We start from the raw sequence: 144,179 nt of genomic DNA on the forward strand, positions 1-144,179 counted from the left end.
AACACAGAACACTTTATTTGTGTATTTCCAGTACCCATAGGAAGGAAATAATATTCTGCAGTAATAGGGCTGGTCTTAAAAAGACAAAATGAAAGAGGAAAAAAAACCCAAACAATCTACAATGGGTCTGTGTTATCAAGTAGTATAGTAAAATGTGCAAACAAAATCCTTAAAACACTCCCTGCAAACCAGGTTATGTTTATTATCATTATTATTATTATTATTATTATTATTATTATTATTATTATTATTATTATTATTATTATTATTATTATTATTATTGTTGTTGTTGTTGTTTATAATACTTTGATAACATATAATAATTTGATAAGATTGTAATGTCATATAGTGTGATATAATGTTCATATTTCAACCTGTAACATAACCAGGTTTGACCAAACCAATGTCTGTCACATTTATAGACAACTTTGCTGCCAGTGTTGGAGATACTGTCTTTCTACCTTTTAGTATGTAGGGTTACTGTAATACTTTTCAAAATTTTACCAAAACCTAACAAAAACATTTTTTAAACCTGTGAGTTAAGCTAAAAGTTAAATGATATTAATACAAAGTTCTGTGTAAAGCATAAATGTTCAAATGGGACACTTAAATAAAGCTTAACTCATCTCATTTGAAAATTCACATTATGTGGAATAGTTGAACATAGGAAGCATTTGAGAAAACTTTATTCTATATAACAATGAGATTGTGGCATATTATTTTGCTCACTGCAGGGGTGCTAAATAATGTAATGTTACTATGGGTCATACCAGTGACAAAACATGCCATATAAGCTGGAAAACAAATTAACTACAATCAAAAAACAAAAAAATGCCTCACATGTATAAACTGAAACAAAATTATTCCATCCATTCTCTTCGGCTTATCAAATCCATGTCTGATTTGAAAGTAGTGTGCACTGCATGAACTGGTATTTAAGCTGTAATTTGAAAGACACACATGAAGCTTATTTAGGCTATACAGTCCTACTGCTGTCCAGGGTGTACTCTGATGCGGGGTTAACAACATTAACAAAAAACAAGAAATATGCATGAACTGGTATACGAAGGATATTTTCACAAGTATTGGCCACTGGGAATCTGCAGTTAGTGACGAACTCAAGGCTTGGCTTTGGAGAAAAACCCAGGGCTGGTATGCTGTCACATCCAGTGCAGAAAACAAGAATATCTTCCAAAGAGACATCATTTTCAACTATAAGATAGAAAAATAAAAAATGGTAATGAGATTCTGACTAAGACTACTGATATACAGATACATTAAATTACCAAAAGATTAAATCAAAAGTGAAACATGTATATTTTTTTTAAAAGTAAGCTGTAATTTGAAAGACACACATGAAGCTTATTTGGGCTATACAGTGAAACCACAATGTCAAAAAAAGAAGTTAGTGGAGACCACAACATATTAAATGTACGTGGATGCAGCAATAGCCTATTATTTGTACTCAGTACACAGAATTGGTAATAACTTATTTATTTAGTTATCCTCCTATTTATCCTGTTATTTATTTATCCTGTTAATACACTGAAGTCAAACTGAAATCACATTTGGATACAATGTTCTTTGTAAACCCAGCACTTGCATCAGTACTATCTATCTACCTTTTTTGTTATGGCATCTATGTCTCTAATTTCATGATGCTGCTGCACAAAAGTGAGAATTTTGATTTATGGTCAAACAATGTGCCAAGTAGTAAACTCACATTCTGCCTCCTGAAGATAGTCTTGCCAGAAAGCCAGGGTCCGGCACTCATCTTGAAATGCATTACTCCCTCGTTCGGAGTGAATGATCTGGAATAGATTCTCCATATCAGTTGAGCCATTCCAGCTTTCACGAAAAGACACTTCATCTGAAGAGGGTATGTCTGTAGAGCATCTAGGACACCTAGAGACCTCAAGCCATCTCTGAACCTAGCCAAAATAAAACAAAATCAAATTGTATTTTATATTACTATTATTATATTTGTATTTGATGGGATTTGGAACCTGTATCACAACAAGAGGTTTTGAGGTTTTATCAAGAGACATTTCTGAACTAATTGCATTTTACTTTCCTGTGGACTGCTGTATCAGAGGTGAAGAACATTTTTCCCCTTACAGGGCCAGACTGTCTTAGATACAGATAAAGAATGCCTATACATGGAACAACTGAGCTGAAATATGATACACAGGGACCTGTCATGAATTGGAGTAAAAGTGACAAATTGCTTTCAAATACATCTGGTCTCTTGTTCCATTGGCATAATTTTTCTGTCAGTCTACAGTCAACCCAAATGCTACTCAATTTGAATCTATTTTTATTTACATATTTAAACACATGCCTACATCGGCACAGAGTCAACATTTTATGTGAATTTTAATTTCATGAATGAAAGATATCTGTTTTGTTATGAACTGTACTAGAATGGAGCGCTACAGACCTGTACCACCCAAATAGGGTAATACCATTGTTTCACAACACAGTGACTTTAGTTTGACAGGCTTAATTTTTTACCATTACAGTATGTGTTTAGACATACCTTTCAAAAGGTGCACGGGTCCGTTGAAGGACATACCAGTGAGCCAGATCCAAAGCAGTTTCTTGTTTGTTTTGAAGTGTTATGCAAACATTGTGACCAGCAAGACTGATCAAGCTGGCTGCCTGTGCAACTGCATCTTGCAGCTGTAGATCATTCTCGGCCTGTATGATCTAAAAACAATATGACAATATGAGGAAATTGTAAAATGAATTATTTGACTCTACTATTTAGTAGAACATACAAAACTAATAGCTTCAGTGTTTAATTAGTACATTAACCCTATGAAACCCCATAACCGATCAGGAGGCTGAGGTAAGTTACTAAGCTGGAAAACAAGTCCAATCATTAAATTCTGAAAACTGAAACTTGGAGTTTCTTGGGCAGTAACCAACAGAACCATAACCTGCCACACACATTTTTAGTTCTTCCTTCTTGTAGCCATTAAAATGTTCGATCTTTTACTAGAAAGGTGCAAGAAAAATTAGGAAAGTGTTAGTAAAAATGTTGGACAAGCAAAAAAAGACCTACAATGAAATTCAAAGAACCAAAGGAAAATATGCTCACCGACTGCACTTGTGACCTTGTTTCCTCATCAGTAATATGATCAGTGCTGACTTTTACATTGTCTGGACCCTTTTGAAGACACTCATACAAGAGTTCAGACAAGAAACATGGACTCTGTCCCCCGTGGGCAATTGACATTGCCATGATCTGGCCAGCATAGTAGTATCCATTATCTTTCATTGCTGTTAACAAATAAAATAAAACATCATCTCAAAAGCTTGCATCATTATTTTTGTTACTGTGGCATTTTTAATATTACAAGTTACAAAATGTTATTTCTGAAAAAAATATTGCCCATACAGTTGCACCCATAATAGTTTGGATAATGACAAAATCATCTTAATTTTGCTGTGCACCACCACCTTGGATTTTAATACCAAACAATCAAGATGATACTAAAGTGCAATTCCTTCGAGGTATTTTATTAAAAAATGGCACCAGCTGATTAGGAATTACAGTCAATTTTATACATTATCCACCATCTTTAAAGATGGTTGCTTTAGACAAGTGATTGAAAGCTAACACCATTTTATGTATTATTTTTAATACAAGGATTAAAATTCTTTACAATTCTTTACAGCCTTACAGTCAGATCAGGTAACTGAGCTGGCTTGTTATGCTTTGGGTTATTATCAATTTACACTGTCCAATCAATTTACCATTTGCATTTGGCTGAATCTGAACAGATTGCCCTTTACACTTCACAAATCACCAGTGATATCATTGACAACAGTAGTGGCTTGGTTCTATGGCAGCTACTCATGCCCGTGTCATAACACTGCTTCCACTATGTGTGACTTAAGCTATTCTTTTCTTTACTATGCTTTTCTCCTTCCATCATTTTGGTTAATCTTGGTGTCATCTGTCCATATCTTCATAGTAGTATAGCATAGTTCTTTTAGATGTTTTCTGGCAAAGTCCTTCCAGTTATTTACTATTGCACCTTGTTGTAAAACATCTGTGTTTCCATTCATAAGTGTATCTCTTGATTGTTGAATTACACCAGTCATTTGAGTAATACTTTTGAGAAATGAGAGAGCATGTATAAAAATGGTCAGATTTTCTAAATATGTAGTACTGTTTCAAATCTTTCAACTAAAGCAGACAATCTTCCCTTCAGTCAATCTAGGTTTAATTTTTTAAAATCCTCTGTGGTGGTACAAAAATTCTGTCATTGCCAAAAAATGTGTTTAGTTAACTGTATGAGATACTAAACTCGTACATGTAATCACAAACCAATTGATGTATAATGTATTGATGTAAAATAAATCAAATGGCAACAATTAATTAAATCACAAGTACCTTTAGAATTGCACGTAAGAACTTTAGCATTGGGTGGACCTTCAAAGATGCCAAGTTTGTCCTTGACTTCACAGAGGCAAAGTCGGAAGAACTCCCGAGTAGGTCCTCCATTGTCAACAGCACCCTCAGATATTCCATAGTCATCAGTAAACGTCACATCTATTTTTTCTCTGGTGAAAAATTGGATCTGCCCATGGCTCTGGATGCTCCATCCATTTATTTATTATTGTCACCCTAATTTACGAATAAATTCTTTACAAATCCTACCATGTGAATTCATGGATTTTTTTTTCACATTCTGTCTCTCACAGTTGAAGTGTACCTCTGGTGCAAATTACTGACCTCTGTCATCATTTTAAGTGGGGGAACTTGCACAATCGGTGGCTGACTAAATACTTTTTTGCCCCACTGTATATATGTATATAATAACAATAATAATAATGGATTGGATTTATATAGCACTTTTCAAGGCACCCAAAGCGCTTTACAATACCACTATTCATTCACTCTCACAATCACACACTGGTGGAGGCAAGCTACAGTTTTAGCCACAGCTGCCCTGGGGCAGACTGACAGAAGCGAGGCTGCCATATCGCGCCATCGGCCCCTCTGGCCAACACCAGTAGGCTGTAGGGTAAAGTGTCTTGCCCAAGGACACAACGACCAGGACAGAGAGCCCGGGGATCGAACCGGCGACCTTCCGGTTACAGATGCGCTTCCCAACCCCCTGAGCCAAGAGGTATATATTACCTCTTCAGTTCACCTTCCCCCTCCACAAAACCTGATGGAGGTGGAGGTTCTTGTTGTGGGAAAAGGCAGTGTAACTGTGACTATGGAGTGGGGAGAATCACTGAAAACTGATCTCAAAGGGAGACTTCAAGAGGTCCAATGGCGAGCAAACAGAATGGTCACTGGATTCAGGTGGGAACTGTCAGTTCTGGGAGAGGTTGCTCCTTGCTGAATTTTCCAGAGTGTCCCAGTACCAGACCTGCATCAACAGCCAGAGCTCTTCCAACCAGCCAGGCTTCATGACGTTCACGTCCACTGGGACAAACAGTGACTTCAGTGTAAACTGCACAGAACAGCCACCAGTGCCAACCACACCACAACTGACTTGAATAGTGTGTTTGACAGCAGCGAGGGTCGTCCTGCTCACTCCTTCATCTTTGTCTTCTTCCAGTTCTGTTAGCTTCCACATGCCGGTTGTTGTGTGCTAGAAACAATGGCCACCAGGCCAAAGCAATGGTTTTGACTCGATCAGCGTTAACCCCGCCCCCTGAGTTTGATGGGTGAGGCTGACAGATAAAATTATTTCATGATGAGAGCCAGGCGCCAGGACTGCCAAAATGAAATAAATAAATATATCATTAAATAATTAATTAAATGTGTCAATAATTAATTAAATGTGTCAATAATTAATTAAAATGTGAAATACATAAATAATTAATTAAATGTGTCAATAATTAATTAAAATGTGAAATACATAAATAATTAATTAAATGTGTCAATAATTAATTAATTACATGTGTCATAACTATTTATTTAATTAATTAATTCCAATTTTAATTGATTATTGCCACATTTAATTAATTATTTAATGGTGTATTTAATTAATGCATTATGGCAGTCCTGGCACTCCATATTCACTTACCTCGTAAGTGTTGAGCATTTAAACAGCTCTACTCTGAAAACTGTTAAACTGCAGTGGAAAACAGATGTTTGATATAAATGAAGAAAGAATTAAAAAGTGTTGGTGTAAATATTAAATAGTTGTCTTTTTTACTTTGCGATGACATGGAAATCGTTCCTGTTTGCAGTTTCCTGTTTGTTTTACTGTGCATGAAATGTAGACAGTACAATGACTGAACATGCCCACATTTTTGGCAGAGCTCTGCTGCAAAGAACTTTTCCCTTTTAATGTGGAGTCTGCCTGCTGTTAGGATTTCTAAAGCTGTTTTTATTATTTGATATACACAACGCAATGCACTCATAAATCTATTGGCGCTCTGTGTTTTGAGGTTTTTACAGGTTTTTAAGGTATTATGTTTCAAAGAAGTTTTGTTTCAAGATTGTACAAGGTTTTAAAGGTTAAATAAATATCGTTATGGTTACATATGGTTTTTAGGTCAAAGGTCAGATTAAAACAGTAAAACATTTAAACTAGGGCTGGGTATCATCACTGATTTCTAGAATCAATTCGATTCCGATTCACAAGGTCCCGAATCGATTCAATTCGATTTGAATCTGGGAAATTTTGACAGTCAGAAATATTATAATTCAGATCAAATCAAATCAAATCACTTTTTATTGTCACATCACATGTGCAGGCACACTGGCACAGCACATGCGAGTGAAATTCTTGTGTGCGAGCCCCACAAGCAACAGAGATGTGCAAACACAACAACACAAACGAGCAAAATACAAGAATGGCCAACCTGAAACTAATAAATATATGTACAATATATAATAGTGTATGCATTTCTGGATGTGTATACTAAATATTTTCCTACGTGTGTGTGTGTGTGTGTGTGTGTGTGTGTGTGTGTGTGTGTGTGTGTGTGTGTGTATACACATTTTTACAAATTAAATAGTAAAAAAAAAATAAAATAAATAATAATAATAATAATAATAATAATAATAATAATAATAATAATAATAAAATATATAAAATATACAGAGTTGAATATGTGCAAAACAAGTGGCATTTATATACAGTGTGGAGTGCATAATGTTGAATCAGTACATTTACATATTTTTGTATCTATAAAAAGGATGCTGACACACGCAAGACTTTATCAAATGTGTAAGCATCACAGCAGATGCCTTTGTGTCAAAGTAGCTGAAGATAAAACACAGAAAAACATGAAGGTGATTTTCCTGGCCTGAGATTTTATAAAAATATTCTGCAGTACATCAAAAATGAAAGAAAACCATTAATCAACACATGAACGTTACCTCTGAAGTTTCAGCGGTTTTATTAGAGACACAGCTGAGCATTTTGCATTTTGTATAATTTTAAAAAGTTTAAATTTGTTCAGTATTGAATGGCAGAAATTAGGTTTTCTTTTCAGAAGAATGTAAAAGGAAACAAACAGCTGAGAGCGCTGTACAACGGTAGACTTGTGCGTAAGGAAACAGATTTTTAGACGGGAAACTGTTCTTGAAGTACAGAGAGAGAGCTGTGCATGAAGTGTGATTTTATCGTGGTGGAAGCAAAACAGCAAAAGTCAGAGTGAATTCATGACGATGTTTATGTGAAGCGTAGTTTGGATCTTCTTTTGCTGCTGGTTCGGTCAGTATTGTTTGGAGAGAGATAAAACTAACCGCTTTAGAATCAGCGCAAAAAGGGCATAAACGCAAAGCGCGGACCCGCCGACAGATCAGAATGAGCGAGCTGTCGGCTTTCAGCCCCAACCGTGTCCGTGCCGTCGGGTGAGAAAGGCGACATCTCACTGATTCTGATCCGTCGGTGGGTCCGCGCTGTGTGTTTACATATTTGTGCAGAATCCGTGGACCTGCTCTCATTTACTGTTTTAGCTGTTTGGTGGTTGTTGAAATTTTGTGAGGTTTCACCTGAGATTCTGGCATTTTGGGAAAAATAAATTTATATTAAAAAATCGATTCAGGATTTTAATGAATCAATTTCACGTTATCCAAGCCAGAATCGATTTTAATCAATAAGTCGATTATAAAAACCCACGCCTAATTTAAACTACATAAAATAAGGTGAATAACAGGGATAACCTGGTTGGAAATGCGCTGTACACCACAATGAGGCCTTGATCAAACCTTAAAAATATTTCATACTCTAAAACACTGAAAACGGTTAATGAACAGTACATTGTATATGGAGCCCAATAACTACGGTAGTGCTCTGCAAATCATTGTCACTGAAGAATGAAGGAATGGTCCTGAGTCTGTGGACTCAGTGTTTTTCGGTTTGTATTAGTTATCCTTGATTTCATGATGTGTTTTGATTTCTGTCACTAGTATTCCTAGCTCCCTAGTTCCTTGGCATGTCTTGTGTTCTAGTTCTTAGGTTGTGGTTCTGTGTTACTTCTGTTAGTATACAGTCATTTCTGCCAGTGTGTCTCTTGTTCTCTGTCAACCGTTTCCTGTTTTACTTTGAAAGTCTGTGTACTATGTCAATGTGTTGAGTTTTGCCTCCCCTTGTCTTGTCATGTCTGATGAGTCCAAGCTGTGCTCTCCTCCTGTTTCACATTCCCTAATCACCTCAGTATGTATTTAAGCCCTGTGTTTTTTCCCTGCTAGTTGTTGCGTCCTCCACTTTTGTTGTGTGCGTATTCTTCGTCGTCTAACTTCAGGTTAATGTCATGCCACGCTATGCATCTCCAGTCTAGTTAGTTTAAGTTGTTGTTTATGTATTGCCAAGTTTGTCTTACCAGCAAATAAAGCTGCCGTGTAAGTTAATGTTTTGTTTCCGAGTCCTGCACTTGGGTCCAGCCACTAACAGCCACACAACTCATCGTGACAAGAAGGAACACACACATGTAAAGGACACTCTTAAAACTAGTGATGGGCAGATGAAGCTTCATGAAGCACTGAAGCTTTTCATCCAATTGGTTCACCCCAGTGCAAAGCTTCTTGAAGCTTCATTTGCTCTAGTAGGACACCTACTGGACGTAAAAATATTAGTTGGCATGAATTTGAAGAGTGTGGCATTTTGCACACAGCCTGTAAATGTCAACAACAAAAGGAGTGTGTAAAACATGTATATTGTAGTGATGCAGTACACTGTGTATATTTATACTGGCAGTATGGAAAATGATTATTTGGAAATGCTTAAAATGGAAATGATCATTTACTGTGAGGTGAGGTGTGGTTGGGTGTGGACAGTGGTTGTGCTTTTGTAACGTTGAGGTATGGACAGCTACACACTGAGGCGTCAGTGCTGCCTGTTCACATTTTATTCTGTAAAAACTAAATTTTCACTGCTTTTATAACCTTTAGTGGGGAGAACATAGCTAGGATTTAATGATTTAACAAATCTTTTGAATCCTTTGTCCTCCACAATGCTAAATGGCTGGGAGTCCTCAATCACCATGCTAACCAGGTCTTCATCTATTTGAGATTGTTCTGCTGAGGAAAGACAATAAAGACAAAGCACAAATATAAATATCACACACGTAACTTATTACAGCTGTATAATATTGTTATATCATTTAGTAACATTACTGCATGCTATATTATCATGACATTTGATGGCTCACCTGGTCTTGCTCCACAATCGGTGTTCCCCTTATTCTCATGCAAAGCTCTGTAGTGCCTAAGCATGGATGAGGTGTTGTTGTTATATCCCAGCTCCCTGGCACATAGCAAACACTTCACCTTGTACAAAAGTAAAGCCGCTTAACATAAATTGTATTGCACCATCAGTATTATGAAAATACATCTTCTGTAGAAATTTACATACCTTGTTGGGAGGAATAAGATCAAAATGTTCCCACACAGGGGAGGACATCCTCCTCTTCTTAGCTGGCTCCATTCTCTCCTGACTTTCTCTCCTCACTCTCATAAACCTCCAAACTGTCTCCAAACTCTCACTAACCGCAACTCTACATCAAACACCCACATTTTGATTGAAGTCTGAGGGGTTTATATCGCTGTCATAGCTCGCGGCAAAGTTCGAACCGCTTCATGAACCAGTCACGTGGTACAGCCGGGCAGCGAGGCTTCGGACGTCATCATTTTCAGCTCCTCCCATAAATGAAGCAAGCCTCGATACGCGCATCGCGGAAACGCCCCCTCCATTACTCGACACAAGCTTTGAAGCCTCGATACAGAACGTCACATCACTACTTAAAACATACGGTTATCCTAATTGGGCTTTCACCAAGTCAACAAAGATGCACAGAAAAGAAGATCAGACACCAGCTAGGCAGGATAAGAAAGACAGACACAACAACATTGTCATCCCCTATGTAGCCGGTATATCCGAGAAACTCAGGAGCATTTTCTCCAAGCACAACATGCCAGTTTACTTCAGACCCAGCAACACACTCAGAAAAAAACTGGTTCATCCCATAGACAAAACGCCAAAACACAAACTTAACAATGTGGTGTATGCTGTGCAGTGTAGCGAGGAATGCCCAGACCTCTACATTGGAGAGACCAAACAGCCACTTCACAAGCGCATGGCACAACACAGAAGAGCCACCTCCACAGGACAAGACTCAGCTGTCCATCTGCATCTTAAGGACAAAGGTCACTCTTTTTTTTTTTGGCTCTTTTGCCATCAGAATTATTGTCTAAAGGCAAAGAAAGATTCCCAACGGATTTACTTTACCAAATTGACCATCCCAGCCTTGCCGTAATGGTCCATTTGATTCACCTTTTATTGTTTATTTTATTTTCACTTGCTGAATACGGGACAGACTTGACTGGGGGAAAGAAGGGGAGAAAGAAAGAGGGAAGGAGAAACAGCTGAGAAGAGGGACGGGGGAGAAGGGCAAAAGACAAAAACCAACAGAACGGGCAGAGAAAAAAAATGCATATATCGATCACCTGGATCAACTGCTGAGAAAGAAAAAAGAAAGCAAGCAGAAGAACAAGAACAAGAGTAATAGAATAAACAACATCACAATGATATATGGGAATATGACAGTAAATACTAAATGTTAAACATTATTGTGCAGCACATAAGATCAACAGAACACAGTGTGCTTTGAGGTAGGAGCCAAAAAGGGTGTAGTTTGTGGGTGTGATCACCCGTGTGTACACCTGTGAGCATGGACGCGCTTGTTTTTTGTTTTTTAAAAGGTTCCTTCATGTAATAATCTGCTAGAAGGTGTGGGGGGGCCACAGCCCCGTCCTCCAGGGCGTGAAGTAGGTGTGGAGGAGATCAAAACTCCAGACATCCAGAGGCCCCCAGAACACAAGAGACCAAGGAAGACCAACAGAGGGGCAGCTGCGCCACTGTCCCGGAAAGAGCTGAGGAGAGTCCCAGATGAGGGCTCACTCAGCAGCCACGGAGCAGAAGCCAGGGGGAGTTGCAGTGACGCGCCCGTGAGCTCCGCCGGCAGCCAGCTGCGCCTGAGTGACCGAGCCCCAGGCCGAGAGGCCGGGGGCACCCCACCTCCGAAGTGGCCCGAGCGAGCCCCAGGCTCCAGGCCCCGATAAGCGGCCGCCAAGGAGTGAGCCGGTGTGTACCTGGACGTCCATCCCCGGACACAAAGAACCACCAATGCACCGATGTCTGAGGGGGTCCGCCACTGGCAGGGGAAGTGGTGGTAGGGGGAGATAGGCCTCCAAACCTTGGAGGGCCTGAGATGTCCCCAGAGAGGTGGCGCCTGACACCCAACCTGACATATATACACAGACATACAGGCACACACAGATACAAACATCCATTCCCACCCTCATGCTCTCATATGCACTTACTCCACACTCAACCAACGTGGAGAGAAACATAAAGAGACGCTGTACACACGATCACACTCCCCAAGCGTACTCTACAAACCGGGTCTAGGTGCCCCCGCCCCTGGAGGTGGGAACTGCACCCAGACCCAGGTGGTGTTTCTCTTTTCCCTGCGGTGGGGGGAGGCAGACCGCCCCGACTCCGCAGCAGCAGGAAGGCTCCACACTCCAGACCGCAGTCGGACGGCCAACTCCTCCTCCTAGTCCTAGCCCCCCTGCTCCAGCAGGTCGCAGAGAATGGGGGTGAGAGAAGACTCCAAACCTCCCTCCACCCGCTCATTGTAATGTTGATGCATGTGTGTTCTAAGGTGCATTTAAAACCCAGGAGGGCTTGGAGCTACCTGCCAGAGAGCAGCAGGTAAGCGCATGGTCCCTCCTGCTAGCCCTCAATGTCTACGTGTATTTAAAATTGAGAGGTGGGCAACGATGCCAGGGGTGGGGTGTACACCCTGATGGTACTTTGGACTCCGTGTATCGTGCCCACCCCCAAGATCCTATATGTATGTGTAATGAGAGTGTGAGTAATGTGAATGTCTAAGTTGTGGGATAAAATTGAGGCAGAGGCAGCCAGAAGGGGACAGAGGGGGGGATAGCCTCCTCTGCACCCTGGTGACATACCCCTACTCCAAGGCCCTGCATGTGTGGGTGGTTGTGGTGGAGCGGGAAGAGGGAGGCAGCTGGAGATGGGGAGGGAAGGAAGGGAGGGGCAAGTGACCCCTCCCTGGGGCCAGCTCCCCCGCTGACCCCAGTAGGCACCTCCATACTCCGCGACCCGCCAGGGAAAGGGGGCCCAGGCCCATCCAGACCGGGCCCAGTGCAGCAGCGCCGCCCGGCCCCACAGAGCCCGGGACAGTCCACCCAACCCCACCACAGAGAAAACTGCACCCACCCCACCATCCACTCATCTTCCAGACTACATAAGACAATAAACACCCAGGCTGAGATCTTCCTCCACCTCTCCTGTATCTTCCCCTCCTGCAGAGGGAGCTCCTGAGGAGAGGAAAGCTCCTGCAAGATGTGACAATCTCCCCCACCAGTTGAAGATTCCCCCAGGTGGCTCGACGCACCAGCGGCACCCTGCTCCAGGGCTGGGCCCCCATGCACCCACCCGCCCACAACCCCGGCAACACACCAACCAGGACCCAAGGACCCAAGCCCCCGAGGCCCGGTCCGGGTCCCAGCCCAGAGACGGAGCGCCCCCAGAACCTCACGCCCATCCCGAACCCACCCAGGGGCAGCCAGGCTACCAGGTCAGTAACCCACGTCCGTCAGTACAGACCCTCCCCTAGCCCCGCTGCACGCAGCCGCGAGGAAACAGTCACCTGAGAGCCAACAGAGCCCCTAACCGGTCATGACCGCTACCCCGGGTTGAGCCCCCCAAGGAAGATGCCTCCGGGGAACCCCCCGACGCCCTAAGCCTGTCCCTACCCCCACACCAATCACAACAGTGAAGGCGGGACCAAACTATGACCAAACTATGGCTCGACGCACCGGCGGCACCCTGCGCCAGGGCTGGGCCCCCATGCACCCACCCGCCCACAACCCCGGCAAAACACCAACCAGGACCCAAGCCCCCGATGCCCAGGGGATGTCCAGGGGTCCCAAAGCTCAGGGGAGGGCAAGCCCAGGCTTGTACTCTATAAAGGTGTGTGTGAAGAATGCTCCTCGGATCAGCCTTTAGCATAGGATGCAATATGCTGATCTCCAGATTTATCTGTAATGAAAATTGGTAATAAAACGATTGTGTAAACCTTGGAAACATCTCTGCGTGTCATGGTCCGCGGCCCGGCGTCCGGGGTGCTGCTGGGATGTCCACGCCCACGAGCGTGGCTGCTAACCCCACACCTGCATCCCATCCCAGGCGATCACCAGGTGGACTATTTAATCCTGCCCTACCTGCTGCTCCACGCCAGTCCGTAGTCGCCTCTCAGCGGTAACGTACGCCTGCGGGAAAAGAACTCTTATGACAAACTCTCCATCGGACCTAACACTGTTTTTTCCCTGTGTACCCAGATCTCAACTCGGCGTGTTTTGTTTTCGAGCCACCTGCCTGTCCACCTGTCCGCCTGAGATTTGGTTCACCATCAGCTTCGCCGTCTCGACCCCTTTTGGAGCTCCACCCCCCTCTGGTTCACTCGGCCCGGCTATCACCGTGAGACGCACACTCCACCTTCCCTCGTATGCTGCCTTTTTTCCGCACCCCAGTAATCTGTCTCTCTTTTTGTTTTACAGCCTCTCACGGCCCCGCTCTCGGCGTTCCCTGCGCGGTCCCTCGGTTTCTTCTGGTTCCATACGTTGTTTTTCAGACTACCCTCACGGGACACCTTTAGTTGCAATAAAAATTACTTTCTTTATTCGCTCCTACCCTAGTGTGTGTGTTCTGCTACTGGGTCCTGCCTGCGCTCGGAACTTCGGTTCATGACACTGCGTGATCTTTACCAAGACAAAAGAATCAGAGACTGGTGTTGTCTCCCACACTAGACAGCACAATATACTGGCCATCTTTACAGTCTAGGGGATAAAAGTTATATTCATGAAATTAAAGTAATCTAGTGTAACTCTGCAATATGATAACATTATAATATGTTATCAAGATAGCAGCATCAGGACCCAAGATATACGTTTGCACTAATTTTGACTGCTGAACTTGGGTAGTGTAAGATCCATTTCCAAGAATTTTGTGCATCATAGTAAGATAGATTAGAGAGCTCCATAGAGCTCCACACATTGCTGCAAAACACTAATACACAGGTAGTATTAATTACATGATAATGACTAAACAAAGACTGGACCTTTTCTATAGTAACCCATCCACATTAAGGCCCTTTCACATTGGACATTGCACACGCAGCATTGCGCTCTGAACCCATTCGTGTCTGTTATTTACACCGCACATTAACGGTTTCCCGCTGCATCGACCAAAGCACAGCGCAGAGTACTCGCACTTTCTGCAGCCAAAATTCAGCTGTGTTGAACATTGCACTGTGACGTACCTTCATGTAACCAATAAAAACCAGCAGGGCTGGACTGCCTACAAGGTTTCACAGCTACATTCAGAGCAAAACATTAACTACCCCCATCTTAGAGGAACACCAGTGCAGTTCCTGCAGTTCCAGTAACTGCCAGTTTGAGACTTACAAGATATATAAAGACCAACCCATTAATGAAAACATTTGTTCTAGTAATAATATAAGATGGCATTTATTGGGCTGTCTGTTGGGAAATTCACAACAGAGCAACAGAGTGGATAATGCAGGACTAAATAGATGCAGTATAACATACCAACAATTATGCAATACAAGAACAGGAGAAGAAAAAAAATCCTGTAAAGTACCTTTTTATTATTTTGAGGTGCTCCTTTTTTGTGCAGGTAAGTTTGTTGTAAAAAAAATCATATCTACCGTATTTCCCGGACTACAAAGCGCACCTGAATATTAGCCGCACAAGCTAAAATCAGGGGAAAATCCTGTTTTGTACGTACATTAGCCGCACCTGACTAAAGGCCGCAGGTGTTTCAATGTTGACTTATCATATGTAAGAGAATATGCACAAAGCGAATTGTCAGGAAAGAGATGGCTGTTTGGAGACACACCCCTTTTATTAATATTTTGAAAAACAAGTTATGGGTACATATTTGCACAACTTTTTTGGTATATGTACAAGTAGCGGTAATTACAAGTACGAAACATGTACTGTGCTTCATAAATGAGTAACAAATGTAGTACATAACAATAACCTACAGCACACCAGAAAAATAGATTCGGACTACCTTTTAGGCTCAGGTGCAGTGACACGGCTTTAACAAGAAGAAAAGTCAGTCATTCACCACCATCTTCCTGCGCACTAAAACCACCAAAGTCCTCTTCTCCAGTGTTGGATACGAACAGGCTCAGGATGGCTTCGTCATCCACTCTCCGCTTCTCTCCTTCGTTGTCACTTTCAAAACCAAAGAAATCCTCGTTGTCAGTGTCAGAGTCGAACACCCTCTGAAGGGCCGTGGCAGTGTCCTCCTCTTCATCATGCAGCAGTCCAGCCCTTCGAAATCCGCTGGTGATCGTGGATGTTTTCACACTTTTCCATGCTGTCAGAATCCACTGGTGGAGTTGAGCATAACTTGCTTTTCGCAAGTTTATCGCCGCTGGTCATCCACGACTCCCGCTGAATGCGTAGCGCTACTTTGAAGTTTGTTTTTCGCGCTACTTGTACGGCACTATGTTGCCTGGCGGATGGACATGTGACCAACATACCACTCTTGAACCCCGATCCTTCTGCCAGGCAACGTAGTGCCGTACAACAGCGGAACAAACAAAACAAATCGTCTTACGATATCACAAAAATCATGGACAATCCATAGAAAAGCCGCACCTGACTAAAAGCCGCAGGGTTCAAAGCTTGTGCAAAAAGTAGCGGCTTATAGCCCGACAATTACGGTAGTTACATTACTAGTTACTTCTATCAAAAGTAACTCAGTTACTTCAAGTTACTCGTTACTTTCAGAGTAACTAGTTACTAGGGAAAGTAACTTTGGTTTTACTCAGAATTCTCTTGTTAATGTGTTGCTTCCGTAACTGGATACCCAGCAAGATTGCCAGTCTTCTAGCTTGCTTCCTTGCCACAAGTGCACTGTGCCACCTACCAATAGAAAGGAAAAAATAATGTGCACATTTCCACGAGAGAAATCCCACGCCTGATTCTATTCTAGCCATTCTATCCTCGCTTTTTACATCCAACACAAAAACTGCAGTCGTGGTACTTTCGATTGTACTCAGAACTCGGAAATTCTGCCTTCTGAATAGGAAGATGTTGGTAACACCAGACTGCAGATGAGCTGCATACAGGGCTGGACTGGGACAAAAAAAATCGTCCGGGCATTTTGACTAGAGACCGGCCCACCATTATAGCAAAAATCATAAAGCCTTTGAATGAAAATAAACACAGTTGTGACAGTGATGTACACTGTTCTGATGGTATATATGCATCAATCTATCAATCGTTTGTTGTAAGATTCAGATAATTATTTTTTTAAAAGTGAGATATTTTAAATGAGAATAAGAAAGTATTTCCTCCTGCCCCCCTGGCAACACTTTGCTAGACCCGCCCCTGCACAGTTACCAGCTGTCAGCTGCTTAGAAAAGGATCCTGGTGTTATTTGTCTCTCAGAAACAGTTCATAACTTCCCTTCAACTCATTCATGTCACCTAAAAGGTAAACCTGTTTCTCCATCACAGCTCTGATGATTCAGTAAGGACATCTCCTGGTTTCATCTTCATGTTTCCCTCTCACCACATATTCAAACCGATTTCATGACCAGCAGGTTTACAGCTGTGGCTCCAGCAAACATCAGCTGATACTAGAAATTAATATTAAATAAATTCTAACAACAGCTGATCAAGCTTAAAAGTGCTGCTGTTGTTTAGCGCGACATCCGCTGGTTTCCTCTTTCTGGCGCAAAGTCAGAGATAAACAAACAAGAGAGCCGATCAGCTGATCATTAATCAGTTTCATGATTGAAGTAGAAACAGGAGAGAGAGGGTGAGAGGATGAGAGAAGAAGAGGCAGCTGTGCAGCATAAAGACACAGAATAACTCCAGCTTTGTGTCTTTTTCATTGTAGCTGAAGTCCGGGACAAACTCTGTTCCTTTTCACCTCAATACAAAATGCGTAATATTTTCTCTGAATACGAGATGATTCCGTTTTTTACGTGACGGTTGGCAACTCTAATAATTAACCTTATGAACAAAATAAAGTTCAACATCAGCAACATAGCACCACCCAGCTGTATAGAAACTCCATCATGCTAGCTAGCACGCAGTACGAAAAAGTCAGCACAACGAAAATAAACTCCACCTAAACTTGGTTTATATCTGACCCAGATAGACTGCAGGTCATAACTTCTTACCTGAAGTTCAGCTCACCTGACACTCTCGGACCAGCGGCCGCTTTGGGTCTCTCCTCTTGCCTCCCTTTTCCTTCATCCACCTGCTGGCCTCCACCACTTGCTAATGTTATTGAATCTGTGGAAGCTCCGCGAGAGCCACCACACGAAGTAACGAATAACGAGCCTATCTAAATCCCAGTAACAAATAACGTTAAATAATTGGCATAATAACTAGTTACTGTGCTCGTTACCACAATAATAACGTAGTTACTGTAACGCGTTACTTAATAACGCGTTAGTCCCAACACTGCTTTACACACACATAAAAGGGCATTTATGGACATTGCAGGATTCCCTGATGTTGTGGGTGTAATTGATGGAACACATGTGAGAATAATTGTGCCATCAGAGGACGAGGCAGTCTTTGTTAACAGGAGGAATTTCCACAGCATCAATGTGCAAATAGTGTTCAATGCGGCCTGTAAGATTTTGGACATTGTGGCTAAATGGCCAGGCTCCACACATGATGCGACAATGCTCTCAGAGATTGCCATCAGACAGCTTTTTGAGAGACGCTATGTGCCAGCTAATTGCCACTTGTTAGGGGACAGTGGCTACCCATGCAAACCATGGCTCCTTACACCTTACCTCCAGCCACGCCAAGGGCCCCAACTAAACTATAACAGGTAAGCCAAACAATACAAAAATCATGGAAATGAAATGCAAGCAATATGTTAGAGCATCCAAGTAGTGCAATATTTCCATCAAATAATTAAAGGTCTCTGTATTCTATTGTAGGGCCCACAAGACAACAAGAGCGGTGGTGGAGCATGGCATAGGCCAGCTTAAGAGGCGCTTTCATGTTCTCCACGGAGAGGTGCAGCTGAGGCCTGAAAAAGTCAGCAAAGTCATCATAGCCTGTGCAATATTACACAATATTTGCAAGGTTAGACAGATTGCAGAACCTCTGGAGGATGGCGATAAGGATGAAGACAACGATGAGGATGGTGGTGAAGAAGATATTTACATTCCACAGGGGAACCTAGCCCAGAGTGGACTGCCTTACAGGGCAAACTTCACAAATTTACATTTCAGGCAAGCTGTAGCCCCATGTCTTTTGAGAACTTGTGATGGTATTAAGAACTACCACAGTTTTACTGCACATCACCTGCAATTGTTAATTGCAAGACACAGAACACAATCTGTAAATGGTTTCTTTTTTAGGTGTTCAATTTTAAGGCGGTAGTACTCCTCCTGAAGGGAAAGGACTTTTTTTGTTGTTCAAACACATCAATTGTGAGTTGCAATCTGCTCTCCTGCAGGGATGCTGACGGAGCAGGTGCTGCGGATGGGAATGGTGTTTGATCCGCCGGGCTATCCTGAGTAGCAGCTGCAGATGGTTCAGGCGGCAATCTCATCGGCAAACTTGATGGGCCTGGTTCTTGTGATGGCTCCATGCTACAGAAATACATAGGCCTAGTTTAATTATTGTTTTGATTAAATTAATTTAATACAATGAGCATGGATAACACATGAAATGGCTTCTGCAATGAATAAACACTGTAGATATGAATAACCCTGTGTCCTACCTTTGCTGCACTTCAAGGGCCTGCATCATTGATGTGTCAATGCCTGTTGGCAGCCCGGTGACACTGACCTCAGAGTGTCCCAGGACTTGAAAGACAGTGTCGGCCACCTGGGACAGCCGCTTTGCAGGTGGTCCACCCCTAGAAAGAAACAGTCAATGAACACAGTACTTAGGCATTTAAATTAACTTTGCCAGCAGGAGCAAGTTGCCAGATTATGTGGTAGGCTATAATATTTTGCTCACCTGTGAGTGAGGATTCCCGCTTGTGTGCTGCAATCTTATCTTTTCCCTTGGACTGCAGCACATACCAGCTCTTCTCACAATCGTCGCCTGTCCGCACCACCACCACCATTGATTGTTTGGGATATTGTGTCCCAGGCGCGCCTCTTGCCTTGGCTAGTGACAGTTGGACCAAATTTTCCTCGTAACATACAGTACCTTTATGTTCGTCCACCAACTGGGCCAGCAACAAACCTTGCTCCTCAGTCCAGTTCGGCTTGCGAGTCCTTTTTTCTCTCCATTTTCTGTGTTTGTAGGATATTTGTTAACAAGCCTTTATAAATAGACCAGCCAGCAATCACAGACATTGATAAAAGCTGAGCCATGTTACCCTCGTTGAGACCACACTGGACTTGTAACGTTGTGATTTCTACTTCATTAAGGACAGTCCCTTGAGATAGGCCATCTTGTTTTCAATGGGGTCCATATGGGAGCGAAAGTACAAAATATGTCAGCTAGGATATTAATATGAGCAAATAAGACACGAATCATTATTTGAACAGGGTGTAATGGGTTTAAGTTTTCACATATTTTAGATTCTAATGTTAGGCTATAACCCCTACAGCTTACTATTCATTTTCCAGATATTTTCTTCAATGTGAAATATTATTTACAATTACAGTCAGCATAAGATTAGAGTGTATAATTATGTTTATTGATTTGAGGGTACATCCTTTGCTCATTATCACCAAAAGCTCATTTCCATCAAACTTGTAGGATCAACCAATCAAGGCTTTTGAAATGATGACTCATACCTAGCAACGGGGTCAACCACACCTCCTCACTAAGATAGGATTTTCCATCCATTCCTTGCTCAGAGTTCACTGAAAATGTTCTGGAATCACTTCTAAGCTAAAACTCCTGGCAAGGAATTTTTAGGTTAAGTTAGGAGCTCTCTGAGAGGATTCTCAGAATCTTTAGGGATACGGGCCCAGGTCATTTGCCACTTTTAATAGAAGATCATCACAAGAATGTATTCTTTTCAGTTTTTCAATTAATTGTTTTATATTGTCTTTTTTTTTTTGGTTAGTATGCCCTAAATGTGCAGACAGTATTTTGTTTGTCTGTGTGAAGTTATTAAAAAAAAAAGTTTGAGCACTATAATTTAGCAAGAAACTTCACTCCAGCCAAAAAGGTGTTGCTTATCTCTGCTTTACATGGTTTCAAAAATTAAAATCTTCATTTTTCTCTGCAGTTTTTATGGTCTTCAGTGAACCATGACTATCAGACCACATTTAAAGCTGGAGAAGCCTTGATTTTCAGTATTTCTGAACATAATATTTCAAATGTAACATCTACATACAAGATGTTTGCTTGGATTTAGTTTGAAACAGAAGCATGGAAGTAACAAAGCATGGCAATACAGAGGACCAAACTAATATTTTAGGCATTTTTCAGATATCATGCTATTTAAATAAAGACATTTTGCCCAGTTAATTCAGCGCTTCCCTGGATGTGAATTACAGCGATTCCTCATTTACCATATTCACCATATTTGGGCTTTATCTTAAAATAGAAATTTGGCCTCTAAATAAGGAAAAGGATAAAATAAGTGATTCAGACTATAAAAACAGCAGTGACACTTTCGTGTTTTCTTCTGAGGTTGTTGCTGGAATGAACGCCTCCTCTGGCTTTAAACAATACACCACCGGCTCCCCCTAGTGACCATTTCTCCACACTACAAGCAACAACCCTCATTATAAAACAATAAAATCTGATGTCTTGATGCATTCTCAATCGTCCAGGAAAAAACTTTTGGAGAATAAAATCTGATCTTTTTGGGGTTCATTGCCATCAAAACTTAAACCCCAGATCTAAGCAGTACCTACTGACCAATCTATTCTCTTTTCTTTGATCTTGGATCATCTGTGGTTAATGAAAGGACTTAATGCTTTTGGATATTCACAAAAAAAAAAATGTTCTCATTGTAAGAAATCAAAGCTATTTCACTGCCCTCTGTGCCTTTATATTGTTACATAATACTAAAAGAGAAAGCACGAAAACATTGTAAATTTATTTTTTTAAATATATATTTAGGTTTCACTTGAACCTATATCCATTAAACACCACCAAAGTGCTGAAGGAATGACGCTAAAAGTGGGCTTAGTAAGTCTCCTTTTAAAATATGCTGTCTCACTGATGAAATAGAAGTAGGCTTCCTCCTGACATCACATCTGATGATCTTAACATCGATCCTTATGTGGCAAAAATGATCAGAGTGCTAAAACAGAAATTTTCCTGTTAGTTGTAAATCATCTTTATTTTTAATCAAAGAAAAGTCAAACTATAAGTTTGGTGAATATGGGAAATAAGAAATGAGTTAGAGTAATGAAAACCACTGTTCTAATGTCTGAATTTGCATAAGTAAAAATAATTTGTATTGGGTAAACGTTTCGTCAGACATCCAGGTGACTTCAGTCTCATCTGGACCTGCAGGTTTAACCAACCTGCAGGTCCAGATGAATAGATTCCACAATATGTCTGTGAAGGTTCTCAGTCATCCAGGTCATCGTAGTCTAAGGAGCTTGGAAAGAAAAGTGTCTGGACTTCTTTAAGTTGCTTGAAGACGTTTCACCTCTCATTCAAGAACCTTCTTCAGTTCCAGGATCAAATAGTGGAAAGTCCTAGATTTAAGGCCTATGGAAGTGTCCCCCCAAGAGGGACAAAGGATCCCTTAATGATCCTAATCACACGACCCAAGGTGTGAAAACGGGTGTAGGTCACAATCAGCCAAGGTTTCAGGTGAACTCTCGAGATTTGAAATTCTGCAATATTTTCCATTGACCACTCTTAGCTTTTCTTTATGTGGTGGGTCAATCAGTTCCTTCTTCAAACACTTTCTTAGCAAAGTGGACATCAATCATTGCCTCGATGTTACATTATAACCTTTCCAAATAGAACTGGACTCCCTTTCCCAGAATTAACCCCACTGAGGGGCTGCAAAACAAAATATCACTTTTTTTTTTGGTTTTTACAATAAATGTACCTGCATAAAAGCAGAGTCTCAGGACAGATGATAAGAAAGTGTAAAACAAAAGAAGAATGGCACTTTACTGGAATTTTTTCTTCTGTTGCTTATGTGTAGTTATGATAGTTCTTATATTATCCTTTGTCTATTTACTCATGCTCTTTCCGCTCTGCTGCTCTAATAATGTGAATTTCCCAACTTTGGGACTAATAAAGGCCATCTTATTTTATCTTACAACTAAAATACATTTTATTAAGGGATTGGTCTTTAAATATTTTGTAAGTATTCAACAGGCATTTACTGGAAATTCACTGGTGTTACTGTAATAAGGATGTGGTTCATTTCTTTGCTGTGAGTGTAGCTGTGAAACCCGCCACACTGGATCTGCTTTACTTTAGGTCAGGTTCATGTAATGTTATTTATTTATACCTTGTCACATGTTAAAACAAATGTAGGTTGTTGTTGCCCAAGGTGCTAATTAGAAGAGGCGTAAAGGAATCTTGTACTTCAACATCAACATAAGTGATTTTCTGCCAATAGTAAACTTGAGACTAAAGAAAGTATCAACATATAACATGCATTAAAAGAGACCTTTTGTCCTTCAGTATTTGTCAAATGTAAATGAAAGCAGAGCACTATAAACCAGATTATTTATAAATCATCATCATCATGTTGCTTCTGGACAATTTTATTTCTGTATGTCTTATATATTATGACATCAACGTGTTGCCTAGCAATAAACTGGAATCACAGGCCAAACAATACTGTAGCATGGGCATGTACTGGTTGCCACCATAGGCAATTTTTAGTTCAGTTCTTGCTTTGTGTGACTATAATGCACACTCAGTTTCATTTTTATGCATTTGTTCACTATAACTATTGTTGGTATGCTGAAAAACTTGTTGAAGATGTGTGCACGAAATATTCTTGGGTAAGTACAAAAGAACCTGCAAAACAAGTCAGGGCCACGCCATCAGCCGATAAATAGTAAAATAATCCACCACCACTACCTGAAAGTCAGTCAAGTGGTGTCAGCTGAGGTTGCCTTGTCCTGTCTGATCTCTTCAAGTAAAGCTGTGGTAAGACGCTCATGTTCTTTCTTTTTTAATGAATGGATGGTGTAGAATCTAAATGTTTTCAAAAATGTTATCTAAAAATAGAACAAAAATGTTTGCTCCAGCGCAGAAAAAAACCCTCCAGCTATATTTTTCTTTGAGTTACTTTCATTTTAAAAATGTTGTCAGCCCTTTTTTTTCATTTAACAGAAAGTATGACTTGTTTTTTGTGTTACTGTGTGCCAAGTTGAACCTTATTCTCTATTATTCCACATCTGTCTGTCAGGAAGGTAAAGTGAGGTAACATTAAATCGAAATGACTAATAACATAAGTGGGGTGGGTTCCACAGTCTAGTGAACAGTCTGTTTCTAAAAGGGCCGGAATTTGATCAGAAACGTGCTAATTGAGTCTGAAGAGGAGGATTTTTTTGTACTATAACATAACTCCTCCTGCATATTTTATACTTGTGTTGTGTTAGTACGAGAGAGTATCTCCAGCTGTCAATTCAATTCAATTTTATTTATATAGCGCCAAATCACAACAAAAGTCACCTCAAGGCGCTTCATAGATAAAGAGAATCTGTCCTCCTAACATGATTATTCTCTTTCAGAATAAATCTCAAAAGAGGAAAGCATCAAGATGGCGGTAAGTGGCTATATGTGCTAAATCATGTATTAGTAGCTTCTTATGGTTTTTGTTGAGTGTTTAATATTATTCTTCCTTCAGAAGAGGAATAATAGCAATTATTTTAGCAAAATAGATACTGAGGATTATTACAGCAGTATTCAGCTCCTTCTAACCAAAAGGCTGTGATTAAACAGCATAATACTGCCAGATGGACTTTAGACAGGTGTTGAGGTTTGTGTAGCAGCAACATGTAGTTTATTACATTACTATAAATCAAGTTTTAGGTGGTGTTCAGTCACGTGCCACATAAGTAGGCTTAAGGAGGGGCAGGCATCACTGCAACCAGTGGGGGACGAGGGAAGGGGAGAAAGCAGAGCGAGAGGACAAAAGGCAAACCATGCCTGACCTAAAAATAGTTTATATAGTAGAATAAGATAAGAAAACTAAATGCTATTTCGTATTCAGTCTTTATAGTAAGTAGTTGTGGCCATGCTAATCCTCTGCAATCCAACAGGGGGTGCTGCAGCGACCCTTACTTACTACAGCCTTGTAGCACACACATACTGTGTTAGTAATTAGTAATTATCAGTCTGCATGTTATATTAATGATGCTGTTGTATATTGTTTATAAGAGCGGTGAAGACACAGCTGCCCCTCCATTTAATGGCAATGCTGACCAGACTGAGGAAGACTCAAGCCAAGACGAAACAGAGGAACAAACTGTAAAAGCTTTACAAGAACAGCTTTGTGAAAAAGATAGAGAGATCCAGGTGTTGAGAGAGATCCTCGCAATGTCACACATAGGTCCAAACCCTGAGCCCTCACAACCAGAACAGAGGGCCCAGAATGACATCGTCATCCTCATTGACTCCAATGGAAGATTTATACGTGAGAAGAAACTTTTCCCCAGGGACAAAGTGGCTAAATTTGATTGTCCAAACACTCAAAAAGCCATTGAGCTTCTGGCAGAGGAGCATCTGGGAACTCCAACCCACATCATCATCCACACTGGCTCCAGTCAGCTGAGGCAAGAGCAGGACAGACTGTCAGAATCTCTGAAAGGAGTCATAGAGAAAGCTTCCAACACTTTCCCCGAGAGCAGAGTGGTCATGTCAGCCCTGCTTCCAATGAAAAACATGCACTGTGACACCATCAACAAGATCAACAGCAGACTAGAAAAAGAGTGTGAGAAGCTGGCCAATGTCCACTTCGCCAAACACCCTACTATAAACATAAATTGTCTTTATGATAAAGTCCATCTGTTGAAAGACAAAGTCCGCATTTTTGCCCGGACACTAAAGGACGTGGCTCTCGACAGATACCCATCCACATACCAAACAACTGTACTAGGAAGAAGCAGCTCAACATATATTCAACAACAATAAAGATGTAATTTTAATTGTAATTGTTCCCAAAACCTAGTTTTAGTTTGCTATAACGACCTTGGTACAGATTTATTCAAACCAACTTTGTCATCACAGGAAATTGTAATAGTGAACTTCTCAGTTTGTGAGTCTGTGTCTTTGAAAAAATAAATTGTATTTTTGTTCCATATTTAAGTTTATCTGCTTAAAATCTTGTTGTTGTTTTTTGTCTTACCAAAGCTGTTTAATATATGCTCAAAAATGTTGTTAGTCTGATTGTGATGTATTCAAGTTAGAGACTAAATATTATACAGATTGTGAACTGACAGCATCCACATGCCAGCCATAGGAGACAGACTTCTGTAAAAATTCATTAATAACAAAATCCAGGAAAAAAAGGAGATTCCTCCAGGAAGTTTTAAAAGGGGTGCATGACAGATGCCACGACAACAACAGAGACATACTAAGGCTGTAAACACAACAACACGTGAGAGACGAGATTCAGACTAATTATCAGCAGCTGGAAACAATCAGGTGAGTGACAGACATGCAGTAAAGTAACACAAGATATCACAGACAACTAACCTACAGAGGAAAACAGGAAACAACCTGAGAAGAAAAACCTGAATACTTGACACTTGATAATAAACCAAATTAAAGATTAAACATTATGCAAAGCACATCTCAGAGGTTAAAGGTAACGGAAGCAAACACAAGAAACTAAACCTAATTAACAAACAACAACCAACTGGACTAACTGGACCAAAGAAAGAAGAATAAAGAAACACGACTGATGACTAAAAGCAAAATAAATAAATAGATGAATAAATGAATAAATAAATAAATACTAAAATAAAAAAGAATCTTAGAAGCTCATAAACCTTGGGTCCAAGATCCAGGACCATGAAAACATGACTCTTTTTAGTTCTTGTTGTTTTTAATATGACATTTTAGGCTCAGTTCTTGTTTCATTTTGGACTTCAGGTTTGAACACTGAGCTGTCCCGCTTCCTTTAAAATATGTTTTTTTAATGTGCCTTTTCCTCTTTTTCATAAAGGAAGGTTGCTTTCATTTGGTGTTAGAGCCAAATTTCCTAAAGTATATTTTGATTGATATTCTGTTTGTAAATTATTGTACAGATGATGAATGAACATGATGAATAAAAAGTCACTTGTACTTGTGTGTATTTTAAAAATGACAGCAAGATAATGAAAATAGATGTATGTTTTTATAGGTTTCATTTTATTGTAATTTGTCTTTATTACAAATAATTTATTGTGATGTTTGGCAAAGCATCGTGGTTAACACACCTACAGTTAAAAGCTTTACAGCTCCAAAAGGTTTAACTTTATGTTTTTCTGGATGAAATATTTCAATATTACACATCTACAATCCAAGCATTTGATGTAGTTTGAAATTTAAGCACTGAATGAACAAAAAACACCCTGCTTTTGACTCATTAGAATTTGTTGTTGATTAAAGTATTACAGAGGCACACGTTCATTCAGTGTTTAATGTTAAGTTGACAGCATCATACTTTAATAGAAAATTTACTCAAGCATGCTTTAAGTTTTAAAATGAGGAAGAAAATGTGTTTTGCGGGAAGCAATTCCCTAAGTAAATTCCATTCTTCACGAGCAAATATGTATGTTTTGAACTTCTTTTCAGAATAAAAATGATTGAAAACAATACTTATGAAAAAGGTAGAGGAAGAAAGCATTGGTTTGGTAAAAAAATAAATAAAAAAATAGGACCTTAAAAAATGTACTGTATAAAAATATAAAAATAATAATGAAATCAAAACTATAAAGACAGTGTGTGTCACTTTTCTTTGTTTGTTTCAGACGTTATTGCTGCAATCTGCAACTCATCGGGCTATAATAAACCACCGGCTCTCACAAGTGTCTATTTCATCACATCATAAGCAAAAGGTCCATGCTGATTCTTGACTTAAATAGGAACGCATGGTACACATATAGATTACTATATTATCTGTTATTTTACTGATTACTTATTTTCAAAAGTAATTAATTACTTAGTTACTTTTTAAAAACACGATTTACAACCTGAATAGGTGATAAAGCGATAGATCTTTCAGCCCAATTCTACTTTTTCTGCATAATCCATCATACAAAATGTAATCAAATGGAAAAGTCTCTTTTTAAAACTTGTTTTATTAGTTTTAACCTTTTAACTGTATGCATCAAGCAAAAATTTAATTATATGCAACATTCTCTGACTGGAAGAAATTATTTTCTGCACATTCCTGCACATAATTTTTTTTTTGTGTGTTTACACTCAGTCTTTCAAATAGATGCAAGTAAAACACAGCAGAAAATAAATAACATCAAAGACTCAGCGGTCCTGTTGCTCTTTTCACCTGTAAAGCAGGAGTGGGGTAGGCGGAGGTTTACCCTGGTGCAGGTGAGCCGCAGCGGTCAGTTGAAGAATCCACGAGTTTCTCTGTGAGTTTCCCATAGGGCTTTGGAGCGTGATGTCACGGGGGTGGGCGTGGAAGTAACACACAACAGCCATGGTTCGTTCTTGCTGTGTGGTCGGCTGCAATGTTCGATCGCACGACCGGCAAGAGAATAAGCTTAAAAAGGGTTTATCTTTTCATTCTTTCCCAACCTGGAAGCAACATGAGGCAGCTCGTGTATCGATGTTACCAAACGAAGGCGTCTAGCCTGGATAGCAGCTGTGAGACGAGCTGACGTGCAGTTCTCTTCCATCTCCAAATATCTGTTGGTGCTCCAGACATTTTCATTCCGGTAAGTTCTAAATATGTTCATGTCACTCTTTATAGCCTATTAGTTTTATTTTCGATGCGCTCTGAGCTCATAGCAAATTAGAACAAACATCCTACTGAGTGATTTTGCAGAACTACCTTCTATTTATAGAGTTGCTAATTATTTGGCATTATTGCAGCAAACCAGCCTATGAAATGGATGAAACATCATGACTGGGTTCCAGCGCTACACAAGGGACCTGCTTCAAACAAACCACCATGCCAATCAGATTACTTCTTCCATGTGAGGGTGAAGAGGGGACCCTCCTGGATAAGATGGTGAAGGTTTGCTGTGTTTGGTGAACAGTGTGATAATAAAATCAGGGAAGAATGAAACCTGCTCCTGTTACATATTCTTAAGTCTTTTGCTGTATAAATAGCGGTATTTTTTTTTTTCAAAAGATACAGTAAATAAAGTCGTGTTAGTAGTGGGTGATATCATGTAAACACTGTCATGATCCTATGTAAACACTGTCATTTGTAAACTATAAATGACATGGATTCTACACTGTTACTGATGTGATGTTCTATAAGGTGGTTTTAATTTAAAAAAAAAAGAGGCAAAAATTAGTTTGTTTCTTTATTCAACTTTTGAACAGTGGTTCTCAGTCAGTATATATTCAGTAAATGCAAATTATTTACACGGCAGTGCACTACAGGCATAAATCTAGTCCCCTAGATAAAACATTATGGCATTATAGCAGTGACAACTCCTCCACAGTAGCAGGTGGGATTTTTCTGTTTTGAGGGCGGCTCCTTTAACCTTTCAATACGGATGGTCTGTTTATGTTTTGATCAAGAGCCTTTTTTTGGGCAGCTGAAGAGGAGAAGTCTATCTTATAGCCAACCTCTGGCTGTATCATATTACCCAGCAAAACCCAGTATGCAGATTCATCTGTAACAGTCCTTGTGCCACAGATCAACACTGTTGCTTCTACATTAAACAGAAGAGCAGTGACGTGGGTGCAGGTCTCTGCAACTCCGGCCTTACAGCTGCAGTGGGCGGCTTCAGCCTTCCCTGTGATGCTCACAGTGACCCATGGCTGCAATGCTGGTTCATTCAGTCTTTGAGAGTGCAGGACCTGAAACACACACAGACAAAGTTCATTTAAAGACAAGAACTATGAGCCAAGGCAGACATGTCTTTAATCTACTTTATCATAAATGTAACAAAGTGTTTAGAAAGTTAGCACATACATGTAATTTTTCATTTTTTTATGTGTCCATCTATAGAACGCTGCATGTTATAGTGTAAATCTGCCTGTTCTGTCAGAAACCTGCCTGCAGAAAATGAACCTAAAGTATGTAATGCAAGATAGAGAAAGCATAAAGCGACAATTATGAATCACTTAGTATGATAAGGAGATTCTGCAGGTCATTAATCAATGTATAAAACTAAAATAAAATGTATTTTTAGTGACACAGGATACAAATACGGAAGCAAGATGTATAATTAGGATTATTTATAATAAATATGAATAAATTAGAGCAATTTCTTTAACCATAAAGAATAACTAAATCCTTCAGGACAATATCACATCAATGCACTGAACTCACTATGTTATCCACCTAACAGCCTCCACATGTTCTCACTGTAATTTCCCCTCATGAATGAATTTATGCTGCACTAATGTGAATGTTTGCAGGGAAATCAAACGCATTTCACTCGCAGTACTCGAGCTGACTTACCTTTGTTTGAATGACGACTTGTACGCGCTGATTCCACAGACAAGGTACGAGAATATGTCAGGCTACGTCAATAGCGCTAAGTCTACAGGGTTTCTACTCCACGGCCGTATTTCATACGGGTCCACATTTCCAATGTACGCTATTTTCTGCAAGTACCGCCGCTTCGCCTCTGAACGAAATCAGTCTCTATACAGTCCATTCTCTTTTGAGCTGCTTTTAAGCATCTTGTAGTCATCGTTCCAACACAGTGTGTTTGTTTTGATTCGTAGACCCCGAAAATGGTGCCGCGCTCCCACAATGCATTGCGGCGTGACTTCAAAGCCCTATTACGTGGTAGCGTACTCCCGGTGCTTGCTTGGAAGTTTAGGGGTTTTTTCCGCTGTAAAAAGAAGTTTTCTTCCCACGCACAACGGACACTAATGTTTTTGTCACTTTTTATGGAATCAAACTCGAAGTAAGGTCAGTACTTCCACGCTTTAAACGCTGCACGCTCATACTCTCTCCTGCACTCGATATATGATCCATTGTTGATCTGCAGACAGCTGTTGTCACCAACGTCGCACTCGCTTACGTCAATGTCATGAGACATTCTTGCAAAAAAATCACGGTTTTAGTAACGCAGTAACGCAGCGTTCCTACGGGAAAGTAACAGTAATCTAATTACCGTTTTTGCAATAGTAATCCCTTACTTTACTCGTTACTTGAAAAAAGTAATCAGATTACAGTAACGTGTTACAAGTAACGCGTTACTGCCCATCTCTGGTCATCAGGATAGGGATTTGTGTTGGTGTTTAGGGCTGTAGCCTCAGGTTTATATTGTGAACGGTAATAATGTGAACGTGTTTTTCAGATAATTTTAAATAGTAAAATTAAAGTAATGAGTAGTATAACAAACATCTTTATCCTGTTTGTAATGAAGTAATGTACTGCATTACTTTAAAGAAAAGCGTTCTTTGCAATATGTGCAATAATTACTTTTTTTGAGTAATGATCCCAAAACTGATCACAACAAAGAGGCTCTGACATGTACAAACATTTGAGCATACAGCATGTAATTAATTAGCATGATTTTAATGTCTTTGATTTGCTGCTTAGAGATGGTGGTGACTCTCACATTGGAGACAATGAGATTGATAAGTGAAACAAGAACTGGGATTACTAAATTGTTATCAATTCCCATCCCTAGTGACAATGATGTCCTAGTTGGTGGAGGAGGCCACCTCCTTGGACTGACAGAAACTGGTAACAACCACAACCCTTTTTGCTTTTCTCCAAAACACAGGAATAAATTTGGGGTTTGGGGCTAGGATTGTGATTTTCAGTAATGATGACTTGGATATCAGTGAATTAAGATGCTACAGCTTTACTTTGACTTTATTTATCCCTCTTGTAGCTGTCGCATTGAAATGTAATTATTATGTGATTGCAATGTTCAAAATTTGGTGTTTAATCTGGATTCATGTTGTGTTGTCGCCACCTACTGGTGGGCCTGAGTGTGGCGCTTTGTGGTGCGCATGCTTTGGGGTGAGGCTCAATTAAGCGCACGTGTCACCAGAGACTGAAGGCTCGAGCCAGAAAGAGAATGCTAGCCTGTGCAAAGGGTGGAAATATAGACGATATGGACTACAATTGCTCATGAATGTTCAGTAGAAAGGCGCACACGGTATGTTGGTGCATTTACTTTGTGTGTATGTTTTATTTGAGTTGTAATTTTTGTTCTGCTGATGTAATATCCGTGTTTTTCATTGATCATTTCACCATAGTTTTTCACGGTGTTTGCTGGTGAAAAGAAGATTAAAATACTGGCTGAACATCAGTTGGAGCATGGCCCTTTATTCTACTTCGAACATGAAAAACCTTCAGGAGCAGTTACAGTGAAAAACGTGGCCTGTTATGGAGCAAGCAGCCAGAGCCCTGCACGCCATTCTTCCAAGACGGCAGCCCACGTGGAAGAGTAGACTGTGAGTTCTTACATCAGCGAAACGTTTGAACTGCATAAAGAGATCTAAGAAAAGGCCAAAAAGAAAATTGTATGGTGTAGATATTGTACATTTGTTCATTTATTGAAAGTTTATTACTGTGCTGTTTGATATTTAAGGTAGTGTACTCTGGGTAAGTTTCCTTTTATTGTTCTAAGTTGTTGGTTCAAAACATTGTAATGGAGCAGAGTACACAAGAAACTCATATCCTTGAGCAAATACTTATAGCCTTAGAAGTTGAAAAGGCACAGTTAGAAAAGAAATTAGAAACTGAACTTGAAGATGCAGAAAGAGAAGAAGTTGAAGCACGCATAGGAGAAATTTATGGAGACCTTGAAATACACAAAATAGGGCTGCCTCAGCCATCATCTAAACCTGACGCAGAGGTGAGACGGACAGACCGTCAAAGGCAACTAACAGAAAAAATGCGTGAGTTTAAACAGACAGAGATAACAAGCAAAGAAAGAAAGTTTATGTCAACATATTTAAACTTTAAGGCAGAAATTCAGCTCACTAGGTCCAAACTTAAAGAAGAATGTTCTAAAGCAGAATTAGCTGAAATGATCAAGTCAGTAGAAAAATGTGAGTTAGACCTACAGCAAGATTATGTGGCTTTACGTGCACTGACTACACCATCTCAAGATATGAGAAGAAAGATGGATAGCTGTACTTCAGTTTCTGCTGAGATGATGATACTTCTGAAAAGGCGTTACGCAGATGTTGACAAAGAGTTTGATGCAGGAGCTGTAAAAGAATCACTCCTTCAGTTACTCCAAAGAGAAGGTGCAGAATCAATTTATGGCTCAACTGTGTCTAGAGCTGGAAGAAATAGCCAGCACAGCCATAGTCAGCAAGGAAGTCATGTATCTGCAAGGAAAGCAGAGGCAGCAGCACGACTGGCATCAAAGCAAGCTGAAATAAACAGAGAAATGGAAATATCTGCCCGGAGAAAGGAGATATTAGCTCAACAAGAGCAATTGAAAATGTTGGAAAATCAAAGAGATCTTGAGGTCATTCAGGCAGAATACAATGTATATGCTGAAGAGGAATCAAAAATGAATGCTGAAATAAGAAATTGTGAAGTAAGGAGTACTTTGTCTTTCAGCCAGCTTCCTAAACCACTTAGCAGTCCCCCATGCACCCAAGTTCCTCAGAGCACTGCACCTCCTCACTCTGAAGGTAAATTCATCCTGACCTCACAAAGTGTTCACGCCCCTCACTATGATACTCAAGTGGTGCCAAAAGAAAGTGAGCTCTCTCTGGTGCAGGCATTAAAAGAGTCCTTAGTAATGTCTAGACTCCCAGTGCCAGAGCCGTTTACATTTACAGGAGACCCACTTAAATTTGTTGAGTGGAGCACTTGCTTTAAGGCGCTTATCGAGACTAGCTGCACAGATTCAGCCCATAAGCTGTTCTACTTGAAGAAGTACATTGGTGGAGAAGCTCTCTGTGTTTTAGAAGGGACATTTTATCGAAGTGACGAGGAAGCTTACAAACAAGCTTGGGATGCTCTGAACAAACGCTATGGACACCCATTTGTAGTTCAAAGAGCCTTTAGGGGAAAACTAAGCAGTTGGCCAAAGATTGGTCCAAAGGAGTCACTTAAATTGAGAGAGTTTAGTGATTTCCTCATTTCTTGTAAGAATGCTATGCCTCACGTCCAAGGCCTCAAGGTTTTAGATGATTGTGAAGAAAATCAAAAAATATTGCTGAAACTTCCTGACTGGGCCACAACCCGCTGGAATCGTTATGTCACAAAATTACTGGATGAAGAAAAGGCATATCCAGGGTTTGCAGAATTTGCGGACTTTGTGGCTGAAGAGGCGCGTATAGCATGTAATCCTGTTTCTTCTCTGTTTGCCTTAAAAAACACATTTGAAAAACCTGAGAAAGAACAAAAACGTCTGAAGGCCAGTGTCCTGGTGACATCAGCAAATGGGTCTAAAGATGTGAAGAACACAACTCCAGTTCAGAGCCAAAGAAAATCAAAACCCAACCCTTCCTCAACTCAGAACAAACGGAAACTTGAATGTATCTGCTGCAAGCAAAATCATTTTATCTATAAATGTGCAAAGTTTACAGCAATGCCGCTTGAAGAAAAGAAACAGTTTATTAGGGACAACAATATGTGCTTTGCTTGTCTGCGAGTCGGCCACATTTCCAAAAACTGTCGACAGAGAGCAACATGTAATGTCTGCAGACGAAGCCACCCTTCTCCTCTCCATGAAGATCCTCCACTGGGAGATGAACCTGAACCACCATCAGAAGAGGAGAATGCAGCCACCGTATCGTGCAGTGTGAGAGTGGGCAACAATGATTGCACTTCAATGATTGTTCCAGTGTGGCTTTCTTCATCAGCGAAGAATCAAGAGACATTGGTTTATGCTCTGCTAGACACCCAAAGCAGCAACACATTTATTGACCAAGATATTTGTGAAAAGATACAGGCAAGCAGGGAACCAGTGAAGCTAAAGCTGACAACAATGACTGACAGGTGTTCGATTGTACCTAGTCAAAGAGTGGATGGACTGAGGGTAAGAGGGTACAACTCAAAAAAGTACATTGACTTGCCACCAACCTACACTCAAGAGTACATTCCATTGGAGAAACACACTATTCCAACTCGAGAGACAGCAAAGAAGTGGCCCCATCTACTTAGCATTGCAAATGAAATGCCAGATCTCTTGGACTGTCCTATAGCTCTTCTCATCGGTTACGACTGTGCAAGAGCACTAAAGCCAAGGGAAGTCATACCAGGAAATGATTATGATCCCTATGCAATAAAGACAGACTTAGGGTGGAGTATCGTGGGAGCCATTAAGCCATGGAAAAGTTCGATGGAAGCAGCAGGGATCTGTCATCGTGTCACAGTAAAGGAGCTGCCATCTGTCACACCTGCTTCTGTGATTAAAGCACTTGAAATTGACTTTCTGGACACAAACCATAAAGAAGGGAGTGTATCTCAAGAGGACATTCAGTTTCTAGAGATGCTGAATGAGAACATTCACTACAATGAGGAAGGCCATTTAGAAATGCCTCTGCCTTTTAGAGAACGCCCACAGCTTCCAAATAACAAGCAGCTTGCAATGTTTCGCTTGAAACGTTTAAAAGGAAAAATGGATAAGAACCCAAAGTACAAAGAAGACTACATCAAGTTCATGAATAGTGTCTTTAAAGATGGTGATGCAGAGGAAGCAGATGGCACATCAGGTAGTAACACATGGTACATTCCGCACCATGGCGTGTATCATCCCAGGAAGCCAGAGAAAATTCGAGTTGTTTTCGACTGCTCTGCTAAACACGAAGGCATCTCTTTAAATGACCACCTACTCACAGGCCCAGACTTGATTAATGCTCTGGCAGGGGTTTTGTGCAGATTTCGAGAGCATCAAATAGCAATTATGTGTGATGTGGAAAAAATGTTTCATCGCTTTCATGTCAACCCAGAGGATCGAGACTTCTTAAGGTTTCTGTGGTGGAAGGACGGGAATACAGATACTGAGCCTAAGGAGTATCGCATGCGAGTGCACATTTTTGGAGCGGCATCATCACCGGGATGTGCTAACTATGGCATGAAGTATCTCGCCAGGGAACAAAAAAAGGACTACCCGCTGGCAGCCAGATTCATTCACAAAAACTTTTATGTGGATGACGGGCTAATCAGCATTGATTCAGTCAGGGAAGCCAAGCAGCTGGTCTGTGAAGCACAAGAGGTCTGTGCAAAAGGGAAACTGCGCTTGCACAAATTTGCATGCAACAACAAGGAGGTCATGAGCATTATCCCAGAAACAGAACGAGCCAGCAAGACCAAAGATGTAAACCTGAACTACTCTGTAATTCAAATGCAAAGTGTGCTGGGAGTAAAGTGGAACATAGAGGCTGACGTGTTCTCATTCAGTGTAGCCCTCAAAGAAAGGCCAGCCACACGCCGAGGAATTCTAGCAACAGTTGCTAGTGTGTATGACCCGTTAGGTTTTCTCTCACCCTACATTTTGACAGGAAAACAAGTACTCCAGGAAATGTGCAAACGCGGAGTGGGATGGGATGATCCTATTCCTCCGGCACTAGAGACCAAATGGAAAGCATGGCTCGGTGACTTGGAGAATCTAAAAAGGATTGAAATACCAAGATGCCTTGTTCCTGAGAACTTCGGCAAGGTCAAAAAAATTGAGCTGCATCATTTTTCGGATGCCAGCAGCAGTGGCTATGGACAATGTTCATACATCAGGATTGTTGCTGATAAGAACGTGCATTGTGCACTGGTCATGGGTAAAGCCAGAGTGGCACCCACAAGAATAATCACTATCCCACGCCTTGAGCTCACTGCAGCTGCAGTTTCTGCAGCTGTAAGTAACTTCCTCAGGTCAGAGCTCGAGCGGAAAATTGACGAGGAGTTTTTCTGGACAGATTCTAAAGTGACGCTTGGATACATAAAAAATGATGCTCGTCGCTTTCATGTCTTTGTGGCAAATCGAGTTCAGAAAATAAGAGACTCTACTGATCCGAAGCAATGGTTTTACATTGAATCTGATCAAAATCCAGCTGATCACGCGTCTAGGGGCCTCAAGGTGGCAGATCTGCTAAGCTCGAATTGGCTCACTGGACCTAAATTCCTATGGGAAAGGGAAATTGTCACAAACCAACATTCCCCTGATCTTCTTGTTGGGGACCCAGAAGTAAAGGTCCTGAAAACAAATGCCCTTGAAGAAAACAGCTTTCTTGAGAGGTTCTCAAGATTTTCCAATTGGGATACAGCTCTTAACGTTGTGGCAAGAATTAAAAGACTTGCAAGGAGAGATAACTCAGGACCCATTAGTGTAAAAGAAAGACAAATGGCTGCCTTTGTACTCCTCCAGGCAGCACAGAGGGAAGCCTTTAAAGAAGAGCTCAAATGGTTCAGTCAAAACTCAGCTGGACTACCAAAAACTCATAAAATGTATCAACTTGATCCTATTTTGGTAGACAACCTGCTTAGGGTTGGAGGAAGGTTGAGAAAATCCTCAGCATCATTTGCATTGAATCATCCAGTAATCCTTCCAAAGGAAGGCATTGTCACACAACTCGTTCTTGACCACTGTCACAAGAAAACGCAACACCAAGGCCGAGGCCAAACTCTGAACAAACTCAGGGAAAGTGGCTATTGGATCATAGGTGGCAGTAAGGTAGTGGCCAAATGCATTAAAGGGTGTGTCAATTGTAGAAAAGTGCGTGGGCCAGCTGAAGAACAACGCATGGCTGACTTGCCATTTGACAGAGTGGATCCTTCGCCCCCATTCACCTACACTGGAGTTGATGTTTTCGGCCCCTTCTATACGAAACAAGGTCGAAAGGAATGGAAGAGGTATGGCCTTTTGTTTACGTGTTTAAGCTCGAGAGCCGCGCACATTGAGATGTTGGAGGATCTCTCCACTGACGCATTTATAAATGCTTTAAGATGCTTCATAGCAATCAGAGGCACAGTCAGACAGATTCGTTCTGACCAAGGGACAAATTTTGTCGGAGCTAAGAACGAGTTCAAGAAGGGTCTGTTGGAATTAGACAAGGAGATGATTTCTACTTATCTAGCTAAAAACCAGTGTGACTTTCAAATGAATGTTCCTGAAGCTAGTCACAGAGGAGGCATTTGGGAACGACAGATCCGCACTGTTAGGAATGTCATGAGTTCTGTCCTAGCCCAAGCCACAGGGAGGTTGGATGACACCTCATTGAGAACTTTCTTCTATGAGGCCATGTCAATTTTGAACCATCGTCCACTCACTACTGATACAATCAATGACCCCAACAGTGCTGAGCCTTTGACGCCTAATCATTTGCTCACAATGAAAGAGTCTGTGCCACTTCCGCCTCCTGGTAGATTTGTAAGAGAAGATTTGTACGCCAGGAAGAGGTGGCGGAGGGTGCAATATTTAACAGAGTTGTTCTGGAGCAGGTGGCGCAAGGAATACCTAACCAGCATTAGTTTAAGACAACGATGGCATACTCCTAAACAAAATGTACAGGTTGGAGATGTAGTGATTTTAAAGGAGGACAATATTCCAAGAAATGAGTGGAAATTGGCAAGGGTGGTTGAAGCCAATGAAGATGATGATGGTTTAGTGCGGACGGTTAAGATCCAAATAGGGCAAAAGGATCTGGGAAAGAAAGGTGAACGTTTGAAACAAGTCTCTTTTCTTGAGAGACCAGTTCAGAAACTAGTGGTACTAGTTAAAGGGTCTAAACTACAGTGAAGTAGTACAAGGGTTAAGAACACAAACATAATATGTGATCTATAAGTTTATTTAAGAAGTGTTTTTTTTTGTAACATAAGTTGATGTTTGATTGTCAATTTATTAAAAATTACAGGATTTAATTTTGTTTAACACATGTAAATAGAAATCCTTTGTAATTTTGGTGGCAGTGTAGCTGTCGCATTGAAATGTAATTATTATGTGATTGCAATGTTCAAAATTTGGTGTTTAATCTGGATTCATGTTGTGTTGTCGCCACCTACTGGTGGGCCTGAGTGTGGCGCTTTGTGGTGCGCATGCTTTGGGGTGAGGCTCAATTAAGCGCACGTGTCACCAGAGACTGAAGGCTCGAGCCAGAAAGAGAATGCTAGCCTGTGCAAAGGGTGGAAATATAGACGATATGGACTACAATTGCTCATGAATGTTCAGTAGAAAGGCGCACACGGTATGTTGGTGCATTTACTTTGTGTGTATGTTTTATTTGAGTTGTAATTTTTGTTCTGCTGATGTAATATCCGTGTTTTTCATTGATCATTTCACCATAGTTTTTCACGGTGTTTGCTGGTGAAAAGAAGATTAAAATACTGGCTGAACATCAGTTGGAGCATGGCCCTTTATTCTACTTCGAACATGAAAAACCTTCAGGAGCAGTTACACCTCTCTTGTATCCCTTATTGTCCAACTCTTTCTTTTTCTTCTCATTCTTTATTATATTCTGCTCTTTTAGTTATCGTTTCCTCTCAAAGCATTGCGCAGACTCCTCCAGAACTCCTCCCTCTTCTCTTCCTCCTGTGGCCACTCTAGGTAGGTGGTGGAACTCATCAGTTTGCGCAGTTTGTAGAAGCGTTTGGGGACATCATCCTTCGACAATGGCTCTAGTAGGATCAAAATGGCTGCCTCACCAGTGGCTTGACCATCAAAAAGCCAGAAGTGAGAGAAGTCAAGCTCATAGCGGCACCAGTCAGACTGCACAAAATTCTCGGAGAGGATGAAGACAGTTCTCCGACTGCGTTCGATAGCATTCATGATGTTGTCCACAATCCATTGTCCAGGAAGGAAATCCCGCTTGTGAAGGCAGAGAGTCAAGGGCCGGTGGGATGTTGACCTAGTCCCAGAGCTGCTTTCACTGTTGAAGTGAAGAAAAAAGCAGCTTTCAGCCTTTCTACTTTCTAATTTGGTATACAGCGTATAAGCCAGAGACTGCACAATCAAAATAATTAATATACTTTAAGTTTTGCAATCATTTCATGAGTTTAAATCTGTATGATTTAAAAAATGGTTAATGCAAGAATTTTAAAAACTCTATTAAACTTGCTTTGATAACACATTGTTTGGACTCAGATCTTGATCAAAGATCTTCCATGTCAAGTGTTCTACATCACCCCAAAATTTAGGTTATTAAAAAATGGAAGCTTTTTAAAGAGGTTGATACACCCAGTTTGGAAGTGTTTCAGTTTATTTAGGTTAAACTATGTTTGAAACCCAATTTTGTCTTCTTAACAGTCATTAACAGTAGCCAAAAGCTCTAGTTACTTATATCATGCAGCATTTACACAGAGAGCAGTTTCATTGTCGGATGTCAGAACTACCCTTTTAAAAAATGCCAGATAGCTGTATTTGTTCAGAAAAACTACACTGAAACCTTTATTACTGATGAACACAGTAATGACAATATGGACACTTTGGCTGAAATTATGTCAAATAATATCACAAAAACTGATGAACTTACCTTGGCTCCTCTAGCTCAGGTACCAAAAAATTTTCCACCCAGCCAGCATCTCTTTCACTGTAGGAAACAAAGGCATCAAAGGATATCAGGGCTTCTGTGTCTGCCTTATCTCTGCGTTGCTGCCGTTGTCGAGAATTACGCTTGGTCTTGAGCCATGCCCAGATCATCTTGAGGTACCAAAAGGCATGGATGCGCCACAGCACCACAGACAGCAGAGTGGCTACAAACAACGCCAAGCCACAGCTCACTGACACAAACAAAACCTGATGGCACATGACAACTGAGAGTCGGACTTGATCCACTGGCTGTCCATGTAGATAGAAAGGGTAGTCACAGATGTAGCTGTCCACTCCATCTGTCAGTTGTATACCTCCACCTTCTCGGAGTTCCAACTGGACAAAGCTGACAAAGTCACAGGAGCAGACAAACTTATTCTGACCAGCCTGGAGGTTATCGAGTCGCTGGTATGACTGGAGGTCTGTTTTGCCAAACATGTTCAGGGTATTTGACTGTGGAAATAAAATGTGTATCATAATGGAAACACTACGAGGATCAGAAGCATAAACATATGATCTGACTTATTACCTGGATGGTCAGGGTTTGTAGATTGGGGAAGGATAGCCCAGAGGGCAACCTCAGAAACTTGTTGCCAGAGAGATACAGTTCCCTGAGTACAGGCAGAAGTAGAGTGAAATCTTTAAGGTTGTTGTTGCTCAAATCCAGCACCTGTAAAGAATAAAGCATAAGGGAAAAAAAAATAGGTTGCCAGGTCAATCTGCCAGGTCAATACATGGTCTTCATACCTCCAGGGTTTGGGGTAGACAGGGGGTAATGGCTGTGAACTTTGCCCCGGAGATGTTTAGGAATCGCAGGGTGGAAGGCCAAGGACAGCTTGAGGGCATGAAGCTGTAACCGGTCCTACTAATATCCAGGTGTGTCAGTTTAGAGAACTTTGTGACCAGTCGGCTCACGGTGGACAAAGACTGGACAGAAATGGGGAATGAAAGATGGAAAGTACTTGTCGTCATCAATCCTCAGTATTCTTGAATACTTGTAGGTAACGCAGATTTTATTAAAGTTTCATACTTCACCTTCAGAGCATTTCCACTGAAGTTTAAAACTCGAATGTCCTTCAAAGTTTGTGTTGTACCACAAAGCGTCTCCTCCAGAGTCAGGTCCGTCAGAAGGTTGTCGGACAGGTCCAGATACTGCAGGTTCTTCAGCAGATGGGACGTAAGACAAGGCATCACAAACACCTAAAGGAAAGAACCAAAACTCGTCAATATGACTGCAAAGTGGGAAGCTGTAAGGTAAGTATTTTCCTTCAGTTTGCATTATAACTCCAACATCCGTCCACAAGACAGACATGTTAGGTAAACTGTTGATTCTTATTTGGCCACAGGTCTGATTGTGAAAACGAATAGTTATCTGTCTCTCTTTGTTAGTCTTGCAACAGACTGGATACCTGTCCGAGGTGTACCCTGCTACCCTATAAGGTGGGATAGTCTCCGGGCCCCTGCATGACCCTGGATTAGCCAAATTAAAGAAAAATGGTGGACAGCTGTAAATATTGCATGCACAGGAAACAGGGGCCTTTTTGGCAATCATTTCCATTTCCATGTACAATGCAGAAAACAGTATGAACAAAGTATATTGTAGCAACTATCAGGTAAAAAAGTTTCATGTAGAAACTTGAAAGAACATCCAACTACCCTGCAGGGCATTATAAACATGTTTGCAAGTATCCTTAGTTTGATTTTATGTCTCCTGAAGAGGTTAACTCTGTAAGGAAAACTTAAAATGAAAGGGATGTGTTGATACAATCTATAATATCAGTAAATAGTTCAACAAATCTCTGGCTTTGCTTTCATCTGCACTAGGGTCAGAGAAAATAAAAACAAGAGTTTTTAGATGAAATGGCCATCTTCATCTATGGTATGTATAAACAGTATATACAAGTAAAACTTATAAGCTAAAACCTTTCTCTTGAATACATGCTGATCTGAAAATTATCCACATCTTCACACAAACTCCACAAAAGCCAAACTCACAGATGACCTAAAGATAAGTAAAAAAATAAACAGACCATCTAGGTGTCTGTTTATGTTCCGGTAGAAAAGATTTGTTTTAATTTCATCTTACTAATTTTTTTTTTGTCAGCTTAAAAAAATCCATCTTCAACTGAAAACAGTGAACTCAAGGCTTTCAAAATCATAGTTGATCACTGTATGGATATCCTGAAAAAATGTCTCTAGAGAGTAAACTAATCAGTATTTTCCATAGATTTGTTCTCCATCATCCATCCAAGATGGCGCCGCAGATGGCAGCCTCGGTACTGCGCTCTCTCGCACTTTTCTTGTTTCTGTTCATTTTCTGCGCTTTTGGTCACTCAGACTACATCACTTTCTCCAGAGAACAACTGCTAAACATCAGGCAGTCATCTCACTATAGTTCTTATCCATTTTTCACAAACCCGGAAAGTTTTTTGGAGATTTTAGTTGGAGGCGCAGCAGCTCTCTGTGGCTCCTGGAGAAGCCACAGAGAGCGACGGGGGAGTCGCGCTGGTGAAGCAAACAAAGACCTGGCCAACGAGTTAAACACTTTCTATTGCAGGTTTGAGACGGACAGACTCCCACGCCCCACCCTCCCCTCCCCAGGGACATTGCTTCAGACATTGACCCCCAACACACCTTCCACCTCTCCCCCCTTCACCCTGCCCCTCCCCAATCAAGACTCAACGACCACCCCCACCCTCCCCAATCCAGACTCAACGACCACCACCACCCTCCCCAATCCAGACTCAACGACCTCCACCCCCCTTTCCTCCTCCCTGAAACTCAGAATACACACTCAGGATGTGAGCCGACTATTCCAGAAACAGAAGCCCAGGAAAGCCCCCGGACCAGACGGCGTCTCACCCTCCTGCCTCAAAACCTGTGCTTAACAGCTGGCTCCCATCTTTACTCACATCTTCAACAGATCCCTGGAGCTGTGTGAAGTTCCCTCCTGCTTCAAACACTCCACCATCATCCCTGTTCCCAAGAAACCCACCATCACAGGACTTGAATGACTACAGACCTGTCGCCTTGACGTCTGTGGTCATGAAATCCTTCGAACGACTGGTGTTAGCCCATCTGAAAGACATTACTGGCCACCAGCTGGACCCTCTGCAGTTTGCCTACCGGGCAAACAGGTCGGTGGATGATGCAGTGAACATGGGGCTGCATTACATCCTGCAACACCTTGACAGGATCCTGGAACTTATGCCAGGATCCTGTTTGTGACTTTAGTTCGGCTTTTAACACCATTGTGCCTGAACTTCTTTCCTCCAAACTCTCCCAGCTCAGCGTGTCACCAGCTACCTGTCAGTGGATCACCAGCTTCCTGACAGACAGAAAGCAACAAGTTTGGCTGGGGGAGATCACCTCTGAAACCCGGTCCCTCAGTATTGGTGCCCCTCAAGGATGTGTCCTCTCACCACTACTGTTCTCCCTCTACACTAACGACTGCACCTCCAAGAACTCGGCTGTCAAACTCCTAAAGTTTGCAGATGACACCACTGTCATTGGCCTCATTCAAGATGGTGATGAGTCTGCATACCGGCAGGAAGTTGAGCGGCTGGTACTCTGGTGCAGTCAGCACAATCTGGAGCTGAACACTCTTAAGACTGTAGAGATGACAGTGGACTTCAGGAGACATCCCTCAACTCTACTCCCCCTCACCATATCAGACAGCCCTGTGTCAACTGTGAAGACCTTCAAGTTCCTGGGTACAACCATCTCCCAGGACCTGAAGTGGGAGACCAACATCAACTCCATCCTCAAAAAGACCCAGCAGAGGATGTACTTCCTGAGACAACTGGGGAAGTACAGTCTTCCACAGGAGCTGCTGATCCAGTTCTACACTGCGGTCATTGAGTCTGTCCTGTGCTCCTCCATCACAGTCTGGTATGGAGCAGCCACTAAACAGGACAGGAGCAGACTGCAGCGGACTGTACGGACAGCAGAAAGGATCATCGGCGCCCCCCTGCCCTCCATCCAGGATCTGTACCTCTCAAGAACCAGGAAACGAGCAGGGAAAATCATCACAGACCCCTCACACCCTGCACACAGACTTTTTGATCTGCTGCCCTCTGGCAGACGGTACAGAAGCCTGCAGACCAGGACCACCCGACATAGGAACAGTTTCTTTCCCCTCGCCATCTCCCTTCTTAACAGTTGACCTGTCACACTGCTCCCACTGCTCCCACTGCCACTGCCAGACTGCAGCTGTACCTTATGTACATTCTGTAGTATTCATTTCACCTCATTTCATTTCTGTATTCTATGTATATAAGTTTAGATTCGTTATTTATAGTTGGTTTACACAGCTTTGTGTATGTATGTGTAATGTGTATATATAGACACGTGTGTGTGTGTGTGATTTACATTGCTGTGCTTGAGAGCCACCATCTACCGGAACCAAATTCCCTGTATGTGTCTGCACATATACTTGGCCAATAAACACGATTCTGATTCTGATTTTGAAAATGTTACACAAGCAGCATACATTACAGAGCTGGTCACTTTAGAGACTGGCATTTTAATAGCATTTTTTTAAAATAAACATTTCAAAATATTTACAGCACAATCAGCTGTTCTGCATCAAATTTGATGCCACACAAATTATTTGTGCCACTCCAAAAATAATTTCTGTCTACTATGAAATAAAGGAGAACAACAGCCTGATACCTGCAGTCCTGACAACAGGAGATGTATCACTGCTGTAACACCTGTAATATTCAGCAGTCGCCTCATTGTTCTGACACACACAAAACTATTGACTACACTACACACTAACTACACAAGATTTGCGCTAAACGTCACAAATCTCTCACATCTCAAAACACCGCCATCACTCCTAAAACTTCCCCCGTTTCTTAACAACTTGCCATATCATTTTTTGATTGGTCGACATCTCCAGTGGTTGTACACGTTGTCATTAACGTGGCTTCACTCCACATCAGCCACGCCGCTTTGCTAGCTAAAACACCGGTGTGGGCACATTAGGACGCTGTCATAGCCTGTCAACAACGTTGATTAGCTCCGTATATACGAATGTGAATCACATCATTGGCTGGACTATGGGATAAGGTGTCATCGTTCTAATCCCATACGGGAGCAGCCAGTCACTCACTGACTAACACTGCAAAACGGAATTGTTGAAGTTTTAATTTTAATTTCAATTCAGGTTAGATTTTTTCTTTGTGTGCAACGCAGACTTTCAGTGCGCAGAGACCGTGCCAGCAGAGGGAACATTGTCAATCGTAAGTTTCCCTCCTCTTTAAATTTTCTCTGAAGAGTAGCAACATGTGGGTCTCAAAAAACTCTCAAATGACCTGAAGACAAAGACTGTTCACCATCATGGGAAGGATACAGAAGGGGAAGGATACAGAAAGCTGTCTCAGAGATTTAAGCTGTCTGTTTCCACAGTTAGGAACATACTGAGAAAATTATTTTTACCTTGGCGTTTATGACAGACACCCTTCTTGGATACTCCAGCAGAAAACCCAATTGTAGAAGTGAGGTAAATTTGTAGACATCCAGAATTACAAGGTTACGGATGTAGAACTCATCTATGCTTCTGTGATCAGTTTGGCTAGCTTTCCCCCACCTAACCCCAACCAAAAAAAGACAAGTTTGTTGTTTTCAATTTCCTGTATAATACACAAACGTTTCTTTTGAACCAAAGTTGCTAACTGGGACATATGCCAAAAAGATAATGTGCTTCTTTCCTACCAGCCTTCGCCCATCAGTGTGACATCTTCTATGGTAAGTTTGGTCAGTGGAACTCCATCTAATACCACCAGGAAGTCAACAATAGCCTCGTCAGACACAGAAACATTATGTAGGGTCAAATACCTGAAGAGTTACAACACAGAGGAAGAATAGGTTTGTTTGTTTCCCAGTTTGTTAGAATATTAGTTTTACCCAAGTAGAAGTGATGTCCATACCTGATCCTCCTTTTGGCTGCCTTACTAAAGGGCTGAACAGACTGAACTCCATTCAAATTGATGTCTTTCAGAATGATGGGTGTCTCAGGATATGACACATCATCAATCATAGACCCAGCCAAGGTCACATTTGTTAGAAAAGGACCATGGAGACTCAAGGTGACATGACCTATCGGCCAAATGTGTGCTAATGTACCAGCGTCATAGCTGCAGAAGCAAGATACAGAAGCTAAAAGTTGAGGATACGTGAAAAGGAAGACAGTATACACAATAATAAAAGCATCAGATATTGATTTGTATATTTAGTAAAAGCACATAGAGAAGTGTTGGTTTGTTAGCCCAAATAAGTATAAAGAATCTATAAAAATAGACCATAACCAACACATTTTAAAGAACTTTTTTAAAAAAGTAACTTTTATATATAACTGAAATTATATATAAAAGAGTTATGCCATAAATATGAGTCTTTAAAGATGTCTCTTAGTTATTCTTCATTATTTTGACACACATTTCTGAAGTTGAGATGGAAACGGTTACATTTTGCAATAGCAAAGAAAATTCATAAAGCGTGTTGATTCATTAACCTACTAAGTAACTTACGTTTAGCCATCTATAGCCACCTATAAAAATGTATTCATAGCCTCACTACAGTTAACCATAAACAAAAGACTCAAGGCAGTTAGAATAAAGGACACTAATTTGAATCTACCACCACTAATAAAGACAGTAACTTAACACCACTACCAAAACCCGTGCAAACCTGGTCAGGTTGTTTGCATGAACAGTTAACTCCTCCAGCTGGGTGACTCCAGACAGATCTCCTCTCCGGAGCTCCTTCAGAGAAGGACCTCCAAGGGCCAGCTTCCTTAGTCTGACTAGGGCCCCAAATACTGGAGGAGAACCGAGGTAACTAGATGAGAGCACAGGAAAAGAAAATAACCATAATGTAATAATAATAATAATAATAATAATAATAATAATAATAATAATAATAATAACTTACGTTTTTTTTTTTTTTGTCTTGTCACAATTTTGGTACCTTTAGCTTATTACCTGTATGGGTTGTTGAGTAGGTTGAGCTGCTGCAGAGCTTCCAGCTTGCTGAACCATTTGTGGTTGAGCATAGTCAGCTGGTTGTAAGAGAGATCCAGCTGTTCCAGGCTCCACAGAGAGTCAAAAGCTGATGGATGGATCTCAGCTAAGCCATTGCCTGGAGGATAGTAACATCTATCTTAAAACAAATTGTAAACACATTTTATTGATGAAAATCAAACACTGAATTGAAATCCCAGAGCTCTGCCAAGTCTTTTTTGTAGCAACTGGAAAACAAACAAGTAAAAAGTAACTGTAGCAGATAAAGGATTTGTAATGACTTGTTACAAAACATCATAATGTCATTGGGAGCCCTTGTTCATGGCACACTTTGTTGTAAAGTAAATATTTAAATAGATAACAAGACTTTGGATCAAGTTTTTCACAATCATAGTTCACATTTTATGCATGACTGCCTCCCCCCAGAGTCTTCAAGTGAGAGTGTGATGATGCCATGCACTTAACCTGAAATCACCTTTTCAATGTTTTAAAGTAAATTTCAGGACAAGGTTTCATGGCCATCGTGTCCCTTGACGTGCATAATTTACACATCCAAATGTATATACTTTGGTAGACTTTCACCCAGTCGGACTATCACTACAACATGACTTCTGGCTTCAAATTACATCCCTTATGACTAAAACATGCAACCACAAATCCAAATGACTCCCATTATTTAAAAAGAAAAAAAAAGATTTTTGTCAAATTTTAACTTGCAACAACACCTGCACAATACAGAGTGAGTAGACAAAACCAGTATTTTGTCCATTGGGATATGCTGATGATCCTACTAGTTACAGAAAAAGCAGATAAAAAGGCTGAAATAGTCTCACTTTTCAAAATAAAATGTTGTCAAAAGAATATTTTTTATAGTTAGCTGTTGGTATTCTTCTCACTTTTTTCCATCAGCACAGCTTGCCCCTCCACCAACACCCACTCAATCAATACTTTATGTGTTACCGTGGAGATCAAGAACCTTCAGTTGCATGTGGCCCGTCAGGTCATCATTCATCACAGCTGTTATTTTATTAAAGGAAAGATCAAGACTCAAGGCACTGCCTGTTACAGTGGGAACACTGGTGAATCCACTGTGGGAGCAGTTACAGAAGAGCTGCTGGTTGCAGTGATCGCAGGATGGCTTCTTGTTGTCTGTGTTCAACCTCTGGCCCCAGCTCTCAGAGAGGAAGAGGAGGACGAGGATGAAGGAGAGAGCAGAGGAGCAGCTGGTTGGACGTCTCATGCTGCATGAAATCAGTGAAGAACATGAAGTAGTGTTTGAGATGATTTATAAATCAGGGAGAAAGTGAGTCATACTTCTCAGACTGCAAAGGACCCACACACAGAAGTGAAAGAACAACAGGGAAGAAGCACAATTTCAAAGAGGAAGCCTAAAAAGTTTCATTCACAACACAATTCTGCAAAAGTGAAAGGTGTTATCAGAAAACAGAGATGTCTTCAGCTTCTCACACACCCTACACCTAATGGTTCCATCTGTTAAAGCATAAGCACATGAAGTTTTCAGTCATGTCGCAAATAACAGCCTCCATTCTTATGGCTCCAGGGTATTGATCTTCTTTGAACAAAGCCAGTGCATTGAAATCAGAGCAGGAAGCAACAAATATCATCTCAAAGCATTGACTTGTCAGCATTTTATATTTATACATTTATAGAGCAGTTCATCCCATGGGAAAAATAAATGAAAGAACCTTTGCACCTTTCACTCCAGAAATAGCAAATGCTTGTCTAATATTTGTGCATTTTTCATACATTAATCACAACTCGATTCATACATTTTTACATATTATGTAAAATGTAATGTAAAATGAAAATTGTATAAAATATAACACAGATATTTGTAATTGTTTTTTAAAGTTATTTTTCCATACGGAATTTTCCAAATGTTAAAATAGAAATATGTAGTAACTGATGTGGAAACTGATGTAAAGGTGGGTCCAAAAAGCCAAATACACCACTGCAAATTTTAAACCAGGCTGCATATCCCATTAGGATCAAATTTTTGTTCTGCAAATTAACGCGGACACACACAAACAGGGATCAACACCTTCGCCAAGCTTAAAAGCTAGCTTAAACATAAAGGTGAGGTCCTAAAGAAAGGCCTGTAAGGTATATGATTTGTGTCAAGATGTTGCATTCACGGATGAGCACAGATATGAAGCTGTGGACAGGAAACCGGGGCTGAATGTGATCTGAACAGATGTACATAAATATGGCAAAAATCTGTTTCACATCCTGCAGTGAAGGTCATGTTTCATCACAGCAAAACAAATACCATATCCGGGGATTTTTGCAGGAATTCGAGGTTTCTTTGAATTTTGTCCCGGGGCTGGAATTATTTACTATTTATGTTAATAGCTTGTGACATAATTTTAATGCATTTGTACATTTCTATGCAGATGATACAATTACTTATTGTGCTCAAAACATCAAGATGGTTTTTAAAGAATTACAGCTGGCTTTTGATTTTATACAGTCAGCTGTGTCAGCTCAGACTGATTTTAATTGCTGAAAAAAACCAAGATCATGTTGTTCTCAAATAGAAACAGCATACCTGCAGTACTTACCTCTCTTGTATTTGCTCAAGACAATTTGTGTTGAAACTGTGGCTTCATACAAATACTTACAGTATTGTGATTGATAATAGTTTTTCCTTAAAGCTACATATTGACCCCGATAAACAAATTGAGGCTTAAGTTGAAGTTCTTTTTATGAAATCTTTCACTGCAAGTCAAAGGCTTGTTGCTGCCAACTTTTTACCCCTTCTGGATTATGGTGATATAATTTACATATATCTACTTATTCTCTCCATCTGTTGGATTGTGTTTATAATGGGGCATTAAAATCTATAACCAGATGTAAACCTTTAACACACCACTGTTGACTTGTCCCCACTGTCCTTATTCAGGATGGTTCATTTATATCTTCATATATTAATCTGTTTCTGGTTTACTCCCCTCTTATTTGTCAGATTACATGTTACAGAAACAGTTTAGTCATGACTCAGGACTTTATTAGATTCACCTGTTCATACAGAGCTCAGACAAAAAGCATTCTCCTCATCTGCCCCGTCTTCATGGAGTTCATCACAGAAGGACTTGCAGCACTCTCAATTGATTTCACTTGCAGACTTTAAAAATGACCTTGTGATATCATCACAGGGAACTTTTTCCTGTTTTTGACACTGTGAAAAGGTCATGCCAAATACTAATTTTTAAGGTTTTTTTTTTAAAACTTCTTTGCCTAATATACTGTATTTCCAGTTGTATTTGAACATTTCAACAAGAGCACTCAGGTAGTCCATAACTCCCCCTGAAGGGGAAACATAGAACAGCTTTATGCTAATGTCAGCATTGCTAATATGGAAATCTACTCTAGTTTATTCATCTTTGTTTTTCATTGTAAAGTCATATAATTTTGTCTTTAAAGATAATGTTTTAAAGAACTTAAAAAAGAGCTCTTTAAAACAGATTAAAACAGCTTAAAGTTGGAAAATAATTTTTTTCTAATTCAAGTGACCCTAAGCTGTAAAAACTTGGGATTTTAGGATATATTTATAAATAACTTTAACTGAGAATCTTTATGGCATCATTGTGATGTCATAGGGGATCGTATTGAGAAAATAAAAAGGTGTGTTATACAGATCTCCCCATGCCCCTACACATGATGTATTTCTCTATTTTTTTCAAGTTTAACTCTGACTTTGGGCGCTATAAATGAAGGTTATGGTCAAATGCTTAGTCAACCCAGGGACTCGTGTCCCCTAGGACTAAACATGTGCTTGTGAACTTTGAAGACGATCCATAAAATGTTGTGGGTATTATAACGTTTAAACTTATTTTCACATTTGGTGTGATCTTTATCCAATTTTCACCAAAGTTCAGTTAGCTTGAGCTGTTGTTGGTATCTACCACACTAAATTTGTGAGCGATATCTTGAAAACTGTGGATGCTAGACTGCTAAAAAACAGACAGACAGACAGACACACAAACAGAAGTGATTATATACAGTATTTCTTCCCTGAACCTGTTTCTTCTTCTTTTTTCTTCTTGTTTTTTTAAAATGAGGTGACTCAGAAACCATTGTATAGGATTGAATATTGACAATAAAGTCCTAATTAATTTCTAATTTTTTATTATTCTTATTCTTTTTCAATCCCGGTGATAGAAATGCACTTTCGGAACCTCAACTTTCACATTAAATGCAGCTACTCTGCAGTATGTCACCATAAAACTATTTTTAATATTTATCTTTTGGTGGAAGGTGGTGGATGGACATTAAGCAATCCTTAGTTTGGTGTGCAAACAGCTTTTACTGAGCCTTTTACAGCACTCAGCCCAAGTTCTTCTCCTTTTTCCTCTATCTGTGACAGAGCTAATCAGTGTATGGTATCATCACTGCTGCTGCAAAATTAAAAATAAAAACTGAAACAATCTTGTAAAAATCAGCAAAACTTTACAGCATAAAGTTTTTTTCATGGTTTGTTTTAGGATTCTGTCAGAAGTTTGTCAAAGTCTTACCTTATATTTTTGCCGAGCTGACTGCTGAAACTCGTTAAAGACAACAGGATGAGTTGAAGTGTTTTATGACTTCATAAAGAGGAAGTATAAATCTCAGGGGTGACAGCTGGAACCAAGTGTGAAAAGAGGTAGTGAGCGTGACGTGAACTTTGGGAGGAAACCTTGTGAGTGCAAAAGTTTAAAAATATATTTCAAATGTACTATTTAACTATTTTCAGACTTTCTAAACTAAAATTGGAAAATTATATTAGGCTAAGTTATATCCAGAGAAAAATAAACTGTGTTACACTTTGTTAAATTTAATCACATGTACTATTTGTTATCAGGAAAAAAAAACTGGCTGGAGAAGAACCAGTATTATAAAATTATTATCATGCACATGGTTTCAGTTCCAGAACATGCTTCAACCGCTGTGTGCACAGTACCATGACCACAATGATTTCCTGTTTCCTTTTGGCACACATAAACAACTACCATGCCGAGTTTGTAGGCGAGCATATATATTTATATATACATTAAAATTGCACTTGTCTATGTTTTAATATGATGTTACTGGATAAAGTTAATTGTAATCATATAAATAATAAATAAAATTTTATATTTATAGTGTACAGTGTCCTGTCTTCCTCCCCTCAACCCGAACCGCTTGCTGCTAAAATGGCCAGACGAGCATAAATATTTTTTGATTTCACACAGTGCTGATGATAGTTAAACTGACTAAAACTGAAAAACGGGATACAGGCGGCTCTGTTGTACATCATCATCAGTCAGCAGTAAGGGTGTACTTAGTTTTTCACGCAGACTTCTTCTGCATTTTGGCTTACTTATTAATAAATAACCTAGGGCACTGTGTCATACTTGTAGGGAAACAGACATAGCGATCTGTTTCAACGTTTCAAACTGACACCAGTCCATGTCGGGTGGGGGATCATCAGTTTCTCAAAAAATTTGAGAGACTGATGATGACAGTACACAGGGTCATTCACCATTTATTTATATCATTTTTTTTTCTCTTATGGCTCGGGATGCATTTATTACTTCTTGGCTGAACTACTGTAAAAGACTTCAGTTAATCCAATTTGCTGCAGCAAGAATACTAACAGGGACTAATATGTATTTAGTCCCTGTTAGTCTCCTATATTGGCTTTTCTTCTCTGGCTCCCTGCTAAATCCAGAGATGAATGTATACTCCTTCTCCTCTTGAATAAACAGGTAATATAAGGTCATCCTTAATGACCTTTTAGTACCATATCACCCTATTAGAGCACTTCCCTCTCAGACTGCAGGCGCTTACTTGTTGTTCCTAGTGTATTTAAAAGTAGAATGGGAGGCAGAGCCTTCAGTTTTCATGTCTGCTTTCAACCAGCTCCCAGTTTGAGACAGACACCCTCTCTACTTTTAAGATTGGGTTCAAAACTTTCTTTTTTGTTGGCATGATTTTGGTGAAATCCTCCATGTTGTTTTGCAAAATTACAGGAAACAACCTGTTTTTTTTTAAAACCAGAGTGATGTAAATGGTCGCTTAACACATTTAAATGAAAAATCACAAGACAATAAAAAGGCACAAACATGGTAAATAATTCCAGTACAGTAACTCCAATTACTGGAGGTGAGGACCAGCTACAGTTGCCCATATCAGCACGTGTCAATCACAATGCCATGAAACAACTGTGTGGCAGGGAGGATTAGGACCAGGACTCATGAGTCAAGAAATGAACTCAAAGCAGCTTTCATGCTGGAGTCTTTCATAATACAAAACTAAGATTCCAGGGAAACAGAGCAATGGAGCACACAGAACTGAAGGAGACTGCAACAAAGGACAAGTGGAGGCAATAAATATACACCAGGTAATGAGGGCAGAGGGAAAAGGTGGGAAATGCAATGGGAACACATCAGAAATAACAACACAACGAAATTTAAATTCACTACAAAGTACATAAAGAATAAAACAGGAAACAACATTGAGACAGAAACTAAAGAAATAAAATTCGACACAGAATCAACATTTGAGGAACCATGACACACGCCCCTAAATTTTCCTAAAAAATCCAAATTGTGACTATACCTGCATGGTAGTTTGCAATACAGGTATCTTACCACATGATGGGACTGTAGCCTGGTTTGCCTCACAGTTTCTCTAATGCTGGATCTCGTGGTTGTAGTTGCAGTGTTTTCAAGTCAGTGGACATATTTAATAAACAACAAGTAACTGCAACAATCTAGTGACCAAAGCAAAGCAATTACCAGTTTCACTTAAAACCTAAAGCCTACCTACAGCTTTATGTCGGCTAGCAGTCGTTGCCAGTTGCCAGGGTGCAAACTCAAGATGAAAGATTTTCATTCTTGAGTTTTGATCTTATTTGGAAAACAAACAAAAAAAGAAACCCACTGACAGCTAAGGGTTTAGTAGAGGTGAGGGCACTTCCTACCAGATTTGGCTTAAGTGTGGATGCCTCCCTTTGCTAGCTAAGTTTATTGACTCAGAGCATAAAATGCAGCCGTTTTTTATATAACCATTTAAAACTATTTACAGAACAATCAGGTGTGCTGCATCATATCAGAAGGCACACAAATTATTTGTGCCACTCCAAAATAAAAGTTTTTGTCCACTCTAAGACATATAGATGATAGAAAACAAACAAACAAATAAAATGTTATCGTATTAACAATAAAGAATTTTTGGTCAACCAGCAAACATTTGGGCCAAAAAAAATTGGATCAGCTGTGGCTAAGGTGGTAGAGCAGGTCATCTGCCAACTGGAAAGTTGGTGGATGACGCTTTACGTATCCACAGGCAAGTTACTGAACCCAAAGTTGCCTCTGATGCATACATCAGAGCATGTGTGAATGCTAGATTGCACTCAGACATAGATAAAAGCGCTGCATGAATGTGTGTGCTTTTGGGACGAGACCTATAGTAGAAAACCAGCAACACCACCAAAACAACAACCACAACCAAATCCCACTTCTGAGTATTGTTTTAATCTCAGTTAGCTCTCAGGTAGCAGACAGTAAATTGTTCCTAATGTGTGTAACCACTGTTCCTCACAGTGGGGAAAATAATTCAACTCTCTAATTTTATGGTAGTTTCAGTTCTCTCTCTCTCTCTTTTTAAGATAGAACCAGAATATGAACAAAAATCCAGTTCCTTAAAATTGAGGAAATAATTATGGTCTCTAATTTTATGGTAGATTCATTTCTCTCTCTTATTTTAAGATAGACACAGAATATCAAAAATGCTGTGGTCAGAAGAAGACAAAAATGCAGGTTGAATTCATACCAAACAGCTTTGGAGGGAACGTAATGTGGACTGTGACCCAAAGAAGACCATCCCCACAGTCACACAGAGATGGAAACCATCAGCCAGCAGGCCTAGCCAGGCGCCATCATCAGAAATTCCGCTTCCGGGTCCCTCGTGGTGGCCGCCTCGTGCTCTCGCTTCAGTATGCCACCCAAGAAAGGCCCAACACCAGAGGAGGTTGAGGACATTAAAACCTCCCTCGGAGCGCTGTGCGGAGACGTGGCCGCAGTCAGGGCACAGCAGGAGCTGCTTCTGGGGCTTCTGGAGGAGGTAAAACAGCTACGCCTCCAAAATGCCGAGAAGGACAGACGGATCATGGATCTCGAGCGGCGGGTGGATGAGCTGGAGCAGTACACCCGTACGAACGACGTGGTCATCAGCGGTATTAAAATCAAGCCGCGCGCGCGTACGAGCGCGCAGTGGCCGGGAACGTCGGGGAGCCCAGCGACGAGGAGACCCGCTCGGTAGAGCAACAGGTGGCGTCCTTCCTCCAAAGCAAGGGGATAGAGATGGACCTGGAGCACATAGAAGCATGTCACTCACTGCCCAGGAGGAGTGACAGACTGCCGGCCATCATTATGAGATTTGTCAATCGGAAGAACAAGGTCGCACTGCTGAAACAAGGACGCAAACTGAAAGGCACGGACGTTTTCATTAATGAGCATCTGACACGAAAAAACGCAGACATCGCGAGGAAGGCAAGGCAACTGAAGAAGAACGGTAAAATACAACATACATGGGTAACAAACTGTAAGATTTTCATTAAGCTAAACGGGACACCAGAAGAGGCAAAAGTACTGATAGTGAGGAACATGGAGGATCTGGACAAGTATAACTGACACCAATGTATCAATTACACCAGGAAATGACATGGACACGTTGAAATTAGTTCTTCAACAGAAAGTAATTGATCTAGATTGTGAATATAAGGAGCATAATATAATAGATCCAGAAATAGATTCTGAAAGTAACTTTCTCTCTTCTTTTGTTAAAAATTTTAATTATTTCACTCAGGAACAATATGAAAAAGAAATTAACCTAGACGGGAAGCTCTCATTAATTCACTTTAACAGCAGAAGTATGTACTCTAATTTTGATTTCATTAAGGACTATTTGCAACAATTTTCTCGCCCCTTTAGTGTTATAGCCATCACTGAAACTTGGTTCAATGTCGATAAAGGAATAGATTTTTGTTTGAATGGATATGATTTAAAATACATGAATAGATTAAATAAGGCGGGCGGCGGGGTTGCTATATATGTTCATAACTCTATAAAATATAATGTTGTAACAACTATGTCTATGGCTATTGATGGAATTTTGGAATGTTTGACTATTGAGATTATGAATGAAAAAAAGAGAAATGTTATAATAAGTTGTATATATCGGACACCCAGTTCAAGTATTGACACTTTTAATGAATGGATAGAAAAAACGTTTGCTTCGGTGAACCAAAAATTACTATTTATCTGTGGTGATTTTAACATTGATTTGCTAAATCCAACAAGGTTAAAAGCCATTGATGACTTTACTGACACAATGTACAGCTTATCACTATATCCAACAATAACAAAGCCAAGCAGAATAACATCACATAGCGCCACTATTATTGACAACATTTTTACTAATGTCATGGATTTCCAAATTAATAGTGGTCTGCTTGTCTGTGATATAACTGACCACTTACCAGTTTTTACTTTGTGTGACTGTGATTTAAAAAAAAAATAGATACCAAGATCATGATAGCAAAGTGAACAATAAATGAAGAAGCAATTCATGCCTTCAATTTCGATTTAGCACAACAAGATTGGAGTTCGGTGTATGAAGAGTCAGATGTGGACAAGGCTTATGATAATTTTCTAGATATTTTTACTATGTGGTACAATAAACATTGTCCTGTAAACGAACACATGACAAAGAAAAAAAAGATAAAAAGTCCTTGGCTGACAAAAGGAATTATTAATGCTTGCAAAAAGAAAAACAATCTGTATAAACAGTTCATCAAAGTAAAAACAAAAGAAGTGGAACAAAGATATAAAGCATATAGAAATAAATTGACTGATATTATAAGAATGAGCAAACAACTTTATTATAGAAGAAGATTATATGAAAATAAAAACAATATAAAAGGAACTTGGGATGTGTTAAACAACTTAATTAAACAAGGATCTTCTGGAACATCATATCCTGAATATTTTACTGATGCAAATGGTGAAAATCACAACATGAGTAATATTGTCGATGGGTTCAATAAATTCTTCATAAATGTTGGCCCTGAACTAGCAGCGGACATCCCGTGTCGTAAAAATGAAAATATCAGTAATATCAAATCAAATCCCTTTTCACTGTTCCTCTCAGCTACAAATGAGCAAGAAGTAATAAATATCACATTAAAATGTAAAAGTAAGTCTTCAATGGATTATCATGACATAAATATGTCTGTAGTTAAACAGGTTATTCTGAATATTGCTAGTCCCTTAACATATATCTGTAATTTATCATTTCAGTCCGGTTGTTTTCCAAAAAAAATGAAAATTGCGAAAGTAATACCACTATATAAAAGTAATGACAAACACAGTTTTACCAATTATAGGCCTATTTCTCTACTGCCTCAATTCTCAAAAATTCTAGAAAAACTTTTTAATTCAAGATTAGAAAAATTCCTTGAAAAACATCAAATAATAAATGTTGGTCAGTATGGTTTCAGAACGCAAAGAACCACTTCAATGGCGATAATTGAGGCAGTAGAAGAAATTACTGATACACTGGATAAAAATAAATATGCAGTTGGTATTTTTGTTGATCTCAAAAAGGCCTTCGACACAATCAATCACTCAATTTTACTGGATAAATTGGAAAGATATGGTATTCGAGGGAAAGCTGGTAACTGGTTAAAAAGTTACCTAACAGGTCGGGAACAATATGTTAGCATAGGGCATTACCATTCAGAGAAACTTGGTATTACATGTGGTGTTCCCCAAGGGTCAGTGTTGGGACCAAAACTTTTCAATGTATACATAAATGATATTTTTGATGTTTCTCAAGTACTTAAACTCATACTGTTCGCAGATGACACCAACATATTTTTCAGTAGCGATGATTATACTGATCTTGTAATGACTGTAAACAGGGAGCTAAAATTAATAAAAAAATGGATGGACATAAATAAATTATCATTAAATATAAATAAAACTAAAGCAATGTTTTTTGGTAATTTAAAATATAATATAGAATTACCAATTATCATTGAAGGTGTACCAATTGATAATGTGAGTGAAAACAAATTTTTGGGAGTTATAATTGATAACAAAATTTCATGGAAACCCCACGTCAGACACATAAAAACCAAAATTTCTAGAAGCCTCGCAGTTTTGAACAAAGTGAAACAATTCCTTGATAAAGATGCACTTCGTACTCTGTACTGTACCCTGGTTCTTCCATATCTTACACATTGTGTGGAAGTGTGGGGAAATACATATAAAAATACAACTAATCCATTAGTCACAGTACAAAAACGAGCACTGCGTATTATTCACAAGGCTGGTTATCTAGATCATACTCACAAATTCTTTCTTCAGGCAAAGTTACTTAAATTCCAGGATCTGGTTAATTACAATACATCCATAATTTTGTATAAAGCTTTTACTAAACTTTTACCGGCAAATTTACAAACTAGATTTGAAATTCGAGAAAAGGTTTATAATGTGAGAGGCTTTGGAGAATTCAAATTACCCAGAACTCGAACAACCCGTAAAGGCTTTTGTGTGTCTGTATGTGGTGTGAAAATCTGGAACAGTCTGAGTTTACAATTGAAACAATGCAAAAATATTCATAGATTTAAATTTCTCTACAAACAGTTGGTCTGGTCACAGTATACTCAATGATGGGTTTTAGTGTGCTCTGTAATGTCTGTCCTCTTACCATTGCTGGTATGGATTCCAAAAAAATAAAAAATAAAATAAAGTGTGCGTATGTATGTACATATATGTACTTGTGTGTGTAGATATATATGTATGTGTGTTTGTTACTTGTAGTTATTACTGCCTGTTACCTGTGGTAATGCAATTTATAATTTATATATTCTGTATTCAGTTATGAAGGCTCTAATTGTTGGTTGCGAGCTGCCGCTTAGATGCTTGTATCTGCCCGGGGTGTTGATGGGTCTGTATGCAATGATGGGCGTAGCTGCGGGAAGTTTATTGTTTTTTTTTGTTGATGAGTGAGTATAGGGGTGGGATTTAATAAGTTTTCTTCGTCCCACTCCTTTTTCAGGCAAGTTTTGTTTTTTGTTTTGTGTATTTTATGTTCAATATAGGTATTTGTTGTGCCTGAAAATGAATAAATAAATGAATGAATGAATGAAACAGCACAAAAATGACTCAAAACATACTGGCAAGGTAAGCAGTAGCTAAAAATGAACCACATTAAGCTCATAGAGTGGAATAGCTAATCTTTCGACTTGGTAGAACTTCTGTTGAGGGAGCTGAAGCTTGGAGTTTCCAAGCAGCAGCCGAGAAACCTAAAAGATTTAGAGAGTTTCTGTAAAGAGGACTGAGCCAAAATGCCTCACGACATGTGTGCAGACCTGGTGACCAGCTACAAAAAATGCTTATCATGGTGGAGTTTGGGTCAATTCAGGAAAAGGCATCACATTTCATGGTAAAATACTGTAATCATAATTATGGTAATTTTTTATGCTATCAAAATATGAAACGGGTCAAATATCATTTAACACGTATGTAAAAGTTGAATGTGACGGGTTGTGGTTTGTGGCTCAGCCGAAGGGGAGGGGTGGAGCAGTGGGTTGAGGGATCAGTGCTGGGGAAGGCTGGCTGGTACAGTTGATTTGCATCATGCTAACCACTGTAACTATAGTTTACTAAAATGCATCTAGAGGTCTGCCTGTGTTATACGCCAGGGTTCGTGTAAAATTCATACAAATACCCAAGGAAAGCATGTAAGTCTTTTACTTGCAAATAACCTCACTATCATAGTATCGTCAATTAGCCAACAGCTGCGGTTGTATTCTTAAGAAATATCCTTCAAAATTGAAGTACGAACATTATGTCACAAGAGTTGTGGCTTCATGTCTAACATATCATCTTTAAAAGATTCAACCACAGGAAATAGATGTTTGTAAAAACACTTCCAGAGTGTGAAAGGTGAAATTTTTATTTGTTGTTGTTGGGTTTTCTTTATAAGGCTCACACAACGTTAAGTTTATCAAATGTTTGCAGAGGCGCTAAGGAAGCTGCAATATCCTTTGTCTTTCCAACCACGTGTTTTTCATGACTGATTAACCAAAATTGTTCAGAAATTTGTCATTATCATTGCCTCTATGGATCTTGTGCTCAGTTTGTTCCTGTGCTGCCATGATTAGTGCCTCTGTGCTCTATTTTGGTGTCTCCCAATTTTCCCTGTCTTGTCTCCAGCTGGTGCAAAAATGCAGCTGTACTTTTAACTGATACACAGAAGAGAATTTTGGCCTGTTTTCTTCTGTTTTGGCCTCACTGGCCTGGCCCGTTCATTTTATAGTTCATTTATAATTATTTTGTTTTTAAGTCTTTAAAATGTCTTGCCCGACCCTGTCTCTCTGAGCACTTACATTTGGATGTACTTTCCCAGTCCTTCAGGTCAACTGAACAGCTGCTCCTGAATTTGCCGAGGACACAACAAAAGCTCAGAGGGGACAGAGGTTTTGCTGTGGCAGCACCTAAGTTGGGGAATTTGCTGCAGCTGCATATTACACAGGCTTCCTAACTGTCCACTTTAAGTCACTTCTTAAAACCCACCTCTTTTCATTTGCTACAGGATGAGAGTTGGCTTTAAGCTTCATTTATTTATTTTTTATTTTAAGAATTTTATTCTAAATGTGATGTATGTACTTTTGCAGGTGGTTGACCTTCAGGAGGGCATGCCCGTGCCTTATCTTATGGCTGCAGTTGGCTAGGCCCCTGAAGGGCCTGAAGTCATTTCTGGCCAAGATATGTCCTTCAACACACACATTAAATATGTAGGACTGCTTCGTTTGAGAAATATCAGTAATAGTAGACACATCCTGAAATATCTTAGAGCAGGGGTGGGGGAACTCCAGGCCTCGAGGGCCAGTCGGTGTCCTGCAGGTTTTAGAGGTCTTTCATCCAACACAGCTGATTTAAATGACTAAATTACCTCCTCACCATGTCTTGATGTTCTCCAGAGGCCTGGTAATGAACTAATCATTTGATTCAGGTGTCTTGACCTAGAGTGATATTTGAAGCCTGCAGGACATCGGCCCTTGAGGCCTGGAGTTGCCCAGCCCTGTCTTACAGTGATGCTAAAGAGCTACTTCATGCACTCATTACTTCTAGGCTTGATTGTTATAAGGCATTATTATTATTAGGTCACTAAAAGCTCCCTAAAAAGCCACAACATCATAATGAGTGTTAACAGGAACAAAAAAATGTTTCCCATATTAGCTGCCATCCAAAACCCAACAATGTATGCGAGGAAAGGTATTTTAAAATCAAAGTCTGAAATACAAATATTTGGTAAAACTTACAGTTGGAGGTTTGATTGTGGGATCATAGTTCAACCTTTAGTTATGCTACTATAGTCTGCTGATGGGCTTACCATGATTAGTTATTCTTAAACTCTGGTGCTTTCCAATATTGTGTCGTTTCTCTGTCTTCTTTTCTGGTAAGTGCTTGTGCATCAACCAGAATGCAGCCTGTGTCAGTTGCTCTCACTTTTTCTTCTTATTTTTTCTCCCCACTTCTTTACTTCAAATTCAAGTTCAATGTGGGTTCATAAAATAGTGATGTGCCATTCTGTTGTTGCAGCGTGTGAGAAGAGCCAACTCCCGTTGAGGTGAGCCAGCTCTGTGGAGAATCCATGCAGGTAGTGTAGTGATAGAGGCACAGAGAGCTGGGGACCTGGATTTAAATTCAGCCACGTTAGGAGAAAGTTAAGAGAATAGAAAGTAGGAACAACTGGCTGCAATTCAAAAACATTGTCCTTCTGTTGTTGCAGAAAGGACAAAGACTGCAAAGTTGAGTGCAAAATGTACAAACTGAAAATATCAATCAGAGCAGGGTCAACAATAAACATATACACTCACTCGTCCATACAGCTGGAGGAGATCTGCCCTTTTCCTCCAGCCACTGACCCTAGAGCAGTTTCCCATTTTGAGTACTTCTATAGTATCTATTGTCTTGCAGAAAACTGCAGGTATACACTGGCCTTCAGCAATTCAATAAGAATTGTACATTTAGGAAAATGAGTGCATTTATTCCAAAACAAATGACCCAAGGCAAACGGATAAGTGTTAATGAGAAACTGGGTAAGGAGCCAATTACTCCTCCAAAATGGAAAATGGCTAACAACATTTGTCCAATCTTTAAACACTATATCTATTCTTACCAGCAGTAGCAAATGCAAAAAGTAAGACATTTATGAAAATACTGAATAAACATGTCACACATGCATCCTTTGTATTTGAAGGCGCTGAGAGATACTGAATGAAGAGCCATTTGAGAGCTGTGCCAGCTGGCTCTTCAAAGGGAGCAGACCAAAAAGAACCAAATCTTTGAAAAGAACTAAAACCTCTCCGGAGGAAATTAAAGAACCTTACTTTAGGTTGACCCAAAGTACTAGTTGGGCAATATTTGAAAGTATGATATGGCTGCTTTATGTCATATAAAACTAGAAAAATTGATTTCTTGTTGTTGATTCTTTTTCAACATAAATGCAAAAGCATCCCAAAATTAGCTGCGATGCTTAAATGCATCGCAGCTGAGACTAGAGCCACATGTCAGATATAGAAAGTCACCAAGTCATTCTTAAGGAGGAAGTGGAAGTGAAGGCTCACCACTTCCCTGTGTCCCTGTGTTCTGCCAAGGCTTCTGGCTTCAACCAGCACACAGTTCACAAAGCTCTGGATCTGATATGCCAGATTAAGAGTGTATGCGACAAGATTTTGGACTTACTTTATTACTGTTTTGTGCATTTCCACAAACATTATTTGAATATATGTCAGTCTTGTCGCTAACCATGTTTTTAATACAGTATTCTCAATGAGGATGCACCTGTAAGTAAATTCTAGGTTAAGCTTAAAGACATAAAAGAACATTTACATCGCCTGCCTACTTTATGTAATTGCTCTTCTCAATTGTTGTGGGTCCCGTTTGATCTGTAAATGTAATAAATATTTTGCCAGGTGATTAAACAGAAGTTGTTACTGTTACGTACTCTTTTCCTGTAAAATTAATAACAGAAAACATAATTATTCCATTTTTTTTTTTTTTTTTTTACAGTTTCTTCCATCTGATCTACAGACTGAAAGCTGTTGCCCAGACCTGGAGCTGGTTTCACCAACCATGCTGTGCAGTATGGCCAGACACCCGCAATTATTTTTCTTTTCTGTCCAATGGACATTGTTCCAGAAATCTTATTGTTCGTTTAGATACAACTTTGCAAATCTAAGGCATGATGCTATAGCCTTTGTAGAGAGGGACTGTTCTCCTGCCAACTCTGCCAAACAATCCATTCAGTGTATTTGCCAACTGAGGCCTGCAGTGTCGAAGATGAAGCTTTCAAGTTATTTGTTTTGTTCGTTTTTGAAGTGTCTCTGATCTTTGCACAGTCTCATATTGGATGAATTTTTTGGAATGTCCACGCTATCTTCAATTTTTTATTTCTCAGTTTAGAATTCTGTACTTTAGGTTGTTTGGAAATAGCCTTAAAACTGTCCCCCGATTGATGAGCAGCAAAGCTGCTTCTCTAAAATCATTGCTCATGTCTTTCACTCCTGGATGCTCTAGACCAGGGGTCTCAAACTCAAAATGAGCCACTGGCCACTGCTGGCACCGTCATCTCATTGGAGGGCCACTTTAGTGTTCAAGTAGTACAGAAAAAAAACAAAACAAAACAGAAAACACCCACTAATATTTCCTGAAATCAGTTTTGTTTGCTTTTTCAAATTTCAAATATTGTTAGGGTCCCTGGGTTGTTGACCCTGTTTTGGGTTTTTGGTTCTTTGATTTTGTTTATTTCATTATATTCTAGCTTTGTCTTATGGGTTATAGGATTATTTTTAGTTTAGGTTCTCTGTGTGGGTTTTGTTTGAGTTTTAGTGTTCTGGTTTTCTGACTGTGATCCATAGTTACTGTCTCCCCTGTCTGCTGTATCCCCGTGTCAAGTCTGTGTCTCTGTGTTATGTTTCCTGTTTTACTTTGAAAGTCCATGTTTTATGTTAATGTATTTGGTTTTGCTTCCCCCATCTGGTTAGGCCTGATTTTTGTTAGGCCAGCTGTGTTTCCCTCCTGTTACCCATTCCCTGATTGCTCCCTCTGTGTATTTTAGCCTTGTGTTTCTCTGTGTCAGTGTCACGATCTGCAAATGTTAACGCAATTTTCTTTCTCACTCTTAACCAACTGAAGCCTTTCATTGAACTGCCAAATAAACAAATTGGTCCTCTCTTTCTGGCCAGACACCTGGCAGCACTTCTGCTATGATTTTGTTTGTATTTAATTAAATAAAAATGCAGACATAAGTGTACACATTCGTTTTTGACTGTTAGTGAAAATTGTTTTCTTTTTGTTTATACTCTCTTGTTACCTCGGCCAGGTCCGCGGCTCCGAACCATAGTAAAAGGACCTCTGGCTAATATGTTGGGTTACGTGTCAGGCTCATAGCCGAAAAATAGCTTTACTGTCTGGGTCAACTTTGCTAGCGAGAGACAGAGAGAGGTGTTGAAAGGCTGCTCCAACTGAACTTATTGTTTTGGAGGAAAACACGAACACAGTGTACAGTCGAGTCTTAATAGCTTACTTACAATTGGGCTCGTCAGGCACTCTTCTTGGCTGCAGTGGTTGTTATTATTATATTTACATGCTTCCAGCTCCCGTTTCTGGTTGGTGACAGCTCGTACTTTTCGACTCTCCTTTTTCTCCCTCCCTTGCGCTCACAGACACATAATGGGTATGGCAGTCCATTCTGCCTGCAGCACGGACTACACTGCCTATGAGGCTACATTCTTTAGGGCTATGCCTGTAACACTCTGCCTATTGCCTTCATATGAAAAAATTTTTTGAATAATAATTTTTTTAAAAAATTTCTTCATGTCAATATGTGAGCCGCAAGTAGAGGTGACGTGGCCCGTGGGCCGCGAGTTTGAGACCCCTGCTCTAGACCATCCAACCAAGAAAACCTCAGCTTTTTTCACAGGACCACAAGCGTGTCTACCTGGCCTTGTGCTGGCCCATGTGTGGGCCATACCAATGTTGCTATGTGGGTAACCTCACCAGGTTTTGGATAAAGTGTACACTCACAAACCTGTCAAACATGCATTTGAAATGTTCGCTACCATAGCAGTATAGTATTGCCTCATGGTATTTGGATCTTCTAACTAAAGTATGAAAATAGGAACATAAATAGTGCCATCATTGCCAGACCTTGCCCACATCTGGTTGACATACACCCCGCCATGACACCAGTCAGTCAGAAGTGCCAGCTTGATGCCGGATCCATGCCAGACCTGTTTTCTATTAGCCTGGGCCATAAAAAAACCAAACCACAATTGGGCCAGATGTGGCATGCCATCACATGAACAGTGCCATCTACAGGGAGTGCAGAATTATTAGGAAAATGAGTATTTTGTCCACATCATCCTCTTCATGCATGTTGTCTTACTCCAAGCTGTATAGGCTCGAAAGCCTACTACCAATTAAGCATATTAGGTGATGTGCATCTCTGTAATGAGAAGGGGTGTGGTCTAATGACATCAACACCCTATATCAGGTGTGCATAATTATTAGGCAACGTTCTTTCCTTTGGCAAAATGGGTCAAAGGAAGGACTTGACAGGCTCAGAAAAGTCAAAAATAGTGAGATATCTTGCAGAGGGATGCAGCAGTCTCAAAATTGCAAAGCTTCTGAAGCGTGATCATCGAACAATCAAGCGTTTCATTCAAAATAGTCAACAGGGTCGCAAGAAGCGTGTGGAAAAACCAAGGCGCAAAATAACTGCCCATGAACTGAGAAAAGTCAAGCATGCAGCTGCCAAGATGCCACTTGCCACCAGTTTGGCCATATTTCAGAGCTGCAACAAAACTGGAGTGCCCAAAAGCACAAGGTGTGCAATACTCAGAGACATGGCCAAGGTAAGAAAGGCTGAAAGACGACCACCACTGAACAAGACACACAAGCTGAAACGTCAAGACTGGGCCAAGAAATATCTCAAGACTGGTTTTTCTAAGGTTTTATGGACTGATGAAATGAGAGTGAGTCTTGATGGGCCAGATGGATGGGCCCGTGGCTGGATTGGTAAAGGGCAGAGAGCTCCAGTCCGACTCAGACGCCAGCAAGGTGGAGGTGGAGCACTGGTTTGGGCTGGTATCATCAAAGATGAGCTTGTGGGGCCTTTTCGGGTTGAGGATGGAGTCAAGCTCAACTCAATCAATCAATCAATCAATCAAAGCTTTATTCGTCACATGCAGGTTGCCCTGCAGTGAAATGGGACCCCCCTGCAGTGAAATGGGACCCCCCCCCCCCGACCTTACACATATAGCACAAACATTACATGGGGATACAGGTCGGAGATTGGTAGAATCAGAGAAAAGACATTGAAATGTACACTACAGTGGGGAGAGTACAAGAGGAAAAAAGAGACCCCTACTCATGCTGTGCTTCCATGGTAGGACAGCATGAGAACAGGAAACAAAAAAACTCCTTTGCACAAAAAAGCACAAATGTCCACAGCACAACACTGTGAAGACATGACAAGCCACAGGGGTGGGTGGGGGGTGAGGAGTAATCCGAAGAAACACAGCAGCCACCCTGCACAGCGCTATCATTCCAGCGCGGCACACAGACCCGCCGTGTTCCCTCGCCGGAAACAAGCATCGAAGGCGTTGGAAAGGGAGGGGAGATGAGTGAGTGCCTATCAGTGTAAGTGTATGTGTGTGCGTGTCCATAGTTCAGCGGAGACAGTGTCCTTCGCTCTATCAGGCTCCCAGTCCCAGTCCTACTGCCAGTTTCTGGAAGACACCTTCTTCAAGCAGTGGTACAGGAAGAAGTCTGCATCCTTCAAGAAAAATATGATTTTCATGCAGGACAATGCTCCATCACACGCGTCCAAGTACTCCACAGCATGGCTGGCAAGACAGGGTATAAAAGAAGAAAAACTAATGACATGGCCACCTTGTTCACCTGATCTGAACCCCATTGAGAACCTGTGGTCCATCATCAAATGTGAGATTTACAAGGAGGGAAAACAGTACACCTCTCTGAACAGTGTCTGGGAGGCTGTGGTTGCTGCTGCACGCAATGTTGATGGTGAACAGATCAAAACACTGACAGAATCCATGGATGGCAGGCTTTTGAGTCGCTGATTTGTTTTTGTTTTGTTTTTGAATGTCAGAAATGTATATTTGTGAATGTGGAGATGTTATATTGGTGTCACTGGTAAAAATAAATAATTGAAATGGGTATATATTTGTTTTTTGTTAAGTTGCCTAATAATTATGCACAGTAATAGTCACCTGCACACACAGATATCCCCCTAAAATAGCTAAAACTAAAAACAAACTAAAAACTACTTCCAAAAGCATTCAGCTTTGATATTAATGAGTTTTTTGGGTTCGTTGAGAACATGGTTGTTGTTCAATAATAACATTATTCCTCAAAAATACAACTTGCCTAATAATTCTGCACTCCCTGTAATCTAAGTAGCTCAATGAGGTAGCTTGAAGATATATTGTTAATAATTCGGAAGGTGAGCAGCAGGATTTTGAATTGAATGTGATACTATCAGTGAGGCCAGGGTGAGCAGGAGAGGAGGGGGGGGGGGGTTGCTGTCTTATTTAATGAATCATTTCAATGTAAGCAGCTATCTCCTGGAAGTTTTCAGTCTTTTGAATATGTGGCTTTACAGCTGAAGGCCCCATCCAAAGTTGTGTTTCTTAATGTTTACAGGCCTCCCAAATACTGCACAGACTTTTTTAATGACCTCAGTGAACTGCTGTCTGTGATCTGTGTTGACTTTGACTGTGTAATTATTGTTGGGGATTTTAACATCCATGTGGACAACCCTCAGGACAAAGGGACTAAAGACCTGAGTAACACTCTGGGCAACTTTGGGCTGACTCAGCATGTAACAGAGGCCACACATAATGGAGGACACACTCTTGACCTACTGATCTCCAAAGGCCTGAGCATTTCAAAGGTTACTGTGTCTGATGTGGGCCTGTCTGATCATTACTGTGTTTTCTTTGAAAGTAAAATCTCAGCCCACAAAAAATATATCAACAACAGTGATCACAAAACGGTGTATAACTGAACACAGTACTGCAATTTTTAACCAGGTCTTCCCATTAACACCTGACCTGTCCAGAGGGTCAGTCAATGAGCTCGTCAATAGCTTCAATGCTAACATGTTAAATGTAATGGACACTATTGCTCCCATTAAGGTGAAGGTTATCTCTGGAAGGAAAAAGTCTCCATGGAGAAACTCCACACTGGTGAAAAAAGAAAAAAGAGAGTGTAGGAAAGCTGAGCGCAGATGGAGAAAAACAAACCTCCAGGTTCATTATGACATTTATAAAGAGAAACTTCACAATTATAATTTACAACTGAGGAATGCAAGGAGGTCCTACTTCTCTGACATCATCACTAAAAACAGCCATAATGCTCGGGTCTTATTTTCTACAGTTGACAGGCTAACAAACCCTCCTGTGTCAGTGGCAGCTGAACTTCATTCGACCATGGCCTGCAATGACTTTGCCAAATTCTTCACAGAAAAAATCCAAAAAATTAGACAAGCAATTGGTTCATCAACAGCAGATCCAGGATATGTACTGTGTCCACCAAAAAACTGTTTAAACACCATGAAACAGTTTCAACCTATTAACAGCAAAGACCTGGAGGACATCTTAGGTCAACTGAACTCCTCCTCCTGCTGTTTAGATGTCCTGCCAACAAGTTTTTTCAAAAACGTCTCAAAGACTTTAGAGTCAGACCTGTTACAGATCGTCAACTTTTCTTTATTATCAGGTGTGTTTCCAGAATCACTAAAAACTGCTGTAATCAAACCTATACTGAAAAAGGACAATCTTGACAAGACACAAATGAACAACTACAGGCCGATCTCAAATTTCCCATTTTTAAGTAAGATCATTGAAAAAGCAGTTTCTCAACAGCTCAGTTACTTCTTAAAACAGAATAATTGCTACGATGCCTTCCAGTCTGGTTTTAGACAGAACCACAGCACTGAAACCGCTCTGACCAAAGTGTTTAATGACATATGTCTGAATACAGACAGTGGAAAAATGTCAGTCCTAGTTTTACTGGATCTCAGTGCAGCATTTGATACAGTTGACCACAACATATTACTCAAACGACTGGAGAACTGGACAGGTCTTTCAGGAACTGTACTAAACTGGTTCAAAACATACTTAGAAAACAGGAAATACTTTGTATCAATAGGTAACTTCACATCTGAGCAGACAAGTATCACATGTGGAGTTCCCCAAGGTTCCATCTTGGGACCCCTTCTGTTTAACATCTACATGCTCCCACTGGCACAGATTATAAAGAACAACAAAATAAACTATCACAGCTATGCAGATGACACACAAATATATATCACAATGTCACCAGGAGACCGAGGCCCTGTACAGGCTCTTGGTAAATGCATTGAGGAAATCAATGACTGGTTGTGCCACAATTTTCTCCAGCTAAACAAAAGCAAAACTGAGGTAATAGTCTTTGGCGCCAAAGAAAAACGACTACAGGTCACCAGAGAACTTCAATCTATACATCTAAAAACCACAAACCAGGCGAGAAATTTGGGTGTAGTGATGGATGCAGACCTAAACTTAGAAAAACACATTAAGACAATAACAAAGTCAGCTTACTATCACCTCAAGAATATTTCAAGGATCAAAGATCTGATGTCTCAACAGGACCTGGAAAAACTAGTCCATGCATTCATCTTTAGTATGCTTAATTACTGTAACAGCATCTTTACAGGTCTACCTAAAAAATCAGTCAGACAACTACAGCTCATTCAGAACTCTGCTGCTCGAGTCCTCACTAAGACCAAAAAAGTGGACCACATCAGTCCAGCTCTGAGGTCTTTACACTGGCTGCCTGTCCGTCAGAGGATAGACTTTAAAGTTCTGATGCTGGCCTATAAAGCTCTGAATGGTTTAGGACCAAAATACATCAATGACCTCCTGACCCAGTATGAACCTTCCAGATCCCTCAGGTCACCTGGATCCGGTCTTTTATCAGTTCCCAGAGTCAGAACCAGACACGGAGAAGCTGCATTCAGCTTTTATGCTCCTTATATCTGGAACAAACTCCCAGAAAGCCTCAGATCAGCTGAAACACTCAGTTTATTTAAATCCAGGTTGAAGACTCACCTATTCTGAGCTGCATTTGAATAAAGCACCAAATCCACACTTTTAAGCTTAAATTTCAAAACTTACATTTAACTACTGATTTTATCTACTGTTCTGATTTTATCTGTTTTGATTTTATATACTGTTTTGTTTGTTTGTTTGTTTGTTAATTAGTTAGTTTATTTGCTTGTTTTAATCAATTTTAAATCATGCTTTTTATTTGTTCTTGTTTCTAATGTCTCTGTAAAGCACTTTGAATCACCTTGTTGTTGAATTGTGCTATACAAATAAACTTGCCTTGCCTTGCCTAACCAATCAACCTGATCTCACTAACTATGGTGGTGCAGTGCTTGGCACTGTTGCCTCACCACTTTCAAATCCACCACCTGACACAGATAATGTGTGTGGTGTTTGCATGTTCTGTCTTAGTACTCCAGCTTCCTCCCAAAGTTCACAAACACGCAGTTAGAGGGGGTAACTTATACAACCTGCAATTTTTAAACACCAATCAAAAACACTGTTGCCTGTCAAAGCACAGATCAAGAAACAATAGTCGAGGGAATAAAGGATTTTACTCTAATTCTGCGCATAAAATAGTGGCGACTAGAAGCAAGTAAGCTTGTCTAAGGTGACTCCATTCCTTCCATACGATCATGTGAAACAGAATGTACTCCTTATTTCAATTCTAAGGTTTTGCCCATGAGGACATAAAGAACCATCCCACAGTTTTGAGGTTAGCGTTAGCATGGGGGATGATATTGAGTAATTACTCTGCACACAGAGAACAACCAATATAAAATCCCCATTTCTCTAAACTCCCTAGTCAATAAAAATACTGGCGGCTGCCAGTGCTACCCCTCATCCTCCTAGTACCACAACTGTGGTATTATTTTGAATTACTTTACTTTAAATTAGAGAAGCAGAGCTATTGCAGGGGGGCCCTGTATGAATTGGGTAAAAAAAGGGGGCCTAGCAAAAAAAGTTTGGGAACCACTGCCCTAACTCATCTTTATCTAAAAATGAAATTAAAGTATGCCATCCATACTTTTTATGGGTAATGTGATGCTGAGTGTTAAAACAGAGTTTATCTACATGTGTTTTTGCTCATAATTAAATTATCTCTGATTTTAATCAAAAGTATAATTAAATATGATGTGTAATAATAATACTAATCACACTCAATACTTTAATTAGTATATCAGTCTAACCAATATGATGAATACGAAAATATATTCTGAATAATAAAATGATCTGCATGTAGTTGTCTGTTTGTGCTAAAAATAACTGGGTGAGGGGAAATTGGAAAAAAAATGATATTGAATATATTTTGCAAACACAGGAAAAAAGTACTGCTATGTAACAGAGTTAAAAATAAATCATGTTGGAGTCATAGTATGGAGGGTGCTGAGTGCCAAAATGTTGGCAGCAGGAACTGACAAAAAGGCTCCTGACCAGATATTTGCAGTTTTTTTATTTAAAGTTTACCTACAGGCCATGCAGAGAGTCACAGTAACTTTGTTTAAGATAAACAGTTGGTTTTTATACACCACAGCGATAAAACAGTTGAACCTCAGATTCGAACACATTTAGATAAATTTGCAATCTTGGAATTTATGTAACTATAATGAACTTTAATTTCTTTAATTTTCTCTTAGGTTTTCCACACACATCTGTCCTCAATGTTTTCAAAGACCTAAGCATCAATTGGACGAACCTGGCCACAACAAGACTCTTTCCTAAGGTACAGTTTGGTGTTACTGTTTGGAACATTACCAAGGACAGTGGTCATTAACCCCTGAAATGTTGCAGGGGCATTTTTTCATCCCAAATACCAGTATAGTACAATACAGCTCCTTGTGAGCTCCTGTTTCTGAAATATATATTTTAACTATCCAGGCACATGTAATATCATGGCTCCAGTTCCTGGCTCCTATCTAGACTGGCAACATAATCACTATTTCTGGGTCCTCCCAAAAGAGGACTGAAGTAAGGCCAATTAGTGTTAATTCAAATTATGAATTAAATTAGTCAGCATTAAGCATTTGGCTTAATGCTTAACTGCATATTTACCTATCACAATGAATAGACATGTCTGCAACTACATAGTTCATACTGTCTTGAACCTGCCTGTTTGATTGCCTCATTGGCAACACTATTTCTACTACATTATTTTCACTTAGATTCCTGTTCCATTAAGTAGAAGATATATAGTTTGTTACTTTACCTGCATGATAACTTGCAGTATCAGTATTTGGGCACATGATGGGGCCGTTGATGTTGCATGACTTTTTAATTTTGGGGGAAAAATATATTTCACCCTATTTTAGGGGAGCTTTAGGGTCCCTAATAGTATATCAATCATAAAATCTGACACCAGTGCAGTTTTCTTTAGAAAAGGTTTAAGTATTGCATTTTTAAAACACTGAGACAGAGGCAGTAGGCAATGAAAATTTTACAGTATAGGGGAACTGCAGACCAACAATCAGAGGTACATCTTTCACAAATCAGTGGAAGTGGTGTTGATTTGACAGGTGGAGGAATTCAGGTGGTATGTTATCTTGTGTAATTCTTTAACTGTGATCTCTTAAAATTAAAATATTTAAAAAAAAAAAAAAAACCAGACAGCTCAGGGTTCAGTACAGGTGAAGGAATTTGTCATTCTTTTTTTGTATTTCTTCCATTTTTCCGCTTTCAAGAAATAGTTAAACTGTTCACATTTGTCAGTGGATGTTTCCTTTGGATTGCTGAAGGACTGATCACCAAGTTTATTTTCTAAAAAGATACCTTTGGGTTTTAGCAGTTTAAGATTAATTTAGGCCAATATCAGTTTTTTTTCTCCAAATCATCATAAGAGTTTTTATCATTAGAATAGAATAGAATAATCCTTTATTATCCCATGGATGAGAAATTTCGGTGTTACAGAGCTCTTACAGCAAGGGAAAATATAATATATAAGAGGAAGACACAAGGTGGTCCTATAAACATAAGCAGCCAAAGTTCATATATACAACTATATATGAACTCAATGTTTTTTCATCCAGTGGAGACAGTGCAACAGAAATAGTGAACACATCACAATAAAATCACCTTAAGGATCATTACACTGCCTCGCCAACAATAAGTTCTTGTCCTCGAGTGAAAACACACTCTCTGAGCTGGGGGTGTAGTCTGCGTTGGCTCTTAGGTCTCCTAAATCTCTGAGAGGTAGAAATAGCTATATGGATTAGAGGGGAAAACCTGAAGGAGGGGAAGGCAGCACCTGCTGGAAGTCCATCTGTAGAGGGGTATGGGGGCTTTGCACAAATGCTTCAAGGAAAGGAGGAAGAGAATGTCCTCTATAAGGGGCCATTCGGTCTCTGTGCAACACCACTTTCCACCTCTAGAAGGCAACTGCACCCTGTAAACCACTTCCCCAACTCATTCCAGGACACTGCAGGGCCCCATTGAGTGGCTATCCAGTTTAAAAAAAAAAACATCCTTTTCCTCTCTTTGGACGCACACCAGCTCTCCATCATGGAAGGGCCTCCCCTTAGTAGTGTTGTTGGAATTTCTATTTTGGCGCAGTCCTGCCTTTGCCAGCTGCAGCTTCCTCGAGTAGTCCAGGCCTGGTGGTGCCTCCAGTGTGTCAGGGGGCTTGACGAAAGCCAGCCTGGCAGGGATACTCAGCTCTCTCCCTAAACAGGGCAGGTGTGCATTTGGTGGAGTCTTAGACTGCTGACCTGTAGGCCATGAGGGTGAGGGAAAGATGGAAGCCCCACTGGTGTTCTGAGGTAAGGATGGCTACAGTGGAGCAAAAAAGTATTTAGTCAGCCACCGATTGTGCAAGTTCCCCCACTTAAAATGATGACAGAGGTCAGTAATTTGCACCAGAGGTACACTTCAACTGTGAGAGACAGAATGTGAAAAAAAAATCCATGAATCCACATGGTAGGATTTGTAAAGAATTTATTCGTAAATCAGGGTGGAAAATAAGTATTTGGTCACCTCAAACAAGGAAAATCTCTGGCTCTCACAGACCTGTAACGTCTTCTGTAAGAAGCTTTTCTGTCCCCCACTCGTTACCTGTATGAATGAGACCTGTTTGAACTCATCATCTGTATAAAAGACACCTGTCCACAGCCTCAAACAGTCAGACTCCAAACTCCGCCATGGCCAAGACCAAAGAGCTTTCGAAGGACACCAGGAAAAGTATTGTAGACCTGCACCAGACTGGGAAGAGTGAATCTACAATAGACAAGCAGCTTGGTGTGAAAAAATCAACTGTGGGAGCAATCATCAGAAAATGGAAGACATACAAGACCACTGATAATCTCCCTCGATCTGGGGCTCCACGCAAGATCTCATCCCGTGGGGTCAAAATGATCATGAGAACGGTGAGCAAAGATCCCAGAACCACACGGGGGGACCTGGTGAATGACCTGCAGAGAGCTGGGACCAAAGTAACAAAGGTCACCATCAGTAACACACTACAACGGCAGGGAATCAAATCCCACAGTGCCAGACGTGTTCCGCTGCTGAAGCCAGTGCATGTCCAGGCCCGTCTGAAGTTTGCCAGAGAGCACATGGATGATACAGCAGAGGATTGGGAGAATGTCATGTGGTCAGATGAAACCAAAGTAGAACTTTTTGGTATAAACTCAACTCGTCGTGTTTGGAGGAAGAAGAATACTGAGTTGCATCCCAAGAACACCATACCTACTGTGAAGCATGGGGGTGGAAACATCATGCTATGGGGCTGTTTTTCTGCCAAGGGGACAGGACGACTGATCCGTGTTAAGGACAGAATGAATGGGGCCATGTATCGTGAGATTTTGAGCCAAAACCTCCTTCCATCAGTGAGAACTTTGAAGATGAAACGAGGCTGGGTCTTCCAACATGACAATGATCCAAAACACACCGCCCGGGCAACAAAGGAGTGGCTCCGTAAGAAGCATTTGAAAGTCCTGGAGTGGCCTAGCCAGTCTCCAGACCTCAACCCCATAGAAAATCTGTGGCGGGAGTTGAAAGTCCGTGTTGCTCGGCGACAGCCCCAAAACATCACTGCTCTCGAGAAGATCTGCATGGAGGAATGGGCCAAAATACCAGCTACTGTGTGTGCAAACCTGGTAAAGACCTATAGTAAACGTTTGACCTCTGTTATTGCCAACAAAGGTTATGTTACAAAGTATTGTGTTGTATTTTTGTTATTGACCAAATACTTATTTTCCACCCTGATTTACGAATAAATGAGTTCAGCAACTAACCACTCTTACTAGATTGTATCAGGTCGTCTCAACAAGAACAAATTAAGTGTTTGAATTCCATGCAAATCCTACATGATTTAATTACGTTCATAGAAACATGAAATTATTGTGTTCAAATTACAAGTTAGACTTTTTTAATGTAACAACCACCCAATTTACTTTTTTTGGTATACCAAAAAAAGTAGAGGTGGCTGCTCGACTTGACTGAGATGGATGCCTTCCTGAAACCACGATCTAAAGAGCGCGAGTCTGAAACCCGTGCAGTGTCGCAGGATTTAACATTGCTATATTATTGACTTACTTCACTTGAACATGATATGAACAATTTAATCTACCCTCTCTGCATATCATGTAGTTTCTACACTATATAGTTACACTTAACTTTAAAGCATGAGGCAATTGTGTTAAATACACGCAAGATGCTTATGTAAATCCAAGAGCTGGCCAATCCGTTTTTTTCAGTGTAGGGCAGTTAATGCCATAGACAATAGTCCCAAACAACTCACTCTTCAACTCTCTCACTATGTGGGTATCCACCAACAATATTCCTAATATGCCAGTCCTGTCTCTTTTTTAGTGTTGTATTGGAAATAAAAACAATAATAAAACAAGATTCAGAGATGATCAGTAAAAATCAGCTACTTATGAGTGGTCCCCTATCAGTAAATCCTACATGGGTCATATAGGCATTTAAGTAATCTTTTAAGACTGGACCACCTGTTTCAGTTCAGAAAACAATGACCATGAATGTCTGATGCTTGGTGGATCTTTCATTTGTCTTATGTTTTCTTAACCATACAACGAAAACAGATAACCAAGAAGAGGATGTCCAAGTCTAAATTGTAGATAAACTCATTATCACGGTTATTATCAGTATTAATCATCAGCCCTAGCTGTTACAGAAGTGACAGCTTTTGAAACAGTGTTTGAAGTTCAGACATTATTTCGCTTTATCTGAATTTCAAGACATATCAATGTTTACTAAAACCTCAATAACCTTGCTTCGTTTTTTAGACCATATTGATTATTTTGTATATTTGGGGTCACTTTGGGGTCAGGATACATAATTTCATTGAAAAGAATTATATTTAAGGTACTTTTACTAGAAGAGCATATTTAAGTCTGTGACCTGCACATAAACTCTTTATCATGCTATTATCAATTAGCCGGCAGCCTTAGTAGAATTCTGAAGAAGGAACGTCTTTCAAAGATAAAGTTCAAACATTATTTCACAAGACGTATAATTTAATCTTTAACTCACTATATTCAATTGTGTCCACCACGTGAACATATGTGAGTGCCTGATCAGCACTGAACTTTAAAATGGTAAACGGCCTGTATTTATATAGCACTTTACTAGTCCCTAAGGACCCCAAAGCGCTTTACATATCCAGTCATCCACCCATTCACACACTGGTGATGGCAAGCTACATTGTAGCCACAGCCACCCTGGGGCGCACTGACAGAGGCGAGGCTGCCGAACACTGGCGCCACCGGGCCCTCTGACCACCACCAGTAGGCAACGGGTGAAGTGTCTTGCCCAAGGACACAACGACCGAGACTGCCCAAGCCGGGGCTCGAACCGGCAACCTTCCGATTACAAGGTGAACTCCCAACTCTTGAACCACGATCGCCCCTGAACTTTACTTTGTCCTTCATCCTTAAAAGCCTGAAACCAACAAAACATTTCCTTTCCTTCCACCCCTGCATAGTTACCAGCTGTCAGCTACCTAAAAAAGGATCCTGGTGTTATTTGTCTCTCAGAAACAGTTCATAACTTCAACTCATTCATGTCACCTAAAAGGTAAACCTGTTTCTCCATCACCTGTTCAGCTCTGATGATTCAGTAAGGACATCTCCTGGTTTCATCTTCATGTTTCCCTCTCACCAGATAACCAAACCATATCATGACCAGCAGCTTTACAGCTGTGGCTCCAGCAAACATCAGCTGATACTAGAAATTAATATTAAATAAATTCTAACAACAGCTGATCAAGCTTAAACGTGCTGCTGTTGTTTAGCGCGACATCCGCTGGTTTCCTCTTTCGGCGCAAAGTGAGCGATAAACAAACAAGAGAGCCGATCAGCTGATCATTGATCAGTTTTCATGATTGAAGCAGAAACGGGAGAGGGAGGGGAGAATGAGAGAAGAAGAGGCAGCTGTGCAGCAAAGACACAGAATAACTCCAGCTTTGTGCCTTTTTCATTGTAGCTGAATTACGGGACAAACTGTTCCTTTTCACCTCAATAAGAAACGCGTAATATTTTCTCTGAATACCAGAAGGGACGGTTGGCAACTCTAATAACTTATGAACAAAATAAAGTTCAACATCATTAACTTCATAGCACCACCCAGCTGTATAGAAACTCCGTCATGCTAGCTAGCACGCAGTACGGAAAAAGTCAGAATAACGAAAATAAACTCCACCTAAACTTGGTTCATATCTGACCCAGAGAGACTGCAGGTCATAACTTCTTACCTGAAGTTCAGTTCACACTCGGACCGGGGGCCGCCTCGGGTCTCTCCTCCCTCCTCCACCTGCTGGCCTCCACCACTTGCTAATGTTACTGAATCTGTGGAAGCTTCGCGATAGCCACCACACGAAGTAACGAGTAACGACCCTATCTAAATCCCAGTAACGACTAACGCGTTCCTGATTTTGGCATAATAACTAGTTACCGTGCTCGTTACCACAATAATAACGTAGTTACTGTAACGCGTTACTTAATAACGCGTTAGTCCCAACACTGATTATTTCACAAGCCTTGTGAATTTCAAAACACATCAGTGTTTGTTAAAACCTCACCAACCTTGCTAAAACATAAATATTTCCTGGTTCTGTTCAAACCGTTCTACAGCTCTTCTTCCATTTGACCTTTAGGTCAAAATCCCCAAACTATTTCATGTAGGAAAACACAAGCACCAAACTATACTTACATTTCCAGACCTAAGGGAAAATAAATAAAGAAAAATAAAATGAAACACATACATACACATTTATGAAAGCATCAAATTTAAAAATATTTAAAGGTCATTTTTTCTTTTAGAACATGTTGTTTTGTGTACAGTTTGGTCACGTAAGGATATGTAATCAACTTTTGTGTAAACAGGTTATATTTAAAGTATTTACTGTTCTCAAAAGTCAAACTAGGTTGAAAAAAAAAGTGCACATCTAAGCCTGTGACTGGCAGATAAAGACATTATCATGGTATCATCAATTAGCCAACAGCCTTACTCATATTCTGAAGAAGGAAAATCTTTCAGAACTGAAGTTCAAACATTATTTCACAAGATGTATGGTTTACTGCCTAACCCAGTATGCCCAATTGTGTCTACCATGTGCAATATTTTTGAATTCCTGATCATTATTTAACTTTAATTTCTCCTTCATCGTTAAAACCCTGCAAAAATGAAAAACATAAATGTACAGCTTTAAAAAAAATAAACCAATTAAATTAAATTACATTAGTTAGAAAACTGTCTCATACTGCAATAAATTTAATGACATTTCTCTCATAAGAACTTGAGGTACAAAGTATTGATGGAGTTTATTTTTAAATAAAAGTAAAACTTAAAGAAAGACTGAAAATAACACTGATGAACAAGTATCTGTCAAGTGTTGCTGTGGGAGCTGATTATTTTGGACCCAAATCTGAAAGACCGGAGCATTCCTATTCCCAACATGCAGTGGGGCAAAAAAGTATTTAGTCAGCCACCGATTGTGCAAGTTCCTCCACCTAAAATGATGACAGAGGTCAGTAATTTGCACCAGAGGTACACTTCAACTGTGAGAGACAGAATGTGAAAAAAAAAATCCATGAATCCACATGGTAGGATTTGTAAAGAATTTATTCGTAAATCAGGGTGGAAAATAAGTATTCGGTCAATAACAAAAATACAACACAATACTTTGTAACATAACCTTTGTTGGCAATAACAGAGGTCAAACGTTTACTATAGGTCTTTACCAGGTTTGCACACACAGTAGCTGGTATTTTGGCCCATTCCTCCATGCAGATCTTCTCGAGAGCAGTGATGTTTTGGGGCTGTCGCCGAGCAACACGGACTTTCAACTCCCGCCACAGATTTTCTATGGGGTTGAGGTCTGGAGACTGGCTAGGCCACTCCAGGACTTTCAAATGCTTCTTACGGAGCCACTCCTTTGTTGCCCGGGCGGTGTGTTTTGGATCATTGTCATGTTGGAAGACCCAGCCTCGTTTCATCTTCAAAGTTCTCACTGATGGAAGGAGGTTTTGGCTCAAAATCTCACGATACATGGCCCCATTCATTCTGTCCTTAACACGGATCAGTCGTCCTGTCCCCTTGGCAGAAAAACAGCCCCATAGCATGATGTTTCCACCCCCATGCTTCACAGTAGGTATGGTGTTCTTGGGATGCAACTCAGTATTCTTCTTCCTCCAAACACGACGAGTTGAGTTTATACCAAAAATTTCTACTTTGGTTTCATCTGACCACATGACATTCTCCCAATCCTCTGCTGTATCATCCATGTGCTCTCTGGCAAACTTCAGACGGGCCTGGACATGCACTGGCTTCAGCAGCGGAACACGTCTGGCACTGTGGGATTTGATTCCCTGCCGTTGTAGTGTGTTACTGATGGTGACCTTTGTTACTTTGGTCCCAGCTCTCTGCAGGTCATTCACCAGGTCCCCCCGTGTGGTTCTGGGATCTTTGCTCACCGTTCTCATGATCATTTTGACCCCACGGGATGAGATCTTGCGTGGAGCCCCAGATCGAGGGAGATTATCAGTGGTCTTGTATGTCTTCCATTTTCTGATGATTGCTCCCACAGTTGATTTTTTCACACCAAGCTGCTTGCCTATTGTAGATTCACTCTTCCCAGTCTGGTGCAGGTCTACAATACTTTTCCTGGTGTCCTTCGACAGCTCTTTGGTCTTGGCCATGGCGGAGTTTGGAGCAGGGGCGGAGCCTGGGGGTGGCTTACTGGGCTTAAGCCCGGGTTGTTTTGTCAGAAGCCCGGGGTCTTTTGGAGTGTAATTTTTTCATAGTTAGATGCCTGGCTGACAACTGTATAAAACAAAAAGTACACACAATATTCGAAGCACATAGTGCACACTGTGGGAATTTACGACTGTGCGTGAATCCCCCCTGATATTGGTATGATCTGAGCTCAGGCACTAAGTGACTGAGCGAGAGGGCGGGGCAGCTGCTGCCTGTGAGTGCGCTGTTGGAGAAACGGAGCCAGCCATACTAAGGAGAGCTTAAGTTTGAGCAGGTACCAAAGCAAATCATTCATACCGTACAAATAATGTAAATATGACGGTTTATCACGAAAGATTGATATCAAACTGATCACTTGACCAATATTACGTTACTTGCTCTTCAAGTGAATCAACAAATGGCGAAATGAAAAGCTGAACAAATGCTATTTTTTTTTATAGAGTCTTATCTTACGTGTGTTTATTTCATATTTTCAGTTCTTACCCTCCCCGACTAAATCGGTTTAAGTTATGTACTGAAATATAAGAATGGACATTAGAGGGCTCTTTCAAAGAAAAAACTCAGGTAAATGTTATTTTATATATTATGCTTTGTATGTTGTTCAGTATATTTCTATGAAAAACAAGAGGGATTTCAGTACACAGCAGGATATTCACATTTGTAACCAGATATTTACATACACTTTAGGGAGAAAACATAAAACATTTTTACTGTACAACATCAATTTAGAGTAAACTTGTTTTGTTTTGGATAAATATTGAAATATCTTTTGAATTAGTTAAATGTCAGAATAAAGAGAGACAGACCTGCCTATTTATTATCACTTTCATCAAATGTAGGAGTACATATACACTAAGTTTATTGTTAATTAATAAGAAACTCCAGACGATTCCATTCTGAGCTGAAGAAGCTTCTGATTGGTTAGTAGAGTCCATGTGAGTAAACTGGTGGCACAGCTGTGGATGCATATAAGGCAAAACACAGAGCCTGTTTCTGTCACATGGGAAAATCAAGAGATGTCAACCAAAACACCAGAAAAAGAACTGTGGAGCTCCATAAGTGTGGCTCAATTTTGAATACAATTTGGTGCCATTTGCAATTAAGAAATACAGATAGTTTCTCTCTTTACTCTTAAAGTTAACAAATATGTTTTTTATATTTATCAATCTAAAAAAATAAACATTTAGTCTGATTTGATCTTACAATTAAAAAAGTGTTTGTGTTTTGATCTGAAGAGTACATAAATATGTGGTTTTAACTGTATATTTGATGATTGTCAGCACAAAGAGGGAGAGAGAGGAACAGAGAGGGTGAGAGAGAGGAACAGAGAGGGAGAGAGAGGAGAATGAGGACAGAACAGAGATGAACAAGAGCAGGTGAGACACACATGTTAGTCAAATGGTCGTTTACCAAAAGTATCACCGTATCATAGGTCCTCATGTATCTCGTACCTAGTGTTTCTTTTTAGGTTTGTTATTTTTCAAATTCTATATTTATTAAGTTATGCAGGCTTGTTTGCACAACACGGCCAAATAATTATATAAACTTTTCTCAATCTAAATAGTGGACTTTGGTAGAATTAAAAAATAAGTGTAGTGCAGGTCTATGATGATTTTTAGTGCTACTATCATCTAGTTCTGATTCTGGTTCTGTCTTGGTTAAGTCCTCAGTAGTCCTGATTTTGAACTGTTGTAGTCCTGTTTTAATTCCAGATCAGTTCTGGGTCTGGTTGAATTGGGGTTTAGTCCTCGTGTCTTGATACAGCCCTGATTTTGTTCTGCCTTGCTGCTTAATTAAAAAACTAGTTTAAGGTGTCCTGCACATGTGATATATTTTTTCCTATATGAAGTCATTCTTTTTTTGAACAAAACTCAAAACAGAGCCTATTAATCTTTCAGTCATTTCTAAAATAATAATTCCACATGCATACTACCCTTTAGGGCTAAGCCCCGGGTGTTTCAAATGTCTGGCTCCGCCTCTGGTTTGGAGTCTGACTGTTTGAGGCTGTGGACAGGTGTCTTTTATACAGATGATGAGTTCAAACAGGTGTCATTCATACAGGTAACGAGTGGGGGACAGAAAAGCTTCTTACAGAAGACGTTACAGGTCTGTGAGAGCCAGAGATTTTCCTTGTTTGAGGTGACCAAATACTTATTTTCCACCCTGATTTACGAATAAATTCTTTACAAATCCTACCATGTGAATTCATGGATTTTTTTTTTCACATTCTGTCTCTCACAGTTGAAGTGTACCTCTGGTGCAAATTACTGACCTCTGTCATCATTTTAAGTGGGGGAACTTGCACAATCGGTGACTGACTAAATACTTTTTTGCCCCACTGTATGTGTGAACTAATCATACAAATAACAGTATGAATATAATTGTCAACTTTGACGGTTAAATGTTTTACTTTGTCCTGCTCTTCCAGAAGATGGTGGGACAGAGGCAAAGCCATCAGGTTGGTCAACATTTTCAGGATTTTCACTGAAATTAATCCCATTTCTGTGACGCTGAACAGAAGAGCATCACATCAATATCCTGCTTATGTGCAGTTAAATCTTCAGCACAAAGTTGTTTTGAGGCCCTGGAGAGAAAATATTTCCAGAAATGTTACATATAACCAATATGTTAAAATACACCAACAAATATGTACACTTTAAAATCCTTAATTACTTTTACTCAAGTATTATTTCCAGAAGAACATCTTGTTGAGAAGAGATGGTATTGGTACAAGTATCGGGGTTGGTATAAGTATGGCAACAGATACTACCGCTATTTTCCCTATCGTTTGGATTGGGCTCATGCTCAGGTAAAAACAGTGATTTGGATTTTTTCATTTGTCCCATCTCTGTTAATTCCCTTTAATATTTTATAAAGTCCAGCTTGGTTAAATCGCTTTTTTTTTTCTTTGAAATTTCTGGTGTCTGTTGATCTGCACTACAGAGACACTGTCAGTCTATGCATGCAAACCTGGCATCTGTACGCAACCTCAGAGAGTACCGGGTGATTCAAAGGGTCATATATCGTGCCACTCACAGTTACCCAATTACATGGCTTGGAGGCTCTGATGCTCAGAAGGTATATTACTGATCATGAAACAAAGGCTTGCATATCAAGCATTTTACTTTGATAATTTTCTATTTATGTACATAGTTTTAAATGCATTATTGTCCATTTTGTTCTGTTTTATAGGAGCATCATTGATTTTGGATCGATGGAACTCCTTTCAGTTTTACGTACTGGTGTCGCGGAGAGCCTAACAATGCTCGCCGCGGAGAGCCTAACAATGCTCGCCGCAGTGAGCACTGCATGCACATGAACTGGTCAAGTAAGTATATGAATAAAGTGTAATGCTGATGTTGGGGGTATCCAGACTTGTTTGGTGTGTCAAATACTTACACTGGTTGTTTCAGTTCAAAATAACAGTATCTTTCAGTTAATATTACATAACAAAACATTGTGGTATTTCATTAAATATGAATATATATGTATATATCAAATGATATCTATATATTTATGTATTTATATATGTTGTGAAACTATAGTCAAAAGGTGGTTTGCTGTCATAAAAAACGAAATCTTATCCTCAGTACAAATAAGTATGTGTTCATGTTATCATGATTTCACTTAATGTTGGTTTTTGGTGCTTAAAGGACACAAGTGCATGAACGATATCTACTGTCACTACCGATACCCATATGTCTGCGTCTGGAAAAGAAGATAATTCCTGGCATGATGGTATGGTTCACTGGACAAAGAAGCAAATGATCTCATATATCCCCCTTGAAAAATCCCATTTTACATCTTTACTTCTTTTTCTTTGCTGTAACGCTATATAAGGAACGACACGACAAGTGACATAAAGTGGTTTTCTCTTTCAACAGGAGCAAACTGAATGTGCAATGGAAAGAATGCTTTTAGTAAATCTTTATTCTCCAGAATGAACTTTTCTTTTTCGTCTTCATGATTAAAATCTCAAGCATTGAATCCAACTGGTCTGTGCGTGTGTTCCACATCTCACATATTTTGGGGTCTAATAACTAAAGTCTGAGACATCCACCTGCATCATTCCATTTAAGAGCAATCACGTCTTCGGCTCTGCTCATCTGCGTCTTATGTGCATGAAAGCTTTATGGTAGAAAATGTGAACATGCATAATGATTGCTGTGAAATTTTAGCTTCATATACACTCAGAAAAATAAAGGTGCCAACTGGAACCAAAAGTGATTCTTTAGACTGATGCCATAGAAGAACCTTTTTTGGTGCCACACTGCAAATTTCTTGTAGCTTAACAAGATTTATTGTCTTAAATTTAGCCAGATTATCTTGTCCATCTTGTTTTGAACATTACAAGCTAGTTTCCAGTCTCATGTGTTAGATGATTAGACTTGTTTCAAGTATATATTGCTTTTTTTCTTATTTATTCTGTAAATCCAAAAATGAACCATTTCACATTTATTTCAAGCAAAAATAGCTTTTAGATAGAGTGTAAAACAAAAAATTATCTTAAAATAAGAAACATTCACCTTTTTCCTTGAAATAAGAAAGTCAATCATTGGAAGGTATATTTATACCTGAGACCTGTCACAGATGTATTTGTTACCATGTAAAATAAGCCACTTTACTCTAACGGCATGATGTATAGCATCTTCAATCACCAAAAACTCCATATTAGCAACCTCTGATACAGGACCTAGTCCTTTCTCATTTACAGATATTGGATGCTCAGTTCCTGCTTCACTTTGACAACACTCCAGCAGCTGATTGTGCTTTACAAGAGACTTGCACACATCCTTAAAGTTTAATTTGGCTGACCATTGTTTTAAAAAAAACAAACAAACAGTGTTTAGACTCAAATTTCATACACGTATGACAAATTACAGGTCCCAGGGCAATAATCTGAGAGGGAAGATGCAGCATGTAATCTTCTATCATTTGTTTAGTTTGGACACAGTTTGTAAAGACGCAACTGGGGCAAAAAGTATTTTAACAATTTCAATTAAATCAAAATAAACTGGATAAAGGGATTTTTCTCTACAACACTGTCCAATAAGAATGGCAAAATCTTGATCAATATAAGCATTTGTCCAGAGGACTGTTTTAATCTGTTGTCACTTGAAGCTAAAGTAGCATTAATTTTTTTTTTATGAATTATAGAACATTTTTTGAGACATTTTATTAAATTCAATGAGTTTATATTCCAAAAATCTATTTTTCCCAAAGTCCGTTTTTGTTTCATAATGGGGTTTTTCATAATGGTGTATTTATTTCAGAAGGTCATTTAACAACTGAATTTCTTATTCCGGCAATCAGGGTCAGTGGGTGGGACCTGAACGCTCATTGGCTGCTGCTTAAACAGGTGCTTAAAATTAAAGTGTCTCAAAATGTTTCTATTGTTACAAAAAAGAATCGTAGTGAAATAAATATTTAATTAAATATTATAAAAATACACAATGTAAAATAAAAATTAAATGACACGTTTTAACACTTTGGTGTTCCATAGTCAAGTTTATATTAAAAAGTGAAATAATGTATTAGCACCAGAGCTGGGCAGTAACGCGTTACTGTAATCTGATTACTTTTGTCAGGTAACGAGTAAAGTAAGGGATTACTATTGCAAAAACGGTAATTAGATTACCGTTACTTTCCCGTAGGAACGCTGCGTTACTGCGTTACTAAAACCATGATTTTTTTGCGAGAATGTCTCATGACAGTGACGTAAGCGAGTGCGACGTTTGTGACAACAGCTGTGTGCAGATCAACAATGTATAATATATCGAGTGCGGAGAGAGTATGAGCGTGCAGCGTTTAAAGCGTGGAAGTACTGACCTTACTTTGGTGTCGAGCCAAACGGACTTTAACGTGTGTTTGAACAAGCTGACGGTTCACTCGTTAAGCCGAAAGAAAGATGCTTTAATCACATGAGTCACACATGTGTCCACTGTACCATCTGGGAACTCTTCTTGTTTCGTAATAACACAAACACTAAATCCTCCTCTGGTGCTGTTTTGTAGCAGTGTATACACCTGAGACTGTCACCTGTCTGTCTGTCCTGCACTCTCTCTCTGTTTCTTTCTCTCTGATTGTGTAATAAAAGTATGAACATGTGTTTATAAGTTACACTTGTGTTTGAATCCTGCAGCTTATCACACATTTGATTTCCATGTGTGACAACTGCAAGTGTCCAGAGTGAGGACAGACTGAGGGACTCACTACTTCACATCATCTGTGAGGCTTTGCACCCCTGATGATTCACCAGGACAAACTCAGCAGTGTGTGAGGAAGAGGAGGAGGAAGAGCCAGCAGCAGCTGACAGATGGAGAGAATAGACGGACTGTTCCCTGTTTGTGAAGGACTGCTAGGAAAGTTTAACATAACTAATTGTCTGTCCTGAATCAGTCTTATTAGGTAATGTTCAAATAATTTGATCATCCCAGTGTTTGCAGTGTGGGAGAAAGTACTCAGGGCCTTCAAGTTACACACTATGAAAGGCAGCAACAAGTTTAATGTTCAGAATAATAAAGTATGTATCAGCAGCAGAATGGACCTAAAAATAAATGTTTGTTCCAGTTCTATGAAGCTTTGAGTATTTTGGATTAGTAGCACTGCTGTGTTTGTTGCATCATATTTCTGTAATTGTTTATATGCTTTATATATTCTGAGGTAAGTTGATCTATAGTGTTACATCATATTCTATAAGGATGTTATGTGTTTGTATACTTTCTGCCCAGTTTGACCCATTTAGCAGAAGTCAGCCTGTTTAAGGCTCTGATATCTATTCTGTATGACTTAAAGCAGTGATGACATGGTCTGAGTTTCTCACCCAATAAAGGAATATTTCATATATCAGTCTACTCTTCATTCTATCAGAAACAGTTATCACAGCTTGTACATTTTCTTTTTATACATATATGTAAGCAATGAGCCAAATTTAGTAATGCCAACATACTGAAGGAACAACATTTGTGTCACGATCCTGGGTCTTATGACCCAGTGTTTTGAGTTTAGTTTATTTGGATGTTTATATGATTAAGCTCATTAGGTTTTCTAGTTCATTTGTTATTAGTTTCCCCTTGTGTCTTCCAACCTCTGTTAAGACTCCCTTGCCCTTCATGTGTTAGATGTCTGTTATGTTGTCAAGTTCATGTAGTCATGTCTGCGTTTCATTATGTTTCCTATTTTATTCTCTAAGAGGTTCTGTGTTTTGTTTTACTCTTTCCCTCTGGCGTTGTTATGTCCACGTTGACCACAGTCTGTCAGACTCGGCCCCCACCTGTCCAGCACCATCACACTCAGCACCGGGTCTCCACAAGGATGTGTTTTGAGTCCCCTCCTGTTTACGCTCTACACATCCGACTGCTCCCCTACCCATCTCTCAAACACCATCATAAAGTTCGCGGATGACACCACAGTAGGGCTGAACGATTATGGAAAATAATCTAATTGCGATTTTTTTGCCCCAATATTGCGATTGCGATGCGATATGCGATTATTTTTTAAGGTCTTTGTCTTCTGTATTATTAAACAAAGACAAGCAATACATCATATAGTATGGCCAATACTATATTACATTAATTTTAAACTGTTCTTTCCTGGAAGACAGACCTCTGTTATGATGACATGAGGTGATGCATGAATTGATGACTGACATTTTTATTTAACTTCTTCAATCACAACAGTATATTTGAACATACACAATAGTTTATTTTTAGCTTACAAACATCTGAGCATAAAGTGCTGACAAGGAACCCTGGTGTAAACATTAAAATGAAAGTCAGTACAATGTGCAGATTGCAGAAATATACATAAAAAAAATCAGTGGCTTTACCACACTCAGTTTTTCGACATCTGTGAACTACTAGACAGTCATTCAATTAAAAAATAATATTAAATAAATAAAACTAATAAATAAAAAATACACACATCTTACTGATCTTTGCAGTCAGTAACATTACACATAAAGTGCAAACATAATAGCAATTGTATAAACACACACACAAACACGCCTTTAAAATTTAAAGGCGTGAAATTGGACGGTCTAGCCTTCTGATTAGCGTCACCGCTGTCTCGGTGGAGTTTATTAAACTCGGCCGTCTGCTTCTTGCTATCTAAAATATAACCAGACACTGGTGTAAATTCTCGACTGTCTCATACTTCTGTTTAATAAGTTTTCTGTTTGACGTTTAGTCAGCTGTGTGAAAACCAAGGAGGAACCCACCCGGGGGATTAATAAAGTTTTATTTTATCTAATCTAATAACTTTAATCTCAGCCAAACCGATTTACTCACGAACAAACAAAACACTGAAAAAAGCCCAACAATAACATTTTTAGGTTGTCTAAGTGACATATATTACGTTTAACCCGAGCAGCGAAACTCCGCGGTGATCTGAAAATGATGTGCCGGGAGTTGTGCCGTTCTCGGCCGCATCAGTAACCCTCGAGCTCCCGGCTAGCTGTCGAGCTGGTGGGTAGCAGACGCCTCTGAAAACGTCGAAGCACTTTTGCAAATATGCGATATCTTGATAAACCGAGCAGATATTTGATGTTTACACAGCTACTTTCTCGCCTGAAAATATGTTAAAAGTTTATTTTGTGACCCAGAAAGATTAGTATGAGTAATTTTAAAACTTAGTAGCGGCCGCCATTGCTGGAAACTGGAGTTTGGCTGGGCCGCGCTATGAATTCTGGGATATGGTAGTAATTTGGACAGCCTTCGGCACGTCGCTGTGACGTAATCGGTCTACAAATGCGGCCTCAGGAGGATGCAGCCCATGAATTTGGACATGTCCAGAGTATAATCGCAGCCTTTGCGGTTAGAAAATTGCACTTGATCATGTCGCGATATTATCGCAAATGCGATATATCGTTCAGCCCTACACCACAGTGGTTGGACTCATCTCAAGGGGGGATGAGTCGGACTACAGAGATGAGGTCAACAGACTGACTGAGTGGTGTTCAGTTAACAACCTCCAACTGAAGACCACGAAAACTAAAGAACTTATCTTGGACTTCAGGAGGGGCAGAGCAGACCCGGTCCCACTTTACATTCACGGGAGCTGTGTGGAGAGGGTACGCTCCATGAGGTTTCTGGGCGTGCAGATATCTGATGACCTCTCCTGGACTGCAAATACTACAGCGGTGGTTAAAAAGGCCCAGCAGCGTCTCCACTTTCTGAGAGTGCTCAGGAGGAACAACCTGGAGGAGAGGCTGCTGGTGACATTTTACAGAGCCACCATAGAGAGCATCCTAACGTACGGCATAACAACATGGTATGCAGGGTGCTCAGCTGCAGACAGGAAAGTACTGCAGAGGGTCATCAACACAGCCCAGAAGATCACTGGCTGCTCTCTGCCCAGCCTGGAGGTCACTGCAATCTCTCGGTACCTCAGCAGAGCTGGCAATATCATCAAGGACCACTCTCACCCCAGCAACCAACTGTTTGAACTATTACCGTCAGGCCGACGGTACAGGTCACATAAAACCAGGACAAACAGATTCAGGGATAGCTTCTTTCCCAGAGCTATCACCGTAGTAAATAAGCACAAAAACAATTGAACCTGCTTAGCTATACCATACTGTCACTGCCATTATATTATGCTGCTATTCATACTGTCATTATATTAATGCTGCTATCCTGTATATATCGTACTTACTATTGTTTGAGTACTTGCGATTATTTTATTGTACTTTTTATATTTTACATTTATATTTATTATTTATCTTGCACCAAGGGAGTGGCACTCCAATTTCGTTGTACTCTGTACAATGACAATAAAGGCTATTCTATTCTATTCTAAAGCAGCTTTTTGAGTTTAATTTTGTTGTCGTGAGTTTTGCGTTTTGGTCCTTCTCCTGCCTGTACACAGTCGAAACATGACAATTTGTCTCTTATATATGATACACCTATGTATACACTGTCAAAGATACTTTTCTTTGAGTGAAGATTTAAGGTGATAAGACATATAAATAACTGCAACTTGAATCTGTACTGAAGCTCAGTATTTGACACAGAGTTCATGTTCACTGCTGTAATAGCTAATAATGATTAATATAATAACTATAATATTGGCCATATTATATTTACATTACCAAATTGATATGACTTTAGTCTCATGAACAACATCAGCTAATTGTTATTTACTAACTAATCTTAAATGACTGTTCAGTACAGAAATGAAGCCCAAAAATTATGTTTTACTGTCCTGTGGTCTCAGCCTCAGATACTTATCAAATCACACAAAGCTCTTGTAGAAACAAACAAACAAATCAACAAAAAAAATTTGTTCTCCTTCATTTTTGTCAAACAAAGTTGTATGACACGTTTCCAGCGGTTAGTATCATGGTTGCTAGGCAACCTGGGAAGCGCGACAGAGACTAGACTGTCCCATACAGACAAACTTGCTGTTTATTTTGCAAATCGAGCTCAACACTGCCCCTAGCGTCCTGGAGCACTTCCATAGTGTTTTGGAATTTGCATGTGTTTTGGGGTTTGCAAGTGTTTTGGATTTTGTACGTGCTTTGTCTCTAGGGGCCACCGTAGCTCTGTCCATTATCTCACTGCTTTAATCAAAGGACACGAGGGAACAGGTTTGGACTGGATTCTGTTAAGGTAATTAACTTTTTCTTGCAAACATTTAAGGTTCTTTTAGCTTTGACTTACTGTAGTAACATCAGTCGTGGTCAAATATTAAGTTTTACCAAGGCAGTGTTTATGTTTTATGACCAAAATTACATTTAACCAACACGTGTTTATTCAAATTTTATTTGCAAGTCCAGTTTGGGTAATGAAATTAAAGATAACACAAGGGAATAAAATAATGCACATTTATGAAAGACATCTTTACCTATAGATTTACTTTAAGCTTCATTTAAAGTAAAGTAAAACCTGACATTTTTTCGTCTGAGTCTGAGACCTGACATTTTTTTCGTCTGAGACTGACACCTGACATCTTTTTTCCCAAGACCTGACGCTGTCCTAAAATGTACACAGTACAAGTTCCTCCCTTCAAATCCCTCCCACTCTGAGACAAGGAGCTGAGAGAGAGAAAACAAGGGTCAATTATAAAGAAGAGAGAAAAGTGAAACCCTCCTCAGAAGGTCTGACTTGCATACCTGCAGTTGACCTGTGATGGACTCCAGTTTGGCGTTCACGCCATCCCAGCGGCGGCTGCACTCCCTCGCCAATGCCAGCAGCCGAGTCTGCAGGGTGCCCTGGAAGAGCAGAGTTACTGTTCGACTCCTCCTGGTCAGGCTCTCCAGCTGGATGAGCCGAGGTCTCCCCTCTTGCCGTAGCCTCTGAACACACAAACACAAATTGCTTCTGAAGCAGGAGGTGCAGATTGTTTTTGCTATTCTTTTCTAAATCCATTCTTGATCACGTGGAGGTATTTGGAAAACTTTTTGGCCACCGGACGACTGTTGTCTCGCAGAAAGTCATATCAAATGTATGCGATACACAATCAATTCACAAGAACACATTATAAAAAACAAGTTCAGTTCTTGCCTGATTTCAACTGAATTCTGCATCAAAACAGGGTGACAGAATTAAAACGAGTGTTTGCAGCAAATGTGAGCACAAAGCCTCACTTTGTACAAGCCTGCTATTAAAGTTCTCCTCTATGCAGACGACTTTCCTGTTTTGAAGGCACAACTTGGATCTGCTGTACAAATCTTATGGATACACGCTAAATGAAACAGTAGTGTGCACGACTCCAGATTCTGATCCCTCATCCTAATAAGTCCATAAACCAATGGCTGACATGGGTTTTATCATAACGGTGATAAATATACAACATATGTTCTTAAGACTAAAAGTATAATACAGATTTTAGTCTGAGAGATTTGATGTTCATTTACCTGCAGATGCCATAAATGTGCCTGCTCCGTGGTTTTCCACAACGTTTTGCAAACTATTTAATACAGGAAGTAAGTGAACTAAAACAGGTTATCTTTATTTGTGAGAGGACCATATTAATGAAACAAACCTCAATGACATCATAGAGATCCCTAAAGATGCTCCTGCTGCTTTTCTTCCTCCTCATCCTAAACTTCCTTCTCCTTGTACTCAATTGTAATTCAGTGAACAGAATTACTGTGAATCTGAATTAATTTGTGCAAACAAGAAAAATCTACAGCTTTTTGGTCAGAGGTGCTCTTGTGATTTAAGCCGGGTAGAGTAGATTTATGTGTTGATGCTACCTGCTTCAGCTCTGGCTGCTGAGTGATATTTACACCCTGGCTGGATTACAAACTTTAACCACGTGCTGAACTATGGGCCAGTGTTGATACCTCTTGTTAGTATGGCGTCTGATAGGTTTGTAGCTTAAACCTATTCGCTGGAACGTTCAAGACAATTCAGTTACACAGAAAAAAGCATTGACACCAAGCAGAGCTCTTTATGATTTTCGTATACGAGGGAGACCAACTGGACAAACGTTGTTCCTTCGCTTGACCCCAGTCGCTCTCGTCCGCTCCCTCGTAACACTGCTCTTTTATTGAGGTTACATGAATATACATAGGTTCATTAACATATGACGTCTACATACAAAGAGTACCTTGCCTGTGCGTTGTGTAAGCATGTGTGTGTGTGGTCAGAGTGTGACCCCATACATGACTTCCCTAAACCTGCTGGTCTGGAAATCCAGCAGTTCATTCGAAACAAAAGGCACTTGGAGTAAAACAGATATAGATGTGTTTGCTATACCATATATCAGCAAGAAAAGATACGACCTCTTCCCATGACCCTAAGATTGTGAGTGTGAATGCCAGAACTCTCTGGAATGCACACGAAGTCTTTGCAGACTCCTAAGTCACTGCAGGCTCCTAAGGATCACACATCCTATCACTGCACAATTGATTATACACCTCTAAGCATATATGGTTAAATATCTCTAAGCATAAATGACAATCAACAATACAAATCTAACAGCGTCTTCTTGGCTTAATGTATGATGGTCGATAAATGAAATGTACAAAGAAAATTTAACTATATTACAAAAGGACATTATCTTGGTAAGATCAAATGATCGGAGCATAACTTGTCAACTAGTCCGAAAATAAGTTATACAGGAACAGTCAAAGACACACCTTCTCATGTCACATTTCTATTCATTCAAAACACTTATGCATAGCTGTATTTTATACAGCTCTTACAGAATTCAAAGTACAGGTTCATGTGAGTATTAATGTACGGCTCAGCTCTACTGAATTTCTGAGTTTCTAGAGCAGACACAGAGCTCATGTCACAACAGGCTTCGGGCGCCATTTTAGTGACTTTAACAATATTATAAATTTTAATATCGGTCTAGCTGGCATTACGTTATGTACGCAGCACGCAATTGAACCACATATTTTAGAAGCCAAAGGTTAAAATTAGTTGGGAGCATCTTCACTTAATTATAACAGTGGTTTTTTCTTTTAAGAGAACAGTTCTGTATACCGATACTAAATTGCATTAACGTCAACGGCTAAAGTATCTAACACAGCTAATCGCTACTGTTAGCACAGCATTAACAACAAGCTACAATGATGAGTAACAAAAACAAAACAGTAAAAAGGTTTTTAATGAAAATGTTATACAACAGTCCCAGAATCCAGAGCTTCAAAGATCAGCAGGTACTCAAGACTGTTATCCGCGATATCTCACGTCTCTCTCTCGCTGTCATTTGGCTCGAAACACATATTAACAAATTGCTCAGTGATGAACAAGTACTGTTTCCACCATGTGGACAAAATACTTCATTTGTTATCTCTGCTGAATAATACATTCATCCATGAAGGCATTTGAACTTCTGGATCACTGGGTACTTCATGCCATATAAAGCCAAATTGATTTGTGATTGTATAGTTTTTATTTCAACATGAAGACAAAGGGGTACTAAAACTAGTCGCAGAGGTGAAATGGATGATAAAGTGTGCATATCAGACCTAGAAAGTCATTCTCATAGAGGAAGTATTAAAAAAAACAAAGCTTCTAACTTTTCTGTCTTTTTCCATGGCCTCACTGAGTCACAGCCTGCTTTATGAGTCCTATAAACCAGCCAAGCACAAGCCAACCTGACACCCGAATAAGGTTGAAATTTGATAATATTGTTGTGCTTTAATATGATCGTTAAAGTGAACCGACCATAATTGTGGCATGATCGGTTAGCCAACCATCTTGATAACATTCTGAAGAAGCAGCCGCTTTCAAAACATCCTTTAACTCTGAAGTTGTGTCACAACAGATGGATTCATAGCTACCAAAATATTTTTAAATGTAAACTGTATCGACAGAAATGTTTGTGAGCTGTGACTTTGTTTTGTGCCTCATCCATGCCAAGAAACTTCCAATAGCAGCATTCCTGCTCTACAAGAAAGATACATTTAGTATGTTAGACTTTGCTGGGAAAAATTAGAAATATTTGCAGTGACTTCCAGATGGTATTGCATGGTGGATCAAAATCTGGTGGTGCTTATAATATTAGAATTCCATTCATTTTGACAAGATCCTCAACATCTTTGGTTGAAATGCAGCCTCTAACTACGACAGAGGCTACACCATGTTTTACATATGGCTATACCCATATGGAAAAGATATATATAAATCTTATAAAGTTTGTATCTGTCTTGTGTGAAACTTGTGTGAAAACAGATATAAGATCCCTTGAAAAATTATATAATGAAACTTGTATGTTTTACTAAAACAATGTATGAAAGTAATGCAAAAGTGGCCACTTTCATGAGTAAATCATGTAAGCCTTATATGATTTACTCATGAAAGTGGCCACTTTCATGAGTAATCACATATAAGTTTTTACTATTTCTTTTCCGTATGGGTAGACACTCACTGTGCCTCCCTGTCGACTTTTTTCTTCTGGCAAAAATCTCAAATCTTGATTAATTACTCCTTCACACCTGATACAACTGATTTCCGTCCAGTTCATGTGTAATTTGGCATACTCCCTGGCTCCATTAGTAGAGAATGGCCTCGTAATGGTCACCCTTCCACTGACACCATTTCTGCTGAAGCCTCAGTGAACTGCAGATGAATCAACTGAAGGGTCAGACAACCCATTTGAGTTAGGTGCTTTTTCATGGCTGGATGATTCATAGGTCAGGTGCTGATGATAAGTAAAATTAAGTCATCATAATTTTACATTAAGGAACAAATTCTGAAATTACTCTGCAATAATGATTGATGCAATTTTTAAACTTTTTAGTACCACTTACTTTATAACGCTTTTTGTTGTCACATGCCCACAACTTTTTCAAATGTGATGCTGGTATCTGATTCAAAATTAAGATTATTTAGTAATAGTAAAATTCTTCACTTTAAAAAGTAGTTAATTTGTTATTAATTCTGTGTTCTATTGTGAAATTAAGACTTTGCAAGATTTAATGATGCTTTTTTGAAAAACACAATAAATCTTAATTAAACATTCTGTGGTTACATTCTGTGGAGCCTCTTTCTGGAGTACTGAATCTATAAAATTAAATGAGTAAACGAAAGGAGAAGAAGACAATTATTTTGAAAGAAGTACAGGGAAAGCCTGGCTGGCATGTTTTATTTTCTTTATCAGTTCCTGGTTTTGCGACTACAAAGAAACACTATATACAGAACGTGGAGCTGTTCAGCACCTTCTCACTCAAAGGCTGAAAGTACTCCCTGGTGTTGAAAAGAAAAAAGACAAAATATTCTACAATTTACTGCAAACTCAGATTCTTCTGTCCTTTCTTCAATGAACTGCCATTCGCTTTGGGTCTTCTGTTTGCTGCTGACTGTGTCTGCACTTCTTTTTGCAATGATGGCTCTGATCACTGCTGCATGTAAATATTGCAGTATAATATACATAGTGTATTTATGTGTATACCTATGCAAAAAAATACAATATACATCTTGTATATGAATACAGGAAATGAATAATTTATTATCCAAGTTAACATTTAATGTTTTAATCTTCCAGATGAAGGGGCAAGGATGGGTCAGAGGGATCAGTTAAACCACCTTGGTTAACATTTTCAGGCTTCCCCCCCCAGATAGTTACATTTCTGTCACACTGAACAGAATAATGAACAAGGCTACCAAAACACTGCAAAACACTAGTAAATATTTAATACAGTGAAACTCAGAACAGGAATACACAGAGCCAGGCTTCACACAGTCATGAGGGATTGCACAACAATGAACAGATAGAGATAATCAGATTACAGTAACGCTTTACTAGTAACTCACTACTGCCCATCTCTGCTCATGAGCTGCTATAACATGAATCAGCTGGCTGAATTGCCACCGCAGCATGCAGTCAAGTATAGAGTCTAGCTAATGACCAGTGTTAGGGAAGTTACTTTGAAAAAGTAAAAAGTTATAGTTACTTCTTCAAAAAAGTAACTGAGTTACAATATTATAAAAGTAACTAATTACTAGGAAAAGTAACTTGTGCGTTACTTTAAAAAAACGTTTAGTCACTGCGGGTCAGGGTATAGTTGGCTGTTTTTGAATACTTATGATTTTAACTTTGCATTTCCCAATGAAAAACTATTTACCTTGCCTTGTTTCGTATCATTCTTTTCAGCACAACCTCACGTCTGAATTTACTATTATTTTTTCATTTTGCCATACTGTATTAACACACTGATCTAAAATAGGACTAAAAATATAAAATCAGAGTATGGTTAATTTTTTACTGTAACAACCACAAATTCATGTTTAATGCAGGATTTTCATAACTTGAAATGCAAACATTGTAAGCTTTAAATTTTAAAGACCTATGCTCAAGTTTTGCAAACAACGATGTTATATGCAGCTCTTTACCTAAAAATGCAGCCAACGCATTTCTTATAACTATTTTGAGCTATTTACAGAACAATCAGGTGTTCTACATAAAAAAAGATAGCACAAAAATTATTTGTGCCACTCCAAAAAATAACTTCTATTCACTATAAGACAGAGGAGTAGTGATGTGCGATACCACTGATTTCCTTTCCGATCCGATACCAAGTAATATTCAGGGTGGTATCGACGATACTGATCCGATACCGATACTTTGTACAAAAGCGTATTTTATTTATTCTATCTCAATTATAGCATCATAATGATTACAGGACATCAGATTACTTGTTCTTATCACTTAATAATGCAGGGTTCATCATATAGAAACTGAAGTTGTGCACTATCTAAACACCTTGCCTGCCTGCAGCACTAAAGGACTCCGTGAGAGACGTCTGTCTCGCCCTAGCAGCACCTGTCCCTCTCCTCCTCTTCAGTTCGCCTCAACATATGCTCGTCATATTCTGTGATATGATTTACTCTGAGGTGTTTGACAAGGTTAGTGATGTTGCCACAACCATACATGCCAACCCTCCCGATTTTTCCGGGAGAATACCGAATTTTAGTGCCCCTCCCGAAAATCTCCCGGAGCCACGATTCTCCCGAATTTCTCCCAATTATCCACCCAGACAACAAAATTTAAAAAAAAAACCAAATCGCAGAATTCATAGCGCGGGCCCAGCCAATTCCAGTTTCCAACAATGACGGTTCCTCAGGTGGAAGCAGCCTCTGAATTTGGACACCCCCGCTGCTTCCGGGCCAGCCAATAATAACGGTGACATTTAACGTATTTTATCCAATAAATAAACACTGTAAAATGTATTTACACCTCCCCCCCCCAACAGCCCTTTTGAATGTCTCCCTAGTATGGCCACAACACCTCACTCTTGGAGCACGTCTCAGCTGTTTGTGGAGGTAAAATAAGTCTGCACGTGACTCTGATTATGCTCAGCCATTGATGTTGTTCCTTTGAATGTAGACAATCCGAATGTTATAGTTTCTTTCCACTGTGCTCTTGTTAATGACAAACTACAAATTTACTCTAAATTACTAAAATATCGATATTTTAATGTGAGAATCGATTCTAGAACATAAATGATTGGTATCGGAGGAATCGATATTTCAGGATCGATCCGCACATCACAAGCCTGATAAATGCAGGCCTGACAGCAGGAGGTTTATCACGTCTCCTGTTTTCCACTTGGAGACAGCGTTTACACTGCAGTCTGTCTTTGGTGGCTTTTTGGCAGCACATCTGAGATTCAGCTGTTGGCTCACTGTTCTGACACACAAAACAAAACTCATCATCTACACTACACACTAACTACACACTCCAAACACGGTAAACATCACGTCTCAAAATTCGCTCACTCTCTTTCTTATGCTCTCTCGCTCATCACCATCACTCCTAAAAGTTCGACCTCTTCTTAAACAACCAAATGCCCAAAGGTTGCCATATAACTGTTTTATTAATCGACATGGTACAGTTTGCCAGCAATGGGAAAGGGGTGTTTTTTCTTTTCTTTTTGGTTGTAAGCAGAGAGTGCTCGCTATCTTTGTCCTTAGACAGTAAACGTGATTATATTAGTATATAAATAATAGTATATTATTTATCATAAAAACTGGTATATAGTTTGAAGTCCCTGCTTTTAACACAAAAATGGAGACTTAGGTTGCTATGCTATGTCATCTTAAATTAAATTAAATGAGATTGATATGACATGACTGCTTTTCTTTCTCACCCCCCAGCTCCCAGTTAGCTGAAGACAGCTTCGGTAACGGGGTTGTAATGATAAAAATAGTAATTAGTTAGATTACTAGTTACTGGCTTTTATTCCCATCACTGCTAATGACCTAATAAATGTATTAAGTTGTGTTGCAGCAGGGACACATTTAAAAGTTTTAGGACACCAGCCCTCGGGACTGGAATTTGACACCCCTGCTTTAACTGGATGTTTGATTTTTTTTTTTTCCCCTAACATCCCACATAGCAAGCAGGTCTGGCCCGGATCTGGTATAAAGCTGGCACTTCTGGCTGACTTCTGGCATGATAAGACGTATGTCATCCAGATATGGGCCAGGCCTGGCATAGGTGGCACTGTCTATGTGATGGCATGCCACATCTGGCCCAATTGTGGTTTGGTTTATGTTGCCCAGGCTAAAAGAAAACAGGCCTGGTCCAGATCTGGCATCAAGCGATGGCAGAGTGTATGTCAACCAGATGCAGGCCAGATATGGCATTGTTGCACTATTTACTGTATGTTTCTATTTTAGTTAGAAGACCCTAATGCCATGTTGCAATACTATACTGCTATGGTAGCCACCATTTCAAATGCGGGTTTAACAGGTTTGTGAGTTTACACTTTATCCAAAACCTAGTGAGTGTTTACTCATCTGCGCGAGTGGATGGATATAGTTCAGGCAGTAGAGCAGGTCACCTATTGATCGGAAGGTTAGTGGTTAAATCCCTCTCTTCTCCAGTCTGCATGTCGTGAGTATGAATGTAGTTAGGAAGCACTCAGTTAAGAGAAAATGTGTGTGGTTGGGTGAATGTGGCATGTTGTATACTTTGAGTAATCTGGGAGAATTGAAAAATGCTATATAATAGTGATGTGTCAGTCGCGAACGAAATGGCTCTTAGAACCGGATCATTGACGTGAACGATGCGCAGTGTTGGGGAGTAACGGAATACATGTACCGCCGTTACGTATTTAAAATACAAAATATGAGTAACTGTATTCCGTTACAGTTACCGTTTAAAAAGGTGGTATTTAGAATACAGTTACTTTGTTGAAATAATCAAATCAAATCAAATCACTTTTATTGTCACATCACATGTGCAGGTACATTGGTACAGCACATGTGAGTGAAATTCTTGTGTGCGAGCGTCACAAGCAACAGAGTTGTGCAAAATACAATAATGTAAACAAGCAATAAATGGATTACACTGCGGTACTTTCCTGTTTCATATTGTGGCGGGTCAGGACCATTGACTGTAGAAAACAGTCAATGGTCAGGAGTTTGGGTTTTCTTTGACAGCTACGTTCTGTTGCTCCAGGCGGCAGCGTTACGGTTGCCATGGTTACAGGGCAACGCTCTCTCTCTGCAACTGTGTGTTTCCTGGGTGAGAGAGCGCCTTTTTGTTGTTATTGTGCTAAGCTAACAGGCAGAATGCTACAAGCATAGCTCTAAAGAATGTAGCATCATGGGCAGTGTAGTCAGTGTTGCAGGGAGAATGGACTGCCATACCCGTTATGTGTCTGTGAGCAAGAGGAGGGAGAAAAAGGATAGTGGAAAAGTACTAGCAGTCATCGAGCAAAAACGGGAGCTAGAAGCATGTAAATATAATAATAACCACTGCAGCCAAGAAGAGTGCCTGACGAGCCCAGTTGTAAGTAAGCTATTAAGACTCGACTGTACACAGTGTTCGTGTTTTCCTCCGAAAACAATAAGTTCCGTTGGAGCAGCCTTTCAACGCCTCTCTCTGTCTCTCGCAAGAAAAATTGACCCACACAACAAAGTAAAGCTATTTTTCGGATACGAGCCGACACGGACCCCGCCGTATTAGTCAGAGGTCCCTTTACTAAGGTTCAGAGCCGCGGACCTTCAGTAATAGTAATAAATCACACAGCAATAGTACATTCACGTAGTTGTAAAAAGCATGATAATATATTAAGTAATCCAAAGTATTCAGAATACGTTACTGTCATTGAGTAACGTAACGGAATACGTTACAGAATACATTTTGGGGCATGTATTCTGTAATCTGTAATGGAATACATTTTAAAAGTAACCTTCCCAACACTGACGACGCGAGCCGGCTCCATATCGCAAGCCGTGGGTTTTTTTTTGTTTTTTGTTTTTCCTTTCTCTCACCCTCTCTTTTGCGTTGGGATGAGGGGGGAGGGGCGGACAGGGCAGGAGGGGGCAGTGCTGAATGACGTCATTGCCTAATTTGCATAATTGGTCATGCTAATGTTACTGTAACCTATGTTGTTGGAGAGAGAAATAACATCATGGAAGAGACAAAGTGAGTAAAAAACGTCCTAAATGCATTTAGTTTATTTAGAACTACAAATTAAATTTCTTTTAGCAATTATTGGTTTTTTTTAATGTCACAATTCCAACCCTGCTCCTTTACCCGGGCTTGGACCGGCAAAAGTGACCCGAAATAGGCACTCTGGTGGAGTTAATTTGTGTGTGTTTATAAGTAGTTTTAAACCTTGTGATCCACAAAACAGCATAAGAGTAAAAGAAGAACTGACTGCATTACAGCGCCCGCTGCTTGTTGAGAGTAAAAGCAATACGCGCTTTCACGTCTTTTTTTAGCGACTTTTTTTTAGAGAAAAAGTCGCTAAGGGGTCTGAAAACTCGCTAAATATAGCGACAAAGTCGCTAAGTTGGCAACACTGGGAGGGGGAGACAGAGAAAGAGCCAGGAACAACAACGTCACATTAGAAAGGTATAGTAATCATCCACAACTATTTTCAGTTGCAGATGATAAAGGATTCAGAAAGTTTATTCATGCAGGCCCATATGACAGAGAATATGCATCTTCTTTTTGTTTTCATATTTTAATTTATATTTAATTGTGTTGTGGTTTGCAGTGTTTTGTGTTGTTTCACTTTAAATTTGTAAAAGGAAAAAGCTGAAAATTTAAATAGTTAAAAGTTGAAATGTGAATAGTTGATTTTTGTATAATATGATTTATTTATTACATTTTATGTGGAGTGAATAAATAAAAGTATATTTACGGTGGCCCCTACAGACAAAGCACATACAAACTTCAAATCACGTACGAACTCTGAAGCACGTACAAAACCTGAAGCACATACAAACTCCAAAACACGTAAAAAACTCCAAAACACGTAAAAAACTCCAAAACACGTACAAAAGACAACAGAAGTGCTCCAGGATGCTAGGTGCAGTGTTGAGCTTTTGTTACAAGCCAGCAAGTACCAACGACCGGATTTGGTGTGTGGTAGTAACAGGTAAATGAACACTTTTTTAAAATTATTTGAATATATATGAATGCTTGTGTATAAATACACAAACAATACACATGTGCTTTCATGCTTTCAATTGTGTAATTTAAGTGATCTGGTTAGCTCTGTTTTGGAAGTTCAGTTCATGCTAGAAATGTTTTTTGGAGTTTTTACGTGTTTTGTCTCTAGGGGCCACCACATATATTTATATATAAACATATATAAATAAAACCACTTTTTTTTACATTAGTAATTCCTTTTGTGCATAATTTTATATTATTGTTAATAATAAATTAATGAAAGCAACAAAACAACCCGAAGAGCCGGTTCGGAGCCAAAAGAGCTGGTTCGGAGCCAAAAGAGCTGGTTCGGAGCCAAAAGACCCGGCTCTTTTTAGTGAGCCGAACCAAAAGAGCCGGTTCTCTAAAAAGAGCCGGAAATCCCATCACTACTTCAGAAAGTGAAAAAGATATCACGAGCAGTGGAGATATTTCTGACAGCGAAGAAGGCGAAGAAGGGGAGGAATTTTTGCCAGGCACCGAGAAGCTTTGCAGCTCATCTGAGGAGGAGGAGGAAGAGACAAGACTGGAGGATGACCATCAGTGGAGATCTAAAAATGGAGAAATCATGTGGCAACCCACACATGAAGAGGTCCTGCCATTTTTTCCTCCTCCCATTTTAACCCCAGGACCAACCCATTATGCAATTGTTAGAATCAGCAGCCCTGGGAGCACTTTCAATATTTTTTTTGCGGAGGACATTATGCAGCTAATCCTGCATTTTACCAACCTGCAGGGCAAGCGGTCAGTAAAAGACTGGAAGAACATAGATGAGGAGGAGCTGCAGGCTTACATGGGGCTTCTGATCCTGAATGGCCTGTACAGGTCTCAACATGAAGCAACAACGAGCCTGTGGGATGGGGTGACAGGACGTGTTCTTTTTCATGCCACAATGTCAAAAAAAAGATTCGCGCAAATTAATCTGGCAGTAAGATTTGATGATTGTCTTTCCCGTCCAGGTCGCTACAGGGGGGACAAGCTGACTCCTATAAAAGATTTATGGAGCAAATGGAGCGACCGCCTGCCCAAACCTTTCAATCCAGGGAGAGATATATGTGTGGATGAACAGCTGATCCCTTTTAAGGGCCACTGTTCATTCAAACAATATATGCCCTCCAAACCTGCTAAATATGGGCTGAAGATCTGGGCCCTATGTGATGTGCAGACCTCCTATGCCTGGAGGCTTTAAGTGTATACAGGAAAGTTCTCATCAGCAAACAGGGAGGTTAACCAAGGCATGCAGGTAGTGCTTGAGTTGACAGAGGGGCTGCAGGGCCACACAGTCACAACCGACAATTTTTGGTACATCATTTCCTCTTGCAGAGGAATTGAGGAAGAGGAGGATGGCCCTGGTGGGCACTCTGCAGTTGACTGAGTTGCCCCCACAGCTGCTGAACGTTCAACACAGAGAAGTTCTGTCCTCTGTCTTTGCCTTGCCGCAACAGGGCTGTGGTATCCTACATCCCAAAGAAAAGAAAAAATGTTGTCATGTTGAGCACCAGGCACCATGAGCCACAAGTCCAGGACTCTGGCAAGAAAAAGCTCCAGATCATCCTGGATTATAACAAGTGCAAAGGGATGGATTATGTGGATTATCTGGACCAGGTAAACACAATTATACATCAATTATTTGCCAAATTGCTTACGGTTTCTCATTATTATAACTGATAAAGTCAGATCATGTGATTATGATAGTTTTGATAGTTACAGAAAGGGGTGGGGGGGTCTAGTTTGATGCCCATAGGCAGAAAGAATCAATTTTCTATGGCTGTATAAATCTATTTATGTCATCTGATCATTTCTTTTTGTTTTGCAGGTTCGTGGCACCTACTCCTGCCGTCGGCAGACGCGCAGGTGGCCCATGTGTCTGCTCGATCACATGATTGATGTAAGCTGCTACAATGCTTTTGTCCTCTTCACTGCTGTGGACCCAGAGTGGAACAGACGAAAACACTACAAGCGGCGTCTGTTCATAGAGCAGGTTGGCAGAGCCCTTATCACCTCGACCATGATGAAGAGAACCCACCTGCCTAGAACACCGTTTGCAGCCAGCCTGGTCTTACAGGCCCAGGGCAAAGAGCAGCAGCAGGAGCAGGAGGAGGAGCGTTCCACAATGCGAAACCAGTGCACATCGTGTAAACAGCGCAGAAGAATTCCAAACTAGCTGCTGCAAATATGGTGCACCGGTCTGCAAAGTCCATTGCAAAATGCCTTGTGGTTCATGTTATAAGATGTAAATTACATCTTTGTTCAGTTTGTTGTTTTGTTTTGTTTGTTCAGCTCAGTTCAGTTTGTTTTTGCAATAAATTTTCATTGTTCCAAAAATAATAATGCATCCAAATCAATGTTGTTATCAATTATTGACCTATTCAAAGCTCTAATAGCCTTTTGCCAAATATTATATTTTGCAATTAATTTTTGGAAAATATTGCAGATTATGGGTTCCCGCCCCCAAAATAAACACGGGTCTTTATAACAATAAAGCCATAGTAACATAAAAATTATTTAAAAAATAATGAAAAACTTCATATCTATGGTTAGGTCTGAAGTTGTTAAAAAGATCTGATGTGAAAAAAAGAAAAATTAATTCATATATGATATTGCTCTATCACCTGTTGACTTGGGACCCGTTTGGGTCCCGAGGGTAAAGAGCAGATGTAAATTTTATGGGTGCCACAAGGATAAATACATCAAATATTTTGTGGTTGTACTCTGTGGACCTTCTTTGTGGACTAGTCAATGTGTCATTATTTTAGTTGAGAAAGAATCAGGTGCAGTGAAAGTATGTCCAGCATGAATCACATGTTACACATGTCACTTTTTCAGTGTTAGTTCCTAATTTTGAAGCTTCAAAGAAACAGTATATAAGCATCGACCATAGAGCTGTTCAGCACCTTTTCACTGGAAGGCTGAAGCTACCAGTCGGTGCTGATAAGAAATTCTACAAGAGGTCTACTATAAAATCTATGTTATCCTTTCTCTAATGCAGTGGTTCCCAAACTTTTTTCGCTGGGCCCCCCTTTGTTTTAGAAAAATGTTCGCGCCGCCCCCCGCACACCCTCGCGTGCACACACACGCACGCACTAACACATCCTCCAACCACACACACCCATATTTTGATCAATTGCAGTTTATTTCACACCTCAAACATTTAGTAAACAATTAAGCAAATACAAGTAATCTGCAATAAATTGCAGGTAGTACGAAAGTAAACTACTAACTCTTTTACGCTACATCCGCACCTACCCGGGTATTTTTGAAAACGCAGCTGTTTCGTCTACACGTAAACGGCATTTCGGATCACCGAAAACTGAGATTTTTTAAAACTCATTTTTTGCTTTTACGTGTGGACGAGGAATACAGAGTTCGTCATGCAACGTTAAAGGTATGTGCCTTTTTTTAACTCAGCTGTGCGCCACGTTATTGTTTACATGAGAGGAATTGCAGAATGGACGATAGTCAGATTAACAGTATTTTGTCTCTATCTGCAGGTTTTACAGGCTTACGGTGTGTTCACACCGAACGCGATAGAGGCGGCCAGAGTATCAGGTTTACATGTTAAGTCAATGGAAAGGCGCGATGACACGCGATTGCGGCTCCCGCGAAAATTCGGAAGCAGATTTGTGTCGCCAAAACGCCTGAAACGCGCGTCAGTGTAGCGCGTTTAGGCGTCTGGCGCGTTTGACTCGTGAAAAAAAACACGCGTGTGAGTTTTTGTGTTGCATTTTGTGCATATGCGCGTTACGCGTCTACCGCTCGAGTTGGAAAAATCTGAACTCCAGCGTCAAATCGCGCCGTGACAACCAATCAGGAGCCTGGTGACGTGGCTGTTACCTAGGTCAAAGGGGCAGATCCAGCCAAAGCCCTTCATACTTCAATGGAAGGAAGGCTAATCAACGCCGTAGCAAACAACTCGGAGCCGTTCAACACCAGCTGCTTTCTGTACCGAGACAGGAATATAAAGGACCGAGCTTGGAGGAAGATATGTGAAGAGATTGGGCAACCTGGTAAGTTCATTCATTTCTCTTAAGTTTTCTCTAAAGTTTTCGCTGACCCGGGGAAGCCGCACAAAAGCTAGCAAGCCACCGCTATTTTCCCACTGACGTACAAATACCGTTCTGCTTTTATGCATGTTGTCATTTAGGAATATATTTTATTGTTTATTAATAAACAGCACACAGTGGTCCCGCTGTTCATCCGTCACTGCTTTGCTTTTTCGCTGATTTTTTATTGCACAGTACAGCATTGCATTCTGCAGCCTGATTGACAAATCTCCTTCGTGTCGTGTCTCCTGCGCTTGCCAAATTTATCATGTTTGGTTTTGATAACCATCACGTCCAATAGAAAAAACAGCACAAAAATACCCATAACTATGAGCCTCATTCGGAAATAGACACCTGCACCGCGAGGGGAAAAAGGTGCACGAAAGTGGCGGGCAGATGAAGACAAACCGCGGCATAATAATACTTTTACGTTTTGCAATCTACAAAGGTTTGCACTTTGAGAATCAAATGTGAGAACTGTGACCAATGTTCATGTGTGTGGGGAAAACAGTGTATAAAGTGCGTGACCAGGGGCTAGTTATTCTGAGAACCCCTGCTGCAATAAATGAGGGACCACTGTCTACTCTACGATTATTATATTCAACCTGTTAACATTTAATACTGTATTGATAGAACCAACTGATTCTGCAGCAGAGCATCCCCAGTCCCTGAGCTCCTGCTGCTGCACCCACAGATATGTACAGCAAGCATTGATAGCTTTTAACTCGGTGGGATTGCCTTGTGATCACCTTTACTAAATATCTACAACCAATCTGATTATATCCTGTTTTTTTTTTTCAATGTTGAAATTAAAATCTAGTAGCAGCCTTCTCATTTCTTTGTGTTTTGTGCTGTTTTACAGGCCCACAGGGGAGGACGGCTCTGAGGCAGATGAGGGACGGGTCCCAGGATGGTCCATCGGTGGTGGAGCTGGCCATCCTGATGTCCCTGAAGAGGCCACACCAGTCTCCAATGGAGCAGCTGGGTCCTTTTTATTCCTGTCTCTCTGTAAATTCTAATATTTTATATATTTATGTTTAATGTTTTTCTGTTTGAGAATTTTAATATTATTTCAAATAAATTTTTATGACTAATGTCTCAGTTCTACTACACAGCAAATGTTGGCACACGACTTGACACATGTAGAATTTATTTCATATTATACTAATGACAAAATATACTAATACAGTGGGATGCAAAGGTTTGGGCAACCTTGTTAATAGACATTATTTTCCTGTATAAATTGTTGGTTGTTACAATAAAAAATGTCAGTTAAATATCATACAGGAGACACACACAGTGATATTTGAGAAGTGAAAAGAAGTTTACTGGATTTACAAAAAGTGTGCAATAATTGTTTAAACAAAATCAAGCAGGTGCATAAATTTGGGCACCACAAAAAAGAAATGAAATAAATATTTAGTGTATATCAATGTGTGTGTCTCCTATATGATATATGGGGTGCCTTTGTCTGGACGTGCTTCCCATCCAGAGCTGCACAGCACAGAGGAAAGTTCCAGCGCTCCTGGAATCCCTCTGTGATGGACCGCCAGTCTCCAGGTGAAGGCACAGCCATGAAGTCGTCCACTAGACAGTCCCAGATGGCCGTCGCTACCTGGGGGATGATCTGACACACCGACTCTGAAACTGAACGCTTGGTCCTGAAGGAGTCCCCGGTGACAAGGAACCTGGACAAAATTGTTCAAAATCAGTATTATGTGTACTGCAGTTACAAAATACATTATTCAAATTCCAAAATACTTTTGTGATGTCAGATTTAAATCAGAAAACTTAAATCTTACATAAAACATTTTGTAATTATAAGGATAATTACAAAATGTATATTAGATCATATCTAAAACTGTTGTGTTTTGTTTTAACTTTAACATATCATAATTTGATTGGTAGCAACTTTTGCCACTACAGTGAGCCAATCACTCATAATTCCTAAACATGTCAATCAGGCAGGAATGAAGTAAGACATTAATAGAAATAAAGAGTTGTATGTTGACATGTAGCCCTTTCCTTGCTTAAATCATTAATATTTTTGAAAAATTAATCTGTGATAACACAGCTTATCAAGATAGAACCATGTAACTAGAGATGAACCAATTTCAATTTTATTTCTATAGCACATTTAAAAGTCACAGGTACAACAAAGTGCTTCACAGACGAGCCATATTTGCAGATTTACAACAAAAGAGAACAGTCAACAACAAAAAAATACAGTTATAGAATGGTAATATTACAACAAGCACGAACCGGAAGGAAATTATACTAAGTGGTTTGAAAGGCGAGCTTAAACAAATGGGTTTTTAACCGTGATGTGAAAGATTGAGTAGTTTCCGACGCACGGACATCAACCGGCAAGCTGTTCCAAAGTTTTGGTGCAGCAAAAGCAAAGGCACGATCCCCTTTCGTCTTTAGTCGAGACATTGGTTGCATTAGGAGCCCCTGATTAGAGGATCTGAGTGCCCTTGTGGGGATATATAAATTAAGAAGGTCAATCAGATAGCTAGGTGCCAGGTTATTTAAAATTTTAAAAGTGTATAGAAGGATTTTAAAAACAATACGGTATTTGACAGGAAGCCAATGAAGGTTAGCTAGAATAGGAGTGATATGATCCTGTCTTCTAGTGCCGCTTAAAAGGCGTGCAGCGGCATTCTGGACTAATTGTAGGCGTTGGATGAGGGACAGTTGCAGGCCTAGGTAAAGAGAATTACAATAGTCCAGCCTAGAGGTTATAAAAGCATGAATGAGCCTTTCAAGGTCCTTGTGTTGTAGGTAAGGCATTGCCTTCGAAATTTGGCGTAGTTGGAAGAAGCTGGTTTTTACTACTGCAGCCACTTGCTTATCTAATTTGAGGGAATTGTCCAGCACTACTCCAAGATTTCTTACAGTAGACGATAGGTGACTGGCATAAGAACCTAAGGTCCCCGATAGCTGTTTCAACGGCATGTGGCTACCAAAGACGATCATTTCTGTTTTATTTTCGTTGAGGGTGAGCGAATTATGCAGTAGCCAGTCTTTGACGTCACACAGGCAGTTAAGCAACGGCAATAGCGGGGATTGGAGATCCAGGTCTAGAGGGAAGTAGATTTGGATATCATCCGCATAGCAGTGGAAAGAGATATTGTGGTTCCTGAAAAATTTTCCCAGGGGTAGCAGATAGAGAGAGAACAGCGTGGGACTTAACACAGACCCCTGGGGCACACCACAACGGAGAGGTGCAGAACTGTTCACAGTTTTATCTAACTCTGTTTTAATAAAGGCTGGTGACCCCTGTTATAGAGTTTGACAGCTGCAGGGATTATATACAAATATTCAACTGTACCAGAATTAAACCAGGTCTAAATAAAAAAGGAGTGAGTATCACTACAAAGGTTAACTTAGTGGTCCTAATGCTACAGTTTGATATCAGCAAACACCAAGCGCATACATTGATGTGACACCACAGCCATGCTATCATTGCAAACACTGATAACAGCACAAATCGAATTAAATCGGGACTTGATGAGAGCTTCTGAGTATCACTAGAAATATTATATACAGTCGTCTCCGTACCACAGTTTGCTATCAGTAAATAGCGACCATTCACTGTTAGCATAGCACATCCATGTTAGCAGTGTATAAATGGATGGTTTAGCATATATTAGCACAGGACTACCATATTAAATACTTTTACTAACCTCAGGCAGATGGACAGGCGCTCTGCAGGTGGGATTGAGCGCCTGTAATTGGTGTCTAGGCGGGCGATCCTGAGACCGACCCGGGAAAGCAGGTCCTCAAACTGGCCAACGGTGATATCTCTGGAATCCGCCGTCATCCAGGCGCAGCTCCTGGAGCAAATGGTGAAACTCACCAAACTGCTCACGCCTCTGGAGGACATGATGGACCCAGGTACGGCGAGGATGTCTTTTACGCCGCTGCTCTGCTCTCCACAGTAAATAGAGAAGGGAGACTCTTTTCAAGCGCTAGCTCGACAGCTGCCATCTTGCAAAGATACCGGTCTGGCACAACTTCCTCCCACATCCCTCCCACATTTCCGGTTCACACGCGTCAAAATATGATATTTTGAGGCGCGATGGATTTTTCTTGGACACGCGTAGAGGTGCGAATGTGCACGCGTCAAATTAGGGGCGTTTCGGGCGTTTTGTTCGCGTCCATCGTGTTCGGTGTGAACACACCGTTACATATAAACACGCAGTTACTGTCCCTCTATTTGGAAAGGCAGAGGCTCACGGTGTAATTATTTTACATGTAGTTGTTTTTGTCCTGTGTAATAATATTCAACATTGCTATCAATACATTTAAAAAAAAAAAGCCTCTCTGTGCAAAATAGGTTTAAAAACGTAAACAACTGTGGGATACTGTTTGTCCGTGATTTGAAGAGCCCAGCGCTGCTCCCGACGAAGGAAAGACCAACTATGCAGGGGAGACCTACCTCGGCACTTGCGCAGGTGAAACCAAAGGGCAGATATGCTTCACCATATTTTCTAGTCTTTGGCTTAGAATGAAGTTGGTTTGGAAACATATTCAGCGATGCTTCATCTCCTGCTTTGCGTTTGTGTAGGCGCCCGGGCTAGCAGTGTCCAAGCATTGTTTTTTTTCCCTTTTCATGCCGCCCCCCCCCCCCCCTGCAATGGCTCTGCGCCCCCCCCTTGGGGGCGGTCCCCACACTTTGGGAAGGTCTGCTCTAATGAATGATGTTTTGATGTCCTCTGATGTCTTCTGTTTTTCACAGATACTACATCACCATGAAACTGGTGGTTGTGTCTGCACTTCTTTGTGCAATGCTGGCTCTGATCACTGCTGCTGATCCACCAGGTCGGCTGACATTTTCAAGATTTTCACCAAAACAAATTACATTTTAAAAAATATGTATTATTAAATCCAATTCTTTGTATTCTTTAACGGCCAAGAAAGACACGGCTCAAAGTGGTCTAACTCAAAAATGATCTTTAATTTTACACATTCTGGAATATGGAGACTGAGCAGAGAGACAACATCAGCTTCAGTCTGAAAAAGGAGCCGCCAGTCTGATTATTTATATACTTCCTCTACACGTCACGCACACTTTAAGTTTCGATCAAACACTCTACTTAGTTTCACTTTCTGCCTGCAGCTCCTGTGCTCTCCAAAAGCATGCAGTTTCCTGTCAGTACTCATGGCTCAGACTCTACTCAGAGACGGCCCTTTTAGACTATATTAAAAACAAGTAACAATAAGCACTAACAATATATTTATTTTATGACAGTATAAAATCCAACATGTGTACATAGAATCAAAAACAAAAACGCGCAATTACAGGAAAAATACAAAATGTGTTTACGGATACAAGAAAGTCATTTACTTGTACTAAAATATTCTTAGCTTCTTTGCTTGTCTTCAGGAGAGCAGCATGTTGAAAAGAGAACCTTATGTACTTGTGGCAGGTATAGCAGCTGGACTAGATATGGCAACCGACACTACCGCTATTTTCACACTTCCATAACTTGGGCTCAGGCTCAAGTAAAAACAGTGATATGGATTTATCATTTACTTTTTCTCTGTTTACTCTCATATTTTCTAAAGCCAGGTTTGGTGACATTTTCTCTCTTTTATTCACTTTGAATTTTCTGCTTTGTGTTGATCTCCACTACAGAGATACTGTGAGTCCATGAATGCAAACTTGGCATCGGTACACAACCTCTGGGAGTACCGGATGATTCAGCGTGTCATTTATCATGCAACTCATACATACAAGACTAGAGGAGGCTGGTTGGAGGCTCTGAGGCTCAACAGGTATAATACTCACCAATATACGATACATAAAGTCTGACAGTTACAAATCTGAATCTACTCATCAAGCACTGTACTCTGCTAGTATATTACCAAGCTCACCACATTTCAAATTTTGGGGTGTAGTTTGTTTTTAATGCATTTTTGTCTATTTTTTTGTGTTATGTAGGAGGGTTATTGGTTTTGGATCGATGGAACTCGTTTCAGATACACGCTCTGCTGTCATGTTTCGGCTGTGTACAAGCAGGAGAAGGACCCAAACGCAAAACTCACGACAACAAAATAACTCAAAAAGCTGCTTTATTGCAGAATGGCATGGAAAACTAAACTAAACTGTAGTGATGGCCCACTTGAAGCTCAAGCTCCGGTGCCTGTGTCAAAAAAATCAACACACTGCTTCAGAGGCACTGTGTCGAAGCTTGATTCGTTTGGCCAGAGTCACGTGATCGGTGACGTCCGAAGCTTCATTTAGAGCCTAACTGCTTCGGTGTCTGATTCAATGGTTTATAAGCAGGTGAACCATTTGCGGGATTTGTGGAGTGTTTTGATGGTTACAGATACCACTGATTATTTCTATTGAGAGATTTGGAGCCAGCGAGGAATAGAGGAGTTTCTGTTGTGTGGGAGTATTTTTAGTTGATTTTGGTCAATCGGGTGGGTTTTCCAGATTTGTGTTCTTGTTGTTTGCTTTCGTCTTGTGCGTGTTTATTTTATCTGACAATGGGAAAAACTTCAAATGTCAAAAATCTGCTTTTCATAATATAAATATCATTAAATAACTTTAGAAAGACTTCTATTTGACTCTTTACATTTAATGTTATAAAAATATATATTTTATGTTTTAAATAATTTTAAACTGTTAGTCTGCCAAATGTGCAGCAATTTAATTCATTTATTCTCTTTAGGTGATTGGGCCCAGTTAGACTTTATAACTGCATCTCTACCAGTTTCTGTGCACTCCAGCCTCCTCTGTGGCATGTGAAGGGATTTTTCTTAACACTTACACCCCCGGAGAGCAGTCATTTCGGGGTAGTACCTTAGACCCCCGCGGAGTCATCATTTTGCGTTTCTACCTTTAAAAGCCGGAGAGCAGTCAAATGCTGGAAGTGGAAGCTAAATTGGCTAGTCATTCATATGTATATTGGGTCGTTACCTAGGAATTCTGGAGGGAGGGGATTGGGGGAGAAATCAACACACATGAGTCTAGGTCCTTTGTTGCTGACATTTATTGATAAAAACAGTAGTTTCATTTCATGTTATTTCCTTTTTCATTTCAAGCAAGGAAGTGGATGTAGTTAGTAAGTAAGATATTTCAGACATTATTCTGACACAGAGGAGGAGATACTGGAATTATAATTAGTATCTATGCATGCATTTGTGATTTTGTTTGACCTTCCCATTGCTCACAATTTGAATTTGTTCACACTGCAGATGAGTGTCTCAGTCCCCAAACAAGCTCTCTTTTTCGGTGGAGAAGCAGTCTCCTCATCCGCAGTGAGTGTGGAGAAATCAACACACATGAGTCTAGGTCCTTTGTTGCTGACATTTATTGATAAAAACAGTAGTTTCATTTCATGTTATTTCCTTTTTCATTTCAAGCAAGGAAGTGGATGTAGTTAGTAAGTAAGATATTTCAGACATTATTCTGACACAGAGGAGGAGATACTGGAATTATAATTAGTATCTATGCATGCATTTGTGATTTTGTTTGACCTTCCCATTGCTTACAGTACAAAAAACCAACCATTTGTACACATATGTACTAATAATAATAAAAAGTGAGTGCAACACTGCAACCCGTCACCCCGTCGTTCAGTGGTCGTTGATCAGTGGTCCATTGTGGCACCATTCAGAGCACTGGTACAATAGTACCAGCAAGATATGGGAAGACATTGCAAATGTACTTGGATTTTAGGTTGCAAGCCACCCAAAACTTGATCCCAAACTTGTCAGGTTTACTTGCAAACACTTGGAGTGTTTCAGTATGCCATCTTAGGGAGAACTCAACACACATGTAGGTCCTTTGTTGCTGACATTTATTGATGAAAATAGAAAAAAAACCAACCGTTTGTACACATGTTTACAAATAATAACAAAAATTGAGTGAGTACATTACAACATTTTCAGCAATCACTCACAATCCTGGCACTGCCACGGTATCTGTCGCCTGCATTTACCACATGTGTACCTGTAGCAGTGAACACATCGCACAGTGGCCTGATTTTTTTTGCATCTGTGTTTGACCTGACACGTGGCCCTTTTTCCAGGGCTCGGTGTGGAGGGTTGTGTCCGAAGCAACTGTTCTTTTCTTTCCTTCTTCGCAGCTACATGAGAGTGAGCCAATTCGGTTGCAAGGGCTACCAGGAAGTCCACCCGTCTTTCCTTCGTCCCGGTGCATTCTTGATACAGCACATGTGCATTCAGTGCTGCCATGTCAATCATGTTATAAAACACGGCAACTGGCCAGCGCCGTGTTCCTTTGCGGACAGTGTACTCCCGAACCATCTGGTCCATCACATCCACGCCACACTTTGTCTTGTTGTAAAGGGTGACAGTGTTTGGCTTCCTTTTGGTAGTGTTTTCGGTCTGAACCACGCTGTGCATGCTGCTAAGAATATATACTGTCTTCTTCCGTTTGGCCGCATACGCCGTCAGCGTGGCAGCAGAGGTTGAAAACACCTAAGAAATAAGATAAATTGTTAATTCCATAGCCCTTTTACACACAATGAAACACATAAACATAGAACCACAAAAGACCTGCAACATACCTGAGTGGTGAATTCATTGCGATCTGTCTGTCTAGTGGATTGAGGAATTTCCCTGCGAATCTTGTTGACTGTGCCGAGGATGGTGGTTTTCCGTCTAAGAAGTTTTTGCGCAAGTGAAAGCGATGTGAAAAAATTGTCAGTGGTAACATTTCTGCCCTTGTCCAGGAATGGTTCCATCAGCCTCATAACTACATTTTCGGAAAGTCTCTCCCCAGTGGGACGATTGGGGTCCTTGCCAAGATATGGGAAGACATTGCAAATGTACTTGGATTTTAGGTCGCAAGCCACCCAAAACTTGATCCCAAACTTGTCCGGTTTACTGGCAATATACTGCAGGAAACTGCACCGAGTTTTTGATGGGAAAAGCTGTTCATTGATGTTGATATGTAGACCAGGGTTGTAGCACGTGATGCAGTTGGTGACAAATGATCCCCACACACTGGAAATTGCTGCGAACTTATCAGTCTTTGCTCGATCACAGCGGGTGGACTTGTCATCAAAGCGTAGGTGTTGCATGATGTCTTGGAAGCGGTTTCGTGCCATAGTTCCAATTATCTGTGGGTTTCCCAGGTTTGCTGACCAGCAGTCATTTACAGATGGAACCCTGTAAACCCCCCGCAAGATGACAATAGCAATAAATGCCATTAGTTCAGGGAGGTCCATGAACCAACAAACATGCTCCGTTTGCTGTGCATGTTGAATAGTCCATTCTTGAATGCTACGAAGCATGTCAAGAGTGATGAAACACAGGAAGCTCTGAAGGCGACTCAAGATACTTCTCCTGGCCTTAGCCGTTGGCTCTCCATCTGCAGCGTACGGTTCTATAGGGGTGAAAGGGAGACGGGTCCCCACATGTTCTTCACGCCACACTGTGCCATCTTTCGCTGTCTCAGTCCCCAAACAAGCTCTCTTTTTCGGTGGAGAAGCAGTCTCCTCATCTGCAGTGTGAACAAATTCAAATTGTGAGCAATGGGAAGGTCAAACAAAATCACAAATGCATGCATAGATACTAATTATAATTCCAGTATCTCCTCCTCTGTGTCAGAATAATGTCTGAAATATCTTACTTACTAACTACATCCACTTCCTTGCTTGAAATGAAAAAGGAAATAACATGAAATGAAACTAACCGGAAGACTGATCAGACAGCTCTGAGTCCGAATCCGGCTGAACTTCTAGGTCTTCTCCATCCGAGTCACAAGGGTCGACTTCCGCCAGGATCATTTCCAACGCCTGCTGGGTGGTGAGTCTTCTCTGCATTTTCTTTCCTTGGAGAGGAGGTCCGTACACCACAGGATTCTTCAGGGCAATGAAGGGTTAGGCTAAGTGCAGTGAGATTGTATCATATATATACCCTTGATCACAATTGATCAGTGGGGTCAGGTCACACTGATCAGCGGGGTCACACCCCCGTCGTTCAGTGGTCGTTGATCAGTGGTGCCACAATGGACCACAGAACGACGGGGTGACGGGTTTCCTGCAGTATATTGCAAGTAAACCTGACAAGTTTGGGATCAAGTTTTGGGTGGCTTGCAACCTAAAATCCAAGTACATTTGCAATGTCTTCCCATATCTTGCTGGTACTATTGTACCAGTGCTCTGAATGGTGCCACAATGGACCACTGATCAACGACGGGGGTGTGACCACATAACAATGCAACCCGTCACCCCGTCGTTCAGTGGTCGTTGATCAGTGGTGCCACAATGGACCACAGAACGACGGGGTGACGGGTTTCCTGCAGTATATTGCAAGTAAACCTGACAAGTTTGGGATCAAGTTTTGGGTGGCTTGCAACCTAAAATCCAAGTACATTTGCAATGTCTTCCCATATCTTGCTGGTACTATTGTACCAGTGCTCTGAATGGTGCCACAATGGACCACTGATCAACGACCACTGAACGACGGGGTGATGGGTTGCAGTGTTGCACTCACTTTTTATTATTATTAGTACATATGTGTACAAATGGTTGGTTTTTTGTACTGTAAGCAATGGGAAGGTCAAACAAAATCACAAATGCATGCATAGATACTAATTATAATTCCAGTATCTCCTCCTCTGTGTCAGAATAATGTCTGAAATATCTTACTTACTAACTACATCCACTTCCTTGCTTGAAATGAAAAAGGAAATAACATGAAATGAAACTACTGTTTTTATCAATAAATGTCAGCAACAAAGGACCTAGACTCATGTGTGTTGATTTCTCCACACTCACTGCGGATGAGGAGACTGCTTCTCCACCGAAAAAGAGAGCTTGTTTGGGGACTGAGACACTCATCTGCAGTGTGAACAAATTCAAATTGTGAGCAATGGGAAGGTCAAACAAAATCACAAATGCATGCATAGATACTAATTATAATTCCAGTATCTCCTCCTCTGTGTCAGAATAATGTCTGAAATATCTTACTTACTAACTACATCCACTTCCTTGCTTGAAATGAAAAAGGAAATAACATGAAATGAAACTACTGTTTTTATCAATAAATGTCAGCAACAAAGGACCTAGACTCATGTGTGTTGATTTCTCCCCCAATCCCCTCCCTCCAGAATTCCTAGGTAACGACCCAATATACATATGAATGACTAGCCAATTTAGCTTCCACTTCCAGCATTTGACTGCTCTCCGGCTTTTAAAGGTAGAAACGCAAAATGATGACTCCGCGGGGGTCTCAGGTAGAAGCCTTCTTGACTTGACTGCTCTCCGGCTTTTAAAGGTAGAACGGTAGAAGCTGGGAATTCCAGTTTAAGGCAGGAGAAATTATCTCCACAAAAAGGAACAGGTTCGGCCATCGCACAGTGGAACAAATTTTCGTCTTAAATACAAATGGAAAAGGGTTACCTTAAATGCATCATGTTTTTAATGTACAAGTTTATAAGCATTTTCCTTTTCCATTTCACAATCAATTCTACCCCCAGGTCAAAAATATGTATAGGAAAATTTCCCTAATGTAATATTATTTATAAATACACCCGTCTAGCGATTAACTGCATAAGTACATGGAGGCGTGACCTCACAGCAGAAATATACTCCATAATGTGTTGTACATTATTATATGTATATTATATGTAACGTGGTATTTTTCAATTATTGTATTTACCAACATCAATAAGTCACAAGCAAAGAAAGACCACACCATGGCGCATGTTTAAACAAGGAGAGTTTACTGGTCAAAATTATTTATTAAACAAATAAACCACATTTTTGTCACCCCAAAAAATACACGTTTAAAGCAACACAACAGTGGCCCAATATCAGACAGAATTCCACTCTGTAGAGTGGGCAATCATTACGAAGCAGTTGGTTTTCTTTTGTGGATTCAAGCTGCTCTTCATATTTTTGGCCACCAGATGTCACCAGAGAGGACTGTGTTGAAAAGCTCAGAGTAATGAACCGTGTTTTAATACAAGCTTCAATGCTTCAGAAAGCTTCATTTGGCCATCACTACTAAACTGGGACATGGCTAACTAACACACAGTGCAACACAGCCATGAGGGAGACTACAACACTGACAGAGAGAAACACAGGGCTTAAATACACAGAGGGATAACGAGGGAATGAGACACAGAAGGAGAGCACAGCTGGGAGTAATCAGGCTGGACGAGACAAGGGAAGCAAAACTAGAATCACTCACATGAGACATGGACCTTCAAAGTAAAACAGGAAACACACTGACTGAACAGTGTTATAAAATGTGGGACTGGACAAAAGAACTATCCCAAGTATTTCATTTGTAATGACCATGAAGAATACAATATGGATGTTGTGGCAAATAGTCTCAATGAATTCTTTGTAACTGCTGGACCAAATTTAGCAAGAACAATCACTCATCCTGGGAAAGCACAGGAAAAACCGGAGACACTGATTGACAGAAATCCATATTCTATGTTTCTCACAGCCGTTGATGAAAATGAAGTTCTTGAAATTGTCAAAAAATGTAAAAATCACAAATCTTTGGATTGTAATGATATTGATATGATAGTGGTTAAAAGAGTCATTGAGGCTATTATAAAACCATTTACATACATCTGTAATTTATCATTTCAAACTGGTCGATTTCCAGACAGAATGAAAATAACAAAAGTTATACCTCTATATAAATCTGGAAACAAACACCATTTCACAAACTACAGGCCTGTCTCTTTACTACCTCAATTCTCAAAAGTTCTTGAAAAACTGTTTAAAAACAGACTGGAAAAATTTATAGATAAACATAAACTACTCACTGAGAGTCAGTACGGATTCAGATCAAGCAGATCAACATCATCGGCACTATTAGATTCAATAGAATACATCACAAATTCCATAGACAAAAAGCAATATGTGGCTGGGTTATTCATAGACTTGACAAAGGCATTTGACACTATAGATCATGATATATTAATAAGAAAACTGGAACGTTATGGTGTCAGAGGGGTAGTTTTAGATTGGGTCCGGAGTTATTTAAGTGACAGAAAGCAGTTTGTGAAAATAAATGGTGGTTGCTCCTTATGTATGGACATTGCTTGTGGTGTACCCCAAGGGTCAGTTTTGGGTCCAAAATTCTTCAACTTGTACATTAACGACATCTGTAAAGTGTCCAAAGTATTAAAAATGGTTCTCTTTGTTGACGATACAAACATTTTTTGCTCTGGTGATGATCTGCAGAATTTATTGGAGGATATGACTAATGAAATAAGTAAAGTGAAGTTCTGGCTTGATAAAAACAAATTATCATTAAATTTGAATAAATCTAAACTTATGTTATTTGGAAATAGTAGTTTAAATACAAATGCAAAGATTCAAATAAATGGTGTTGATATTGAAAGAGTCAGTGAAAATAAATTTCTGGGGGTAATAATAGATGAAAAACTTAACTGGAGAGCTCACGTAAGATATATTCATTCCAAAGTATCACGAAGCATTGCAGTACTAAACAAGGCAAAACAGGTATTCGACAGAACATCACTTCATATTCTCTACTGTTCACTGGTTTCACCATACTTAAGCTATTGTGCAGAGGTCTGGGGCAATAACTATAAAACCACATTACATTCACTTTTTACTCTTCAAAAGAAAGCAATTCGAATCATCCACAATGCAGGTTATAGGGAACATACAAACTCACTATTTTTGCAGTCTGAAATATTGAAAATTGACGATATAGTGAAATTCCAAACAGCACAAATTCTATTCAAAGCAAAAAATAAAGAACTGCCAGGTAATATTCAGAGTATGTTTTTTTTGAAAGAAGGAAGTTATAATTTAAGGGGTTTTTGTAACTTCAAAACAATGAAGGTACGTACTACAAGAAAAGGCTTTTGTGTTTCTGTTCAAGGAGTGAAACTATGGAACAAACTGAATATGGAATTAAAGCAATGTCCAAACATAAAACTGTTCAAAAAGAGTTATAAAAATATGATCTTCTCGATCTATAAAGAAAAGGAAAATATTTAAATTAAGTGAATGTCTCTATTTAAAAACAAACAAACAAAAAATTCATGATGTGATATTATAGTATATAGTATATCAGAAATCTGTTCACTATTTTTATTACAAATTATATCAGTAAGGAAGCTGACTAAATATTCACTGATAATTTATGGGACAGGGGTGGGATTAAATAAGTGTATACTTCTTCCCACTCCCTTTCAACATGTAAATTAATCAGAATGTTTTTTTGTATGTAATTTGTATAGTATATTTTTTTTCTCTCATTTCTTTTCTAAATGTACTTGTATATTGTTCACATGTTGAAATAAATTACCAATCAATCAATCAATCAATCAAAAACTCTAGACATGCAAACTTAACAGCAACTGAGAAGACAGAACATAGGGACCTGAAACATGGGACAGAAAGGCACAGTAGACGCAACGTGGACATAACAACGCCACAGGGAAAGAGTAAAACAAAACACAGAACCTCTTAGAAAATAAAATAGGAAACATAATGAAACGCAGACATGACTACATAGAATAGAATAGAATAGAATACTTTTATTTGTCAATTTCTTCAAATGTACTTGCCATACAAAGGAATTGAAATTACGTTTCACACTGTCCCATGCGTAGACATTGACAACAATAAGGTGCAGATGCACAACAAAAACAGCCCTAACAATAAAGTAATAAATAGTAATATAATAATATAAATAGTGCTAAAAGAAATACTAAAAATATATATATAGTTGCAGGTGTGTGCAATTGCAATGCAAGTCAGGAATGTTTTCAGTTCTTGGTTCAGAGAGTGTTTCTTTGTTGGAGAGTGTGCGTGGGTGAGGGGGAGTAGAGTCCAATCTGTCTTCCTATACTTCTGCCAATCTGGTGATTCTGCTGGCTGGGAGTCGGGAGGGAAGAGAGTTCAGCAGTCTCACGCGGGGGGGTGCGCGGGGTGGGTTGCATCGTTGACAATTGTGATGGCTTTGCGGGTGAGGCGAGTGGTGTAAATGTCTTGCAGGGAGGGGAGTGGTACACCAACTATCCTCTCAGCTGTTCTCACAATGCGTTGTAGAGCTTTTCTGTTATAGTCAGTGCAGCTACCGCCCCACACAGTGATGCAGCTGGAGAGGATACTTTCAATAGTGCCTCTGTAGAATGTAGTCAGGATGGGTGGTGGAGCACTTGCCCGCTTGAGTTTGCGCAGGAAGTAGAGGCGCTGTTGTGCTTTCTTGGCCAGTGATGCTGTGCTGGTGGTCCAAGAGAGGTCCTCACTGATGTGCACCCCCAGGAACTTGGTGCTGCTCACCCTCTCCACCGCAGCGCCGTCGATGGTCAATGGGGGGTGACAGGTGTGGCCTCTCTGGAAGTTGACAATAATCTCCTTGGTCTTACTGACATTTAGCAGGAGGTTGTTGTCTCTGCACCACGTGGTCAGGAGCTCAACCTCTTTCCTGTAGTGGGTCTCATCGCCCTTGATGATGAGCCCCACCAGCGTTGTGTCGTCCGCAAACTTCACAAGGTGGTTGGAGCTGTAGGTTGGTGTGCAGTCATGTGTCAACAGGGTGAAGAGCAGAGGACTGAGCACACAGCCTTGTGGAGCCCCCGTGCTCAGGGTGATGCTGTTTGAGACCTTGTTGCCCACACGCACCGCTTGAGGCCTCTGGCTGAGGAAATCCAGCAGCCAGTTGCAGAGGGAGGTGCTGAGGCCCAGTCTGTCCAGTTTACAGATGAGTTGTTGTGGTATTATGGTGTTGAATGCTGAGCTAAAGTCTATGAACAGCATTCTCACATATGAGTCTTTCTTGTCCAGATGAGTTAGGGCTGGGTGGAGGGCAGAGCAGATTGCATCCTCTGTGGATCGTTTCGTTCTGTATGCGAACTGGTGTGGGTCCAGGGTGGGAGGTAGGGTGGATTTGATGTGTGACATGACTAGTCGTTCAAAGCACTTCATAATAATGGGTGTCAGTGCCACGAGGCGGTAGTCATTGAAACAGGCTGGGGATGGTTTCTTTGGCACAGGTATGATGGTGGCAGTCTTGAAGCATGATGGGACAGTGGCTTGCCTCAGGGAGGTGTTAAAGATGTCTGTGAAGACATTCTTCAGCTCCTCTGCGCAGTCTTTCAGCACACTACCAGGGATGTTATCTGGACCCGCTGCTTTCCGGGCGTTGATGGTGATGAGTGTCCTCTTCACGCTGGCAGCAGACAGGCACAGAGGCTGGTCGTGTGGAGGTGGTGGTGTTTTCTGTGGGCGTGTGTTGTTCTGTGCTTCAAATCGTGCAAAGAAGCTGTTCAGGTTGTTGAGCAGAGTGGTGTCGCTCTCACAGCTACGCGCTACAGGCTTGTAGTCTGTAATAGCCTGGATGCCTTGCCATAGGCTTCTTGCATCCTTGCTATCATTGAAGTGGGAGGTTATCTTGTGTGTGTAGTCCTGTTTCGCTTTCCTGATGCCACGGGACAGGTTGGCTCTCGCTGTTCTCAGGCCTATTTCATCCCCAGCTCTGAAGGCCTTGTCTCTGGCCTTCAGCAGCCTGTGGACATCTCCTGTTAGCCATGGCTTCCGGTTGGCTCGAGTTGTGATACTTTTCACCTGTGTTACATCATCAATGCATTTGGTGATGTATGAGCTCACCGTGTCTGTGTACTCCTCGATGTCTATGATGTTATTGTAGGTGGCTGCTTCCTTGAATATGTCCCAATCAGTTGACCCAAAGCAGTCTTGAAGAGCAGAGGTGGCCTCCTGTGGCCACACTCTTACCTCTTTCATAACAGGTTTGATGACCTTCACTCTCTGTCTGTATGCTGGCATTAGCATAACAGTGAGGTGATCAGAGGTGCCGATGTGGGGGAGGGGGATGGCTTTGTATGCTCCTTTTTCCTGTGTGTAGACCAAGTCCAATATGTTGTCTCCCCTTGTTGGAAAATGTACATGCTGATGAAACTTTGGGAGAACAGTTTTAAGATCAGCATGATTAAAGTCTCCTGCGAGGATGATGAAACCGTCTGGGTGTGCTGTTTGTTGTTCACTGATGGCCTGATACAGTTCGTTCAGCGCCGCATTTCTATCGCTGTTGTTGCTAGATGGAGGTATATAGGTAGCGACCAACAAGATCGAGCTTACCTCCCTGGGCAAATAGAAAGGGCGACACTTCACGATCATGAACTCCGCCAGTGATGAGCAGTGTTTGCGTACTACAGTGGCATCCCGACACCACTCGTCACGGATGTAAACACAGACCCCGCCACCTCGGGTCTTGCCTCCGTCTATGAGAGCCCTGTCGGCTCTGTAGCATGCTAGCTGCTCCAGTTGTATGGCCGAGTCCGGAATGTTGTCATTAAGCCATGTCTCGGTGAAAACTAGCACACAACAGTCACTTACTTTGCGATTCGCTGATCTCAGAAGTCGTATGTTGTCCATTTTATTGTCCAGAGATCTAACGTTGGCTAAGAGGATCGATGGTATGGCTGGGCGAGTTGGCTTAGCCTCAAGCCTGACTCGGACTCCTCCGCGCTTGCCCCGCTTCCTTGTCCTAGCGCATGAACTTGACAACATAACAGACATCTAACACATGAAGGGCAAGGGAGTCTTAACAGGGGTTGGAAGACACAAGGGGAAACTAATAACAAATGAACTAGAAAACCTAATGAGCTTAATCATATAAACATCCAAATAAACTAAACTCAAAACACTGGGTCATAAGACCCAGGATCATGACATCTGGTGTCATGGAGAGCCTAACAACTCTTGCAGCAAAGAGCACTGCATGCACATGAACTTTACAGGTAAAATAGAGTATTTTGCAGCAAATAATGTTTATGGTTAAAAGACTGTAATGAAACAAAACTAAATATTTCCCTCAGTATAGAAAAGTAATCATCCACTTGATCATGGTTTCACTCATTGTTGATTTATGGTGCTTGCAGCACGCAGCTGTATGAATGACATACCCTGTCACTACCGATACCCATTTGTCTGAGTCAGGAAGTTTTGATTATTCCTGGTCTGGCTTGAAGGCAAATAATCCTTCAGAAGAATCTGTTGCTGATTTACATTTTTACCTTGTTTCTTTTGCTTTAAAGCTTCATTTCCCAGAATGAAATGCTCTTATCATCGCCATCATTAAATAGAATAGAGAACAGACTGTGACAGAATGTTCCAGAGAAAAATACAAAAAAACACGAGACTAGACAAGGACATAAGGGGCTAAGCAGGGAAGCTACGGGAGAGGAGGAGGAGAGGAGAAAAGTGTGACCGCCTTCGTCAAGAGCAGAAAATTATAATTTATAAAATGTATTTTTGTTACTCTAAGATATGTGACTGTGATGAGAGTAAAGACAATACAGTCATTGTTTAAGTTCAAATAATGAAGGCTTGGGCTCTGTTATATCTGTTTGATAAATAAAGTTCTACATTTACTTGCCCAACATCTGTTAAATTAATTTATCCATCAAAAACCATGGAGATCATGGAGTTGGCACTAGGGCCACCACTAGAGGGAACTGTGAAGTGCCAAAGGTAATAGTTTACCAAAGGCAATAAAGGAGACCATTTTTAACTTCTATGACAAAAACAGGCATGAATCACAAATTGTTAGTAGAATATCTATATGTTTTTTTCCTTATTATAAAGTTCTATGTGATGTGCCCTGGGGCTATAGATGTAAATGATCAGTTTTGCTATAATCTGGCATGTTTGCTCTTGATATGTTTGGTATACTGATGTTCATTAACATGTGTTACCCCTGTTAAACAGGGAAAAGAAAGGAAAAGAAAAGGCTTCGATGATAAAAATGATTTCTCACGCATTGTCAATTCAAAATAATGTTTTATCAAATACATATTAAATAAACAGAACTAATTTAAAGTTACATTTGGGTCACATTTTCACTGAATGTCCTCCAGTGTATCAAAACAGAATCCTCTGGGGGCATAAGAGTAGAGCAGAATTTTAGAATTTACAGCCTGAGTCTTGGGGACAAAGTGTAGCCACAAGAAAAAGGTTGGCCAAAGTCAGGTACATGACTTTATACAATGCAAATGTGAAAAACCATTCCAGTTTTGAAGGTTGTCTCATTGTTGCCCCTCTAGTCCAATTAACAATCCCCTCTGCTACTTAACTCGCCAGATCAATGGCCCAGAACTCTAAGTGATTTGATGCTGTACTCTTAAAAAGTGTATAATTCCATATGCATAACGGGGTCTAGTATGTTATCGTATGTGAATGGTGACTTGCAGTTTAATTTTCTGGACTCATGATGGGGCTGTCGATGCTAAATTCATATCGAGATGGTATTTCTTTGATTTAGTTGATAATCAGCAGCAAATTCTTTTTTAAATAACATGATGAAAATGCATGAAGTACTAATGAAGCAGCATGACCATTGATTCTAAAAATTGCTCAAGAATGGCCAACATAAGTTTTTATTACGCAGTTTCAAAGCCCTTTACCTAAAAACAAATAAAAACATGATATCAAACCAGCTTGTCGTACAGCTATCTGACCACATGATGGCATTGCAGTTCAATTCAAATCATCCACTGCACAACACACAACATCCGACGTCCCACCACTGAGATGACGACAACTGTAATTCCACAAAGAAAACAGTTTAATCCTTACATACTGTTTGGGTAAAATTTGAGTCATTTTACTGTTTGGGGTATTTTTGAGGGCAGCAAATGAACCAGAAATATCATCTATTTAGCCTGAAATGTGACTCTAGTTCCATCTACTTCTGTTCAAGTAGTAGATAGTATGTACATAGTATGTAAATTAATGTTACTTCACATTGTTGCAGAAGGAGTCTAAGGATCTTCAGGGATAGTACTTACACTTTTTTTCTCATTAGACTGTATCTTTGTTCATTTATTCTCTACATTAATACTATATACAGAATAAAACTACTAAATTAAAAAATGTTCTTTCCTGGGGTGACCCATATAACACGCAATACACAAAACTGAAAACCTTTTCAAATGTTCTACTATTGTACCGGTGTTACAAATAATAAATTGGAGGAGTTGTTCAAGTTGAAACCTGACCCATGTCCATTAAGATTTTAGATCCACTAGTGTGGGTCAAATCTAGGGAAATTGTGATTTTTGGGAATCTTAAAACTGTGAAACTGTAAATGTTGTTTTTGTGTGTATTTGTTATGGTCAAGTGATGCCAGTGTTCAAGTGAGACCTTGAAACTGTCACGAGAACTCTCTGTGTCCTCATCACATTTGTCCAGGTTCCCACAGAAACAAGGTCCTGGCTGTATTTGAATGATTATGGAGACTAGTCAAATAGTAACACAGCATATGACTGATGATGTGCAGTTCACATAAGGAACAGAGGGCACACAGAAGTCAGAGCTGCCTTGACACAGACACAAGATCTGAAATGGGGTTCTTGTGGTCAGTACTGTTACCTAAGAACAAGGATCTTGGTCTGAATCCCTGCTTGGGCCTTCTGTTGAGAGATTGTCTGTTTCCACCAGGCCACCTGAAGACATGCATGTAAAGTAGTGATTTTAAACTGTCCATGGATTTAAGTTACATGTTTGTATATTACCGTTTCATATTCATCTTGGAACCCTGTCACATTAAGTGGGCATCTGATGATAGGTTTAATCAACACCAATATTTTTACCAACAGGTCAGCTGTATCGTCATTCTACAGATACTGTATGAGTAGGTCTGTCATGGTCCTGGGTCGTTGACCCAGCGTTTTGTGTTTATTCTGATTTGTATTAGTTTAGGGTTGAACCTGTAGTGTATTGTCAGCCCTACCTATGTCTGTCCTTGGTGATCTGTTCATATCCCCGTGTTGTGCTGTAAAACAGTCTGGGTGTTTCCTGTTTTACTTTGTAGGTCTGTGTCGCGTTATGCCCATTAGTTCCAGCTGTGTCCCCTCCTGTGTGCCATTTCCTCATTACCTGGTGTGTGTATTTATAGTTGGTGTCTGCCTGTGCTCCTCGTCGGCTTGTCTGCATTCATCCGTGTTTCTCTGCGTTAATCTGCATTCCTCCGCGTTCCATGGTGTCCGGTCTCTGCGTCTCTCTGCCCCGCACCCCTTTTGTATGGTCTCAGGTTTGCTTTTTAGTGTCTCCCAGTTTAGGTTTCTGTTTGTAATTGCTCATGCTGAGTTGCCTGTTTTTGCCACCACCACCACCTGGTAAATAAAACATCACTCGTATCATCAGTTTGCTGTATCTTGGGTCCTCCTTTTCCTCCACACCACACGGCTCCCTCCGCCAGCCGTGACAAGGTCACTGTCACTCCTACAGTGAGCTTTGAGACATTTAACAAATTTTATGAGATGACAAAACTGTACAACCAGTTTTAGGACAGAAACAATGTCTGTAAATGCCTCATGATCATGAATACATTTTATGTTGTGTTTTATAATTAAAAATCACCAATCTGTTAAACAAATCACCAAACACATTTTAGATCTTGGGTAGCACTGTAATGTGATTAGCCCTATTCAAATTCTCCCACACGCCGCAACCTTTGACTGGATAAGTGAAAGTAAATGGGTCCTTTGTAGTACTCTTGCATTTTCTTGCCTCTGTCAGTGCGCCCCAGGGCGGCTGTGGCTACAATGTAGCTGCCATCACCAGTGTGTGAATGTGTGTGTGAATGAGTGGATGACTGAATGTGTAAAGCGCTTTGGGGTCCTTAGGGATGAAGTAAAGTGCTAAACAAATACAGGCCATTTACCATTTCTCTGCACTGTAGGATCTTTACCTCACAATATAAAGAGCCTTGGCAGGACTGTTGTTCTAGGATCAACGTGCAATCCATACAGACAGCAAAGAAGAGCATGTCTAAGTCGAGATAGACTCATTACTGTGGTATCATCAATTAGTCAACAGCCTGAGTAACTGTATGAAGGAAAAACTTTGTAAACTGAAGTTCAGAAATTTTACAAGATTTATTGTTTCATCTCGAACACATAATTTTTCATTGTATTAAACGTTAGAAAACAAATGTTCCTAAAAGTTGTCATAATGGTGAAATACATAAAAGTGCCAAATAACTGACGGTAAAACCACAGGTAAGACATTATAAATCAATAAGTCATTCTTATAACAGAAGTGGAAAGAAACACTTATCTTTCCGTGTCTTGAAAAGTCTGCCAACCATGCTCAATAACACTTATTGTTTTAATAATCCTTTAGGCTCCTTTCACCTCTGGTATTTATTCATCACTGATATTTATTTAGACTCTTTTTCTCCAATTGATCTTTCTGAGTTAACTTCAGTAATTACTTCATCCAAACCATCAACGTGTCTTGTAGATCCCATTCCTACAAAAATGTTCTAACAAATTCTGGCATTAACTAATGCTTTAATTTTAAATATGATCAATCTCTATTAATTGGTTACATAATACAGGCCTTCAAGCTAACAGTAGTTCATGTTACTAGTTTAATTTATTACTACTTACAACTAGTTCATGCATTTATAACTTCTAGGCTGGACCGCTGTAATTCATTGTTATCAGTATGTTAAAAAAACAATCCATTTCAAAAGGCACTTTGCTTTTGAAGGCATACAGTCTGCGTTTACAGTTTTGTGTTCCTCATTTCAAAGTTTCATTAAGACTCATCAAGTAGTTGCTAAATGTTAACAGATAAGAAAAGACCTTCCATGTAAACTATGTGGAAGCACCAACATTATTAGCGCCTTTAAAAAGTAATCTTTTCACGGAGCCATGGCAAAAACAACTACTGTGCTTGTAAGAAGAAGGTAAAACTGAGGGTTATCTTCCAATTTAGACACTCTGAGATAGTATAAAAAGTTCAGCAATCATTTCAGCTGTCACCTACATATGTGTCTAAAAACCCCAGAACATCAGCCAAGGCACCATTGAATCACTTAGCATAAAAAGGGCTGTTGTAGAGTTGTAGTGTTCCAGTAACAGACTTCGAACTTGAAAATCAAGAAAAACTCGGACTCAGCAGAACAGATGAAACCAGAACAGTAATTATACATTTACAGGCCATATTTTTATACTGGTAATAAGTTAAAGCAGCCCTGCCTCGCAGCCTGGATTCACACCAATTTGCCTACAGAGCAAACCAATCCATGAAAGACGCCATAGCCACAGCACTCCATGCTCCATGCAGCTTTTAATACCATCCTTCCACAAAAACTGGTGGTCAAGCTACAGGACCTGGGGTTTCCATACAGCACCTGCTTGTGGATCAACAGCTTTCTTTTAGGTCGTAGACAGAGAGTGAGAGCTGGCCATTGCACATCCCCAGCCCTGAGTCTCAGCACTGGCTCACCCCATGGCTGTGTGCTCAGTCCACTGCTCTCCACTCTCTACACACATGGCTGCACTCCTGCCCACCAGAGCAACACCTTTGTGAAGTTTGCAGAGAATACCACCGCGGTGGGGCTCATCTCCAGGGGTGACCAGTCTGCTTACTGAGACAAAGCAAAGCAGCTGTCATCATGCTAAGGCCAATAACCTCCTCCTCAACACTTAAACGACCAAAGAACTCATAACAGACAACAGAAGAAAAAGACAGGGATCCCACCACTAATCATTAATGGGGACTGTGTGGAGTGGGTGTCAAACTTTCGCTTCCTGGGAGTCAACATAGAGGAGAACCTTTCCTGGAGTGTGAACACCTCCGAGCTGCTGAAAAAGGCCCAACAGAGACTGTCACACAGAGACTGCTGGTGTCCTTCTACAGAGCTTCCTTTGAGAGTGTACTAACCTATTGCATATGCATTTAGTACACTTGTAGGACGGTGGCTCAGAGGAAAGCACTCCAAGGGGTCATTAACACCGCCCAAAGGATCACTGGCTGCCCTCTCCCCATGCTGGAAGAGCTAGACTATACCTGCTGTCTTAAAAAAGCTCAAAATATTATAAAAGATACCTCACACCCTGGCCACTCCCTGTTTGGACGGCTGCCCTTGGGCAGACCGTAAAGAGCAATTAGTGCAAGTAGACTCAAACACAGTTTTTACCCAACTGCTATAACATTTCTGAATACTGCTACTAAAAAAAAAAAAATGTCCATCAGGTCACTCTTGAAATGATCTATGCACTGACTGAAGCATGTGTGTGGGAATGTATGTAAATGTTTGCTCATACTATTCTTATTAGCACTTTAAGTATTTTATTTTTTAATTTTATTAAATTTTATTGTTTTTATTTATATTTTCATATTTCTATGGTCGATGCACTGATCGGACACCACTTTTAATTCCGTTGTACCTGCAACAAGGACAATAAAGACATAAAAAAAATAAAATAAGGATTAAACTACTAAATACGTAAATTTAATTTAAAGAAAAATCAGGTAAAAAAATCAGCTGGGTCTCTGTTCATAAATTCAACAATAGGCTTCTAGACATTTAAGTAATCTTGAGGACAAAATTGCAGGAAGATTTTTCAATCAGAAAACGATGTCTAATGCTAGGTGAGTCAGTTTTGTTTTCTCTAATGTTTTCCTTACCATAAAAAGTTTAGCAATAACTAAAAGGACAGGTCTAAGTCTGTGACTGGCAGATAAAGTCATTATCATGGTGATCATCAGTTAGCCAACAGCCTTGGTTTAATTTCAAAAGAAGCGGCAGCTTTTGACACATTCTTTGAAACCACAGTTTAGACATTGTTTCACAAGACTGTTGAATTTCTCCCTAACTAATCAATTCGACTGTGGGAACAAATGCTTGTGAATGTCTGATGATCATTATTAAAGCACCGAGAACACATTACTCCAGTTTCACCCTCTCTTTCTGAGGGGGTGAAACTGCTGGTTTATTGTGTATTTTTAGAAGTCTTTGATACCTTTCGTTTCATGGGCCTTCAGATCAGAACCCCCAAACCACTTTCATGTATGCCAAAGAAAAGCACCAAATTCTATTTACATTTGCGAACCTCAAACAAACAACAAAAAATAAGTATTTTGGATTTTGCACTTAAAAATGACAGTTAATTGAACACTAACTGTTATAGAAATATGAAAAAGACCTTTCTTATAGTACTGAGTTCCCTAATGCTCACTGTGGGGACTTCTTGAAATGCATTTCAGATCTTGGACGGCTGGGATAGCACTTCTGTCTCATTCCTTTTTTCTTTTTCTTTTTTTTTTCTGCCTGTCCCGTTTGGTTCTTTTGCCATCAGAATTATCGTAAAGGCGAAGAAAGATACCCAATGGATTTACTTTACCAAATTGACCATCCCAGACTTGCCGTAATGGTCTATTTGATTCACCTTTTATTGTTTATTTTATTTATTTTTTTATTTTCACTTGCTAGATACGGGACAGACTTGAATGAGGAAAAGAAAAAGGAGAAAAGAAGAGGGGGAAAAAACAGTGGAGAAGAGGGATGGGGATAAAGGGCAAAAAACCAAAAAACAACTAAATAAGCAGACAAAAAAATATACATATATCAATCACCTGGATCACCTGTTGAGAAAGAAAAGAAAACAAGCAGAAGAACATGAGAGCAATACAATAAACAACAATGATATATGGGAATATTTTTCTTTCTCTCCCTCTCATTCTTTCTCCCTGTCCTGACCCCCAGTCATGTCTGTCCAGTCTTTAAAAAACAAAAATAAAATAAATACATAATTATAATAAAGGTCAATCAAATGGACCAATATGGCAAGGCCATGATGATCCACTTGGTAAAGTAAATCCACTTGGCATCTTTCTTGGCCTTCAGACAACAATTCTGATGGCTAAAAAACAAAACAAAACAAAGAAAGCCTTACATTAGGGAGAAAAACACGTCGGGGGAGAGGGTCCTCGGTTCTCCAGTTAGATTGTACTTCACGGCGTCATGTTTTGCCATGACGGGGTTATTATTGGAGTAAATGGATGGCTGGAGCCTCTGCTCGAAGTGTCTCTTATCGCTGCGAGCGGGTTCACATTGCAGTGAACTGAGAAAAACATGGAAGGATACCTTTTGCGTTAGCATGAGAATTTTAGGGACGTTACAAATCGTCGCTATATTACGAGTAGGGAGTGAAAACGGGTTGAAGACCAAGCAGACATGGAGCACAGAGAGAAGAGTAACTAGACGTGAGACGTGGAATGGGGGAGGGCAAAGTTACAGAAAGCTAACGACTGAAAAGTAAGAACATAACCAGTGTTGGTCAAGTTACTTGAAAAAGTAGTCCTGTTACTTTACTGATTACTTGAAAAAAGTAATCAAAATTACAATAACACATTACTTTTAACGCATCACTGCCCATCTCTGAATTTGACATAAGCAGAAAACAATAAAGTGACTCAAAACCATGAAAATCAACAAATCCAAGAACATAACTGATCAAAAACGCAGCACACAGACCCAGTACTGTGACAGATCTGTCTCCATAAAAATTTTCTGGTGAATGCCTGTCAAAGATACAAGACATCTCTTATCAGCTGAGGCACTGGTCTCATTTTATCTTTTTCTTATTGCATGTCTTTTCCAGAAATGCTAAGGAAAGAACTGGCAAGAATTGGTCTACTGAAGAAACATTCTCATCATGATTACTGTGAGAGCAAAACGTCAGAAATTATTTTAGATCTTCATAATAACGCTGATTATTTAATGTCCATAAACTCAGCTTCTCCTTTGTTTTATGGGTTTTTTTTTTCTTTCCTGAAAATACTTTCTTAAATATATAAAATGTTCTCCATTTATACTATGGAGTGTTGACCAGTGTTTGACTAGTTGTTGACTAGTAAAATTAAGTGGGCAGCTGGAAGAAGTAGTCAGCATTTGGCAATAATTTTGGTTTTGGTTGTGAAAGAAAGAAGTGCAGTAAAAGTCTGGCCAGCATGAATCACATAATACACGTGTCATTTTTTTCAATGTTAGTTCCCTGTTTTGAAACTACAAAGAGACAGAATATAAGCCGTGATCTCAGAGCTGTTCAGCACCTTGTTCCAACCTTGGAAGGCTGAAGCTACTGACTGAACAGACAAGATATTCTACAAAAGGTTGGCTGAAAACTCAGATTCCTTCTGTGCTTTGTTTAATGAAGTGCTAATAACTTTGGGTCTTTTGTTGTTCACAGAGATACTAATTATCACCATGAAGCTGCTGACTGTGTCTGCACTTCTTTGTGCAATGATCGCTCTGACCACTGCTGCCAGTGAGTATTGTAGTATAATATAGATAACGTATATATGTGTGGAATCAATAATACAAACAACACTTATAATATCAATATTATTAATGGAAATTTACCACTAAAATTTATCAAAATTATAACTTTTTTTGGGTTCTTCCAGATGAAGTGGGTAAGGATGGGTCTGAATCAAATCCCCCAGGTTGGTAACAATTTTCCTCTCAGATTATTGTCATGCTGAAGAGCACATCTATGTCCTCACTTGTATGCTTGTATGTAATGTATGTGTTCAAATGATATGTTTTACCAGTGAGAAAATAAAATATTTATAATTTATTTATATATATATATATATATATATATATATATGTATATGTGTATGTGTGTGTGTGTGTGTGTGTGTGTGTGTGTGTGTGTGTGTGTGTGTGTGTGTGTGTGTGTTTGCAGGGGTATAAAGGTTTATATATGTATATGTGTGTGTGTGTGTGTGTGTGTGTGTGTGTGTGTGTGTGTGTGTGTGTGTGTGTGTGTGTGTTTGCAGGGGTATAAAGGTTTGAGCATATACATGGTTTGAAAGACAATTACTTTTTTGTAAATAGCAACGATAATTGATGTTTGAGTATCTAAGTAGTCTTTGCTTGTCCTCAGGAGAGCATCTTGTTGAGAAGAGATCTGCATGTTTTTGGAGCCCCTGGGGTTGGACTAGATATGGAAACCGATACTATCACTTCTTTCCCAATCAACTGACTTGGGCTCAGGCGCAGGTAAGAACAGTGATTTCGATTTAGCATTTCTCTCTGCTTTAATACTTTTCATATCAAACTTGGTTTAAACTAGACCTTTTGTCCTATAGAGACACTGTCAGTCCCTGAATGCAAATCTGGCGTCTGTGCGCAACCTCGGAGAGTACCAAGCGATTCAGAGGGTCATACTTAATGGTGCTCGTAATCATGTCCCTACATGGATTGGAGGCTCAGATGCTCAAGAGGTACACTACTCAATATTAGACATTAGTTCTGAGACTAGAGGATATGCCTGCCTATTGACACTATTCTCTGTTTTTTTTGTGTTTTCTAGGAGCGTTATTGGTTTTGGATCGATGGAACCCGTTTCACATATGCAAACTGGTGTCACGGAGAGCCTAACAATGTCGGGGGCAGAGAGAACTGCCTGCATATGAATTGGACAGGTAAAATTTAAAAGAAAGTGTATGAATTCATTTTGAGGGGAACAAAAACTGTTACAGTATCCACATTTTCTCAAAAAATGCTTATCATTTGGTGTGATAAATAGCAGTGACTTACAGGAAAATAATATGAATTCTAAATTTTATTTTTAACAGAGACAAACTTTGTGTTTTACCATAATGAATAAAATAGATTGCTGTATTTCACGTCTTTAAATTTAAAGTAAATTTACATAGTGCTGTGAAAGTAGAGTCAAAAATGAATATTGACAGGTGCTCCTGCTATTATGCAAACTAAATATTTGTGTCAGTATAGACGTCCATGTGAGCATGGCTTCACTTAATGTTCATTTTTGGTGCTTACAGGAAACCTCTGTATGAATGACATACCCTGTGACGCCAGATACCCATTTGTCTGCGCCAGGAAAGTCAGACGATCTCTGGAATGAAGGCTTGGTTCACCGGTCTTTAGAGCAAATAATCTCATAAATCCAGCTTAAAATGTTTCTCTTCTTACATCTTTACTTCTTTTAGTTCACCGCAACGCTACATAAGGAATGAGTTGAAAAATGATGCAACCTGTAGATGGATTGTCTCTTTTAATAAGAACAAACTGAGTGTGTAATGGAAAGAATGCTTTAAGCTTTCACTTTACTTCCCTGAATGAACATCATCTTCATTATTAAACCTTTAAGCATTGAATCAAACTGGTCTCTGAGTCTTTGTCACATTTTCATGGGAATACTTCAAAAGATTCATACACATCCAGGCATAAATCCACCATTTTCCAAATACCTGATGCAAATTCAAATTTCTGTGCTCACATGATGTAGAAATTAAATATTTTCTTTATGGAGTCCTGGCCTGACAAGTTAGCTCTTCTGTATTGTGCCATCTGCTTATCTAGAGGTTATTTTGTTTCCCTGATGTATAAAAATCATGGCAATCCTCCTGGCACCTAACAGTGTACACTATATTACTCTGTTTACATTAGGGGACCTGTTTCATTGGATCAATTTTTGGCACAGTGTGTTTTGGGGTTTAAAAGTCATAAGCGACATTGTGTTTAGAGAAAAGGATTCTTAACTGCTCCGATACTCCTGACACATATGGGATCATTAAGGGTTTTTCCTTAGGCAGCGGTGGTCCTTCTCTCCTGGATCGGCTGGAGCTTTCTTTTGGCGCCTTCCTAGCTTTGACAAATGTCCAGCTGGGATAACCACATATACTCGAGACTTTCCTGATGTGATGTTCTTCTGCTTCCCTGGCCGCTGTGTCTGTGGGGATGGTGTTCGCTCTGTGTTGTAGCGTCCTGATGACACCCAGTTTATTCTCCAGTTGATGATGAGAGTCAAACCTTAAATACTGATCTGTATGTGTAGGTTTACGGTACACATCAACTTCTAAATGTCCCCCATTACTGATGGAAATCTCACAGTCTAAGAAGGCTAACCTGCCACTTTTCATAACCTCCCTGGTGAACTTGCTGTGTTGGTCAACCAAGTTAATGTGATCCGTGAATTGTGGTACGTCCTAAGATTTGATTTTCATCCAGGTGTCATCCACATACCTGAACCAATGGCTTGGTGGTATTCCAGGGTAGATAACAAAGCCTTCTTCTCCATTTCTTCCATGTACAAGTCTTAGACTTTTTATGCTGCGCTAGATCAGCCTACTCATTGAATTCAAACACCTTTTGAAGATATTCTCATCTGGAAGCATTTTAAGTCTCTGTCTGATCTGCTCTTTAGATTTTAGCATGTCAGTGGTAAAATGGCACACCTGCGGCACACCTGTCACTGGGTAAACCTCCAGAGTCCAGAAAATAAATAAAATCAAAGACTCAGCGGCACTAAGTCCTGTTGCTCATAAATCTATTTTCAATTCAATTCAATTCAATTTTATTTATATAGCGCCAAATCACAACAAAAGTCGCCTCAAGGCGCTTCATAGATACAGAGAAAAACCCAACAATCATATGACCCCCTATGAGCAAGCACTTTGGCGACAGTGGGAAGGAAAAACTCCCTTTTAACAGGAAGAAACCTCCGGCAGAACCAGGCTCAGGGAGGGGCGGGGCCATCTGCTGCGACCGGTTGGGGTGAGAGAAGGAAGACAGGATAAAGACATGCTGTGGAAGAGAGACAGAGGTTAATAACAGATATGATTCAATGCAGAGAGGTCTGTTAATACATAGTGAGTGAGAAAGGTGACTGGAAAGGAAAAACTCAATGCATCATGGGAATCCCCCGGCAGCCTACATCTATTGCAGCATAACTAAGGGAGGATTCAGGGTCACCTGGTCCAGCCCTAACTATATGCTTTAGCAAAAAGGAAAGTTTTAAGCCTAATCTTAAAAGTAGAGATAGTGTCTGTCTCCCGAATCCAAACTGGAAGCTGGTTCCACAGAAGAGGGGCCTGAAAACTGAAGGCTCTCCCTCCCATTCTACTTTTAAATACTCTAGGAACAACAAGTAGGCCTGCAGAGCGAGAGCGAAGTGCTCTAATAGGGTGATATGGTACTACAAGGTCATTAAGATAAGATGGGGCCTGATTATTTAAGACCTTGTATGTAAGGAGCAGGATTTTGAATTCAATTCTGGATTTAACAGGAAGCCAATGAAGGGAAGCCAAAACAGGAGAAATCTGCTCTCTCTTTCTAGTCCCTGTCAGGACTCTTGCTGCAGCATTTTGGATTAGTTGAAGGCTTTTCAGCGAGTTTTTTGGACATCCTGATAATAATGAATTACAGTAGTCCAGCCTGGAAGTAATAAATGCATGAACTAGTTTTTCAGCGTCACTCTGAGACAGGATATTTCTAATTTTAGAGATGTTGTGCAAATATAAGAAGGCAGTCTTACATATTTGTTTAATATGTGCGTTGAAGGACATGTCCTGGTCAAAAATGACTCCAAGGTTCCTCACCGCGTTACTGGAGGCCAAGGTAATGCCATCCAGAGTAAGAATATGGTTAGATACCATATTTCTAAGATTTTCAGGGCCGAGTACAATAACCTCAGTTTTATCTGAATTAAGAAGCAGAAAGTTAGCGGCCATCCAGGTCTTTATGTCTTTAAGACATTCCTGCAGTTTAACTAATTGGTGTGTGTCATCTGGCTTCATGGACAGATAGAGCTGGGTGTCATCAGCATAGCAGTGAAAATGTATGCTATGTCTTCTAATGATACTGCCTAAGGGAAGCATGTATAATGTAAACAGAATTGGTCCTAGCACTGAACCCTGTGGAACTAATTAACCTCAGTGTGTGAAGAGGACTCTCCATTTACATGCACAAACTGGAGTCTATTAGATAGATATGATACAAACCACTGCAGCGCAGTACCTGTAATACCTACTGCATGTTCTAATCGCTCTAATAGGATATTATGGTCGACAGTATCGAATGCTGCACTAAGGTCTAGCAGGACAAGCACAGAGATGAGTCCACTGTCAGAGGCCATAAGAAGATCATTTGTAACCTTCACTAAAGCTGTTTCTGTGCTGTGCTGAGCTCTGAAACCTGACTGAAACTCTTCAAATAAACCATTCCTCTGCAGATGATCTGTTAGCTGTTTGACAACTACTCTTTCAAGGATTTTTGATATGAAAGGAAGGTTGGAGATTGGCCTATAATTAGCTAAGACTGCTGGGTCTAGAGATGGCTTTTTGAGTAAAGGTTTAACTACAGCCAGCTTGAAGGCCTGTGGTACATAGCCGATCATTAGAGATAGGTTGATCATATTTAAGATCGAAGAATTAATTAATGGCAGGACTTCTTTGAGCAGTTTTGTAGGAATGGGGTCTAAAAGACACTGATGGTTTGGAGGAAGTAATTATTGAAGTTAACTCAGAAAGATCAATTGGAGAAAAAGAGTCTAACTTAACATCAATGGTACTAAGAGTAGCTGTAGATAATATTACATCTGTGGGATGATTATTGGTAATTTTTTCTCTAATGATAAAAATTTTATTTGTGAAGAAGTTCATGAAGTCGTTACTAGTTAACGTTAAAGGGATGGTTGGCTCAACAGAGCTCTGACTTTTTGTCAGCCTGGCTATAGTGCTGAAGAGAAACCTGGGGTTGTTCTTATTTACTTCAATCAGTGACGAATAGTAAGATGTTCTGGCTTTGCGGAGGGCTTTCTTATAAAGCAGCAAACTATTTCTCCAGGCTAAATGATGATCCTCTAGATTTGTGACACGCCATTTCCTCTCCAGATTACGAGTCATCTGCTTTAGGGTACGTGTTTGAGAATTATACCACGGAGTCAGGTACTTCTGATTTGAGGCCTTAGTTTTCACAGGAGCTACAGTATCCAGAGTCGTACGTAGTGAGGAGGTGAAATTATTAACAAGATAATCGACCTCTGTTGGGGTAGCGTTCAGATAGCTGCTCTGCTCTGTGTTGGTACAGGGCATTGAAGATGATAACAGTGGGTGGATTATATTCTTAAACTTAGTTACAGCACTTTCAGAAAGACATCTACTTTGATAAAGTCTACTCTCCACTGCTGTGTAATCAATTATTGTAAATGTAAATGTTATCAGGAAATTATCAGACAGGAGAGGGTTTTTAGGAAACACTGTTAAATGTTCAGTTTCTATGCCATATGTTAAAACAAGATCTAGAGTGTGATTAAAGTGGTGGGTGGGTTCTTTTACATTTTGAGAGAAACCAATTGAGTCTAATAACAGATTAAATGCCATGTTGAGGCTGTCATTTTTAGCATCTACATGGATGTTAAAATCACCCACAATAATTATTTTATCTGAGCTCAGAACTAAATGTGATATAAAGTCTGAGAAATCAGACAGAAACTCTGTGTAAGGCCCAGGTGGACGATAGATGATAACAAGTAAGACTGGTTTCTGAGTTTCACAGCTGGGGTGGACAATGTTAAGCATCAGGCTTTCAAATGAATTAAAAGTCTGTCTTGGTCTTTCATTAATTAATAGGCTGGTGTGAAAAATTGCTGCCACACCGCCCCCTCGGCCTGTGCTTCGAGATTTCTGGTAGTTAGAATGACTCGGGGGTGTTGATTCATTTAAACTAACATAATCATCCTGCTGCAACCAGGTTTCTGTAAGGCAGAGTAAATCAATTTGTTGATCAATTATTAAGTCATGTACTAACAGAGACTTGGAGGAGAGAGACCTAATATTTAATAATCCACATTTCACTGTTTTACTCTTTGGTTCAGATGTGGATACTGTATTGTTCTTTCTTTGTAATTGTTTATGTTTAAGTTGTTTGTTGCTGGTTTTTAGTTTGTTTTTTGTCTTTTTGGAAGCTGACACAGTCTCTATGGAGATGGGTTTTTGGGGGGGTAGCAGGACGAGAGAAGCTGCAGAGAGGTGTGTAAGACTGCAACTCTGCTTCCTGGTCCCAACTCTGGATAGTCATATTTTGGGGGGTTTAATAAATTTGTCCATATTTCTAGAAATGAGAGCTGCTCCATCCAAAGTGGGATGGATGCCGTCTCTCCTAACAAGACCAGGTTTCCTCCAGAAGGTTTGCCAATTATCTATGAAGCCCACATCATTTCTGGGACACCACTCAGACAGCCAGCAATTTAAGGAGAACATGCGGCTAAACATGTCACTCCTGGTCTGATTGGGGAGGGGACCAGATAAAACTTCACCTGTTTAGCAGGAGTGGGGCGGGTGGAGGTTTGCCCTGGTGCAGGTGTGCCACAGTGGTCATGTCAGCGGAAGGATCCGGCAGTTTCTCTGTGAATTTCAAATTCCTGTGGCAGCATACTCGGTGCTTCCTTGGAAGTTTAGGAGTTTTTTTCGCTATAAAAAGAAGTTTTCTTCCCACACACCCCACGGGCGCCAATGTTTCTGTCTCTTTTTACTGAATCAAAATTTAAAGTAAGGTCAGTACTTCCACACTTTAAATGCTGCACAGTCATACTCTGTCCCGCACTCGTTATATTATCCATTGTTGATCTGCACACAGCTGTTAACCACGAACGTTGCACACGCTTACGTCATTGTCATGAGACACTCTCACAAAAAAAAATCACTGGTTAATAACGCAGTAACGAAGCATGCTTACGGGAAAGTAACAGTAATCTAATGACCTTTTTTGCAATAGTAATTCCTTACTTTACTCGTCACTTGAAAAAAGTAATCAGATACACGTTACTGTCTCTAATCATCTCTGATCATGAGGCTGGAAGGATTTCCCATCCTGAAGCCAGCCATAACTGTCCTGCATCAAGTCTCACCGGCTGCCGCTGATCATCCCCATCAGTGGCCCACTACTTAACAGTGTGGCTGAGCTAACTAGTCAGTACAGCCCTGACTCTGAGATGAAACTATCTTTGCTTGATCTTGTCTTTTCAAGAGCCTGGAAGGGAGTGTGTCACAGGAGTGGAGCTATTGTATATATCAAGTGTTGGAGTTTTCACCATTCACACTACAGACCATGAGCACTGTGTGGGAGTCAGGAGCTCCACAATGGAAGCCATATTTTTGGAAACTGTCACGTTATTGTTCACCATCTCCACTGTGAATAAACAGTCTCTTTTGTGAAGTCCTGCATTTGGGTCACGTACTTACCCTGAACCTGACATTGTTGGTTTTTGTATATTGGGTTACTTTAAGAAGACTAAAAAAAATCCTCATATACTGGTGTTTTCTCACCAGTATGTGAGAATTAACATATAAATATAAACAGCAAAGAAAAGCATATCTAAAGTCTGTGACTGACAGATAAACTCATTATCATGCTATCATCAATTAGCCAACAGCCTTGCTAACATTCTAAAGAAAAAACATCTTTCAAAGCTTCTGAAATTAGTTTCACTTCAGACATTATTTCACAAGACTTGGGGCTTTATAGCTATCTCATTATTTTAACTGTCGAAAATAAAAGTTCCCAAAAGTAAAAGTGATATACTGTCATGATCAAGTGTCGAATAACTGAGGTTGAGGCCAACATGAATTGGCAACTTTTGACATATTTCATCATATTTCATAGAGGAAGTAGAAACAAATGCAGACCCATTCTGTGTTTCTCGTTTGGGCACACAAAGCCAAGGCCCACTTTGCTTGTCTGTACATGTCAGGTACCTAAAATATTCCACAAGTGAGCCACATTTTCCTTCACCTCTGATGTCCACCAGCTTTTTCAACTCCTTTCCCACCAGGAAGATGATTTTTGATTTGCCTAAAGCCAGTTTTTATAGCCCATGATTGTACTGCCCGGGCCTCCAGATTTGGCCCCGACTTATTTCACAAAGCACTATTTCCTATGGGATAACAGACCTCCCTGGCGGATTTGGGACCCTTTGATCTCAAATGAATCAGTCTTGGAGGCCTGCCCCCAGGTTGGGGCTGTTCAAGGTTCCCTGAAGGTTTTTTTTTTTTGGTTTTTTTTAACAAAGGGATCTGTTGAATCACACTTGGTCTTACCTCTAACTCATGCCCAATTAACTACTGACTTGTTATAATATAATTGCCATGTGTAAAACTAGTTAAAGAAAAAATTGAAAACAGAATAATATACCATGGCAGGGGTAGAATGACAGTCATTTGATAATAATTATTTGAAAGCTGTACAAAGTTCCCAAGATCCTTACTGATATTATTTCCTGTTATTTCCCTTTCTTGCTTCCAAAACCTAAATCCTTAAAGAAGACATGGTGAAACTGTGACTTATTTTAAGTTTTTATATTTTATCGTTTTTTGCCTTGAAACCCTTCAATGGATGCCATTTTGCCTAGTCTCCTTCTTATTGACAAATCATGAACACTGCCTTTAACTAAGGAAAGTGAAACATTCCAAAAAATTATTCCAATATTTTCACGATTTAATGAGAGGGGCAATTACATTTCAATATATGACCAGGTAGGTTTAGATAGTTTCTTTTAGATAAATGGATTTCTAGTTGTGGTGTTTCTCAACATGAAAACTTCCCTCAATCCTATACGTAGCTTGAATATTCAAATGCATTATAAAGTGCTAAAGAACAGAGGCTAAAACCCCATACCCGACCTAGAAAATGATCAAGTCATTGTTATAGAGGAAGTGGAATTGAAGGCTCATCCATTCCGTGTCTTGCTCCATGACCTTGCTTAGCAACAGCCTGTTTACCTTTCAGCTTCCTACCAGTGAGTCCTGCAAGCCAGTCAGTATCAATAGGACATCTTTATTCTTAGTTTTTCCCCCCGCTGGTTTCTACCGTTTGGTTCAGTTCCTTCCTTTGTCTGGTGGGTAAAAAACTGTGCAAATAGACCCAAGATGCTTGTTCAGGCTCCTTTGGCTAAGACCGAGCCATCAGATAATCTCAAGCAGGTTCCTAAGCCTTGGCAGTGTTCCCGAAACCATTTTGTTGTAATTAAAGGAGTGTTTTGAATAAGGCTTTAAAGTCTGTTTCAGGCTCAAAAGCTACTCATTTAAATCTGCAAAACTTTAAGACACAAAGTATCTTATATGTGACTCGGAAACAAGACATACAGGGGCTTGCAAAAGTATTCGGCCCCCTTGAACTTTTTCACATTTTGTCACATTACAGCCACAAACATGAATCAATTTTATTGGAATTCCACATGAAAGACCAACACAAAGTGGTGTACATGTGAGAAGTGGAACGAAAATCATACATGATTCCAAAATGTTTTACAAATAAATAACTGCAAAGTGGGGTGTGCGTAATTATTCAGCCCCCTTTGGTCTGAGTGCAGTCAGTTGCCCATAGACATGCCTGATGAGTGCTAATGACTAAATAGAGTGCACCTGTGTGTAATCTAATGTCAATACAAATACAGCTGCTCTGTGACGGCCTCAGAGGTTGTTTAAGAGAATATTGGGAGCAACAACACCATGAAGTCCAAAGAACACACCAGACAGGTCAGGGATAAAGTTATTGGAAAATTAGGCTTAGGCTACAAAAAGATTTCCCAAGCCTTGAACATCCCACGGAGCACTGTTCAAGCGATCATTCAGAAATGGAAGGAGTATGGCACAACTGTAAACCTACCAAGACAAGGCCGTCCACCTAAACTCACAGGCCGAACAAGGAGAGCGCTGATCAGAAATGCAGCCAAGAGGCCCATGGTGACTCTGGACGAGTTGCAGAGATCTACAGCTCAGGTGGGGGAATCTGTCCATAGGACAACTATTAGTCGTGCACTACACAAAGTTGGCCTTTATGGAAGAGTGGCAAGAAGAAAGCCATTGTTAACAGAAAACCAAGAAGACCCGTTTGCAGTTTGCCACAAGCCATGTGGGGGACCCAGCAAACATGTGGAAGAAGGTGCTCTGGTCAGATGAGACCAAAATGGAACTTTTTGGCCAAAATGCAAAATGCTTTGTGTGGCGGAAAACTAACACTGCACATCACTCTGAACACACCATCCCCACTGTCAAGTATGGTGGTGGCAGCATCATGCTCTGGGGGTGCTTCTCTTCAGCAGGGACAGGGAAGCTGGTCAGAGTTGATGGGAAGATGGATGGAGCCAAATACAGGGCAATCTTGGAAGAAAACCTCT

At 40.1% G+C, this 144,179-nt stretch overlaps 5 protein-coding genes, 1 long non-coding RNA gene and 1 pseudogene across 7 annotated transcripts; 4 read left to right on the top strand and 3 right to left on the bottom strand.

The window, feature by feature from the left end:
* Positions 1-698: 698 nt before the first annotated feature.
* Positions 699-4,625, bottom strand: LOC113014459 (G2/M phase-specific E3 ubiquitin-protein ligase-like). The gene is made up of 5 exons (XM_080299636.1): positions 4,406-4,625; positions 3,104-3,285; positions 2,540-2,709; positions 1,724-1,931; positions 699-1,212 (listed from the first exon to the last, which is right to left on the bottom strand). Exons 2-5 carry the CDS (start codon positions 3,281-3,283, stop codon positions 817-819), a joined length of 954 nt encoding a protein of 317 aa, XP_080155762.1. The 5' UTR covers positions 3,284-3,285; positions 4,406-4,625; the 3' UTR covers positions 699-816.
* Positions 4,626-9,648: 5,023 nt separating this feature from the next.
* LOC145426094 (uncharacterized) lies at positions 9,649-10,087 on the bottom strand. Its single transcript, XR_013906857.1, has 2 exons — positions 9,840-10,087; positions 9,649-9,754 (listed from the first exon to the last, which is right to left on the bottom strand). It is a non-coding gene; the product is annotated as an uncharacterized LOC145426094 (long non-coding RNA).
* A 13,437-nt stretch (positions 10,088-23,524) lies between these two features.
* LOC113013155 (uncharacterized) lies at positions 23,525-25,792 on the top strand. The gene is made up of 3 exons (XM_026153837.2): positions 23,525-23,634; positions 24,222-24,256; positions 24,871-25,792. Exons 2-3 carry the CDS (start codon positions 24,251-24,253, stop codon positions 25,621-25,623), a joined length of 759 nt encoding a protein of 252 aa, XP_026009622.2. The 5' UTR covers positions 23,525-23,634; positions 24,222-24,250; the 3' UTR covers positions 25,624-25,792.
* Positions 25,793-31,131: 5,339 nt separating this feature from the next.
* On the bottom strand, positions 31,132-51,774 carry tlr2 (toll-like receptor 2). The gene is made up of 13 exons (XM_026163157.2): positions 51,634-51,774; positions 48,059-48,339; positions 47,060-47,216; positions 46,767-46,916; positions 46,007-46,213; positions 45,792-45,914; positions 45,516-45,666; positions 41,106-41,270; positions 40,818-40,997; positions 40,600-40,740; positions 40,015-40,523; positions 38,943-39,411; positions 31,132-31,463 (listed from the first exon to the last, which is right to left on the bottom strand). Exons 2-12 carry the CDS (start codon positions 48,336-48,338, stop codon positions 39,009-39,011), a joined length of 2,466 nt encoding a protein of 821 aa, XP_026018942.2. The 5' UTR covers position 48,339; positions 51,634-51,774; the 3' UTR covers positions 31,132-31,463; positions 38,943-39,008.
* LOC145422414 (uncharacterized) lies at positions 31,474-38,883 on the top strand. Of its 2 annotated transcripts, none has more exons than XR_013903701.1 (2): positions 31,474-32,040; positions 38,831-38,883. XR_013903701.1 is itself a non-coding variant. In XM_080293779.1 (2 exons), the coding sequence occupies exon 1, from the start codon at positions 35,577-35,579 to the stop codon at positions 38,283-38,285; it is 2,709 nt and encodes a 902-aa protein (XP_080149905.1). In that variant the 5' UTR covers positions 35,549-35,576; the 3' UTR covers positions 38,286-38,730; positions 38,831-38,883. The 2 variants fall into 2 exon arrangements, 1 of the variants encoding a protein (XP_080149905.1); XM_080293779.1 differs by lacking the exon at positions 31,474-32,040 and adding an exon at positions 35,549-38,730.
* Positions 51,775-55,078: 3,304 nt separating the features above from the next.
* Positions 55,079-84,479, top strand: LOC145423444 (ladderlectin-like; annotated as a pseudogene).
* Positions 84,480-133,229: 48,750 nt separating this feature from the next.
* eslec (eosinophil lineage-specific marker) lies at positions 133,230-135,381 on the top strand. The gene is made up of 7 exons (XM_026153885.2): positions 133,230-133,362; positions 133,440-133,517; positions 133,657-133,695; positions 134,142-134,257; positions 134,347-134,481; positions 134,571-134,682; positions 135,046-135,381. The coding sequence occupies exons 2-7, from the start codon at positions 133,457-133,459 to the stop codon at positions 135,126-135,128; spliced, it is 546 nt and encodes a 181-aa protein (XP_026009670.2). The 5' UTR covers positions 133,230-133,362; positions 133,440-133,456; the 3' UTR covers positions 135,129-135,381.
* The last annotated feature ends 8,798 nt before the right edge of the window (positions 135,382-144,179 follow it).

This window comes from Astatotilapia calliptera, chromosome 3 (assembly GCF_964374335.1).
Source record: "Astatotilapia calliptera chromosome 3, fAstCal68.1, whole genome shotgun sequence".
NCBI classification, from domain to species: Eukaryota; Metazoa; Chordata; class Actinopteri; order Cichliformes; family Cichlidae; genus Astatotilapia; species Astatotilapia calliptera.

Excerpts from the sequence above, each read along its gene's own strand:
- LOC113014459 (XM_080299636.1), bottom strand. The coding sequence starts at position 3,283 with ATGAAAGATAATGGATACTACTATGCTGGCCAGATCATGGCAATGTCA. Across the intron at positions 2,710-3,103 it reads CAAGGTCACAAGTGCAGTCG|ATCATACAGGCCGAGAATGA; the intron begins GTGAGCATATTT and ends TATTGTTTTTAG. Across the intron at positions 1,213-1,723 it reads CTATCTTCAGGAGGCAGAAT|TTGAAAATGATGTCTCTTTG; the intron begins GTGAGTTTACTA and ends TCTATCTTATAG.
- tlr2 (XM_026163157.2), bottom strand. The coding sequence starts at position 48,338 with ATGAGACGTCCAACCAGCTGCTCCTCTGCTCTCTCCTTCATCCTCGTC. Across the intron at positions 47,217-48,058 it reads GAAGGTTCTTGATCTCCACG|GCAATGGCTTAGCTGAGATC; the intron begins GTAACACATAAA and ends ACTATCCTCCAG. Across the intron at positions 45,667-45,791 it reads ACACTGATGGGCGAAGGCTG|GTGGGGGAAAGCTAGCCAAA; the intron begins GTAGGAAAGAAG and ends GGTTGGGGTTAG.
- eslec (XM_026153885.2), top strand. The coding sequence starts at position 133,457 with ATGAAGCTGCTGACTGTGTCTGCACTTCTTTGTGCAATGATCGCTCTG. Across the intron at positions 134,482-134,570 it reads GAGGCTCAGATGCTCAAGAG|GAGCGTTATTGGTTTTGGAT; the intron begins GTACACTACTCA and ends TGTGTTTTCTAG. Across the intron at positions 134,683-135,045 it reads CCTGCATATGAATTGGACAG|GAAACCTCTGTATGAATGAC; the intron begins GTAAAATTTAAA and ends TGGTGCTTACAG.
- LOC145422414 (XM_080293779.1), top strand. The coding sequence starts at position 35,577 with ATGCGAGTGCACATTTTTGGAGCGGCATCATCACCGGGATGTGCTAAC.